We start from the raw sequence: 144,179 nt of genomic DNA on the forward strand, positions 1-144,179 counted from the left end.
CCATAGGCGCCAGGTTATATCGGACTGTGGGGCATGAGCCCCTCCAATATTTCACACTCTGGGGCCCAGGGGGCTGGTGCTGAGACAGCCACAGAAGCATGCTCACCCCATTAGAGGCTTTCACTCTGGTGGTGAGTGTATACATCTGGTTGCTATAACAAAGCCAGCCCAGCACTACAGGGGAACACTTGGTTAGCCCCGGACACCATCAGGCTGCCCCCCAATTTTGCTCGACACTGCAAAATGTAAAGGATTTCAAGCGTGCAAGTGAAGAACCAACAAGGATGGACATATGTGCAGGCTTTCTGGTCTTTGCCAGTAAGTGCTTCCTGTGAGGGGTCAGAAATGCGAGACGGACACAAAGGTATAGTTTACTCAAACATTGCCATTTTTAGTAAATTTAAAAGTGGTAAGACAAACCCCTATCTTTCCCTAACCTAACAAGGATGTCCCTGCTTAGCAAACTAAAACTAAAGAAAAATGGCCTAGTGTCCAAAATGTCTCTGCCCCTCACACTAATACACACAACAAAATCATACGAGGAATGTTTGGTGATCTTCAGTTCATCAAAACAAAATACCAATTCAAACTCAAAGGTTTAAGAAAGTACTCCTTGTGACCGGGGTTGGACTCTCTTCCCCTGGATCAATTCAGGAATCCCTTGAGCAAAGTTCAGATTCAATGAAGTTCTGGCCAATAACAAGGTTCCATTCAATGGATCCTTCCACTTGGCAAAGTAAATGTCTCTTTCACAAATGCTTGCTCACAAACAAAACAACTGTTATTTTCCACAGCCTCCTGCTTGTCAAAATAAATGTTTTTCCCTTGAAACACAAGTTCATAAACAAAGGCAATTGTTCTCTTCAAAAAGGCCAAGTAATTATTAGCACAACACACTTCTTCAGAGGAAACACTTTTTTCAGGATAGCACAGTAATTACTTTTGACACTGCAACAGTTCATCAAAAAGGTGATGAAATTATCAAGCTCTTTCCAACACACCTTTCTACCAAAACCACAGGGCTTTAAATCATTTTCTTTCCTGGTACACTCGCCTGCCAGGACTAACAACTAATGGTCCCTTTCCCGGTTCACTCATTTTCCAGGATAAAAACTCCTACAACTACACTTGTGTTCAGTGGCAGTGCTTGCTCCAAGAGTATCCACACCAGCATCCTATGTGAGGAGATTTGAACAATAACTGCTTCTCTTTATAGGCTCTTGACTCATGACAATATGAGTTACAGATGTCCCCAGATTGGTAGTCTATAAAAGAGAAGTTGTGTCCTTGTTGTCTTTTGATTTTTCTTCTATAGCCTTTGGGCTGCTGGCAACGCAGGTTACAGGTTTCTCCCCTTTGGCCTTTCATATAAGGAGATTTGTGTTTCTGCGGATTTTTGTTATTGTTATGCGGCCGCTTGCCTGCTGGCAACGTGGGTCACTATCATCCCCCAATTGGTATCCCTTATAAGGAGAGTTGCGCCCTGGCTGCCTTTGTATCACTCTTCTGCGGCCTCTTTGCTTCTGGCAATGCAGGTTATAAACATCCCCCAATTGGTATCCCTTACAACGAGAGTTGCACCCTGGCTGCCTTATTTCACTTGTTCGCTATTCAAAATCATTACTTCCAGTTAAATGTCTCATTCAGGGAACCCCGGGGTCACCTGACGTCTCAGGCCAACTCACTGCTTTTCCCTTGTGTCTCCTTCTTGCTTGCGGGTACTACAGTGGATCTCCTCTGGTCTGTCTGCACTGCTGCCAGCTCCAGTATCACTGTCTCAGTAAGCACAGTCCCTCAGTGGAGCTCTGACAGCTCTGTGAGGTGTCCGTTTCTGCTTCTTTACCAGAGCGGTTCACAGCATGTTGGGAGCTCGTCTCCCACACAGTGTAGCTTTCCCCAATGCCGCTTCCAGTTGCCCTCTCTCTGCACTTCCACGTGTCTTCTCCCGCATCGGCCTCAGCTGGTGCTTCTTCTGCTTCGGCAACATATCCCGCATTCAGTACTGCTGCCACCTCTGCTACTCCATCAGCATCTTCTTCCCTCACCTGAATCTCATCCCTGAATTTAAATGTCTGCTCAGGTGCTTCATATTATTATTATTACTAGTCCACATATTATGTTTCATGGTACCTTTTATCCTCATCAACTCTGTGTCCCTCTTCCTCGTCTCAGTACCACAGGCATTATGGGCTCTGAAGTCCATATTGTTTTTGTTCTCTTCATATTTAATTAACTTAAATTGATTTGTGACCTGATAGTTGTCAAATGTATGTGAGGTTGTGAAAAGAGGCTGTAATTTACCCTTGTTGTTGCGACTTCTGTATAAGGCAGAATCCTAACAATAGGGGGTTATCATATTTACTTCCTGAACATCCAATGTACCAGCTTTATGTTATTTAGCAGACTTCTCATAGTTTGTGCTTTGGGTAGTTCTAGGAGAGGGAATTGGACACTGACAGCATGCCATTAGGTATTGGGGTATTATGGGAATCTTAACCTAAAAGAGAATGGCTACTGCATCTCTCCCAGAGGAGTCACCCCTTCCCCTTGACAGCTGGCTCCTCCCATGTGATCCTCCTTCATGTTACTACCCCCAGGGTGAGGATCAGTTAGCGGCTTCCTTCCCCTAGCCACATGGGAAGAGACTTTAGACTGGGGTTTATTGATGACTCCACAGGTTTCCTCACATTCCCTTTTTAAATTTAAATGCATTTTCCCTTGCTGTGCCTGCATATTTTGGTGGAGAAGGTTCGATAGATATACCAAAAGGCCTTTTCATTGCAGTCTTGTACTTGTTCTAAAGTAGAACATTATTTTAGCCATGGGAAGCCTAGCAATGCATAATGACGACAAACAATACAGTTGTCTCAGCTATCAGTGCCCAAAGCGCGTCACAACAAGGAGCATGAATGAAACATTGCCAACCTGTCATTGACTTAGAGCACCATTTCCCTGGAGTGTCTGCTAGGTCCCTGGACACTCCCCTGCCAACATAGCGTGTCACCCCCGCACACATGCATGTCTAAAGCATGATGAACATTGACTTCCACTTCTGAAATAAATTGTGCCTGACCACCTTATGCTGGCCAATTCTCCTCATCCCATGCCGAAAACACATTCCTAGCATACTTACAAAATCCAGCTAAAAACACACACTAGCAGCAAGGCCTGCATACCATAAAAGGGATCCCTAACCAACAGCGGAAACAACATGACTAGTACTACCAGACCTTAGAGGCCACAACATCACCTGTCTGCACCTGTGACCGTCATGGTGAGGACATGCATAGGGTACCATGAACATGATGAAGTACAAAGGTCCCCAGGGTAACTTCCCTGTAAATGCAATACATGCAAAGTCACAACCCAGGACAGGGGAATAGACCACATTGGGTGCATGAAGGCCATGATGGAAGTGACAGATGTCCAATGAGTGCTGACCAGGCCCCTCCCTACATGACCCTCGAGCTGCACACAATGACCATGTAGCTGGGAAATGTACAATCATAACCTTAAGTACACTACAAGTGACAGAATGCTCATCTCTCCCAACAGGAGTCCAAGGCAGCCAAGGAGAGGTGGAAGGTGCAAGCACGTCAACCACAACAGTGACTGCCACCTCCAGCATCGGCCAACCCTCCAGGGATACACAGCACAGTTCGACCAGTAGCTGGAAAAAAACAGACAAGTCGGGTACTGGCACCTCCTTGCGTGTGGCCACCACATCTGCCTCCACAGAGCCTGTGACCACTCCAACCACCAGCAACATGCCCACCACCCATAATCATCAGAGACACAGATGCTCAACACCTACCATCACCACCACCACAGCCTGTACTGGCAGCCTTGTAGAGACAACTCCACCCCCACTTTCCCCATCACCACTGATCCTTCTAGCAGTCATGCCGAAATTGCAACCTCATCTTCTGTACTGCCGGTGACTGTCGACCTCTCCAGTGTACGCACTCTAGTACGTTCAAATCTGGACATTCACCCGCTGGACTCCTCTCCCCTTTCCACCCTTTCCTCTTTCCCAACCACTCCCTGGCACTAAACCACCGGCCATGCACCGCAGTATCAACATCTGCAGGGCACAGATGACACTAATGGATATCATGACACAGGAGTAGATGGTGGGAGGGATCAGTCCTGTAATAAAGCACCCCCTTTATCGCAACCAGGTCTTACTGCCATTTGGGAAAAGCTCAATGTGACTGAGGAGCGCGAATGCGGAAGTGGACAGGTGCCTCTAGCCCACTCTCAGGCAATGAGGGAAGCTGTTCAGGGGCATCAAGGCAGGTGTCCAATGCCGCATAAATGCTGAGCAGGAGAATTGGAAATAGCACAGCTGGTGTTACTGTTGTTGCACAGAGAGAGTTTGAGTTGGCAGAGGCCATGCCTGCATCCAATGAGACTGTGATGAGAGCCATCACACTGACTCTCCAGCACATCTGGGGTGTGAACTCAGCCTGCTCCATATCAGCCACTCCCACATAGGGATCAGCCCCCAGCACTCCTTTAAAGTGCTCTCTGTGGACGTGGCAAACACCCACAGAAATAAGTACTGATAATACATGGGGATTGAGTGAGATGGGAGAGAATGGGTGTTGGGGTTTGAGGGTGGAGGTAGGGAGGAGGTGTTGGGGTTTGAGGGTGGAGGGAGGGGTGTTGGGGTTTGAGGGTGGAGGAAGGGTATGGGTGTTGGGATTTGACGGTGGTGGGAGGGAAGGGGTGGTGGGATTTGAGGGTGGAGGGAACGAAGGGGTGTTGGGGTTTGAGGGTGGAGGAAGGGAATGAATGCTGGGGTTTGAGGGTGAAGGGAGGGAATTCATGTTGGGGTTTGAGGGTGGAGAGAGGGAATGGATATGGGGTTTGAGCAGGGAGGACAGGAATGGGTGTTGGGGATTGAGGGTGTTAGAGGGAATGGATATGGGGGTTTGAGGGTGGAGAGAGGTAATGGGTCTTTCTTTGTATACATATGTAATAACACTTACACTCGAAAAGATGCGAGGACAGTCATCTTGTAATGAGCGTGACAAATTTAATGTATGAGTATATGCAATTGTTTGAGGTACGTGTAATCAAATGTTCTCAGAAGAAATTGCTAATTACGCTCACTGTGTGGCAGCAAGTGGACCCCGGTTGTGTGTCATCGTCTTCTGGGGTAGCCATGAGGACATCCAGGGGCAGGGGTACATGTTTACTAATTCACATGTTATGCTGCATAGCACAGGCCACAACAATTATGGCCACCTTGTCTGGCTTGTGCATTAGGGGGCCTCCTGGTGGAGACACATGAACCGTCCCTTCAGTGTGGTCCTTATATGTGCCTGATTGTATGCCTCCTCCTGTGTCCCCTCCCCCCGTTGTTAGGACCATTATCACTTGTGGAGCACGTGAGAGTTGTATGATGGAGATTGTACTTACCCAGGATCCAGGTCCATATGCACACAGTGTACTGTTTTGCAGGACCGTGGCAACCTGGGTAGCAAGCGCAACATAGTTTCACAGTGAGGTCTGTGCCACATGTCACCTGTACATTACAGGAATGTGGTTGTGTCCTGTTTCTGTATATCTCTTTGGATGCCTGGGCGGGTACACCAATTTCACATGTGCTCCATCCAGAGCTGCAATGATGTTCGGGCTGTGGCCAGCTACATAGACGCATGCATTTGTTGCATTTACCTGAGCCGGGGTGGTGGCCAGGGTGATGTGTTAGGGTGCATGCTGCATGAGCGTATCCAGCACATGGATGGGCACAATAGAAAGGTGGGCTGTGCCATGCAATGCAGCATGAAAACCAAATATGCTCAGTGGGACTCCCACTGAGCTTTGGAGACGCCCTTAGTGTAGTCAATACTACTGCAATATTAGAGGTACATTATTGTAAATTCTCAACATTTTTTGTGAGTTCAGCCGGTGAAGGCTGTACAAATTTCAATATGACTTGATTTTGTATGCAGTTGTGCTGGAACACCGTGGATCTGGTAACAAAACAGCATATAAATATGTGAGAGGCGACTCTCGATAAATCTAAATTGGGCATCCGTAGCCCAGCTCAATCTACACTTCCTTGTGGTGCTGGAGACCGCTTGACATGCAAGCTAGCTCTTCGTAGATTGCGGCACCGCGTTGCCAATGGTGACGAAACGCTGCATGGGCCTATTACCTGCTTATAATCACACGTCATCACGTGCTACGTGATATGTTATAACCTGAATCCTAGTGGGGAATCATGGGTATTGAAGTCCCATGTGTGGACCGTCCGCTGATCGTCTATTGGACATTCAAATCGTGATTCATCTAATCTATGGGGCAAAGAGAAATCCGCATATAGCAGACGTAAGTAGTTAAGATGAATGTTGGTTGGGCACCCCGGAGCACGCACAGCTTGCAAACTGAATCTACATATAATGTGACGTCCGTGTTGCCAATGATGACAAGACGCTAAGGCATTTTATTTACTATTTCTGAACGCGTACTTCCCTTATTATATGCAAGTGATTGAGCCGTCATAAACATCATAAAGATCCTCAATGTTCATGTTGCACTAAGGAGGGGAGGAATGTACACAGTAATTAATGTCGAGCAGTCTATGACTAACTCTAGTGTACGCGCTGGATACTAGAGGCCACTGCTCGTGAGATTAAGTGCACTCACTGCACTGTGCTGTCCCATAAGTCATCACATTACGTGATGCTCTAAATAATAAATGATCAAAAGAAAATGTGCATTGCATACAACGGACCAATGAGGCGCATGCTAATAAGTCTCAATGCTCTTAATAGTTCCACCCTGGTACCCTCTAAACCAAGTTGCTGATGTATACAGGGTATTAAGCCGTTATTGTGTGCCTTAATTGGATGCTTGTTAAGGTAACCTATATATATGCAAAAATACACGAGAAGCAACTTGAAGGTAACCCATACTTGAATTAGTGACCATGTGATATACAGTGTGATAAAAACCATATTTCCCAGTAATGTAAATGTCCACATTAGATTCCAATCAATGTATATTATAAAAAAACAGTGTAAATCCAATTCTTCCTTTAACCCAGACGGGGCTACAGATTCGAGTTTATGAATCCAAAAGGCTTCTCTTTGTTCGAGTTTCTTCGAGACGCTCATGTTCAAGTTCTTGTTGTTGATGACTTCTACAATCTGAAAACGAATCTATGAAACTTGGTGCTTGTGTTCTCTGAAATGTCTGGCTACCGAGGAGTGCCTTTTGTTGGTTCTTATGTTAGATTTATGTTCATTCCACCTCAGTTTCGCCTTACGTCTTGTTTGCCCTACGTATGTGAGTCTGCATGGACATTTGATGGCGTAGATGCAATTTTGGGTATCACAAGTGGCATGATCTTTCAGCGGTATCTTCTCGCCTGTCTTGGAATGTGTGATGACGTTCCCTTTGGTAATGTTATTGCAATGAATACATGAAAGACAAGGGTATGTTCCTGGATGTTTACTTGGTTTTTTCTTCATTGTGTCAGATTGTGTTTTCAATGCAGCATGCCCACAGTGTGTTGAAAGGTGTCTGTGGTAAGAAAGTGCAGTACCAACTAAAGTGTAAGCAGTGGTGCTAATGCTGTTCGGATGTTGATCCTGTTTTGTATATGATCCTGTATCAAGATGTGTAGCTGTCAAGACGTGATCTTACGAGTTGACTAAATACCTCCGTCCCCAAGTACCAGTCAGAGAAGTGAAAACCACTCCCTGACCAGTTATTAGGGCCACAGGAGGACAGGAACTGCAGCACCGGATGGAATTACCATTACATTTCTGGTGCTAATTCCACCAGCAGAATTAGCGCAGGTATTTTCTCCAGTGCTAATTCCACCAGTGCTAATTTCCGGCAGTGGAATTAGTGCAGGTATTTCCACTGTTGCTAATTCCACCAGTGCTAATTCCGCCAGTGGAATTAGAACCCATTTCCTGGAACACTTATTTCGGCATAGTGGTGAAAGTGGTGGTAACAGAATTACCACCACTTTTACCACTTGCCACTCTGCTTGTAATGAGGCCATGTGTGTTTGGGGCCACTGTTATTACGTATTATTGGAGGTTGTTTTGAAAAAGCCTTTCCTTTCTTCAGGACAAAGCTCACGTTTGGAAAACAGTGATGATCCACGTTGGCCTCCAGAGGAGGTTGCGCTGGTCTAAGCAATAGCCCATAAACTTCCTCCATGCCCACTTTCTCATATAAGGAGCCAGTATCCCACCTCCTGCTCCCCCCACGCCCCCCGAAGATGATGTAGCCTCATGTCCAGAGAACTTAGTCACAGGTACCCAACTGCAAGAAACGGGAAACCTTTAAATGAGTTTCTAACGGGAGAAGTGACACCCAGTAACCAGAGCATGGCATTCTCTGAAGTTCAGGTGAAGACCGTATGAGATAAACTGAGTTCTGGGAAGGAGCAGCACTCCAGTGACATCAAGTGCTGCCTATTAGAACTGGTTTTCCCGGATCCAGTAAAAGAATTATCTCTGGATCTCGGAAATCCATTAGCACTCTATTTATTTACTGTTGTATTTTCAGAAGCCATTACAACCTGCAACCAGAGCCAGGATTTGAACCGAGGTCAGTAGGGTCAGGGCGACGCTTACCCACTATACTACTTCAGGGGGTGGTGAAGAGCTCTTTGAACTCTCTTCTTAAGACTGTACTCTGCAGGAAATCAGGAAATGTGTACATACATGTGCGCTGACCAATAAGACACGGACATTTATGCACGGAGGAAACCTTTCTTTATTCCTCGTCTGACCGTGCCTCCTGTGCTTTGCCTTCTCCACGCCTTTCCTTCTTCCTCCCTTGATGTTTCCTCTGACACGTGATCTGCGCCAAGTCTGTCCCAAACCTCCCTTAAACTCACAACACCCCCCCTCAATGATCTTGTTTGTTGCAGTTCACATCTCTTCTACTACCTGTCTCTGAGGTTTCTTCATCACTCTCTGGGGTCTCCCTATTGAATAGTTTGGTGGAGTCTTCTTCGCCGGTTTCATTCTGAGTCTGCAGTGGAGTGGTAACCTCGGGCTCCTGCTTGATTCCTTTTGCTGTATCCAGCCGCCTCGTATATTAGCTGTGTGTTGGGCTTCTCAGGTGTTTGAGATGCAAAGCATTCCTACGGACTTCTCGATGGTCTGCTGGTGCTGTGATCATGGTTCCTTTTTTATTGATGGTCACTATGAATGGAGTGGCTGCATATTATTATTATTATTATTATTGTTATAGGTTATTTATAACATGCTTAATACCCAGAGGTTTCTAAGCATGGACCCAGGGATCGAACCTGTGTTTCTCCGCGTCGTCTTGTTTCCAAGGCGAGCATGTTCCCCATATCGAGAGTCTGTTTTAATTTTCTGTTTCTATTTCACTATTAATTCTTCTCCAACCATGAACTCTCTTTATTTTGTGATCAGTTTGTTCTCTTGTTTCTTGTTTTTTCTTTATGTCGCTTGGGTGTTTGTCATTACTCCTTTCCTCCGTGTAAGTGTCAATCCGGGGCAGGCGTGTTCTTGGAGGATACTTGATCATTAGTCCCGCTGGAGTCATACCTGTTGAACCATGGGTGTACTGCGATAATATTGTAGCATACGGTAGACATGTCCTCAATAACAGCTTTCTGCATTGTTCTCTTAATTCATGGCATGAAGCTTTCAGCCATTCCGTTGGCTTGTGAACATGCCAGCGTGATCCTTTGATGTTTGGCATGTGTTTGGCAAAACGCTTGAAGTCATTTCCTTTGAATGATGGGCCATTGTATGTGTTCACCGTGTGCGCAATGCCCCATTCACTGAAAATCTCATTTAGCACTCCCGCCATGTGAGAAAATGCAGTAGTGTGCACTGGTTTAATCATTGGAGATTTGGAATACTCGTCACTAGCTACGAGGAGGTGGCACCCATCTATCCTGGGTCCATATAAATCATTCTCTACCATATACCAAAGGCCCTTCGATAGTTCAGTGTTTTGTAACAGCAGCTGCGGTTCACTCTTGGACGTACAGTGGGCCGCTATGCAGTGAACTATTATCTCTTAAACTAAGTAATCTATATATCATTACCATACTTGATTACTGAGCAGTTTCTTTGTATTCACAATGCCGCTGTGGTCTTCGTGAGCGATGTGAACTAATAACCTTCGTGTTGTTCTAGGCAAAACCAATCTGCTCCCCCACAGAAGAAGAAGTTGTTCAGTCACCGCAAGTTCTGTGTGAATTAGTGCTAGTCTTTCAAATTCCTTTATGTTACCGTTTTGGTGATTCTCTTGTATTTTGCGATAGACTTTCACTTTATTCTCGAGAGTGAGGTGTATAGCCAAACTGATAGGTGGATCCCACTGGAAGCAGCCAGGAAGGCATCTTCAGAGATTGCAGGTGGTAGTGCATTAGTGGGGACGTATCTCAGGTATTCTTCCACTTCATCTTGCAGCGTGACTTTGTGATAAAATTTGGGGGTTCTAGATGTGTGGTCTGCTGGGTACAGGTCTTTACCATGCCCGGGTCCAATGTCATATTCTTGTAGACGGGTGCCTCATCTCTCAATACGTGGTGGCATTCTTGTCCTAGGATTACTCAACAGTGAGAGCAGAGCCTGATGGTCTGTTACGAGCGTGAACCTTTTCCAATCACAAAGTGATTTAAGCGTTTGCATGCCCAGACACCAGCCAAACTTTCCTTCTCTACTTGTGAATATGCAGATAGTGTTGTAAATAATGCTCTACCGGCATATGCCACCACGTGTTTGGTGGTCGACGTTCTTTCATCACTTTATGCCAGTATAATTCCCAGCCCAACTGGGCTGGGATCCACTGTACGTTCAGTATGTCAGGATGGGTTAAAGAAGGCTAGATGTTTTGCTAAAAAGTGATGACATGCCTGACTCCACTGGAACAGAGATACTTTTTTTAACAGGTGTCAGAGGAGCTCTGTCATGGTGGCATAGTTGGGTGAGCATCTTGCACAGTACCCTGCCATGCTGAGGAAAGAACTCACATCATATATTTTGGCTCGTGGACGGCAGCTTGTCCTGGATGTGGATCTGGATTGTGAGTTCTTTTCCTGGATCTGGATTCATGCATTGGTCGGACAAAGCATGTCTGTTGAATAGCAGGTGTTGTTTGTTTATTTTGTCTTTTCCTTTTTTTAAAGTGAGACCTTCTTCTTGTAGTAATTTACATGCCTTCATTAGTTCTTGGGCGTGTTCCACCTGGAATTTTCCAAATACTAAAATGTCATCACTGCAGCTGAGTACATTATGGAAGGGGAAGAGGCTACGTCTGCTTGTTTCTTGAAATATGGCCGAAGTTGAGGAGGTGTACCTCAACAGTTCTTCCTGTGTTGAGAAGGTCAGGTATCAGCGGTTGTCAGCCATCCTTGGTGGATGATGTGGTGTTTTTAGACTTATTTTTAATCTATAATTGGACTGTATATTTAGCATGGATTGTATATTTGCGGTGATGTCTTCCATTGGCACTTTACCCAACAACTTTGCATTATTTCACCAAAATGTTAACTTGGTATACTATTTATATGTACTGTGTGAACATTTTAATCATTAGTACTTTTATGGCTATCGGCCGAAATAAGGTTTTTGTATGACTGTCCCAGCGTTTGTGCCGTGCACCTTGCAAACCATGTGGGGTACGGTATCTTACACAGTGCTGTCGGATTGGTCATGGGTTCTCACCGCACACTCTGGCGTCTGGGTCTGGATCTCATGCCAGGCACGCCAGCGGAGGAGCTCTGGCAATGCCGAGATGGCGCAGTGGCAAGTGCAGTCATAGGTCCGCGATCACTCATCACCAGTGGTCATGTTCTCAGGCATACCAATGCGACGGACACATATGACTGGGGAGCCTTTTCTTGATTCCTCTTTCGCACGTGCCTCCTGCACAGTGCTTTCACCACACTCTCCCTTCCTGGTCCCTTCCCCTGACACGTGATCTGTGCCTCATACGTCCCAAGCTTCCCTTAAAGGCACAACAGTAGAGTGTTTTAGTTTGAATAGGTGTCCACCCTTGATAAGTTGCTTGTAAGGGAACACTCCTGTCTGTGGTTATTTTCCAGGTGTTTGTGATTCATCTTCTGAGAGACAAACATTTACATTGAACAGGGGCTGGAGGTGACCACATCACCACTCCCGTCGCCTCCACCCCCTGTCCATGCCCCCCATGTTACTGGTGGGATTCCAAAGTAAAGAATTTCCACATCAACTAGAAGCTCAGTTAGTGTAACATTGTGGGGCGGTCCAGGAGGAGTACATACAGACCGGGAAGCAACACAACCACCAAGTGAATAATTAGGTACAGCGTTGCAGAGGTCTCGGGTGGCAGGGACAGGCACCGGTGCAGCTAGGCGGTGATGCCGCTGGTCCAGGCACATAAGGGCATGCTGAGGTCCCGGATGGCAGGGACAGGCACCGGTGCAGCTAGGCGGTGATGCAGCCGGTGTAGGCACATCATGGCATGCTGAGGTCCAAGAGGCCAAGGACAAACATGAATGTGGCTTTAGATGCCAGTGGACATTACTGTGTGGGGGGAAGCAGACATTGCGGTCCAGGCATCATCCACGCCTATATGTCATTGAAATACGACAGGAGTAAACTTAGAACATTGGAAGTGATGTTCCGGCTAGAACTGCCATGGGCATCACTTCCTACACTTGCCTCCACTGCATGGTGTTCTCTGGCCTGCACCTGCTGTATACACCTACATGGACATGCCTGCTTATGCTGAAATAGATGTGACTGTGTCTAATGGCTTAGACATGGCTGCATCCTTGTCAAGAAGTGCACCAGTACTGACTAGCAGTGACATTAGATGAGGTATGCGCTGGCATGGAGATCCAGGTGTTCATCTCCAAAGATGTCTAAGTACACACAGACATTGCGGTACCTAAGGAAAGCGCTGCCATGCGCTGTGTACTGGTGGCTCCATACACTCTGATCTCAAGGATGGGGCAGTCTAAGAAGCTGCCAATTTGAGCACTGAATTCTCCCCTATTGTGGAATTAATGCTTGAACTATGATTACAATCCGAATAGGCGATTTCAGCAACCGTTTGCAAGGTGTGGTGGCACTGGAACTTTGCAGAGCGATCTGATCAATGTGTAGCAGGAGCCCGCAAAAATCCACAGTAGGGCTGCGGCGAACTCTGTCACTCGAGGACTCACAAGAAATCCAGTTGTCTAGGTTTACACAGCGTAAATTAGGTTAAATATTAAAAGAACTGATAACGCTGCACCTATCGGCAAACCACTGATAAGGAAAGCCTCTGTCTAAAGGAAAGAATAAACTACGGGGTCAAAGGCTGCATAGCATAGGTAAAGAGGAGAGCAGTGACAGGTAAACACCATCAGCCAATGACCGCATGAAGCCTTCAACCGATACTGTCAAGGGAAGCACCCACGATACCGACTTAATACAATGTATTCCCACCAACAACGAGCAGAAATTCCACCCTGTCTTCCGAGTGGCATTTGAAAGACGAGTGAAGCTCGAGTTTTTCCTCATTACACTCAGATCCCTCAGGGGGAATAAACCATTTTATTGATAGCTAATGTGAAGGTGTGGACCTCTACCGCAGAAAATCGACTGAAGTGCAATGGTGTCATTGAGGAAATATGACCAGGGGTGGGGAGGCTGATGAGACTGGGGGCGATGATTCCTACGTTTTATTCTATATACAAACTTTCTTTCCCTTTGTGATGCCTTCGCCACGCCCATATACTACAAACCCTAGCGTTTATTGCTTTACTTTAAATGGTAGCAGACTTTGTTGAGGGTTTTCCACTTGTTTTGTTGGCTGAAGGTAGTGCTTATCAGTGATGTGAGAGACTGGACATGCATACCCAAGGAACTGCTGAGTTTAGGACTTTTCAATGTGCTCGGGGTTAGTGTGTAATTTTGTGGACTACATCGGTTCTAGCAGGACTGAACAATGACCCGCTCCTAGGGGACTGGACACACACCAGGGGTGGAGGGCATATGGCCATCGCCTGAGAAGGATGATGCCATATTGGTCATCATGACCCAGACTTTGATTATCACAAGATGCTCGGGAACCGTGGACATGGATGACAGACTCTTGCAATAGTACAATGAACTCCTTTGTTATATTGAAGTCAGGAACTGCATGCAGGAAGACCTGCGTAGGCTTCCTTGAAAATATGGGGTCAAGCTTCTCGTATAAGGGGAGCAGAGTGTCAGGGTTCCATTAGATGTCTGTTCGTCTGATCATAGATCGGTCTCGCACAGGAACAAACATTCCAGAATCCCCAGTAGAGTGAACAGTTTTCATTCCAAAGCGGGATTCTCTTTAGCACCTCTGAACCATGGTTCGTCTTTGTCCACGCTCCCTTTCAGAGAACGCTATGGGTTGCCTAGGAACGCTGGCGCCCTTTGCATTCACTTAGGTGCTCAGGCCTATGGCGCTGTGCTATGCGTGCGGTCAGCTGACCGGTATTTAGGTCCTGCCCCCGCGCACGGCGCTGCTTCTGAATTTGTCAATTTTCAAAGCTACGCATCTTGTTACCTTGTCTTCTGGCTCCTTGAATCCCTGGTCTAACTTGTGACTTTCCTTCCTTGTTCTTGTCATTGCCTTAGTCTTACCTTCTCGTTGCCAGACCCGGAACGGCCACGGACTGCATTCGGCTCATCCCTCAAATCTTACCTGCTCATTGCTAGACCCGGAACGGCCACGGACTGCATTCATCTCATTCCTCACGTCTTAGCTGTTTTGCCAAGACCGAAGTCTCTTGGATTACTCCAACTACAACCAGTGCTACGTCTTCACTCTCTTATCGCTCAAAGACTCTAAAGAACAGAAAGGACTTTCGCGCATCGGCGCAACGATCAAAGGACATTAGCGCAACGGCGCAAGGATCAATAGACTCCTTAGGCGTCCTCGTGCCGGCGGGAATAGGAAACAGGACATTGTGTTTCCAGGACTACCACTTCATTTCCCAAATTTCATCTGCTGCATCTACCCAGACCACTCATTTGGTAAGCACAAACAGTTTGGTTCTTCCTTTCTCTTACTCTTCTGTACTCCTGGTAATAGTGACCTTTCTTGTTTCAGGATACTCACCAATCTAGCTTGGAACTATTCAGTCCCATTCTGATTTTCTTGCTTGTGAGTATCAGTTCATCACCTTGTTTTGAGATTACATTGCCTTTAGCCATATGTTAATACTTGGTTCATTTGTCTTGCAGCCAGCTGTCTGAGTACCAGGGTGTACCATTATTTTCAGGCAATACTCACCTCAATCTGTCCTTTTGTACTCTTGAGGGGTGGTATATTGTCACAAAGACTCAATTGCATCACGACGTGTCAAGCCACCACTACTGGATTTAGCCCTTGGGCCCTAACACAGAGCTGGTGGGGCGGAGCAGGTTGGTTTGGTTTGGGATAGGAGCATGAAGCAAACTGCTATTAATAAACGTTTGCATGTTCATTTACGGAAATCTAAAACTACTGCCTTTGAATCAAGTTTACATTTATACACGACTTAGACCTATTGAGCACACTAAGAATAAGGTAAGGAGTTCTTGATAAGAACTCCAAGGGGCTCTCGTGAGGACGACATCAGGTCGATGCTTGTGCATGCGGCACCACACCAGAGACCAAGACTCTTTTCCTTGTTGATTTTGGAATGGGCAGGCAAAAGGGGGACTTATTTAGGGGGTAAACAGAGATGGGATGGAAGTTCTGGGTTGGGTATGTTATATTGGTCATTATATTTCCCTGTTTCATTGCAGTGGTTCTAGCAATTGTCTACAATTTCTGCCCTGGAATGGATCTGGCAAAAAATAGGCACTGGTGAACTATTCAGGCTGGTTGCTGTTGTGCATATACGTCTGGTATTTTTGGCCTGAATGCATTCAGGTTTTGGAAAGAGAAGGTATTTTTAGGTGACCTCTCAATGTTATCTTTTTTTCTGTTTTAATATCGGGAATGGGTAAAAGGGGAAATTGAAGTACAAGAGCACTATTAAATAGGGACTGATGAAAACCTGCAGGTTGAGTTCCCCATAACTCTGTCAGGACCACTCTGCTGTATCTGTGCTTATCAGTCCCCTTCCTTCTCAGGACTGCAAAGGAGTGGAGTGAAAGAGCAAATGATACATGGGTGATTGGTAGCAAAGGGGTGGCAGGTGGGTGGTTACTCCGGGCAACCGATTCAACAGAGACCATTGAGCCCGGCAGAAGAGCTGTGACAGCGGGGACCAGTCGAACAGCAGAGACAGGGAGCTGGCCCAATCCAGAGGGACTGTGGATACCCCCAGTGCACCCCTTGGTTTGTAATTATGGCAGGCAAACAGGACATTGGAAAAATGAGTGCCATTGCAGACCGCCAAGACAGAGCTCTCAGAGAAACACAGGACAGAATGAGGCCCAAGCTCCCACAGGAGGGGGCATGAATCATTTTTCAGATACTTTCCAAAGAGTGCCACCTCCTTTCCCCAATCGGAATGCCACTACCTTTACCCCGTGACTATCAAATGCTACCTTAATAGACCAAGACCCTTTTCAGACTCTCTGAAGAGGAGGGGATTCTGGAAAGCTCTTTCATCCCGGTAGACCAAGCCGTTCTGTATGTGGAGGAATGCCTGTATCATGTATAGTGCACACAGGTGCTAATAGATAAGCATTGCAATTGTTTGTTTGTTTGTTTGTTTGTTTATTTGGTATAGCGCAGAACCAAACCCGAAGGGGTAGCTGGGCGCAGACAATACAAGGATACTTGAGAACTTTGTTACAGGAAAAATACAGTTATACAGTTCACATTAGTAACAAAGGTGCATGTACAAGAAAATCTGAAACTACAGTTCAAGCCAGTTAACCAGAAATCAATTCATCTAGTTACAGTCATCTAGGGTCTCTAGAGCAGGTGGCAATGGGACGGTCGAGCTAAGTGTCATTGGAACGTATCCAGGTGAGGACTTTCCGCCTGAAGCTAGGGTAAGGTTGGTCCATTCTGAGATCCATAGGGAGTTTGTTCCAAGTTTGCGCAGCTATGACCGGAAAACTGTAGCCGCCAGCTGTACTCTTTTTGTATCTAGGCACCACTAAGGTGTAGGCATTGGTCATTCTAGTGGGACGGTTTGAAGTTCTCTTGTTGACTCTGTTTACCAGGTAAGGGGGAGCTATATTGTTAAGACATTTGGAGGTGAGGGAAAGTGTTTTGAGGGCAATCCTGTCTTTGATTTTTAGCCAGTGGATATTTTTCCTAGAGGTGGAGATATGAGCTCTATTAGGAATATTTAAAGCTACTCAGCGTTATTTTGGAGAGTTTGGAGTTTATCAAGGATATACTTGTTAGATCCTGCATATAGAGCATTACAGTAATCCAACTTGGATATGATGAGTGCATTAGCTAGTGTAATGCAGCTAGTCTCAGTTAGAAATGGTCTACATGCTCGGATCAATTTGCAAGTATATGCAGTGGAAGATGCTAGTGAGTTAGTTTGTTTCTTGAAAGTGAGCGCTGAGTCGAGATAGACCCCGAGGGTTTTGACTGCAGGCATCACTTTGATGACATTATTGTCGATGTTGAATGAGGCATAGTTTGGGTCAAGTTTTTTGATGGCCAGCTCTGAGCCGAGGATCAGTAACTCAGTCTTTGTCATGATGCCTACCTCCAAGGAGCCAGGTCCGACCCAGCAACCCCAGAGGCAGGCATCATTTCCCCCAGGGGAGTGCCAGCGGGCCCAAGCTGGGGCCCTTTGGACGCAGTCCTGGCGCCTTAGGCGCCAGGCTCATGTTGGACCTCTGTCCTGGCGCCTTAGGCGCCAGGCTCATAAAGCTAGACATGTGTTCAAGTGTTTTAATGTGCACTTACCTGATGCCGACCATGCTGCCACATCCAGGCCCTCTGGAGGCCTGAATGGAACTACTTTAACTGTGGGACTACTTTCCACCCGGGTGTGGTCGGGGAAGGATACATAACTGATCGGAGGAAGGATACACACTTGGAACTTCTTCCAAAGCTATTTAAACCACACCCGATCAGCAACTCACGCTTCGCGTTGTTCTGCTCCTAGCAGCTGGACGCTCATCGTGTCAGCTCCTGCATCTGGACCTCAGCCACGCCTGTCAGTATCCTGGGTCTCCTGCAAAGGGAGACAAAAGACCTTACCTGCTAAATCAGCACCACAGAGACATCACACTGACGATCCTGAAAAGGAAGACATCATTTTAAAAGCATTTCGCTACGATCGCTGCAGCGCTGCATTTCACTCACCTTTCCTGGACGCCACCATCTTCAGCAGCGATCATCCGGATCCACAGCCACTTCCCAGAGCCTAGAGAGAAAGACAAGAACAAGGTGAGAGAAGGAAGGGAATAGGAAAAGCTCAGTTTCCTTCTAAGTCTTACCTGTTGGGTCATTCCCATTTCATTTCGGGTCTTGCCGCTTCCAGGCATCCGGACCCCAGCCCCTATGGGGAAAAAAGACAAAGACATTGAATGAGCGAATGCAAAGACATTACCCGAGCGCTCATCCAGAACTTACCTGTCATTTACTGGAACTGCACGTTTCACTTCGGGTCGGCGCCATATCTCCGGCATTCCGAACCCCGGCCCCTAAGGGGAAAAAAGACAATGAACATTATTATTAAGCTTGGACTTTCGAACTTGCAACAGAACTTTTACAGAGCCTTACCTGAATAGTCAAGCTTACCTGAACTCCCATCAATCCTCAATCCAGTGAAGTAACTGGGTTTCAACGCGCCCCTGCATCAGAAGCAGGATGGAGAGCTCATCCTTCCTGACCCTAAGGTGAGACTTCACGGGGAATCGTGGAAGGGTATCGTGGAGGGTTGGAAGAGAGTGGGAGGCTTGAGCATAACTCAGTCAGTAGGTAATACTCCCTTTTCACGCACAGGGGAATATTCCTGCGAGCCGGAGAAGCCAGAGTAGAGGGGGCCCTTCCTGTCCATCTTCAGAGTCCTGCGCTTCACCATTGAAGAAGCATCAGCACTCGAAGCCAGACCTGCGCCTCCGTGGGAATCAGGTGAGCGTTACAGTCTTGTCGTCATTTAGGCAGAGGCCGTGAGATGCCACCCAGGCCTGAATGAGGAGATATATCTTATTTACTAAGGCCGTGTCTTCCAAGAAGTTGCCCGAAAGGGGGATAAGGATCTGAGTGTCATCTGCGTAATTAGTGTAGATGATACCCAGTCTGTCCAACTTGTCAAACAAAGGCTTAGTAAAGATGTTATACATCATCGGAGATACACATGATCCTTGAGGGACACCGCATAAAACTTGTGTGGGATCAGCGGCTGCTAGGGGGGAGAAGACTCTCATTGTCCGGTTTGCAAGGAAGGATTGTACCCAGGTTATGGCATCACTTGAAAAATGAGCGGCGGAACTGAGTTGATTGCATAAGACTGCGTGATCTACCAAGTCGAAGGCCACAGATCAAGGAGGAGTAGCATAGCTGATTTGCCATTGTCCTTCAACTCGTCACTTTGGGTCTTAAGGTCAATCAGGGCTGTTTCAGTACCATGAAGGGGACGGAAGCCAGATTGCCGTGAGCCTAGTAGATTGTTAGTTTCTAAGTAGTCCTGAATTTGCAGGTACGCTACTCTGTCAATAATTTTAAGCAGAAATGGGACGGTGGTGATGGGTCTGTAATTTGTCGGTATTGCGGGGTCAAGTGTTTGTTTTTTTAGCAAGGGAAGCACCCAAGATTGTTTTAGGTTATTGGGCACTAGGTTAGACTTAAAGGATGCATTGATGAGTTTAGAGATGAAGGGGGCTAGGTCTCTAGCTGCATCTTTTATAATTTGGCCAGGGCAATTGTCTCCTTTGCAGTTGGAAGGCTTTAGAGATAGTATGATTTTTTTCGTCTCTATTATAAATATTTGTCTGAAGCTAAATGGGTGAGGGGTGTTAGGCTGGTTTGGCGGGAGCTGTGGCTGAGGTGTAGGCTCCGTTGGCAGGAGCAGGGAAGCTTTTTTATTGGCAATTTTGGTTTGGAGCAAGCTAATTTTACCCGTCAGGGCATTTTGTATATTAGTGCACCAGAGCTTATTTTTAGGAATGTTATCAGTCGGGGGTATGGGTGATTCCATTTCACGGAGGATGGAGAATAGCTCCTTGGTATCTGATTTGGCCTTAGATATTCTATCATTAAAGGTGTTTCTTTTAGTGCTTATGATTTCCTTTTTATACTGTTTGGCGAAAGTGGCTAATTTAATTTTGTTCTCCTCAGTGGGTGAGTGTTGCCAAATTGACTGCAGCTTTCTTTTTTGAATTCTGAGGTCTTTCAAGTGTGGTGTGAACCAGTTGTTTAGGTGACAAAGTTGTTTGCTTTTGCGTATTTTGGTTGGGACAATCAAGTCAAGTGCCTTGATCATTGTGCTGTTATAGGCTTCCACAAGTGAAGTGGGGTCTGTGATGTTATCTAGATTGTCGAGAGTGGGGAGGAGGTGGGGTAAGAGTTGTTCTGCTGTGATGTCTTTTTTGCTTCTGGTGGGGAGTGGCGGGGCCATAAGTATAGGTTTGGGTCGGATAAGGTCAAGTGAGGCATTGAATACAATTAAATAATGGTCAGTCCAGGATTGTGGCATTATGTTGGTAATGCTAATGTTGCAATTCCGATCAGCAACCCAGTCTAGGGTCCTACCTTTGGCATGAGTAGGGGAGGAGACTTTTTGTGTTAGGGCGTAGTCATTCAGAAGTGAGGCAACAGATAGAGCGTGTTTGTCATTACAGTCATTAAAGCCCAAGTTGAAGTCTCCCAGTAATAGAATTTGAGCGTGGTCTTTGGTATTATTAGTTAGGATACTAGTTAGGTCGTCTTTAAAGGTTCCTAGTGGTCCAGGTGGTCTGTAGATGACATACATGGTGAGGGTGCGGTTACAAGAAAGGTGGAGTTTAGCAGTAAGGAGTTCACATGATGGAAATAGCAAGGTAGTAGCTAATCTAATAGGTAAGGTAGATTTATGGATGATAGCTAGGCCACCTCCTTTGGTGTTGGGTCTATCGACTCTTAGTAGTTGGTAGCCGTCGGGTATTGCTAGCATGATGGCAGGGCCAGCCGCCTCATGGAGCCATGTTTCGGTTATGACTAGTAGGTCTAAATTCTCATTGGTTAAAGTGTCCGAGATCTCTGTAGCGTGGGCTACCATGGATCTAGCATTGATGAGTGACCCAGTTAGTGATAGGGTGCTAGTTGGTTTAGTCGAGGGAAGTTGTTTATTTTTAGTAGGGGTGACTCTTTGTGAAGGTGACTGGTTAGTTGTTATTGGGGCAGGGTGGAGAGTGGCAGATTTGAAGTATTGCGAGCGTTTGTTAGCTAGATCGATATAGCCTCTATAGTTGTGGTGGGATGATGGTTCATGGAGACGGGACAATCTTGCCCTCTGTCTCATGTTTCTGTCCTTAGGAGGATATGAGGCAGCGGATACAAGTGCCATGATGGTGAGGAGGCTCAGTACAAGGTTGTCAGACTTCGGCTCCACCTCCCCCTTCTCCTCACCTGGATCTTCTGATATTGAGTCCTTTACCGTAGTCCGGATCCGGGGTCGTTCCTTCTTCTTGTTAGAGATAAGATCCTTAGGTGATCTAACCTTCTTATCGTGCAAGTAAGGTCTGGCCCCTCCGGAGGCCACCGTGGCAGAAGTGGATACCTGCCGTGGGGGGCTCCCAGTGGGCCAGCCTCGGTGCCCAAGGGAAAAAGCCGGAACGGCAGAAAAAACCCTTAAACGTAGATCTGCAGGCTAGGCGAGGAGTGGTTCCAGGCCAGGTATAAGGCAGGTTCTCCCAGGCGGAGATGAAGAAGGTTCAGTTATGATGGATTGAAAGGTGAGAGCTTTCTTCAAAGTCAGGACACTTCAGGATGCCGGGAGTGTCGGATGCTTCGGACACCGAAGCAGATAGAGGCCGCAAGCAGTTTAATGTACCGGAAGGCAGAGCGAGGAGCTGAGTGCGAAGGGATTCGCAAGTGGAGAAAAGTAAACAGAAGGTAAGTCAGAAGCGGAACGCGAAAGGGATCGCGAGCGGAGAAAAAGGATTCAGAAAGGCAGAGCGAGGAGCTGAGTGCGAAGGGATTCGCAAGTGGAGAAAAGTAAACAGAAGGTAAGTCAGAAGCGGAACGCGAAAGGGATCGCGAGCGGAGAAAAGAGGATTCAGAAAGGCAGAGCGAGGAGCTGAGTGCGAAGGGATTCGCAAGTGGAGAAAAGTAAACAGAAGTTAAGTCAGAAGCGGAACGCGAAAAGGATTGCGAGCGAGAAAGGCTGAACACAGATAGTAGGTTACGAGAAAACTACATATAACTAGAACACAGAGCGGACAGAAAGGGTAGAAGGACACAGGAGAAAATAACAAGCTCACGCCGAAAACGAGAGCTAGGAGGAATACTCGGAAATAAGTAACGAGCTACTCGGAGCGCTGGTAGACGTGTAAGCAATACACAGATACAACGCGCCGAGCTGGAGGCGGGGCCTAAATTTATAGTGCAGGCAGCCATCTTGGGTGAGGACTAGAGCGTCCATCGATCCCACAGCTTCCACCCTCGATTCCTGACAGTATACCCCCTCTTCCTTGGGGGTCCCCCCGGTTTGCCTGGCTGAAAACGATGGAACCTCTTTACAAGATGAGGAGCATGTATGTGGTAGTCAGGCTCCCAGGTTCTCTCCTCCTTAGGATAGCCCTTCCAATGTACCAGGTACTGTAACCTGCCCTTACAATATCTGGAATCGATCAAACGAGCCACCTCGTACTCGTCCGGGGCAGGATCAACCTTAGGGCGTCCCTTATGAACAGGCCTCTGAAATGGGTCTTCCTTGTAGACCTTGAGAAGAGAAGTGTGAAAGACAGGATGAATCCTCTTGAGGGAATCCGGGAGTTTAAGTTTGAAAGCCACCGGATTGATCTGTTGAACAATGGGAAAGGGTCCTAGAAATCGAGAAGAAAACTTCCCCTTGTGAACCCATCTGGGAAGAAATCTGGTTGACAGCCATACCAATTGTCCCACCTTCCAGTCGGGGTTTGAACGTCTGCTCCTGTCTGCCCACTTCTTCTGGGCATCCTGGCTGGCTAGATGAGCTTTCCTGGCTGTCTCCTGTACCTCGTGCAGATCTCTGAGAGCCTCATCTAAGGCCGGAACCTTGGTCGATCGTGTGTTAACCCAGGGTAGATATTGTGGGTTGAAACCGTATGTACAAAAGAACGGACTCATCTGTATGGTGGTGTGAATTGCATTATTATAAGCAAACTCTGCCTGGGGGAGAAATTCAAACCACCTTTCTTGCTGTGGACTACAGAAGCACCTAAGGTACTGTTCCAAGCTGGCATTAAGTCTTTCCGTTTGGCCGTTGCTTTGGGGGTGATAACCCGAGGAGAGAGCCCTATGGATTCCCAAGACCTGACAGAGAGCGGCCCAGAATCTCGAGGTGAATTGGGAACCACGATCAGAGACTATAGTCCTAGGCAAACCATGCAGGCGGACTACGTCACGGAGAAAGACGGCTGCTGTCTCAGAAGCTGAAGGCAGTCGCTGAAAGGCTGAAAAGTGTGCCAACTTGCTGTAGGAGTCACAAGTGACCATAATTACAGTCATACCAGAAGACACCGGAAGATCCACAATGTAATCCATGGAAATATGTTCCCAGGGACGATTTGCTAGAGGAGATTGTTGCAACAACCCTATTGGCCTACCCGTCTGATACTTGTTTGCAGCACAAACAGAGCAGGTAGATACGTATTGACTCACGTCCTTTCTTAGTCTTGGCCACCAGAAGCCCCTACTTATTAAGTCGTATGTCTTTCTGATGCCAGGATGACCTGTCAAGGGCGAGTCATGGCACCAGGAAAGAACCATTCTTTGAAGCTTCTGGGTGGGTACATAGAGCGCCTCCTCATGCTAATACAATCCATCCTTCTCTTTGGTGGTAATGTGCGCGAGTTCTGGGCAACTCTGATACAAGGGTATAAGCTCTTTGAGAAAGGTGGTCGTGGAAGCCAAAATCCTGAGCTTGGGGAGAACCAAGTCATGTCCTTGATATAATCCTGATACTTCCCCCTTACTTCGGGATAAGGCATCAGCCTTCCTGTTCTCCGTCCCAGGAATGTAAGTTATCGTAAAGTCATACTGTAGAAAGAAATAGGCCCATCGGGCATGACGGGCATTGGTGCATTCCATCTGCTGGAGTACCCTGAGATTTCTGTGATCAGTGCGAATCAAGAAGCTATGAGCAGCTCCCTGTAAGAGATGACGCCATTCCTGACAAGCTAGCTTGATGGCTAGTAGCTCTCTTTCCAATACGGAATAGTTCCGTTCGCTACATGTTAAGGTCTTGGAAAAATACGCTACAGGATGCTCAAGACCGTCCTCCGACTCTTGGAGGAGAATGGCTCCCACTGCTCCAATGGAGGCGTCAGTCTCCATGATGAATCGTCTTGTCTGGTCAGGTTGGATCAGGATGGGAGCCGTGGAGAATCTTCTTTTAAGGAGTCGGAAAGCTTTCTGAGGTTCTCCTTCAAAAGAATATAGTACTCCCTTCTTAAGTAAAGAGGTCAAGGGGAGCACAGTTTGTGAGAAGTTGGGGATGAAACGCCGATAAAAATTGGCTAAACCCAGAAAACTCTGTAGCTCCTTTATGTTTCCGGGTTCCTTCCAATCGTGAATGGCCTTAACCTTTCTTGGGTCCATTTCGATCCCTTCATGAGAAAGGATGAACCCAAGGTAGGACACAGCAGTGGCTTCAAACTGACATTTTTCTGGCTTGACCAACAACTTATGGATAAGGAGTCTTCTCAACACCTTCTTGACCTGTGCTCGGTGTTCATCAAGAGATTTGGAGTAGACGAGGATATCATCTAGGTATACCACCACGGATAGATATAACATGTCAGCAAACACCTTGTCCATATACCTCTGGAAAACTGCCGGAGCATTGACAAGACCGAACGGCATGACTCTATACTCGTACAAGCCGAACGGAGTGCGAAAGGCGGTCTTCCATTCGTCCCCCTCCTTGACCCTAAGAAGGTGATAGGCCCCTCTTAGATCTAGCTTGGTGAAATACCTAGCCCCTTGAACCGCCTCCAGGATGTCTCGTATAAGGGGCATGGGGTACCTATCCCTTATAGTGATCTTATTAAGTCCTCTGAAGTCTATGCATGGTCGCAACTCCTCCGAATCCCTCTTGGGGATAAAAAACAATGATGCACCGCAGGATGACTTAGATTCCTGAATAAGCCCGTTCTGTGTATTAGCGTCCAGATATTCTCTGAGGGCCCTTCGTTCCGGAAGGGACAGGGGATACATCCTTCCGAAAGGAACGATAGAATCAGGCACTAGGTCGATTGAGCAGTCCTCTGCCCGATGTGGGGGTAGCTGCTTAGGTAGAGTATCCAGAAAGACTTCGGTGTATTCATGGTATTGGGGTGGAACTGTTGCTACAATTAAGGAGCCTGGAGCCTTGGAACCTTCTCCAGTCACCACCATGGCCGCAGTGGTATACAGACAGTTTGATTTGCAGAATTGGGAGTCGAAGCACACCTTGTTGGCAGCCCAATCTATAAGAGGATTATGTCTCCTCAGCCAAGGTATTCCCAGAACTAAAGGAAAATGAGCTGCACGTATCTGGTCAAATACTAGGAGTTCTTGGTGATTGTCTACTCTAATCTGCAATGGAATCGACTCCCACAGGATAGGACCCGAAGAAAGAGGAACACCATCCACTCCCTCAACAGGTATGGGTCTGGGCTTGGGTCTGGTAGCGACTAGGTTCTCCTTAGCCCAATTAATGTCCATGAAGTTACCCGCGGCACCACAATCCAACATTGCCAATACCTCCACTGATGTCGCTTCAGATAACTTTACATGGACCTTGAAAACCATTAAACTACTGTCTTCGCCCTCTGCCAGGGTTCTTGAGTGGTTGCAAGGGTAACTGGCAGGTCCCCCGAGACTTCCCTTGCAACAGCCCGGGGGTGGAAGTTTTCCTTCTTCCTAGAAGGAACTTCTGGACAGTTTCTCAGCAGGTGTTTTGAGGATCCACAATACATGCACAATCCCTCCTCTCGGCGCCGTCTCCTTTCTTCAGGAGTCAGAGGTCCACGAGCGGCTCCTATCTGCATTGGCTCTTCGGAGGATGATATCGGTCTCTGGATGGGAGTCTGGGAGGGCAGGCCTATCGTCTGTGAGGTTCCCCGTGGACGTCTCCTTTCTTGTCTGCGTTCATGCAGCCTAAACTCGATCTGGAGGGACAAGGTCATCAAGTCACGAAATGACTGTGGTCTGGCTGTCCTCGCTAGCTCATCCTTGATCTCATCCTGAAGTCCTCTTCTGAAGATCGTCTGTTGAGCCGAGTCCGGCCAGTCCGCCTTTGCAGCCAGTCTGAGGAAGCGTGAGATGTATGTTTGCACGTCTGTATTTCCTTGACGGACATCAAGAATGGCTTCTAATGAAGAGTATAGAACTTCAGGTCTATCGAATCTATCCTTAAAGGCTGTCACAAACTGATCGTAGACATTTAGGGAAGGATCATCATTGGAGACCAGTGGAGTTGCCCATGATAAGGCATTCCCAGAGAGATTGGCAATTATGAATCCGACCTTGGCACGGCTAGACTCATATGCATGAGGCCTGAATGTGAAGTATACCTTACAGGCGTCCAGGAAATCCTTGAGACCTCCTGGATGACCATCATACTTGCCGAATGAGAGAGGCATCGTGGGTAGGTCTCCGTGGTCATCTCGACGTAACACTACTTGTTGGCGAAGGACTATGTTTTCAGCCCTTAGGGATTGTACTTCAGCTGTCAGGTTCTGTATAGCTGCTACGAGTTCCTGGTATTGTTCCAAAGATGCCATGTTTGTAGTTGGGCGTTGTATGCTGTCAGACTTCGGCTCCACCTCCCCCTTCTCCTCACCTGGATCTTCTGATATTGAGTCCTTTACCGTAGTCCGGATCCGGGGTCGTTCCTTCTTCTTGTTAGAGATAAGATCCTTAGGTGATCTAACCTTCTTATCGTGCAAGTAAGGTCTGGCCCCTCCGGAGGCCACCGTGGCAGAAGTGGATACCTGCCGTGGGGGGCTCCCAGTGGGCCAGCCTCGGTGCCCAAGGGAAAAAGCCGGAACGGCAGAAAAAACCCTTAAACGTAGATCTGCAGGCTAGGCGAGGAGTGGTTCCAGGCCAGGTATAAGGCAGGTTCTCCCAGGCGGAGATGAAGAAGGTTCAGTTATGATGGATTGAAAGGTGAGAGCTTTCTTCAAAGTCAGGACACTTCAGGATGCCGGGAGTGTCGGATGCTTCGGACACCGAAGCAGATAGAGGCCGCAAGCAGTTTAATGTACCGGAAGGCAGAGCGAGGAGCTGAGTGCGAAGGGATTCGCAAGTGGAGAAAAGTAAACAGAAGGTAAGTCAGAAGCGGAACGCGAAAGGGATCGCGAGCGGAGAAAAAGGATTCAGAAAGGCAGAGCGAGGAGCTGAGTGCGAAGGGATTCGCAAGTGGAGAAAAGTAAACAGAAGGTAAGTCAGAAGCGGAACGCGAAAGGGATCGCGAGCGGAGAAAAGAGGATTCAGAAAGGCAGAGCGAGGAGCTGAGTGCGAAGGGATTCGCAAGTGGAGAAAAGTAAACAGAAGTTAAGTCAGAAGCGGAACGCGAAAAGGATTGCGAGCGAGAAAGGCTGAACACAGATAGTAGGTTACGAGAAAACTACATATAACTAGAACACAGAGCGGACAGAAAGGGTAGAAGGACACAGGAGAAAATAACAAGCTCACGCCGAAAACGAGAGCTAGGAGGAATACTCGGAAATAAGTAACGAGCTACTCGGAGCGATGGTAGACGTGTAAGCAATACACAGATACAACGCGCCGAGCTGGAGGCGGGGCCTAAATTTATAGTGAAGGCAGCCATCTTGGGTGAGGACTAGAGCGTCCATCGATCCCACAGCTTCCACCCTCGATTCCTGACAAAGGTGTAATGTTTGGTCTTGGGTGATTTTCATTATGGTCGTGGGCAGGGAGGAGTTAATGATAGGCAAGTCCAAATTCAGGCTATAGGTGTAGACTGGTGCTGCGTGTAAGGGCGTGTGACTATATAAGTTATAGCAATTTGGTAGCAGGGAAGTCTAAGCAATCTAGTAAGAGACCGTATATTGGTAGTTGGTAATCTAGGCAAGTACAAATAGGCTGGTAGGCAGGCAAACTGGCCAGTACAAGTGGTGGCAAACTAGGCAAGTACAGATGAGCTAACTAGGGCAGTGTATCACCTAAATGCGAGAGTCACAGTGCAGCCAAAAACACATTAGAATACATAGTGTAACTAGGGCAGTGTTTCATCTGAATGCGAGAGTCACAGCGCAGCCAAAAACAAATTGGGATACATAAAGTAACTAGGGCAGTGTTTCACCTATTGACGACCATAAGGCACAGCACAAATCAGAAGGCATAACACAAATCAAGTGTGGTCTATTGGCGACCATAAGGCACAACACAAATCAGATGTGGTCTGTTGGCGACCATAAGGCACAACACAAATCAGGTGTGGTCTGTTGGCGACCATAAGGCACAACACAAATCAGGTGTGGTCTATTGGCGACCATAAGTGTAATAATGCTACTGGGCAGTAGGCGCTAAATGGCGCAGTAAGGCAAGAAATCCAGTTATAATAAGACATGCAAAGACATCAGCCACAAGACACAGTTGGCAGTGGGAGTAGATGAGAAAGGAGGGGGGTGACAGTGCACGTAGTTCAGGCTAGGGGCATGGTCATAGCAGTCAGGTTGCATCGGCGGGACCATCAGTTCATGTTGAAAAAGTGGTCACACATAAATGCACTGAGGCAGATTTGGAATACTGTGGCAGTTCAGTGGCTGAGGAGGGATGGAAGAGTACCTTATATGAAGAGGGCCAGGGGTCTGGCAGATGGCAGTCACCGAACAGGCACAAAACAGGTGATAGCCTTGCCTCTCGTGGGCCTTGGGAAGAGTGGGCCGGCTTCGCCTAGTTAGGCATATGGAGCTGCAGGCAACAGTGGGCGGCCATCTTGGAGTAGCTGGGTGCCTCGTGTGCTACTATGGCGGCGAGGCTCTCTGTAGCCTTATCAATGCAGGCTGAGTGGAGCTGGGCTTGATTCAGGCACATTGGAGGTGTGCATGCAAATAGCGAAAATCGGGCTGGAAAAAACGATTTTTGATGGGAGTAGCGCGGGTGCATCAGCGCTTACCGAAATTCTGTAGCCAAGTTGCTGGATCAGTGGATGCCCCCGTAGGTCCTCTGCTCCTGCAGGGATGTGTCCTGGAGCTCCTGCTCCTCAGGTGGGTGGTGGACATAGTTATGCATTAGATGCATAACTATGTCCAAAGGAACTGTAAAAGCTGTTGGCATATCCAATACTCCAATTATACATCCAGTTACAGAACCCATCACGATCACACTAGGACCCATTACTGATAGGCAAGGATTCCTTGTAAGCCCTACTGTACCAGTACATTTACTAGGAAGAGATATTTTATGTAAACCTAGGTGTACTATATAATGTACCCCAGACTGATGGTTGTTAAGTGTGCCCTCTGCAAATACTGAAGCAGTTCTTGCTACCCTCCATGTAGAAATGGGGGAGGAATTGGTGAAAGGGGAGGAGAGGATGTTGGATGACTGAAAAGCATTCATTCACACAAAATCTGTTTCTCTATGCTCCACACATGATAATGAGGTGGGGTGCTTTCACACAGCTGAACCCGATAGGATTAAAGAAGATACATTCAAGAAATGGTCCCTTATCCCTCAATAGCCGTTGAAGCCCAAAGCTGAATTAGCTATTGATCCTGTTATTTTTATTGAGCCACTGCTGACTCAAGAAATTATTGTCCCTACAAGTAGCCCATGCAGCACTCTTATATTGCCTGTGAAAAGCCTGGACAGTCCACTTATCGTTTTGTTCAAGATTTAAGATCCGTAAATGCAGCAGTGGTTCCTTTCCTCCCAGTGGTGCCAAATCCTACCACTATCCTTTCCTGTATTCCTCCTGATGCCACCCATTTTACGGTAGTTGATCTCTGCTCAGAATTCTCCTCTGCCCCCATACTCCAGAATAGTTAATACTTAGCCAAATGTTTGCATAAAGGAGTCCATTACACCGGGGCAAGATTACTCCAGAAGTACGGAGAGTCCCCAACCCTCTTCACACAACAACTAAAAATGATTTAGATTATATAAGGTTACCTGGAAAATCTGTATGTGCAGAAGACCACATCAATTTCTTATGAAGCTTATAAACAGGATACACAGGTGCTGCTGACTGCCCTGGCTGAGAAAGGGTATAATGCTCCCAAACAGACGTTGAAATTGTGCACACAGAAAGTTCACCATTTAGGACATGATATTTTGAAAGGTCACCAATTGATATATCCCTCTTGGAAAGAGGCTGTTTATACAATTCCAAAACCTCAGACTGCCACATAGATGAGAGCATTTTTGGAAATTGTTGGTTACAGCTGACAATGTATTCTAGGTTAAGTCAGTGCTGTAGAGCCTTTACAATGGACTTGTGAGGCAGCTGAAGCCTTCACGAAGATAAACTCATGTTTTGCTGAAGCTCCTGATTTGGGACTCCCATATTTTAAGAAGAAATTCAACTTGTATTGTCATGAGAAGATTGTATTTGCATGGGCAGTTCCTACTCAGAAACAGAGCATTCATTATAGACCCATAGCTCATTAAAGTAAATAATGGATCGTGTAGCTTCTGAAATGCCACCTTGTCTGAGATCTGTTGCCGCCCCAGCATTATCAACAGTAGAGCAGAGTGACAACCTTGTGCTAGGAACCTCCTTAGAGGCCTGAGAGTTCTAATCTTTCTGAATTTCAACAATACTAAGGACAAAGACCTAGCTGAAAAATGGGAAGAGAACTTCAATCAGAGCTCCTCAAAGGTTATGATGCAATTGTTGGTGGAACATGCTTCCAGAGAACATAGTAGAATACAACAGCAAATTAAGAACATTAAACAAGTGATTGTGGAGATGAACAGTTTAGAGAGAAGCAAACAAACAAATGTCACCAAAATGTATGACATCCTGAAGAATTACGGGATGAAGTTAGACTATGAAATTCTAGAAAATATTTCAGGGACGATAGGGACTATAGCAAAGATTGAGTCTATACCTTCCAAACTAAATTTGATGAGACTCATAAACCAACATCTACAGAGAGTACACCTAATACTTTGCCTGGTAGCTCAGATATTGACTCAGACTGGGAAATTATCCAGCCAGCTGGGGCCCAGTCCTCTCCAATACACCAGGTAACACAGGACAGAGAAATATTGTTTTAGAAAAGGTACAGAGATACAGAAGAGGTTCACAAAGAACCATTACCAAACGGGTGAGATTCCAAGACCCTTTAGAACAAACTACCTTAATACGCAGAAGACCATAAGGTGCAAGAGGGGAGGCAGGAGAAGAGTCGGATGAAGATCAAGATCACAGAAGGAGATTAACGAGATCGAGCTCCAACAAACAGCTGGTAAAATACCCATTACCAACTTAGTGACTAACATATCCAAGAGACAACTCACTCCAGTAGAGAAGTGGGTATTGAACAAGGGTCTGTCATTCACACCCACAATAGGTACAAACTTCATAGATTTTCAAATTGATTTATTTAAGTTTGTAAGAAAACTTAAACTCAAAAGATTCTTTCTAAGACAAGTCAGAACATATTTAACGCAGGAACAGCTTAGACCACTTAGTCAAGTCACCATTTCAGATATCGAAAATACCCACCTATTGATGTCTCTCGAACAAGACACAAGTGTTAATCAAGATGAAATTTGCATAAAATGGGAAGTATACCCTAGGAATTTAGAGGTGCAAGAGCTTGGCCAAAATTAAAATTTACACAGCAAACATCCACAGAAAGTGCATAGAAACCTTTCACAGGGCAGTAACAATGGACATTCTTTTTTAAAATGTGTTTATTTATTTATTTTATTTATTTATTGTAAGTTCGTTTTTTTACAAACCTTTCCACAAATCCCAGTCCCCAAGCCCTAATACATCATATGAGATGAAAAGTAACAACTTTGATAGCATCTTGATCATTATCGTGCATGAACATCTAAAAGGAATATAGCCATGTCAAAATTACCTTATGTTAAAATATTTAAAATATCAATCACTTTCTTCCAATGTAAGGTCAAATAGATAATACACACTTTGTGTTCACCAATCATGAACAGACCCCAAATGCCTTTCATAGTTTGATCTTCCCTTAAGCCTGCTTGCAAAAGTGCAGATTGTCTCAAATTTCACAGACTCACATTCTACCAGTAGGTGTTTTGATGTTTCCGTGTTATTTTTGCCACACAATTGGCATTCTCGTAATCCCATAATTTGCTGTTTGACATTATTGGATACACTGGATACATTCCAAGGCATGATTGTGAGTTGCTAGGTTAATAATACATTGTTCCCTAGCCAAATCACCCATATTATATTTCATTGTTCCTCTAAGTTGTTTTAAGGTCATGCCTGGATATTCCACCAATATCATCTGTTCCCACTTACTCACCATATCCACAATCTTGACAATGTGACTTTTTGGCATAAATTTAGATCGAGTTGGGAACACATCATAAATCATTGCTTGTAATGTCAACTCTGGGGCCCTTGCCAGTTTCCACATAGTGGTTACACAACCTAATTGAACCCTGTAAATAATCAGCAGGATATTAAATTCCAAGAATACCATCTCAATTGATGTGTATGCTGGTAATCTCAACAATCATTTTAATTTGGAACGTTCAGGTTTGCCCACCTCCCCCAGATTTGCCAAAGCTCAAATCACAGCACCGTAGAAAATGACTGAGTTAATTTAGGTCAGATATAACTGAATAAGGGTTGCAATGGTGTATCTCCCTCCCTTTTTGTCAAAGGCCGCAACACGTCCCACAATCAGTGATACACGGGATTGAATGTGATCTAAGTGTGTAGTTCTTCTGAGTTCACAAGAATGCCTAGATATTTGTAGGAGTACACCTCTCCAATCTGGTCCCGCGCTAGTTCCCATTTGACCTTTTTAGGATGTTTTCTTGACAAATTGTCTTGGCAGTATTTACCACCAATGAGTTATGGTCAGAATATTTTTGCAAATTGTTCAATGAGACTTGTAATCCCCATGGGGTAAGGTCTAATATGACCAGGTCATCTGCGTAACCAAGCCACTCTAATACCATGGAGCCAAGTTTCAGTGAAATAGTCAGGCAATCATCAAGGGCATGTCCCCGGTCACAGAGGTAAAGATTAAACAGCAGTGGCGCAAGTGGTTCCATGTCATTTCACAGCGGGATGTTTTTTCGCTGTGTTTTTTACCACTGATTTATTTTAAAAAACTCATTGAATGTTTTATTTTTGGGGGGTTCCCCCCTAACCCCCCATCAGCTTTAATTTTTTATATATTCCCGAACACCCACACCCAATTTATATATTTTTCTAAACCCTCCCAAAAATTCGATGAGTTTTTTCAGCAAAAAGTTTGTGGTAAAATACCCCGCGAAAAAAATCCCACGATGAAAGGACGTTGCACCGCACAAGTATACACCCATGTTTCAGTCGGTTTATAGTGATAATTTCGAAAAAATAATTTCGAAAAACAAAAATGTCTAAAAAAATATGTCTAATGAAAATATGTCGAAACTACATACTTACAATGGCCATAGGCATTTTTTCTAAAAAAGAAATTCGAAAAGAAATTCGATGACACTATGCCAAAATATCAATGGCCCTTGTCAAAAAAAAGTTAATGTTGTTATGGGGGGGGGGGGTCTGCCCTCTCCCCCCTCCAACCTCCCACGGAACATTATTTACCACTGTTACTATTTGTTAAAATATTTAATATATCATTATTAATTAATTATTTACTATAGCACTTACCTTATATTTCGAATTAATTCAAAATAATTCGATTTATTGTTTATTAGACATTAATATTTGCGAAATAATATTTTTGACATTTTGACTTTCGAAATTATTACATTCGGAAATATAACTGGATACCGTTTCAGTCCTTGATTAGTATTGATCCAGGGAGATAGACATCCCTGTTGGTCAAGTATAACCTGGACCCTAGCTTGATCATGTAACATAATGATCATCTGAAGAAGTCCAGAAGGGATTCCCCATTTTTGTAACTTATGCCATAAGCGTACCCGGTCTACTGTGTCAGATGCAGCGCTATTGTCCACATATGCAAAGTACACTGGGAGCTTCCTGATCTCCCAAGCCTATTGAACAGTGATAATAAGGGCTAGGCAATTCATACTGGTACAATATCCCCTCCTAAATCCGGTTTGGTTGAAAGGTATGATATTACTAGTCACAGCCCATTCTTCAAGTTCCTTCAACAATATTCTAGCAAATAGTTTTTCTGGAGCATGCAGCATAGCTAGAAGCCAGTAGTTTTGCGGTTCTTCATGACTGCCTTTCCTCCAGACAGGTACTAGTACGCGATCATGCCATGAAGTAGGAATAGTTTGAGTGACTTCAATGGCAGAGAACAACCAAAACAGTGCTTCTGACTAGCGATCTGGATTCATTTTTATCAGTGAGCTACATATGCAATCCAGGCCGGGGACCCGGGAAGTTCGAGTTGTGCCAATGTGCCTGCATACTTCATCAATGCTATTTCTAAAATACCAGCGACCCGTAAAATAATCCCTTAGTCATTGTATCTTCCCTGACATCTCCAAAGATTTGTATGATGTGTGATACCCAAGCTACCTCAAAGACACCATTTATGTCTCGGGTAATACCATTTGAACTATTGATTATTTTCCAGAATTCAGTGGTGTTGTTGGTGGTAGACGCCAACACCAAGGACTTCCAATGTGAGCACTCCCGAGGGAACACATGACTTTTTAGCCATTTGGAGTACCCCCCTTTGATCTACCTAACGTTACCTCTGTGCTCCATGGGACCTAAATTCAAACCTACTTATTTACGGAGTGCTTGTCAAAGCACCTTTTCTTCGCTCTAAATTCTATGTCGAATCCATGTAACTGAGTTTTATTGGTAATAGCGAGCCTTTGATTTGTCCTGGACTTAATTAAGGAGCAGTTCTTTATGCCTTCCATAGTTAGCCCAAATTGTGTGATAGATAGAGCAACCATTTCCTTAGTAAGTGCATTATTGTCAGAGGGGTGCATATCAACGTATGCACCTAGGGACTCTCGAGATACACTTGAGGCTCGCTCCAGGGATCTATCAGACCATGGAATCTGACTATTGGTAGACTTTACAGTCAATTGCTGTGTGGCAATGGGCCCAGGAGGTTGTAGAGATATATGTAGCAGTGCAATAAGTGGATAATGACCGCCCTCACACACATATCTTCAATCAGGTACAAAACCATTATATTAAAAAAAGACAGTCACAAGTTACAATGCCCAGTTAGTTCTTGAGAATTTGTATTCGAGGACACTTAACAAGCCTCGGCAATCCAGATCCAAGACTACCTTTGGCCAACCATTGTCAGGAACATCATCAGATGGAAGAAAAGAGCAACTTGAAAAGAATGGGTTTGCAGAAAGCCAAATGTAGCAAACGTGGGGCAGACTTAAGACTGTTGCTCAGACAGATGGAAGCTAGATGCATCTGTAGATTATGGAGCACAACCAAGGGACTGAAATGAATGTGTCTTTGTAAATGAGATACAGATTCTAGAGCAGGTACATGAGAATATGATTATGAATAGAACCAGCGAAAAAGTATTCAGTTGACAATACTAAGAATATGTCTATTAGGAATGACAAACAACATGGTTTGAATTTGTTATATGTCTTATCTCTGTCTGGCAAGAGGGCATGGTGGTTGTGTACCTAGTTTGAGGAACACTAGGTATTGTTATTCTTAAATTAGGATAATCTGATGACCATTATGTATTGTTTTTCTTAACTATGATTATCCAGAATTCAATAGAAGGCAGGTAAAGCACCCAAAATGCCAAACGACACCAAGGACCGAAAGTGAACTATTGCAATTTCAGATTAATAATATGCTATTACCATCTTTATAACTACTAGAGGGATGATGGTAACACTGTATTCATGGAATTCCAGACCAAATGAATTTGTAGCTATGGATAACTTTATATCTATAATACATCAACGTTCTCCATGCGATTAAGGGTTCACGTTGCTCCAATAAGGATGTTTATATTATTTACAATGAGTGCATCAAACGACTAGCGTTCACATTCATGTTTTATTCATAAACCATTTTTATAAAATGTTCAAATAAGATGGGTACAGAACAACTTCCAGAGATGTGCCCGAACTCCCAATTGTGCAAATTGCCACCCCACTCCCCCCTCGCGTTTTAGGTCATCCCCTGCCATTTCCCCCAGATTTGTTTGTGTTTGAGGGGGCATCCCTTGTCCCTGTATACCCGCCTCTCAAGATCACAGCAGTAGTCCATTCCCTCAGAGCCATCTGCAGGTTCCAGGGGGCACCCCCCTTCCCCAGCTCGCTGCAATGTCTCTCTTGGCCTCCTTCAATGCAGTCTTCATTAGGCATAGCTCCTTGCAAGAGAAGTCTGTATCTCCCCATATGTGCAGCAGACAGACCTCGGGCTGTCCGGCAAAGGTTTTCCCAAAGCCCCCCACCCCCACCGTATCCCTAAGTGCCCCCCAGAAGCTCTGAAGTCTGAGTGAAAATGGTGCCTATCTCCTCTCCACATCTCAGATAATTGGGGTCCTCTGCTCTGCATATTTTGTGGAGGCCTGGCCCTGGTATAATATACACTTTGGACAATCCCCACCCAATCCTCCTCCTTGATACCTCCCAGATCCCTTTCCCATTGTTCCTTCAGCTTGGACACGGGGAGGCAGAAAAATATTTGATCACCTGGCAAAGTGTTGTGACCACCTTCCCAGGCATTCTCCCGTCCAGCAGATTAGCCTCTAGCGGGGAACGCATCGGGAAGATCCCACTCCTCCCTTGTGGCTCATGGCGTGGTATAGCCGTGTATATGTGAAACATTCATTGTTGCCTAACCCGTGGGAAGCATGTCGGTGGTCAAAAGAGGCCAGGTATTTCTGTTCCATAATATGTTTCATTTGTAGCACCCCCGCCATGGCCCATCTAGAATGGTAGGCCATCATCCTTACCTCGGGGAGGACCGTGTTTCCACAGATATGTGCCTCCCCATCATGATCCTCCCCCCAGCCCTGCGGACCACACCGCAATTGTGTGACCGCCTGGTGGCGACAGGGCAGCTGCTCGCAGATGGCCGTACAGCAGGAGTGCCACATGATATGTCTCTCCACCTGAATATGGGAAGCTCCCCGGTCTTCGTGTGCCCATTGATTAACCGCCACCAACTCTGAGGCCCAGTACTTATCATTTTGGCAAGCAATAACTATATCTAAGACTAGATGTCACCACATGGACAACTATTATAAAAATTAGGTATAAGCCTAATTATGGCGGAATAAGACCATATTGGTAGGCAAGCAGGCTTTGCAAGGGATCCGGTTTAGTGGAGGAAGCATGCGAACCATTTATTCAATGCGGTGTTACTAGTGGAAATCCAGACCAGCATAACAATGAATACATATATTTTTAATCTTGTTATTTGTAGGTATAAACAAATGAGATGTGGAGAGCTAAGACCAAATTCAAACCCAAGAACTGTTGAACAAAAAACGAACCGCTATACTATGGCCAATACATGTTTGATAATGCCATTGCAGCTCTCAGTGATGAACTATGGGTGGACTAATGCGAGACGGAATTTCCAGTCCCACTGAATGACCTGTTCACTTATATGGGGTAAGTTAATAATTTTCAACCCAGCACCATAGGGTGGCGAGATGGCAAAGAATTCAATTTCTAATAGGAATGATGCCATATTTTTGTACTTTCAAAAGCCAAACAAATAATTTGATTTCATGCAAAATATGAGGTATGAGGTCACATTGATGTAACCAAACTGATAGGAATAGTGCGGTGAGTGGACAAACTTTCAAACTCCACCAATACTCAAAATAAGGGCAATCACAAGGGCTAACACACAGTGGCTCATTTGGAGTGCCGGTGGGGCACCTGGGTCACCTCCAGATAAATGCAAAATGCTGGAGGTAAACAAGGTGCCCTACCGGCTAAAAAAGCCCTTGTTACCGGTGGCGGTTATGATGGCAAATACCCTCCCCAAGTACTATGGAACTCCATGAATGGGGACTTACACTGTTCCACCAGCACCCATAATCCGGCGGTAATGCCGCCAGACAGGGTACAGAAAACGGTAACATTTGGTGGTCTCCTGGCGGCTCTAACGCCAGGATACCAGAATGGTTGTAATGAGGCCCATAGAATTTACGCCATGGGTTATTAAACTTACACTCCAGTACAATAGCACTTTCATATTAATTAGTCAAAGGAAGAGAAAAAAGTGCCGGTACTCTAACTAACAACACTAATGCAGTCAGTTCTAACATAGGCACAATGCATGGGTGAATAACTGACCTTGATTGGATTGGTCCAGATGACTTACTGGACTTCTGATTTGTGGATTTTGGTTGCTTCACCAAGGATCCATCTTAAGGATGCACCAGGTTGCAGCTCTTTTTCCCCACTTAGCAAGCCCCGCCCACCTGGTGCCTTCCTGGTTGCGCTCTTTTTCCCTACTTAAGGAGCCCTCCAGCCTCTTTTCCTTTGCAGCTGGGGAGCAGGTGCATGTGGATCTAGGTCACCTGGCCTAAGCCACACCCACCTAGCGCCTTCCAGGTTGCCGCTCTTTTTCCCCACTTAGCAAGCCCCGCCCACCTGGTTGTTTCCTGGTTGCCGCTCTTTTTCCCTACTTAATGAGCCCTCCAGCCTCTTTTCCTTTGCAGATGGGAGCAGGTGCAAGTGGATCTAGGTCACCAGGCCTAAGCCCCGCCCACCTGGCGCCTTCCAGATTGCCGCTCTTTTTCCCCACTTAGCAAGCCCCGCCCACCTGGTGCCTTCCTGGTTGCCGCTCTTTTTCCCTACTTAAAGAGCCCTCCCGCCTCTTCTCCTTTGCAGATGGGGAGCAGGTGCAAGTGGATCGAGGTCACCTGGCCTAAACCCCGCCCACCTTTTTAGCCCTGCCTCTTCCTTCCTGCTCTTTACTTTTAGATCAAGGGCATCTCTCGCCCGGGCATCCGAAGCGAAGGGCAGATGAAGAAAAGGACGATTCCTGTTCGGAACAGGAGGACCCAGGGCCTGAACCCCTGCTCAAACAGCAGGTAAGCATGCTCCAACATGTGTTTACTCCCTCTGTCCCCACAGGCCATCTCCACCCCATCTGTTCCCCCCGTGATGTTCCCTTGTGCCCCCCGCCCTTCTCGCACACAGGTGTCGCCTGTTTTGCTTGATTATTCTACACTGCTCCCCCTCCCCTTCCAGCCAACTTCTGCAGGAGTCTGTCCTGATACATTCTGGTTTGACCATCATCTCTTGTGGCCAATGCTGGATATGACTTTTATGGACTTCATTGTTTCACGGTGTGTCACCCTTTCTCAACTCTCATGCTGGACTTCCTTTGCATCTTCTACTCATGGTGTTGGCCTGATTCATGCTGTTCCCATCTTCATCTTGTATCCTGGCTTGCTGCATTATGTGGTGCTATTTACTTCTACAATTGTATTCGCTCTCCCCTCTTGCTTCTCCACTCTTTTTGACTGCTTACTCTCTGTTCTCTCCTCCTCTCCCTTTCTCCCTTTTTCTATCTCCTCCCCTCCTCCCCTTACTTTCTTCTATGCACTTACTCTATCAGAATGATAGCAACCTCGTCTGTCTCCTAGCCCCGCCCTTCATTGTTGAAATCTCCCCAGCCCCCCTACAGCACTATCTGAAATGTCGCCAGGCCTAATATGATATTTTCTTGTTTTGTTCCTCCCCTCCCTTTCTGCACACCTCTCCTTCACCTTTTGTTTTTCTCTGGCTCTACCAGAAATGTTGTCAGGCCTAGTACAGTAGCCTCCTGTCTGTTTCCATTTCCTTCCCACTCTCCCCCTCCCTTCCTTATCTATGTCTTAGCACTTGCACTATCTGAAATGTCATCAGGCCGTGTACGATAGTTAATTTCACATCCTTACTGTTCATGGCCTGTAAGAATGTTATTGTATTTTCCCTTGTTCCCTCCCTGGCCTTGAAGCGCTTGGAAACACATTGGGCCTCATTACAAGTACTCCGGTCCGGAATTAACACTGCCGGTAAAACCATACCGGCACCGTTTGCATGTCCGCGCAATCATGACCCGCGGCCCCGGTAATAGCACCACCCTAAACCGCCACCGCGGAAATAGGGTTCCCCTTAATTCCGCCTGCACGGAAACCCCTCCGTTACCGGCAACACGAAACACCGTGAGCATCACAACTAGCGCGGACACGGAAATACCGGGAAAAAAATGGCGGAAATACCGTGATCACGGTGGCGGAACCGCCGCCACCGCGAACATGGCGTTATACACTGCCGGCTGAACTGAATCAGGGCACAGGTGCACCAAATCAGCCCAGCTGGACCTAGCAGGCCACTGGGAGCCTACAAAAGGGCCACACCCAGCCCAACACAACACAGAACCATGCAGGCAGCAGGGCTAGTAGCACTGGGACTGGGCCTACTCAACCAACAGGCAGTACTGCACATGGTGGCAGCAATGGCGCAGAGGAGGAGGCGTAGGCGGAGGAGGCGCAGGCGGCAACCAGCCAACCCTGCAGCTATGGCAAACCCCATTGCCCAGCCAGCCCGACCCCGCCGCCAGCCACCAATACCACGCATCAGGGCCTCACCCTGGAACCTCACCCCAGGACAGATCCACACCCTATACCGGCTGGACCGTGCAACAATCCTGCACATCACCGCCATGATTGAGGACAACATCAGCAGCCTAATTGACACCCCCACTGCCATCCCCCCCCTCTTGAAGGTTGTCTCAGTTCTGCATTTCCTTGGCACTGGCACCTATCAACACACGGTTGGTGAGCTGCACGGCATATCACAACCGTGTTTCTCAAAAGTCCTGGTACAGGTACTGGATGCCATGTTGCGCCATGTGTCGGAACACATAGCCCTACCCCGCACCCTCCCCGGGGTCATTGCCACCAAGTTGGCCTTCCATGCCATAGCAGGCATGCCAAATTGCATAGGCGCAGTTGACTGCACCCACGTCGAGCTGACAGTACCACATGCAATTGAGGCGGTGTTCCGCAATAGGAAACAGTATCACTCTTTGAATGTCCAGATGGTTTGTGATGCCATGCAACTGATTACACACTGCTGCGCACGTTTCCCAGGCTCATCACATGACTCAATGGTACTGCGGAATTCCACGTTGCCACGGTACATGGAACGCTATGCCGGACAAAGCACGTGGCTATTGGGTGAGTACAGCTGACGATGCTACAATCCTGTCGGAGTGGTGTGTGTGTGTCCAGGCAATGAGCATTGTGAGTGTGCCGCTGTGACCGCACATGCATCACCCCCCTTCCATCTACCAAATACACAGCGGATGCCAAACATCATGAAGGAAGACATGACAGGGCACCACAATGTGCCCGTGCACACACTGCCACAGCCAATCCCATCACTGTCCCATGAACCCTGTGCCACTGCAGACACCCACCCTCAATTGAAACACTGCCCCAAAAAGCACGAGAGGCGTGTAAATGATACGACGAGTATTTACTACTTCCGTACAGTGAAGTCACTCTGCCATGTGTGGACAGCACTGCACCATGACATGCACACAATCAAATGTCACCCGCAGGGCACAGCAAACATGCAAGTTAATGTGTAGGCCCATATGCAGTCAGCGACATTCCTCGTGATGGCCAAAACATACCTCCAGACACTGCATGGTTCATATGCATGAATGAATGATGATACAAGAATGCACAGCAGCAGATGAGGACATGATGCCACAAACACTGACATGTTCCCCCATCTACATCCCATGTAGGTGATGCGGGATATGCACTCACGCCATGGTTGATGACACCTGTACGGAGACCAAGGAACAGGCATGAAGAGGCATACAATAGGGCACATATCCGCACACGTGGAATGATTGAGAGGACATTTGGACTGCTGAAGGCCCGTTTCCGCTGTCTGAGCAGATCTGGCGGATCACTGCTGTACAGCCCAGTGAAGACGGGCAAAATCACGCTGGTATGTGCCATGCTGCACAATATATGCCTGCGCAGGAACATCCCAATGCCACCAGACGCAGATGAGGAAGATGGGGATGGGGATGGAGATGGGGATGGGGATGGGGATGGGGATGGAGATGGGGATGGAGATGGGGATGGAGATGGAGATGTGGATGGGATGGCACCGCCTCCCCCTGGGGGTGCACATGATGGCCAGAGAGCACGGGATGCCCTGATTCGCATTTACTTTTGAGTCACAGCACATTCACAGTAATGCACAAACATGGTGACGACAATGAATTAATAGTTGCACTGCAAAATAAATGATCAATGTCCACACATGTATGTCTTGATTTGAAATGGTGATGTATTGATGTAATAACAACAGGGAAGAAGGTGCATTGGTTAGGGAAGCTGTACACCCGGGGCCACCCACCACCCAAACGTGCCCACCCCCACCCAGAGCCCATTGTCCAAACCCCCAAAACTACCTACCCCACCACCCAAACGTGACCACCCCTCTCACACCCTTGTAGTCCACATGTGTCCTGCACTGCCCCACACACATGCCATCACTTCCGTGTGCGCTTCTGTGCAACCTTGCCCAAGGGACCCGTTAGCCTACTCGAGCGCCTCCTTGGACTGGCAGTAGTGGAGCTGGATGGGGTGGTAGTGTTTGATTGGCCAGAATCAGGGATTGAGGGCATCCGTGCCAGATTTGCCTGTTGGCCAACCAACATGGCCTCCACAAGCCTGGAGGTGTGGTCATTGCCCTCCCGCACATGGCGTGCAAGGGTCACTATGGTGCTCGCAAAGCGTCCAATGGACCTCGACAGGCGACGCACTGAGGCGCTGTAGCTCTCCCTCTGCAGCCTGGATTCCTCTAGCTGCCTCTCCACCAGCTGGGTGAGGGTAGCCTGCTGGTCCTCCATCCGCTGCATGCGGGCATTCAGTTCGGCCATGGATGGGGTGGGCGACCTCATGGGACTCCCCAGTGAAGTGGGGCTGAACCCCAGCTCATGGAAGGAGCCCAGGTCTTCCAATGTGGGCATCTCCCCCTGTGGCCCCGTTTCCGAGTGCTCTTGCGGGGCACTGTTATCACTGCAGGCCGCCCCCTCTGCAGTGCTGCTGCCTTCGGTGTTTTGTTGGGTGGCCATGATAGGTTCCTGTGGCACCTGTCTGGACTCAGCCAGTGTGGAGATGGTGGGGATGTTGGTGGTGGTGGTGGTGTGATGCACATCTGTAGTGGCTGGTAATGTGGCCAGAGGTGCAGAACTGCCGGCAGCATCCTCCTGTGTGGTGGCGGTGGCTAGTGTACTTGCCGATGCTGATTGGCTGGCCTGTTGTGCAGTATCACTGTCACTTGAAACGGCTGTGGGGACACAAAGGGCATGCAATTAGTGTTGTTGTGGTGGCAGATGGGTGCATCACATGCGTCATTAAGATTGTACATTGAATAGTGTTAGTCACATGCATCTGATTGCTGGTGTCTGCATTCAGTGATATTGGTTGCCATACGGATCATAATGGGTCCTTTGGCCCACACATGCACTGCCTGGGGGGGGGGTTGTTAATGGGTCCTTTGGCCCACACATGCACTGCCTGGGGGGGGAGGGGGGTTGTTAATGGGTCCTTTGGCCCACACATGCACTGCCTGGGGGGGGGGGGGTTGTTAATGGGTCCTTTGGCCCAGTACTCACAACTGCATATTTACATGTGGCATTCATGTTTGGGCACTTACCGGCATCTGCAGGTGGGCTCACTCCTGCCTCAGCCTGCCCAATCCCATGGATTCCCTCTAGGTGGAGGACGCTGCTGCAACGCTCCTCCCATGCTTGCAGCCTCAGTGGGGAAGGGGGTCCTCCGCCTGTCCCACTGCTGCGTTGGCGGTGCGTGGAAATGAGGTTGCGTACCCTCAGCCTCAGGTCGTCCCAACGCTTGTGGCAGTCCTTCACGCTCCTCACTGCCACGCCCACAGCGGTGCACTTGCGTGCAGCTTCGGCCCACACCTCCTTCCTCCGCTGCTGTGTGGCACGCCGTTGGTCGGCGCTGAACAGCATCTCAGCATTGTCCACAATGTGCTCCACCAAGACGGTTAGCTCCGCCTCGCTGAAGCGCTGTTTGCGCTGCCTCTAAGCAGGAATCCTGGCAGACATGCTGGTGGTCCCTTTTGGCTTCTCAGAGTCAGGATTGTGCTTGTGCTGGCTCTGGATGGCAATGGATTGTGCTTTTATATGGTGGCCGCCTCTCTGTTTCCTGTTTTGGCGATCATGGTATTTCCGGTTCCGTGTCCGTGGCGGCGGAGGCGGAAACGGGTTTTGCGCCACTTGTGGCTTCGTTATTTCCATTTCCGTGGGGTATTCCGTGACGGCGGTAACAACGTTTCCGAGTCCGTGTGGTGCGCGCGACCGACAGCGTGTAATCGTGCGGTTTTTCCGCACCCTTGCGGACACGGAAACGTTTTTACCGCCATCACGGATTTTGCACGGTCCCGGACTGGCAGGTTGTAATGAGGCCCATTGTGTATAGGCGCCATATAAATAAACGATCATATCATATCATAACAACACTAAGGGCTGTTAGATGTTATGGATTGTGATAATTGTTAATTGTTGTTCTAGATTGGCTCATAATTATGTTTTCTTTCCTTCTGTTGGTTCTTGTCATGTCTACCATTATTTTGCATTTTCTTTTTGTACTGTGTTGAATTTGAATTCAAACTAGATATTTAACATTGTATAGTGACAACAGATTATGTATCACCCTTGAGAAAGACCACTGGTGGAAACACTTGTCAGATGCTGGCTGTTTGGGGAATTTATTTTAATGATTTGTATAACATTATTGTCAAAGGACACAACAATAATTTAAAAAGTTACCGATTTGGCAGCTGGTTCTGTAATGAAATTCAGGTTTATGATTTGGATAACAATTTTGTGAAAGGAGACAACACAAGTTTGAAGAGTAATTTTGTTTGAACATAAATACATCTATAATTGATAAATAGATTGCTGTCTCATATCTTCATTAATGATTATAACACGGTCAGCGCAGAATACTTGATTATACGTAATTGTGTGTGACCTTGGGCTGTTCCATGGTGATAGACATGCATAATCAACGATCGTATTCATCTTTCCTGTTCCCGATGGATGTCACACCACTATATGTTATTATTATGAGCGCAAGACCGCATAACCTATTCTGAGAAACCTGAAGGTGTCTCCCTGTCTAGTTCCTGGGGATCTGTCATCCAGGTGGCCAGGAAGGACATGGCCATCTCTTTTGGATCCAGTTCCTGTGGGTGGTCCAGTGCGTGAGGATCACCTGGATGGGAGGTCCTTGAGGAGTGGGAGTGGGACACCGATAGGTGAGACACAGTATCCCCCCCTTTAACACCTTTTCCCCATCCTACACCCTAAGTCTGCAAACAATAGCCAGCGTGTATTGGAAAAGATGTCAACGGTACGAGACATCCTCCTATGCTGATAAGCAAACCAGTGAGAGATCCTGGTCTTGGTGGTACCGACCTTGACTTGAAGGATAAAGAAAGCAAAGTGGTTCATCACAGCCGGTGAGTAAAGAGGAGTATCGATAAGACTCTATGGAATGAAAAGTAGCAATTGTCTAATTTAACTTTGAGCAATCAAAGAACTGTTAGTATTTTGGGGGAGGAAAGCCTGCTGCAGAGGAGTAAGGCACCACATGGGTGCTCACTTGAGAAACTCTGGGCGATTACCCGAAGGTATAAAATTACAAGAACTAGATGGCTTTAGAAGAAGGCAAAAAGGGGGTCAAAGTGGTCATACAGGGGTTTGCAAAATCCTCTGTACCGTCGAAAGTCTTTGACCGACAGATGATTGTGAAGCGAAAGGAAATGAATCCTGCCTGGTGAAACGAACACGTGTACAGTGTTTTGAAAAGGGGTAACAAGGAAAACCCTGGGGATTGGTTTAAAAAGACATTAAGATTTGTGAACCAAGAAGTAGAGTGAGACAAGGAAAAGCAAACTTTCCCGCCTGTCATTTGGGATCCGAACCCGGCCAAGGGAGATACAGGGGTGAGAAGCCACCACCCATAGTTCATTGATAGTGGAACTGTTTGTATAGTCAAGTAAGACTGTGAGAGGTCTGCACCCAGAAGAGGGGTACCCAGGGGTGAAGTCATCACCCAGAGCCATACGTGGAATACAACTTTGTGTTTGTTTGTTGAGAGCATCAGGCCTCAAGGGCAAGATACATTTTATTGGAAAGAGATTTTAAGTCATCAGAGAACCTAATAGCTAGAGCGTAACTGTCGACTTGTGCTGGGAAAAGCTTGAGTGTGTGCTGTGTTCAGGAGACAAACCTTGTCCTGTGCTGAAAACGTGGGGAAGGGAGATCCCTGTCAATCACATCCTGACTTATTATTCAATAACACTTCCTTCTTTATTGAAACCCTATCCCACACTTCTTTTGTGTTTAGTGTAAGGATTGGCAATAGGTTTTTCTTAGTTTAGGCCCATTTTGTTTGGACACAACGCCACTAGGACTGCCTTATTTTTATTTGATGGTCATTGCTTGCTCCCATCTTAGATCAGGGTTAGACTAGGCGTTTTTCCCACCTACACATTGTTTAAATAAACACCCTTGAATCGTGATCACTTTTATCTGTCTTTACTGTTGCCACCATGTGTTCTTACACTATGCTCAGCCCTATCGATCCCACCAAAAAGGCTTTTCTTCCTTGGTGTCAAGTGTTAAACATAGTTCCAATATACCCCTGGCATTAATCTCCCATCAATAAAATGGTCTCTTTAAGGTGAATACAAATCTAAAAGATGGTGCACTTCATGGCATACCATCTCTGATGTCAACCTCCGCTCTGACCCACCTCCGAATATCAGACAACAATTTCTCATACCTCTGGCCTCCAGGTGACTTCCATGCTGTAGCGACACGCCACTTGGCTAATACCAGCCAACATGCCCATTGCCGCCCTTCTTCGTTTTTTATAGGTGTTAATCCCAACCGGCAATGTTTAATGGATAGCTGTATATCCATGCCTGTCAATCACCTACGCCTTTCCACCAAAGCCTCCCAAAAAGAATCCACTGCATGGCAAACTCACCAGAAGTGTATGTAAGTGCTTTTCTCAGTCCCAGGCCTACAACATGTCAACTGCCATCTTTGCAATCATTACCAAACTAATATAAACTCTCATCACACGTTTATATTGCAGCCTTCGGAACCTCATATTCTAGGACACTTCTTTTATGTATGTATTTATTTATTTATTTATTTAACATTCGTATGGCGCCTATAAAGCAAAGAGTGTTTCCAGGCGCCAAAAGACAAAAGAGGGGTGGGAGACAGAGGAGAAAACAACAGTAATGGCCCTACTAGGTCTTGTGACATTTGGATCATGCAAGTCTAGTAACAAGAAGTGTCAGGGGAAGGGGCAGGTCAGGGCTGAGGAATGGGGTTATGGAGAAGGGGGTGAGGGGTGCAGGAAGGATGAGGCCCAGGGACTGGGCAAGTGCCAGGGGAAGCAGGGGTGTGGGTAAATAGTGCGAGGAGGCACGAAGGGCCAGACTCAGTGCGCTAGTCAGGGAAGGGAGCCTGAGGGCAAGTGCTGGTATGGGGGTATGTGGGAAGACTGGCCAAAGGAAGGCCTGGCCCCCGTAAGACTCATAAGGGACACATGCAACCAGTCGCATTGACAGGAGGAAGCTAGCAAAGAAGGGGGAGAGGAAAGGAGGAGGAAAGGAAGGTCTTGAGAAGCTTCCGGAACTTAAGGAGATCCGACTCAAGTGGTAGAGAATCAGGGACGACATTCCAGCGGGAGGATACTGCCGAAGAAAGAGATCTACCCCCCACCCTCTGCTTGTAGAAACGTCTGATCTGCAGAGAGTTAGCAGGGCGGTATTTGGGGAGATAGAATTGGATGTATCGTGGTCCCAGACCCCGGAAAAAAAAGTATCCAAAGCTGTGTATTGCTACACAGCAAGCCCAGATGCACTCAAATAGGGAAAAAGCTATCCCTCTATTTCTATTTAAATTCATTAAACATTTGGTGCCAAAAGAGGCGTAAATTTTACGATGTGTTAACAACGTGTGAACTTCTCTTATTGCAACAGAAAGGGTCATTTAGAGCATTTGGCAGTATTATTCAGGATAAAATATACAGTCATAGAGGTCAAACCGATAGAACAATCAGAACGAAAACACTAGAGCTGACTTATGGATTTTAATCTTCTGAGTCCAACAAGTCGTACATTAGTAAGCAAACATTAGTACAATCAGTGTTCTCTATTTGCACATGGAAAGGACACTTGTAGGTATTCAATATAACAAAGGTGAGAGCAACAAGCATTTACAAAAAACCGCTTGTAAGGGGTAACACAATTGTAACGCTGTATAATAGTTACAGTGCAAACAAACTCTAGATGTATGGATTTGATCATTCAACAGTTCATAAATGAAGTCTCATATTCAGGTGTGACCCGAATAAGACCGACGCGTTTCGGTTCATGGAACCATCTTCAGGGGATAGACTTCATTTTTATTTTCATTAACATTAGATTCTAACACAGTCTCTGTGGGGTAGGAAAGAAAAAAGATATTTCAATAAAAACTCTCTGATTTACATGAAGTCAATTAACATAGTGAGACAAGTCAGAGTCACTAACCTTGCTGATATAAGTGCCAGGAAACAGACAGGTAATCCAGACAAGAAACAACAGATAGTCAAAAACCACAGTATGTTGGGGTATCTATGGAGGTAAGGACAACAGTTAAGCTATTAAGCCCACCAATAACGGGCAATCAGTCCATAGTGAAGAGAAAGAGAGATTTAGAATATAAATACAGACAGTAAACAATGACAGACTACGACAAATCATTAGGCATCAGCCCGTGCGAACAAATGCAAGTAAACCGCATGAACAAGGGGAATTGGAGGCTTTAGAACACTGCACTAGTGCAGCAACACATACCGGTAAGGTTTAGCTGTACAGTGAAGTCCAAGGTATATAATAAAAGCGAGTACAATAATATAATACTAGAGTCTCAACCAAGCGAGGTACGCGGACCAGGTTATTGCAACGTGTAACTGGTTTCAGGGAAACAAAAAATGCATACCTTCCAATGCGAACACGCAATGAACATCTCGCCGCTGCAGTGCGAGCGAAGTAACGGAGCTTCCCAAAACTACAGCGTCGTCTTGGTAACCCCGCGCATGCGCGTGAGAGCACCAAAAGCGACGTCCATCTTGGTGTGGGCACCAACGAGTGCAGCGTTGCCAAGGTAATGTAACAGTAAACAAGAGTGACACACTGAAAGAGACGGGGCGGTCTCGAGCAGTCCGGAGAAAGGGCTGCACATAACAGCTGTTAAATGACAAATGGTAATTAAGAGAAGGGCAGTACGTGTCCAACATAAGACCTAGTCAAGGGGTTAAAATAACGCGCGCGTGGGGGCAACAACCGTAGTTCAAAGGAACTACGGGGTGCCCCCACGGCGCGGCAAGTGATTAATCATGGCGATCGGTCAGCAGAAGCTAACCAGCATCCACAAAGGTAAGAGAAAAGGTCTAAAAAACCCAAAAGGGAACAGAGACAGCAATCGACAACAATGGAGGAGTCTAAACTCCATAGGCAATTCAAGGAGGCCACAAGATGTATGGAAACGTAGAGGAGAACTCAAAGCCCTGGGCGCGGGCAAGCAGCCAACAACAAGGCAGAAGAGAGAGTCAGATTCATGTCAGAACTTGAAGAATAGCTGACAAGGAGACATCACAAGTCGGAGGAGAACTGAGAACATCGGGGAGGTAAAAGGTCAACAGTCTGCCTCGAAGAGAGGTGAAGAGGAGCTCAACAAAGCAATGGGGTAACAAATGAAAATACATCATGCGGTAAGTACCGTACTGGATGGTACATGTTGTCAAATTTAAAACACACAAACAATAATGATCGCAGAGTGTGTGAATGGTGCTAATTGGAGTGACATATTAATACAAGCAGAGCATACTAGTTTTCAAAGAGACAACAGGTTTTTACAAAGCACATAAGGTCGAATTCCGTATTCATGCCACGTGGGCTTAGAGAGTCCAACAGTTCAATCCATAAAATCTCACGTTGCAATAGTTTACGCTGCACATCTCCACCCCTGCTTCCTGCTGTGATTTGTTCCAAGATAACACATTTCAATTGAGCAATGGTGTTACGTGCTTCAGAAAAGTGTAGTGATACTGGTGACTTGGGACTCTTAGTGCGGATATTAGATTTGTGCTCAGACCATCTAACTTTGACTTTTCTGGTCGTCATGCCTACGTAGTATAACCCACAAGGACATTTTAATGCATAAATAAAATTTTGGGCATCACATGTGCAAGAATGCTTGAGAAAAATAGGTTTGCCAGAGTGGGGGTGTGATATGCTGTTGCCTTTAATGATGTTGCCGCAGTGCTGGCAATTGTGACATGGAATAGTCCCCTTAAATGTTTTCTGTAGACTGGGAGATGGAATTTCAGCTTTGACAAGGCTCTTACGCAAGGATCTACTGTTCCTGTAAGCAAAAGTAGGAGGTTCATGAAACAGTTGTTGTAACTGTGGGTCCATTCTAAACATGCTCCAGTTCTTTTTAATGACCCTTTTGATCTTCATACTCTGCATAGAATAGGTAGTGACGTAGACAAGAGCTTCTCCCGGTTTAGGGGGTTTAGGAGTCAATAGTGTCTCTCTTGCAGTGCTCCTCACTTTGTCTGCGACTTCTGTGATTTTTGACTTGTTATACCCTCTAGATGAGAATTTGGTTTCCAATTGTCGTGATTGACGTTCATACTCATTGGTCTCAGAGATAATCCTTCTGTAACGCAGAAATTGACTAAACGGGACACTATCGACAGTTCTTTTCGGATGAAAGCTTGTAGCAAGCAGCAAGCTGTTTCTATCGGTCTTCTTAGTGTAGATTCTTGTCTCGAGAGAGTTATTACTGGCATATACCTCCACATCCAAAAAGTGGATGGTAGTGTCGCTTGTTGCTGTAGTAAAGTTAATTCGAGGATGAATTGAGTTCATCATTTCGTAAAAGTTTTGCAGTTCTTCTTCCGGACCAGACCAGATTCCAAAGATATCGTCCATGTATCTTAAATTTAGTGGTAAATGCCTCATCCATCTAGGTGAACTGAGAATGTTTTTGTGTTCCAGGTAATAAATGTAGGTGTTAGCGTAGCAAGGTGCCATTGCTGCCCCCATGCTAGTTCCAGAAATCTGAAGGAAGAAACGATTTTGGAATTTGAAAAAATTATTCGTAAGTACTAATTTAAGTAAAGTAAGTACAAACAGTCTGTCACCTTGACATTGCTCTGATTGGAGTAGGAGCCATTCTGTTGCTTCAAGACCAGCTTCGTGTGTGATGTTAGTATAGAGAGATGTAACGTCCATGGTGAACATCACATCCCTTCCACTGACGAATTGCACATTTTTAAGTTTGTGCAAAAAATGCATAGGCCCCGGAAAGCCTGTGGATGATGCAGACGGTCTTGAATTTGATCCTTGCAACTGCCACGAGCCAGTGAAGAGATTTTAGTGCTGGAGAGATGTGGTCCCTGGGCTTGAGGCAAAGATAAGTCTTGCAGTTGTATTCTGGAAGAGGGCGGAGGGAGGAAAGAAGAAGGTTAAGGAAGAGGCTGTTGCAGTAATCCAACCTGGCGAGAACCAGAACTCTGGAGACATTGAGCTTCTGGGGGAAGGTGAGGAAAGGGCGAATGCCTATGTGGAGGTGAAGCTTAAAGTGGGCTGCCTTGTCAAGGTCAGCGATATGAGGAGAGAAGGAGAGAGATAAATCAAAAATGACACCTAGATTTTTAGCCTCAAATGAGGGTGAGTGGAGGGGGTCCAAGGCAGGTGGCCAGAGAGTATCAGGGAAGGAGGAGGCAGGAGTCCGAATAAGAAGGATCGCAGTCTTACTGCCGTTAAGGCAGAGATCATTAACAGCACACTATGCCTGAATAGCAGTCAAACTATTGGAAATGAGAGAGGAAGGGGAGGAGGAAGAGCAGGAAAACTTGGAGGAAATCTGTGTGTCATCAGCATAACACTGGAAATGAGGAGAGAAGGTGGAGATCAAGTGGGCAAGGGGGGCAAGGTAGATGTCGAATAGCCACAGCGAGAGGATAGAGCCCTGAGAGACACCGCCGGTATAGAGAAAGGTAGAGGAGAGAAAGGGGCCCAATTGCACTTGGGAGGGCCGATCCGAGAGGAAAGAGGTCAACCAATCCAGTGCCCAATCCGTGATGCCCAGAGTATCTCAGAGCTGATTTATGAGGCTAGAGTGATTGACCGTGTCAAAGGGAGAGGACAAATCGAGGTAAATGAGAACGGAGTGAAAGTTTGAGTCGAGGTTTGAGAGCAAGTCATCACGGGTGTTCAGGAGAGCAGTTTCCTTGCCTATAGCTGCTCTAAAGCCAGACTGATGGTCATGGAGACAGCCAACCAATTCAGTGTGATGGATTAGTTGTTGAATGACCAACATCTCCAAGAGCTTACCCAAGAATGGGTAGTGGTGATAGGGCAATAGTTAGCAGGACAGTAAGGGTCTGCAGACAGCGTTATTAGAAAGGGGTGAACAAGGGAGTGCTTGAGAGGTAATGGGAAGGAATCAGGGCAAAAGTGTGGTTACAGAACTCAGCCAAGGAGGGAGCAAGAGAGATAATATTGTCCTCGAAAGTTCTGGAGGAGCAGGGAAGCACCTGTTTGGAGGAGACTTTCATAGAGCAAACTGTCTTGGTAACTTCATCAGGTTATACGGGTGAGAAGGTGGAGAGTAGGGAGGATGGAGAGAGGGGGGCCAAGGCAGGCCTGTGTGCAGTGGTAGGAGGAAGGGTAGTAAAGGAGAGAGAGGACAGGATGTCTTGAGTTTTGGATGTGAAATGGGAGACCAAATCTGTACAGAGGGCCTCGGAAGGAAGAGGCGAGGTTGAGACTGCAGTAGGATTGGCAAGTTCCTTACCGATTTTGAAAAGTTCGGCCATCTTGTTAGTGGCCCCAGAGATGCAGGCTTGAAAATGGGCCCGCTTCTTAGAGCGGATGGAGAATCTATATTGTCTTTGGAGCAGGCGACAGGCCAGTTTGTCAGAGGATGTGCTAGAAGCCAACCTCTTCGGTTCAGCAGATTTGCACTAGCGTTTCAGTGCGGCAAGGTCGAAATCATATTGCTCTTGGAAGCAGGCTTCATGAGGATCCTCATGGCAGGGGCAAGGATGTTAAGGGTGTTGGTGATGGAGAAGTGATGGTTAGAAAGGGCTGAGTCAGTGTGAGAGTCTATAGCAGGAGTGGGGGGATGAAGGGGGCAGCAAAAGCAGCTACTGACACTCACTTCATCGGTCTAATGACGGAGAAGGAGAAGGCAGTGTGGGCAGAGACGTAGCCGGGGAGCCAGGAACTCAATATGGGTGGAGAGCAGACCATGGTCTGACCAAGAGAGAGGAGTAGTGAGAAGGTTTGAGAAGGAGACATCAGCTGAAATAACACCATCCAAGGTGTGGCCGGCTGATTGAGTTGGCCCAGAGGGATGGATGGTGAGGGAGAGAGAGTCGCAGAGGTTGCAGAAAAGTAAAGTGGCTGCCTCGGGAGAGTCCAGATGAATATTGAAATCTCTGAAGAAGAGGAGCTTAGAGGAAGAATTCCGTCGAGAAGAGAGCGAGGTCAGCCCACTCACAGAGGAAGAGGGAGATCGGCCCTGTGGGCCTCTAGACGGAAGCAAGGGTAAGCAAGGCAGTAGTAGAGATGCCAAGCTTGCAGGCAAGGTATTCAAAGGTAGAGTAGGATTGAGTGGGTATAATGGAAGCAGGAACCCATTCAAGGAACACAGCGGCACTCTGCCGCCAGACCGGTTAGACCTGGGTTTGGAGTGGATATTGTAACACTCAGGAAGGAGCGTGTCAAAAGCAGTGACAGAGCTGGCATTGAACCATGAATCAGTGAGGATGAGGACGTCAAGGACAAAGTCTTCAAGGAGGTGACAGATGTAAGAGAAATGTTTAACTGCAGAGAGGGAGTTGAGTGTAGCTAAGTGAAGCTGGTTGTCACCTTTAAAGGTCTTCCAAGGTGGGGTGCATGGAGGAGGTACACTTGTTGGTAGGGGAGGGGAGTCCAGAAGCCAGCAATGGGCAGGCATGGGTTGGAGGCCAGAAGCGCTTTCTTAAACTGTTTCCTTCCAGGCTTCGAGGGAGAAATAGGATAGGTGATAGAGTAACAGTTATAGTAGATAGGGGAGACAGAAAGCACCATGGAAGCAGTTGGGGGGGGGGGCAGAAGAGGGACTGCACTGTGCACAAGGAACTCACCAGGTGGTTTAGCAACCAGAACAGGGAGGGTGAAACAAATAAACAGGAAGTCAAGTGTCCAAGAGGAAAAGAGGGCATAGGTTACAGTAAGCAGAAAAAGCACAACATAATGAATGGGATAACAGTGACAGATGAATGCCTATGTTTTATACAAAGACACAGAAATCAAGAATGCCCAGATTTGAATTTCAAGTATAGGTGTAATAGCCCAGGTTTTAAAACAATCACAGGATTCTAGAATGCCAAATTATTAATTTGTAAATACAGATGTAAGGCCTAGGTTTTAGAAACAGACACAGGATTCTAGGATGCACAAATTGGAATTACAAGTGCAGGTGTAAAAGGCCTGGGTTTTAAAAAACATGCACAGGATTCTAGGATGCCCGCATTTGAGTTTCAAGTACAGGTGACAAAAAGCTTACGATGAAGAGTTCAGAATGCGCAAACATTGTTTTGAGAGAATGGAGAGACTACAAGATTACAAAAACACGTAATCCGGCCGCAGAGCAGAGTTGCTTTGGGTGCAATGCAGGCCAATTTAGTAACCGTAACTCTGAACCATAGCCCAAGAGCAGCTATGTTCTCTGCCGTAATTGAGCTTTAGCATTATCTTCCCCAAGTAAGCACAGGGCCATCACTCCAGGAGATGCCAACCGATGTTATACAAATGTATCTGCATACTACTGCGCATAACTACAATCCCAGAGCGTAATAGCTCCTCTGTCAGTCAATACGATTGTGACTAATCTTGTTAACCTTTGTCAAACTGTACCTATCTGGGAATTAACACGCAGATCCACTATCACAGGATCCATTGTCAGTCCGATACGTTTGGGCCTGTTCTTGTTAATCCTGTGTCAAGCTTTACCTATCTGGGAATGAACTTGCAGAGCCTAATAGCACTTATGTTCCATACATTACAATTGGGCCGGATCATGTCACCCGTCGGGTACACAGGGTGGTATCTGATCAAGTCAAGTTAACCTGGCCTTCCTTAAAATAATGCCATGATCTCCCTCATTCGAGGCGCTATAGAAACTATACTTGGCTAGACTTGCTGTTATCTCCTAAGAATATGCACTACATCCTCCAGTGAGTCAGCTCTCTAGCAGTCCTGCTCTCGGAAGGGACAACATTAATGCGTTATAATTTCACATCTAAAACCACAAACGTGTCAGGATTACTCATCCACCCACTATAAACAATGATCAGGGCCCTCTAGCACTTAAATCTGAGCCCCAGAAACAAGGACCCTCTAACCGGGCAATCACAACATACTCTGCACTAGTCTGAGAATATCTGTTGGAGATCCATTACCAGGAACCACCCGCACCGACACGGTCAGCTCAGCGGGCTCAGGAAAGTAACCAAAAATAGGGCCTCTCACCACTAAGCAGACACTCACGCATACCAATATGCTCACTCTCTCCTTTACACCAACAAATAATAGAATGCAGCTATACCCCTCAATCAATTCAGCCTAGCTGCACACATACCTACACTACCCCATGAACACCTCAACAGTTTTCAGAATCAGCCTTGCTGCACACATAATCTCATACACAGGCTCCACTGCCACGAGAATGCAGACTCGGAGGCCATCTACCTGGCTGCACACATTCCACTGATCTCTCACAACCACTGCACTGTGCCTAGTATTAGAATGCAGCCACTCACTGCGCTCACCGCATTGACTGCACACATACTGAGTGCACCCAAGCACAATGTACTACTGTACTCTCTCCACTGACCTGGACTACAGTCCAAAGGGCATTCAACCCAGAGTGCTTTGAGATCATTAAAATGGTATATAAGGCGATATACAAATGCACCATAACATACCATAACATAATAAAAAGGAATACAAATTAGGGTCCAAGCGCACTTAATATCGGATTACCCTATTTGATTTCATCTTGTTAGACTGTTTCATGGACAGGCACACGCGGGTGGAATGGAATGATCATGTCCCTGAATCAATCATGGTTTGCTCCCAGTTCTTCCAAGATGATACAAGAATATTGCCAGCGTTGTATCATCTGCCTCCAGAATATTTTGGGGAAAACTGTACCTTCCTCCAAGAGGGCACATCCTCCTGCTTATGGCCCCTTTGTGGGACTACAACTTAATTTTCTATAACTTCCACGCTGAAATAACTGGCAGTACCTTCTTGTTATCTTGGATTTGTTCCCGGGGTGGGTAGAGGCCTACCCAGGTAGGAAAGCAGATGCAATAACTGTTGTTTTGAATTTGGTTAAATACTTTGTCCCAAAGTTTGGAGTACATAATAGCATTAATAATGACGAGGGCACACATTTTGTAAATAATAATATTAAGGCAAATGTGTCCACTTTTAATATTCAGCATAATTTGCATAGCCCTCACCACCCCCAATCTGCAGGAGCAGTAGAGAGAAGGAATGGTGTGTTGAAGAATAAACTGGCCATGCTGTGCCATGTATTTGGTTTGAAATGGCCTAAGGCCTTACCACTAGTACTGTTGCATTAAAAGTACTCCAAACAAAGGAAGCATACTCAGTTCATACAACCTTTTATATGGATGCCCTATGCGACTCCCTTTGTCTCCTCCTATGAAAGCCGTATCAGTGTCCTTAATCTCTTCCATCAGTCTTTTCCAATGACCACTGGTTCACAGCCGCTCCTTGCAACCTGGGGATCGAGTCTTGATAAAAGTCCAAAAATCTGCTTTGGCTCCCAGGTGGTGTGGCTCTTACCAGGTCCTCCAAACATTGATCTCTGCTGTCAAGTTAGAGGGGCATCCAACACGGCTGCATGCTACTCATTGCAAGCGGGTGGTAGCCACAGCAAACTGAAGTCTCGACTATATTTGGGTGTTGCCTCATTGCTCTTTTGTATTATATTTTAATCTCTAGTGTGGCCTATGCCTCATCTCCAGATCCTGTTAAAACCTAGAACGTTACTAATATAGTTATTGCTTCTGAGGTCGAGAGCTGGCCTTGGTACTGAAGGGTTTATGGGGGTCTGGGGGACTGGCAATGTGGGGTTCACTTGTTGCTAGGGTTTCTCCCAAACGGCTATGTCTCCTCCCAGAGTCGTTCCTTATCCATTTGAAGCACTTCCATATTGGATGTCGGATGTCGAAAACCTCAGCAGTAAACACTGATCTTGAAACACTTAAAACTGACACTGTTGTTACTAAACCACATAAGTGCCTGAAACATCTGAAATGTATCTGGTACCTTGCCATGTTTCTGATCTAATAGACTATCGTCAATCTATTTTGTGTACTAGGAGGAGAAATAAGGTGATTTTGAAGACCATTTACTAGTATACTCAAGTGCCAGGTACCACGGTGGTGACAACGTGGAAGACACCAGATGGTAATGAAGGAAGGGCTGCTGATGCGGCAAACCTACGCACAGACTGATTGTGCCAGGACAGTGCAGTATAGAGGATCAGTGTGCATTGTTAGGGAAATATTCTAAAGGCACAGTACAGCTATTTTGTTGTTTATTGACTACTCTAGATTCCAGGAGTAAAACTCAGGTGACAAAGGTGTGCTCTAATTCATCCAATGCCAGTGTGTGCCAGTTTTCTAGAGATTTCTATGACAGAACATGTACAATCATACAGAATTTAGTGTCCCCACTGGTTAAGATTGTATGAAAAGTACTCAGATACATAGTCAATTTGTCTGGTGTGACAACGTGAATATTATAGATAGGGTGGTATGTTATTGATATATTGTCTTGAACACCATGTTAGCAACCGTGTTGTTTGCCAAACCTGTGTCTACCTTTCAGGTTGCCACTCAGTTTCCTAAACAGAGTGAGGAGCTGTGCCGACGGGGACAGAAAAGGGAAATAGGAGAGTGGGAAGGGCATATACTGCACTTGCAACTTAGGGTATCTATAAGGGACAAACATTAGATGGCCACATTCGCAGCTTAGAAAAAGCCACATGGCTTATCTCTGTGGGGCAGAACTCTCCAACACCAATACAAATATCAGCAAGCTGACCATAGAGGCCCTGCACCAGCAGATAAAGAGTGTCCAAACAGCAGTAGGAGAGCTGCAGTGGGGTGTGGCTTCTGAAGAGGTGCAAAAGTTCCGGTGCAAGACTACCAGAGCTCTGAGTTGTTCCTTATCTGAGAGGACGTTTTACACAACATCAGGAGGGGACTCCCAGGAAACCCTCATGGAGTCCCAGAGTACATGGGATTCTTTGAACAAAATGTTTGCACTTTCACAGAGAAGGGGCTGATCAAAGGAATCGGGGGCCCTTACCAACAAGATAATATCCGTTCCGTGGTCAGGATGTAATTGGGAATGGATAAGACAGAGAGAAGTGCGGGAAGTGAGAGGCCTGGCATTCTGGCCAGACACCTCACAAGTGCCCCGGGGAAAACCCCCCCCCTCCGATTTGTGGTTTGGAATTTGTTCAACTTTATGGCCCTTACAGCCAAGCCTGCTGCACTGTCTCAATAAGTTAGATGTGTGTCAGGTATTGTTAGTGTTAAAGGCATGGTCTAGTAAAAATGTGTATTGTCCCAACGGGTCGGCCATGTTTTTTTAAGCCTAAGTGGCTCGATTTTAGAAAACTTTCCTATGGACCTTACCCGAGTTTTCGTCCATTAAACGCACGCAAAAACAAGCACCAGGGAGCCGCCATTTTCTGATAATCCTATCTTTTCCCCGATCGCCCTGGTGGACCTGCTTTTGCGGCACTAAATCAATTCCCCCGCCCCTGAGCCTGTCATCAGCAGACTCGTACCGCCCATTTCCCAACGCCAAAGCACGTCTCGTGTCAACATTCGCTGCGCTTCAGCTAATGACGTGTCGCCATGGAAATGGCAGGACGCCTCTCTCCTCAATAAGTATAAACAGACCGTTTCACAACACACAGCAGCCGATTTTCGATTCCATTCCTCTCTCTGTGTTACTTTGAGTATTCTGTGACTCGTTTCAGTGCTCTGGTCAGCTACCTTCGCCGCTTGTAGCCCGTGTGAACAGATATCAGTACCACCGCTATAAATTATTTTAGTTTGTTTAACACACAATGGCTACAATAATGCCCTACATGTACGAGCCCGAGTATACCGAGGAGGAGCTACTGGAAAGGGAAGCACGCGAAAACGATGGGGATTCGGACGGCAATTGGCAGGACGAATCAACAGATGAAGAGCCTGGGCCTAGTCGAATGGACGGCGTCTCCACCTGGTGCACATGCAATCGGTGCGAGCTAATGCCAACTGAGGACGAGAACTGCTGCTGCCGAGAAAACTCGGGATGCCTGGCCTACATTTCGGAAGGCGAGCCACGACCGCAATGCATCACCGAGCTGCCAGACTTCAGGGCAGCCTGCCTCACACGGGCCGTGTTGAGAATAATGATGGTGCTTATGCACGAACTTCGAGCAACTGTTCGTCCTCGTAATCCGAGTAACAAGTAAGTATACTCTGCTTGTCATGCCACTCCTATTTCATGTTCTTCTACTATATCCAAAATTACATCTACATATCATTGTAACGCATGTAAGTCATTCAATAGTGTGCATTGTCTAGATAGCATTTGTCCGTGTAAAATGCCATTAGTTACAAGAATTGTCATTGACAACAAACGTTTATTAAACTTATCTGGGTCATTTAAAAACAGTTTGTTTCATTCCTTTTCACAGGTGGTACAGGCTGGTGGCCTATCGTTCCTTTACATGGTGGCTTCACGGGAGGCTTGGACACCGCGTTCGAAGAGTGATACCTGCCTGTGCCGTTCGTGCCATTAGAGAAACGTTCCCGAGTGACAGCGGTCAGTACAGGGGATTTTCTCTCGCTGTGCTGCAACCTGACCTGTATAATCTTTAAAGTCTTCTATTTTTGTGTCATGAAAATAAGATACAAAATAAAACACCACATATATTTTAACAACGTTTGTCTCGATTTTTTAAATGAATCAAGTGTGTCTCCATTCAAGGATGGACGTCAGACACCTGTGCAGGGTGGTCACTATCTATCTAAGCTAACATAACATATTCTCGATAATGCATGCACTAAATAACACTTGTTCAAAGTCTTTCAGTAGGTTATGTCTCTATAAAAGTCACACATATATCTATACTAACAATTACCATTGGATTATACAGGCCCTAGGGTCTTGGCCACTATAATACACCGGTTGAAGTGTGGGTCTGTGCTCACAAGAATCTCTGGTATGTGGCATTTGTTATTGATAAGCAACAATATACTATCATTGATATAAAGGCGATATACTGTATATTGATATAAAGGCGGTTCGCGCCGGTGGATGCGCGCTGGCATGGGGGGCTGTCCGGGGCGCGAAAGGCCAAGGTGCCAAACTGCATGTACACTTCAAAAGGTGTCCCACGCCAAGGGGCCATCGGTCACATGGCCTCCTCACACCCCGTGTCTCCAGGCAGGCCTCCCCTGAGGCAGGCCGCCCCCCTGCAATCCACATAAGTGTGTCTCCATTCAGCAGTCTTCCTGTGCCTTATCTGCACGCCCCAGGGCCATCCATCCCACCCCCCTCTATCAAAGGCGGTTCACACCCGGGGATGAGCGCTGGCATGGGGGGCTGTCCGGGGCGCGAAAGGCCAAGGTGCCAAACTGCATGTACACTTCAAAAGGTGTCCCACGCCAAGGGGCCATCGGTCACATGGCCTCCTCAGACCCCATGTCTCCAGGCAGGCCTCCCCTGAGGCAGGCCGCCCCCCCTAATACCACGACATACATACGTCATTCATTCACAAACACACCCCAGTTTCTAATACTTTAAAAACCACTCGATATGTCTCATGAGAACATCTTTGTGCTTTGCAAGTCAACTCTTGAACGTGCTACCTGGGAACCACTGAGATCTATGCTAATCTGCTTGTCGTCGTGCTATCCGTGAACTCTGTGACCGACCGCTTCGAACATACCCATCAGTGCGCTACCTGTGGCCATCCACCTATTCTCCCGCAACATACTGCTCTGCTTGCTGAACCCAACTGTTTGTTGGTCAAGGTAAAGCCATGTATCCTGGTTATATTTCGCAGATTTTTAAATTTCCATCTATTTTCCAGTAGAGTACAAAATAGTGCTATGTTCATTGGTCTCATTGGTATTGACTTCAGTTTCCATTGCTATGCTATCAATAGATCTATTTATTTTCATCTGTGACTATTGTGATTGAATTGCATCCTTCGGGGGTCCAGTCAATAATGTTAGCATGTTTCCTTCTCGTGCAAGACAGAACATCCAAGGGACGAGTCACATGTTCAGATTTCAGTCACATCAATTATACATTTCTGCAACTTATGCAAATACTAAGCAGCACATAATGAACTGGTATAGTTCCTGCGACCAAAACAAACCTTGCATTGATCATTGTATGATTCATTTACTTTTGTATCAAATCTTTACTCTTGAAGATTGTATAATAATGTCAATATTTACTTTTCAGATTCATCAACAATGCCTGCCTGTTCGATTAGCGGTTGCCCTTCGAAGACCCATGCGAAATCTGAAGGAACTACAATGCATGTATTCCCGAAAACTGTTGATCGAATAAGAGAATGGGTCAAACATTGCGGATATCCACTGGATGAGCTGGAAAGTAGAGTCCAACAAGTCTTAGAGGACAAGAGGGGTGATCGATACCGCATTTGCAGCCGGCACTTTTCCTTGGACATGTACACAACTTCTTGGGTAACAAAGAAGAATAAAAGGCGAACGACACGGAAATTGCGTGAAAACGCTATTCCCACTCTATTCGTCCACATTCCGCCACAAGTGAGTCAAGTGTTCGGATTTAGCTTTAGGCCTTGCGGTAGTGTGTAGCCGAATGGATTAATAGATATTGTAGGTGTTCTATCCCTTGTAATAATTTCGATATTGATATGAGTGTATACTTTTTTGAATAATGACATTTATCAATATATTCTTTTTCGATTTCATAACCCACAAACGCAATGTATATATATATGGGGACAGGGAACTGTGCTGTATTGAGCATTTTTCAAGTATTCTGTCGGCTTACATGGCTATTTTTAATATTGGCATTTCATTATCAATCATTAATTGACCTTTACAACTTCTTGACTATCCCTTGAATCTGAAGCAAGAACATTCTACATCCTTGACGTGGTCGCAGTTATCAACCACTTCTAGCGCGTATCAGGTAATCTTACTAGGCTAATCCGCTACAGATTTGTTTTATGCATGTCAAGTAATAGTTTTATTGTATCGTGTAATTATTTTACAGAATGTTTGGTTACTGCTTTCCAATTAATATACACCTTAGTTATCGTCCCCTGGTGTTTGTTTTCAGTTATAATTAGTGTTATCCATACTAATGCAAGTACTGTCTTTCAGGGAGATGCTGAAGCGGCGGCCACATCTACAACGTTTCTAGATGTTCCTCACCAGCAGGAGGTATGGATACTGACAGCTCCATCGAGCGTCATCATCAGAGCTGGAATTCTTGTCGTTTGATTGTTCTACACAATGTTTCATTCGTGGTTAGCCGTTGATATGTACCTGTGCTGTCGACCCCAGGTGTATTTTATGTTTTCGCAATTGTAATCCTCACTAATGCAAGTACTATGTTTCAGGCAGTTGATGGAGCGTCAACCCCTGCACTTGATGCAGAGCCTGACATTCAAGTATACGAATCGGCGCAACAGCTTTCGGAAGTGCACACTACATTTGCAACATCCATAGATATTCTTCAGCAGCACGAGGTATGGATAATGACAGCTCCATCATGCGTGATCGTATAACGTGATTCCATTTGCTATACTTTCTTCCCTATTAACGCAAGTGCTGTGTTTCAGGGAGACGACGGAGCTTCCACCACAATCAAAACATCTCATTTAGATGATGCAGATGTAAAGGAATCGTTGAAATAAGTCGATGAAATGTGATCATATTTGGATTTTCCTTCATTCTTTTGGACAATGCATCATTTGCGGTTATCTCTTTATATGTACCTGTGCGTTCGACCACAAGTGTGTGTTATGTTTCCAGTATTGAAAACTATACTAATCCAAGTGCTGTGTTTCAGGGAGACGACGGAGCTTCCACCACAATCACAACATCTCATTTAGATGATGCAGATGTAAAGGAATCGTTGAAATAAGTCGATGAAATGTGATCATATTTGGATTTTCCTTCATTCTTTTGGACAATGCATCATTTGCGGTTATCTCTTTATATGTACCTGTGCCGTCGACCCCAAGTGTGTGTTGTGTTTCCAATATTGAAAAGCATACTCATGCAAGTACTGTGTTTCAGGGAGATGCGGATGCCTCCTCTCCAATACAACCATTCATGGCAGTCCATGCAGAGCCAGAGGTATGGATACTGACAGTTCCATCGAAATAGATCATCACTGATCGAATACTTGTCCTTTGATTGTTGCACACAATGTTTAAATCGTATTTGGCTATTGAGATGTACCTGTGTGTTCGTCCTCACGTGTGTTTTATGCTAACAATATTTTGATACATAGTAATGAAAGTACTATGTTTCAGGGAGACGATGGAGCCTCATTCCGTGCTGTCTATGTGGATACAGAAAATACAGTCCTTGCAGCGCAAGAGGAAGGGAGGACATGCGGAAACGAATCGGAGCTACAGCGTGCAGATGTTGAAGGTCGAGTCAAAAAAGTTGCAAAGAAAAAAAAACAAAAAAAGGTTAGTTACAAACAGTTAATAACTTTAAAAAAAATTTTGTGGTGGGGACTATTTTATGTTTTTTTCCAGTCAATTCTACTACACTCCATCTTGTGTTTAAACTGAACATCCCTTTTCCAATCTCTCCTCCGGTTACCCGTGGGCGTCAGAACTATACACACACAGACAGTGAAGCGAATGAGAGATGTGGCTTGCCAGACCATGTACACTATGGAGTAACTATTAATTGAGGCGAGGCGTGTTCAGGCTCGAGATGTTCATGTCCAATGGCCAGAACATGAATTAACTGTTTTTGGAGACTACAGCAAAGTTGCATTGGACCATAGCTACAGTGCGACCGGACCACCACAAGAAGATGTTATTGAATGTATTGAAGATAGCTCTGAAGTAGTTGCAGATCAATTTACACAATCTACACCCGCCAAAAATTTGCCACCAAAAAACATGTCGACATTGTTGTGTTCTCCCATCAATGTTGAAGTAGCAGATCTTGAAATGAGAGAGAATGAACCAGCCGCAGCATCCATAGACGCATCAGAACTTGATAGCAGCGATATTACTTTCCAATGTGTTGAAATCTCCACAACGTCAAAGGCCGAAACAACGTTGACGCAGGATGACAGTCTAATGAAAGAGAGCAAATACATTGTATTCGACAGTTGTTTGATGGAAATTATAAGTATGCTGAAATGTGTGCTTTCCATTAGAGGGAATGTATGTGGGAAGCCATTGATTAATGTGACTCGTCAAATAAAAGGCAGTAACGTCAAAATAAATGCCGCCTGTAGATTAAATCATAGGTTCTCATGGTCTGCACAACCAATGCTGGGGAAAATGCCAGCAGGCAATCTACTGTGTGCAGCTGCATCACTTTTTAGTGGCTCCAGTTTTAGAAAGTTAGAGGCTTTCTTTCAGTTTGTGGGACTCCATTTCATTTCTAAAGCGCTGTACTACACATACCAACGTGATTATCTGTTTCCGGCCATTAGTGATGCTTGGAAAATCGAACAATTGTCTCTAGCAAGTACATTCGAAAGCAAACGATTCAGGCTAGCCGGCGATGGACAGTGTGATAGCCCTGGATTTTCTGCCAAGTACTGCACCTACCACTTTCAGGACATGGATAGTAAAAAAATTGTGAGTTTGGAGGTCGTGCAGGTAACACAATGTACATCCTCAGTGGCCATGGAGAAACTAGGATTTATAAAATCAGTGGAACATCTACAATCGAGGGGGATGCACATCGACCTCATAGCCACGGATAGACACGTTTCAATTGCCAAGACAATGAGAGAGCAGTTACCACATATTAAACATCAATTTGACGTATGGCATCTTGCTAAATCTATCAATAAGAAAATCTCGGCTGCAGGAAAAAAAAAGGTTTTGAAAGTATTTTGCAGTGGTCACATTCTATCACCAACCATCTTTGGTGGAGCTCAAAAACTTGTGAGGGGTCAGTGGAAATACTACTTGAAAAATGGCGGTCACTGATGCACCACTGTACCAACGTTCACCGCTGGACAGCAAATGAACATTTCCACCAATGGGAACATGGCCCTTTGTCCCCAGAGGAGGCACGGAAGAAGAAGTGGTTGATTCCATCTTCACCGACACACAAAGCCATTGAGAAGATTGTTTTCGACAAAACTCTATCAAGAGATTTGAGAGGACTGACAGAATTCTGTCACACAGGAGATTTGGAGGTGTTCCACAATATGTGCCTAAAGTACAGGCCAAAGCGCTTGCATTTTAGCTTTCGGGGCATGAAACATCGCACTCTACTAGCGGTCTTGGCCCATAACAGCAATGTCGGAGGTGAACAATCTAGGACTAGGGGTAAAGTAAGGATGCCTCGCTACACTAAGGTGTTTTCAAAACAAAGTAAGCAATGGGTGATCAAACCAGTCTATGATGAAATGCAGTTCGACTTTGTGAAAGGCCTTATTGTTGCTGTGTTAGAGAAGCACAGATATGGAATTTTGGACGTTTCTGTACAGATCAGTGATCCATTGCCACCAAACATTGCGACTGTGCCATGCCCACCCGATGCACAGCTGATTGTGAAGTACAAATCCCGGTTTAAATAATTGCAATACGATTGTCTTTTTGTAAATAAATGTTATTGTACAGTGTACCTGTAAACCTAACCCCTAACTTCACCATCATGGGTGGCGAACAAGCTGGGTGTCATCTTTGAATTCTCTCTATTCACCTCACATATGTGTATGTATATATTTTTCTCATGTCTCATCTCATGTAAATGTAAATGATGCGCACTGTTAACGGAGGGGAGGCTTGCGTATTGCAAATAATAAAACAAACAAACAATAAATCTCACTTTTAACTCGACTCCTGTGGTACTTTATACTTTCCCTGACCTTCCGCCAATAATTAAATGTCTCAATTTGGGCTGCAAAGCTCGCAGACAACGGTGACAAAATTGGGGCACTTAGAACGCGCCAGCCAAGCGGGCCGTGGCATTTGGGAGAGAAGCCAGTTCCCATTTGCACATTGAGGCGCACTACATAGACGGATTCTAAACTTCAAGTTCTCATAGATGCCTATACTACGTGATGTTGCAAATAAAGAATGCGAAGGACAGCACCCAGATGAGGCCCACAAGTCGCACTGGAAGTATAAGGGTCTATTGTTTTTTGACCTTGAGTCAGGGACCATGCCGAAAGAACTACATTTGAAGGGAGTGCGCAATAACGTAAGAGACGATAAGGCAGAAAATTCAGAAACTAGAGTTTCAGTTTAGTTCAGTATACGAAAAATCGTTGTCAAGAGCACGGTCCGTTTTACAGACTGCATTACGAAGAGACACAATGGAAATTTCAAATATAATGTAAGTAAATCTTTACACGCTTTTATACCGGAATGAAGATTTAATGAATGGATGCATGAATAAATGAATGAATGAATGAATGAAGAGCTAGGAAAAGCAAGTAAAACGTGTTCGTAGTGGGCACGTAGGCATGCAGGTCCACTGGTCTCACCGATCTCGGTCCTTGGCCCAGCCACTTTTTCCTGCACTGCCTACCTGCACTACGGGACTGTCTCTGTATCCTTCAGCCCCTTCTCCCGGCATTTACCTTGCACTTGCCACCAGCTGGCCCTATTATTTAATTTGTATTCAACTAACCATGTACAGCCCTTCCCCATGCGCGATCAGAAAGACACCTGGCCTAGTAGGATCGTTGTCTGTCTGCCCTTGTTCCCCACCTGCCTCGTCACGCCTAGAAACACAAGTATAGGCGCGTTACAAATGCCATATCATATATCATATCATTCCTCACGCATGTAGACTAACTGTCGTTTATCATTGTGTGTTTGCCTCGATTTATCTCGTTACTCTTCGCATTGATTTTATAGACAAACATACACCATTGAACTATCCTTGCAAGCAAATAGTTTCTGATCGGCCATAATAAATAAAATGAGTAATATTAATGAAGTTCGGCTAGCGAGACTAATTATCATTTTTTTTGTTTTCATAACAGGTATTTGATTCCTTTCTGCCACTGCCATCTGTTTGAGACACCGGCGGATGGATTCTTCAGCAGACACCTGCAGCTTCGTGTCAACAACTGGAGCACGATCACCATATTATGGGACGATCGCCAAGGGCCCACATGCCCTTACGCTGTACTAGTGGCTGGAAGCAACATAACAACCTTTAGGCTGGACTAGTGCCTATTTGATGGAACAGCCTTGCGGTTCACTGCGCTTCCAAAGTGATTCTTTTTACGAAAATGAACACCCTGTGTATCATAAAGGAACACCGCGTGACTCAAGATGAAACGGAACAGTTATTTATTGCGGATACAGATAAAAGAAAATAAATGGCTTCCAGAGTTCATATGGCAATTGCTGAATATTCTCTAAACATTTAATGTCAAATAAATGTACTTTACCAAATGTACCGTGTTGCTGTTTCATTGTAAAGTACAGTTTCATATTCCGAATTGTGGCGCGCTGTGTTGTGAGTTGATCTGTGTTGGTTTCCGGGTTCTGTGTGGAGTCGCGCAGAAGACGACTGGGCGCGTTTGCCTACGCAGCACAGTAACGTCACGGGGAGAGGCGGGGAATATGAATGTTTTGATAATGTCAGGCTCAGGGGCGGGGGAATTGATTTAGTGCCGCAAAAGCAGGTCAGCCAGGGCGATCGGGGAAAAGATAGGATTATCAGAAAATGGCGGCTCCCTGGTGCTTGTTTTCGCGTGCGCTTAATGGACGAAAACTCGGGTAAGGTCCATAGGAAAGTTTTCTAAAATCGAGCCACTTAGGCTTAAAAAAACATGGCCGACCCATTGGGACAATAAAAATATTTACTAGACCATGCCTTTAAATAGAATTTGCTAGGGAGCGGGGGGCATTCTAGATTGATTTTAACTGGCAGGTGTTTTTTTCACAGGACAGATGTGTAGAGTTAGTTTCTGTACCTGAGTCAGATGGGCACTTTATAGTACACACAGAAACCAGACAGTTGAATGTGTTGTGGCCAGCAGTAGAAGTGAAGTCAGTAAGGATCCACACATAATTTCTGAAAGAATAGCCCAGACTGTTGCCTACCAGGTTTGAGAATATAGTGAATTTAGCATCAGAAGTTAGACAGATTACAGATACACAAAAGAGTTTACTTGTTGGCGGTAGTATTCAATGAGCAGAACAGATCATTTAGGTGGTGCATTCCACAGCCACTCTGTGCACTCCAGGAGATACTGGGCCTCATTACACGGAATACGGTAAGGGTTTACCGGTACCGGTAAGGGCACCGGTACCGGTAAACCCTTACCGCCTTACTACGAGGTCCCTTTGCGGGACCCGACCTCAACGGCTGGTTTTACCAGCCGTTAAGGAACGGGCCCGCAAAGGGACCTTGGTGCTAATTACGGTACCGCAATTTGCGGTACCGTAACTAGCTCCTTCCCCATTCCCATTGAGCCCTATGGGGGCAAAAATGGGAATGGGGAAGTGCCTTGGTGAATGGGGAATTACCGCCCCCGTTCACCTTGGAGTAGGGCGGTAATTCCGCCATCCACCAAGGCGGACACAGTAAAATACCGGCGGCGGTTAAAGCATACCGTGTAATGAGGCCAACTGTGTGTGCAGTTAACAAAGAAGTGTCTGATCAACCTCACATCACCACAGTCATGTGTATAACTGTCTTTTTGTTGTTCTTGGCAAGCATTGTCTGCTGCTGTTGCAGATGTCGTTAAAGAAAAGGATCTGTGATTATAAACACGGATCTGCTCCCCTTGACGCCGCCCAGGAAATGTGTGCCACCTTTGCTCTCTTGAAGGTGCATGGGGAGGCACATGCTCTGCAATACGAACTGGACACTTAGGATAAAATAGAGAAAGTGCTAACTAATAAGGATTCTATGTCAAGACCGGAGGCGAGCACGATGCTTCATATTCATATTTATTCCTGTCTCCAGAAGTTTCAACAAAAACAAACTTAGAACTTCCCACATGGGAAAACACATGTTTTTTTTGTTCCATCAAAAATGGCATTTCCCTTATTTCTGGTCCATCTGTTGTCCCATGTGCCCTGATAACGTGACCACAGCCCTTCCTGTCATCTCCCTCTTCTTTCCTGCTCTGCAAGCAGATAAGGCACGTGTTCACTAGCTGCGTAGAGCAGTATTCTCAATGGGTATTTTAAATGTGTATTACAATATATATTAGGAATTGACTTGAAACGCATGCGCAGTGATTGTATGAGGGCACGTACATCACCATTTACGATTAGTGTAAGTTATGATTGGGATTTAGGCACAGAGTTGGCGGCCCCATGCCCCACTCTCGGCATGCTAGGGTCCACCGAACTCCTCAACAGCCGTGAGCCCCAGCCCCTCCCTCGGCAGACAGGAGCGAGTGGAAGCGGCCCCCACCCTCGGCAGGCGGGGCCGCAGACCCAGAATAAGAGCATTTGCAACGAAAGGTGAGGAGCAGAGCGGAAGCCCCCACCTTTGAGTGGGAGGAGATTCCCTCTGAGAGGCTAACGGCAAAACACGCGCTGAACGGTACGCGCAGAGAAGAAGCGCAAATGGGGACACATTGAACACAAATTTAAATACATGTTTCGCGAAGCAGAGACTCACCCCAGGGGAGAGATCGCATAGAAAGGATCTCTTATCTGATCAACCCGTACTCGGCGAACCAGGCAATTACTCCCACGGGACAAGTCGTATAATTCAACAGAGCACAAGATACCGATTTGCACTGCAGATAGACCGCTGCTGAGACCAATAGAAGCTGCAAGGCCCCATCTCTCAGAAAGAGCACTGAAACCTGCACAGCAGGGAACAAATAAGGTGCAGCCACACTGGTAAAGCACAGTGAAGGAGTGGACGTCCCATTACACCTAATCTCAGGTACATAAGGCACTAATGACAGCACAAGCATGGCAGACTTCGAATGAAGTGAGGAACAGGCTGAAGATTTAGCCTACAGCTTTAGGAAAGTGCTCGGAAACTCACTGGCTGAAGCTGTGGCACAAGAGGTTAGGCCCCTGCAGGAGAGACTGGCAACCATTGAATCTTTTTTGAGCCAGGAGACCAAGAGCACCAAAAAGACAGCACGTCCACAGAAGCCACATCAGAAGGCTCTCAGGGGTGTAACAAGACCCGGTAGAGAAAAGTAAACTCTTCTGACTGCCCGGGTCAACTAGAAGGGCCATATGATGAGGCCCCAGTGGCTGCCGACGTATTCATGAAGCTAATAGATGCTTTTATGCGCACGTCGGGAGTGCCGAGCCTCACGACCCCCTACCCAGGGGACAAAAATAAGGGAAATGAGGGGCAGGACTCAGAAGAAGAGCCAACAGAGACTCCACGATCCTCGCAAGAAGAGGACAATAGAGGCGATGAAGAAAATGTGCAGCACCCGCCTAAGAAGTCTAAAGAAACATAATAATACTGAGGATGACAATGAGATTGCAGATATGTTCGAACCAGAAGATATCTGTAGCCCTAATTCCACAGACTGGCTACCGTCACTGTGAATTGCGAAATATATAACTCACAGACTACACAAAGCCCTCGAAAGGGAGGCTAGACAGCGGATGCAAGCAGAATGGCCGAAATCAGAACTGTCAGGCAAGGAATCCGTGACAGAACTCGACCCAAAGATGCTGGTATTCATGTCGAAAACCTCCCAAGACCCCAGGAAAGGGATAGGTAGGTCCTGGAAGAGCTGCCAGGAGAAGATCCTCAACATTGCAGGACCCCTGGCTAAGATCATGGACCTGGCGAAGCAAGCCCGAGATACCGGGAAAGAGGTGGACCCCGACATCCTTGCTAACTGGGTATGCCTCCTAGGCAATGCAAACTGCGCAATATCATAAGAGTGCAGAAGAAGCCACTTCCTCAAGATTGACCCCAAGTTAGGAGACCTAGGGCCTCATTACGAGAATGGAGGTAATGAAAAAAGGAAGTCGGAATGGTAATACCGGCATCGTTAACGGGTCCCGGGCATTACGACCTGACAACCCGCCAATACCGCCACCACCCATACCGTGCCCCTTCATACCGGCTTGCGCGCGTACATGTGCCCCTTCGCGGAGTAAATACCGGGATGCCGAAGGCGGTAATGAGGGCCTGCACGATGGTGGCCATACAGGCTTCGCGGCCCACCCGTAAACAGCAATCTGCAATCAAGGCACCTGCCACAGGTGCACCCAATCACCACAGGTAGAGTCAATGGAGCCTGTCCCAGTATAAAAGGAGTACACCCACACACCACACCCCTTCCTACACCAAAATGATACTACTAGCTGTTGCAATCATGGGGCTGGAGGACATGCCTATACTGCTATAGGCATGTCTATAGCAACAACAGCAACTACAACAACTAGAGCCACAGCAACAGGCAGCACAGAGGAGACGCAGGAGGAGAAGGAGGTTGAGACAGGGCCAGCAATTACCACCAGTGCAGCCAGTAGTACCTCGTAGGCAGCCACCAATCCCTCGCATCAGACCCAGTCCATTCAATCTAACCCCTGAGCAGATCCACACCCTGTACCGGTTGGACCGGGACACCATCACCACCATAGTGGACATGATTCACAACAACATTGTCGGCCTCATAGAAATACGCACTGCCATCCCCCCGCTACTAAAGCTGGTGTCGGTGCACCACTTCCTGGCCACAGGCACCTACCAGCACACAGTGGGCTAGCTGCATGGCATTTCACAATCACTATCTTCACGCATGCAGGCCCAAGTGCTGGATACCCTCCTGAAGCACGCTAGCACCCACATATCCCTACCACGGACTGCCCAGGAGATAGCCAACACCAAAGTAGGCTTCCATGCACTGGCAGGCATGCCCAATTGTGTTGGTGCCCTCAACTGCACCCACGTAGAATTGGTAGTCCCCCATGCCGTAGAGGCGGTGTACCGCAATCGCAAGCAATACCACTCCATCAATGTGCAGATGGTATGTGACTCCAGCAAGATCATCACACATTGCTGCGCACAATATCCCGGATCGACACATGATGCCATGGTGCTGTGTAACTCCATGCTACCCCGTCACATGGAGCAACATGCTGGACGACGTGCCTGGCTGCTTGGTGAGTTGGCTGACTGGGCCATGGCAGTGCATCCGGGTTGTGATGTGTTGGGATGCATACTCCACCTGGGTGGGAATGGGGGGGATGCATACTCCACCTGGGTGGGAATGGTGGGGGGATGCATACTCCACCTGGGTGGGAATGGGGGGGATGCATACTCCACCTGGGTGGGAATGGCCGGTGAGTGGAGAATGCACGCAGAGCTAAACTCTCCTGACATGGACCTCCCAACCCGAACATTACACATCACTGGCACACATTGGAGCAATGCCGGATATCAATGACAACATGTAAAACGCACAACCTAACCACCGTGGGTATGTCAATCAATGCATGACTAAACATGATATCAACTGTCCCGGCTAAAAATAAAACACCTGCAGAAAGGGCTAAAGTACAACCAAGCAGTACCCCTCAGTGCAGAATTAAAGACAGAACTGGAATGGTGGCTACAGAATATGACACCTGGAATGGGAAGGCCATATTCTGAGACTGACCCGATCTAGTGATAGAGTCGGAACGCGACCAGAGCAGACTGGGGAGCTCGCTGCTGGGAGCTAGAAACGGGGAAAATGGAGCACAGAAGAGCTCAAGATGCACATAAACTGTCTGGAGCTACTAGCCAGGTCATTCGCAATCAAAGCCTTCACAAAAGGCAGAGTGAATTTGTGTATCCTGCTGAAGATGGACAACATATCAGCAGTCAGATACATCAATCACTTAGGAGGGACAAAATCCAGATTACTGGTGGAGCTAGCCAAGGACTTCTGGTATTTCTGCCTTGAATCAGGCACCTCGGTGGTAGCGGAATATCTCCCGGGTTCGGTTTATGTAGTAGGGGACTGGAACGTCAGACATTTATCAGACTTCCGAGACTGGATGATGGACAGGAGTATCTTCAAACGGATAGAGGAACTATGGGAACCAGTGCAGACAGATCTATTTGCATCCAGATTGAACGATCAGAAGAGCAGGTATTTCAGCTGGAGGTTAGATCCGACAGCGGCAGGAGTAGATTAATTTCTCCAAAACTGGAGGGGAGACACACACTATGCTTTCCCAACATTCATAATGATGAACAGAGTACTAGCAAAGGTTTTTAGAGAGAGAGCGAAGATGATAGTGGTGGAAGTCGCAAGTGTGGTTCCCGACGATGATGGAACAAGTGATAGATCATCCGAGAGTACTGCCACCAAGAGGCAACCTTCTCACAGACCCAGCTGGGTCATATCATCCTCTGAGAGTGAGAGGGACTCTCCCACTGATGGTGTGCATGATAGCAGGAGAAGCTGGAATCTTCCAGGCATTTTGGCTCAGGCTGCCCGACTCATTGCAGAATTGTGCGCACCAGCCACGTGACGGAGCTACGACACAGCTTGGAGCAGATGGTCGCAATGGTGCAAAGGGAGAAAGAGAAATCTTCATCCCGTTTCAGCCCCTCGAGTAGAGCTACTACATTTTCTTGCAGAATTACTACAAGACGCAAAGGCATACAGAACAATAGGAGTGTACAGGTCTGCCATATAAGCGGGACACTTGCCCATCAAAGGCATGCCCATAGGGGAGAACACAGCAGTCTTTCGACTTCTTAGAGGAATACGATTTAGGCGACTTCCAGAACCAAGGTACGACACCCTATGGGACGTATCGGTAGTTCTAAGGTTGGTGGCCGGTTAGCCAGGAAACAGATATCTGTCATTAGAACTGTCAGGCAAACTAGCGATGCTCCTGTGCCTAGTCCGTAGGAGAGTAGCAGACATTAGAGTTCTGGATGTGAACAGGAAAGTGTATGGGCCAGAAGGAGTTACCTTCACGCTAGTCAGGAGAACAAAGACCGGCTGCACAATAGTGTACCCTTACCTATACGAACATACCAAGTGGTGCGTAGCAGCCTGCATAAGGGAATATGAGCATAGGACAGCAGAAGTGAAGCCCATGGGGACAACGCAATTGCTCATAATGCGCAGGAAATCCTACAAAGTGGTCGCAACAGCTACCATAGCGAGATGGGTGCGAGAAGTAATGCAGTTAGCAGGAGTAGACATGGCCAGGTTTGGAGCACATTCTGTAAGGGGAGCGATGGCTTCAAAAGCGCTAGCGAAGGGTGCAGAATTGCCAGATATCAACAAAGCAGCCGACTGGGCCAGTGACACTATGTTTAGATCATTCTATTTTAAACCTGTGAACTCGTAGCAGCAACAGTAATCGCAAACTTTGAACAAGTATAATGCTCACCTCCGTTCTTGACATAGAATGAAGATTACCCCTGCTAATAGCGCAGGGAGTCTTGATTCTATTAAATACAAGGAGACAAGCATTCCTTTCCCATCCTATATAAACTGGAGAGTTTGATGACAAATTCTATGTTGATTCAAGATAGATCTCTCCCGGAATAGGGTGATGTATCCGCTTCCCCAACATTCTCTTTATGTTTTTCGGTAGGACATGACCAGAAGAACAACTAAGGCAGGCTAGCAAGTTGCACAGGCTGATCGAGCAGCAAAGCCAGCAGGCAGATACAATAGGCAAGCAGGGCAGTGCAGTCGAGAGAGGAGACTTCATGTTTGGACTAGTTCCGTTTTGGTTACATGTTGGAGTGCAGTTAAGAGCATTAAAGAAGAGCGAGATGACAGGAAGAACTATGGTCACATGCTCAGGGCACATGGGACTACAGATGGACTAGAAATAAGGTAAATGTCATTTTTTATGAAAAACCCCCCAAAAATTTGTTTTCCCATGTGGGAAGTTATAAAAGTTATACGTTTGTTTTTGTTGAAACTGCTGAAGACAGGAATAAATATGGAGCATAATGCTCACCTTCTTGTCTTTAATAGAATCAAGACTCCCGGCGCTATTAGCAGGGGTAATCTTCATTATATTAGAACGTAGAGGTAGGAAATAAAGGAACGAAAGTTGATGGCCCTTTCTAACTCATGATTTTCCGGTTATGCACCATTAGTTGCACTAAAAGAGCAAAAGGGGGGTCTGTGAGCATGCAGAAAATGAAGTGGAATGATTTCATTGCAGTAATATGACCAATGTGGGGAGGGTGACGAAACTGGCAGGGCTGGTTCATATGTTTTTCTCTATATGAAGACTTTCTTTTCCCTCTTGTGGCCTTCTCCATGCCCATATGTTACAGGCCGTAGCATTTATTAATTTACTTTGAATCGTAGCAGACTTTGTTGAGGGCTTCCCCCTTATCATTTTGTTGGCTAAGGGCAGTGCTTGTAAATGATATGGGAGACTAGGAACTGCTGAGTTTAGGACTTTTCAATGCGCTCGGGTTTAGTGTTCCAAGGCCACCGTCCCACCATTTTGTGGACTACACTGGTTCTAGCTGGCTTGAACAATGATCCCCTCATAGGGAAAACCGTCATATTTATCATCAAGATGGACTCTCACAATGGTACAGTGAGCTCCTTTGTTATGTGGGTGGCAGGAACTGCATGCCGGAAGGCCTATGTTGAAGATATGGAAGATGTGGGGTTGAGCTTCTCGAGGTGTTTAAGTGGAACAGGGCTGGGGGGCGCAGGAGGTTGGCTGGGTTTGGGTTTGGATGGGATGCTGTCTTCGTGCAAGAAGAAAACGTCTATTAATACATGTTTGCTCGTTAATTTACTAAAATCTAAAACTACTGCCTTTGAATGACATTTACACTACCCAGCTGCAGTATTATGGTGGTTGTGGGTGCCCTGCACCCCATTACCACCCTCCTTGCTGTCCACCTCGAGATAGCAGTACCTAGGGTGGTGGATAAGGGAGGCTTGAGGAATGTATGAATGTCCAAAGTTAAAAAGAATAAAATAGCTGGATTCAAGCCAGTCTCCCACACCTCCCTCTAGTATCATCCTCCAGGCCTCCGGGTAAGCAAAGAAGAAGCACAATATATATGCTGTGAAGTCACACCAGTGGAATATACGTTACATATTCCTCTGGAGTGATGTCATAGTAGAAGGATACAATATTAAAATATCTTCATCTGCTAATATCTTCCTCTGGACGCCGTAAATAACAATCACAAGACTGGTGCTCGAATGCCGGGTTACAGGCAAGGAGGCTTGGCTAAGCTACTAGCCGGTGCATGCGGCACCTCAACATCTAAGGGGGCAGATACAAGGGTGGTAGGGACTCCTAATAGCCACTCGCAGTATTACTGGCATTGATTATGGTGCAGAAGGGTACAGCAAGGCGCAGTATCAGCAGTGACAGCCATCGGGAATATATGGTAAAGCACTGCTTGCGTTTTTAAGTGGGGTAGTGACAACCAGTAACCACAGCAATGTCTGAGATGCTCGTGGAACCATGGGTGTAGGACATGGGTGGGATGGGGGGACAAATCCCCCCCACAATTTTAAGTGGGGGATATAATAGCTTTTATCCCCCCAGAATTTGTTTCTGTAATGTACACTTTTTTAAGTGAACTTATTTAATGGTGTGTTTTGTGGCTATTTTCTGTGTTCAGGATCCGAACCCTGGTTGTCCCAATTGAGGGCGGGGAGATTGGCTGCTGTGCCGTGTGGAGCTACTTGTAAGTATGCTGACAGATGTCAGTATCATGTTCTGCTTCTGCAGGCCGCCTGTAGTACCACAGTTGGCCTTGTGCGCCCCCACGACACAGTCTTGCTTAAGCAAGCTGCTCTTGTTTGCCAGAGATGTCGGAGTGGCTGGGGCAGGATCATTGTGACCACGCAATGAAAATATCACAGTAGCACTGCCGCTCGCTTGGAAATGTTCAAAATAATATTAACAAAAAATGTGCCATTTCTTTCATGTGGCTTCTTTCCAAACTCCACGCTGTACATTTCAAGTGATCCATAGACACGCTGTACAGTAGAAGCCTACCACGGTAGCTCAGCAGGTTGACAGACCGATGCTGAGATGTTATATATTCAAAACTACATGTTAATTGTATTACTTTTTGTAATGCCTTATAAAAAAAAGTGTGGGGATATTTCTGCCCCTGTAGTGAAATCAAAATTTGGCACCCATGAACCCACTGTTTAATTTCCTAAAAACTGCTGTCAGCACAACAGAAGCATTTATTTATGATTAACCAGTTTGACAAGCATATAACATCTTTATAAATATAACCTGTGCTAAAACACAGTTGGGCACACAAAATAAGAGTATGTGTGGTGTCTGACAAAAAAAAGCATTTCAAAGAAAACTTGTGAACGCAAGCAGCATTTTTCAATTAGGAAATTACTTTTGTTTTTTTTTAATGGAAGTGTGAAATGCACATTTGGAAAACAATAGTGTGCCTAGTATGTAGAAAGCCTGCATAAAACGCAAAGGAAGTTCTTAATATAATTGTGAAGGCATATGTTATTCCATCTGTTTATAGAGGGAAAATAATCGGGCCAAAAATATATTGGTATAAATGCAGAGGTTTATAAATATCCCCACCCCAATATCACCCGCTAGTATCTCTCCACTGTTGGCCTCCACCACAAGTAGCTCTAGCTAACGTAAAGGTTGGAGACCCCTGCTCTAGCGACTTCACCTCAATGGCACGTTTGTGTGTCTCATTCCTGCAGTGCCATAAAACACCTCACTGGATCCAGGACCAGAACTCCCCTGCCACTTGCCCGCAGTAACAAAGCATTCTGGGTGTTCTCCTTGCTGCCCAGTGCACAGTGCCAGAACACACACACCTTTTCATCCAGTGTCTTTGTCGCTGTAGTCCTGGGTCAAGGGCTCTTGCAAGGAAGGGGGCGCATTGCTGACTGCCCCCCATTCACATTCGCTCCATCTTCCTTGCTGGCATGCAGTGGTAGACCACAGCATTTGTTTTACCACCGCTTTCAATGCCCCAACAAAGCCCATCTTTCTTTCCACAATGCATACAGTGCCAGCACACACACCATATAAAGTTCTTCCCCCAATGCATGCAGTGTTAGATCACCCACACTCCCCAACATAATGCATGCAACGCCTAAAGAAAGCATCCCCAGAACCCACGCACCCTAGCTCACTTTAACACTTGCATGTAATGCCAGAACACACACCGCTCTGACTCCTTAAACCCTAATGCCCCATTGCGGGCCCTGCTACCTCTCTTCACCCATTGGCCACAATGCATGCACTGCCACACAAGGTGACTCGCCCACCACTCCCCGCTGTATGCAGTGCCACAGCGGCACCCGTGTGCCCTCCAACCCCCTTCCACTGCAGTGGTGCCACCCTTGCCCCTCCCCGGGCTCTCCATCACCTCTGCATGGAGAGCTGCATGTGCCACTGCCACAGATGCCCCCACTCCCTCGGCCGGTCAATTCCAGGGCACGCTCTTTGTTGCCAGGCCGCTTTGTCAGTGTTGCTGTCCCTTCTTGGCCACATCAGTCACCATGCCGTGACTCTGTGCCGCCTTTTGTGAGATTTTTGGAAGCATTTTTATAACAAATTATTGACCTTGAAAGATGAGCCTATAAGCAATATTTTTGCGCTTTTGTATATTCCTGGCACTCTACAATACTCCGTCCAATATTTGGAGAACCAGCATACGCTGCCTCGTACCTACTGGGGGCGATACACAGCCGGGAGAGAGAAGGGGGAGGGGATAGTGGAACTACAGCACAGCGCTGGTAGGTGGAGGGGGTGTGGCATAAAATTGAAATGTGTGCATTTCTTATGCTGTTGTTGAAAGGCGGAGCTGTGGGAGTAGAGGCAGTCACGTGTCAGGTGGGTCGGGTGCATCCATGTATCTTTCTGCGGACAGTTAAAGAAAAACTGATTGATAATATTCCAGAAGTATTATAGATGCTGGTACTTCAGAGACTGTGCTAGGGCTGGGGCAGTTACATGTTGGTTGTGCCTACATAACCTTCTGTTCCTCTGACGGCCATCAAATGTCTGCCACGGAATTGTGTAATGTATGAATGCATGGGTACTATAAAGCGTTAACCTATATGGAAAGCAGCCCCTGTACATAGGCGATGCACCCAGGCGGCCATTATTAAGCACCGGTCCCTCTTAAAGACCAGTAGAGAAGAGAGCCCTTTATCTCGCTTAGAACAGTAAAATGAGAGACATTGAAATGGGGAAGATTAACATCTGCAGGCTTCCTACAAGGTAGTACTTAAGGGCATTCTGAAATGGTGCCGACTAGAATGGCTTCATTACGCCTCTGACATACTGGTCAAAATATAATAAAGATTTCTCCAAAATGTGTTTATGCAAAGTGCCAAAAGTAAGCCCCACACCTCTCACATCAACCTCATTTGAGGGGTGCCACCCTCCTTGGGATCAGCTTCACCCTCACGAAAAACCAAAGGTTTTTCATAATCTAGAATAGGGTGGGCAGACTAGCAATCCCTCATTACCGCCAGAATATATGTGATCTAATTTGCTTTTAATGGGATCACCACTACAAACATCTGAATTCAGCCATCTTGAAAGGTCAGGTGGTTTAGCTGTCCCTGGAACACCAGGCAAGTGTAAAATACGATGTCAGGTTGCAAAAGTTGAAGTAGACTGTCTGCAACTTCTTTTGCGGTGCCCCACGCCTGCGCATAATGAACGTGCCCAGGCCGGGGGACAAACTGCACGTGCCCTGCCTGCGCAGCCTCTGCCTTTGTTTTTCCTGAACGAATGAGAAGCCAAGCAGCGACACATGCTCCAGTAACTCTGTGACAGCGTGTGTTATTGAGGGAGATAGAGTGAGACAGACTCCTCGTCCGATTGTGACTCGACCTCCACCTGAGTCCTCAGCTACCGTAAGGTAAGTCAAGTGGTGTGGCCCACCTCTCCCAGGTGCAGGGAGCCATGGGGAGGATTTATTAGAGGGAATGTGCCATTGCCAACGTCAGGTATACAGTTTCAAAGCACGCGTGGCACGTTGCAAAACTGATCAGGAATCCTGGCTTCTTAATGTTTCATGATGAAACATTAAGAGGCTAGGATGCCCTGATCAGTTTGCAATGCACTGCGCGTGTTAAGAAACTGCACATCTGACGTTGGAACACTTTCATAAATTGAAAAACCTGAGGCCCTGCCGCCCTCAGGTTTTTCAATTTTCAGTTCATGAAAGTGTGCCCCTGCCAAAGAGGAACATCACATTGGAATGGCTCTTCTTACTGATGGGTAGCCAGGGCTCACATTTAAGCTCCAAGCATTGACCAACACAGGCTTGCAAGGCTGCGCAAAAAAAATACGGAGGCCAATCACTGGTACAGCAGAGGATCAAGGGTGCACAATGAGAGCCGCGATTGACATGTGCATGCAGTTTCTAGACAAATGCCAGGCACAACACTGTTTAATATATTATATATTGCCTTTTTTAAGGAGAAGGGCATGATGATTTTTTTTGCTGCTTACAATAGTGCCCCTAAATCATCAGGTTACTTTGTGATTGTTTCTAGTTTTTTTCCTCAGAGTTGGATCAAGCTGACCGTACCAGACACGTTTCTCTGCAAAATAACATTACAAATTCTATGAATGAATCTATAACTGCTTCCCATAAGGTCCCCCAGCTGGAGGTGACATCTGTTGCTGTGACAATTTGTCCCTCTTCGCACTCACTCAACATGCTTAGCATACATGGAGCAACAAGAAACTCTGTTAGAACATTTACGATTGAGGCATTTTGTTATAGTGTACACTGCCTACTGAGTCACTTCTAGGTGATCCCAAGTAAACATATAGAGAAACGAAATGCACAGTGGGGAGGTCACACGATTTGCCCAGGATCACACAATCTGGCGAAGACTGAATTTTCTCCCAGATGTCCGTGTGCCCCAGGCCTGGCTTGCAAAGTGCAGACACTGCCAGAGATATCAGCCTGAGATAGCATACGAAATCCTCATGAAACCATATGAAGTAAAATGAGGATGAGCCAATCTCAAGAAGGTCCGCTACGTGGGATGCATGCTCTTTTCCATAGTAATGTCTAAGGTAGGCAAGGGAAAACACTTGATGTATACTCTAATATCAGTAGGACTCACTTAAGGCACACCCCTCCACCTCTTCCCACCAACTCACACCTGCTTGAAGTTTGGATGGTACCACAGCTAAAGCTTGGTCTCTGACATGAGGGCTACTTGTATTTCTCTAGTTCAAACCCAGCAGCAGCCGGGACCACTTAACCTTTCATAAATTCAGTACTGTTCAAATGAGGGTAATAACACCTGCTATTGTATTGCCTAGAAGCTGAAAGCATCTAGAATGAAGCACTATGACCAAAGTGTTATATATTCCATAAAACAAAATACTACCAGCACAGACCTGAACTCTGTCCCTGCCCAAAATATACCATTTGTTGGTGCGCATCTCTCAAAAGAAATCAAGCGCGAACCTTCTGTAGGTCTTGGCTAACCTTCACCCTGTTTTATTCACCCTGGCTGTTTCTGTCATCGTACTTGGGTGGTCGCAGTGCAATCAGATTTTGTGGTAGAGCCTCGACAGAAAGTGGATTTAGTGACTTCTCTGTCTGTCCCCCTTCCAAATATCCATGCTCCTGACTATTTAAGAGTTAATGCTTGCAGGTATCAAGGGGCCCTTTAAATTCTGGGAGCTATATGGAGTGGTTGGTCATGCAAGGCATGCAAGAGAAAACCTGTGAAATGCAAGCCAGGATATTGAAGGAACTCTGAAGACTGAGGAGAAAGTGCTGAGTAAGTGTACAGATGATAGTTGTGGGGTGCTGGCCATGGGGGAATGGGAAGGGAAGGACTGGGGTGCAGTAGAGTGTGGGACTGCAAAATGAAAAAGGGTAGAAAGGGTGCAGAGGACAGAAAGAGAGAGGAGTAAGAGAGGGGAGAGATGGGAACAAGAACAGAGTGCAGATGAAAGATAGGGAAGGTTTGCAGCACGGGGTGACCAGTGTGTGCTGGGGAGAGAGGGGTGCAGGAAAGACCAGAACACCGGTAGAGTGGTGTAGGGCAGAAATGGCATAGGAGGTGCTTCAAGTTTTGCAAATGAGAGAGAAGTACAGACAAGTGAGAGGGCAGGGTGTCAGAGGAGTGACTTGGTGTGGGGTGCAGGGAAGGGACTTGGGAGAAAAGGGCGTACAGCAGACGAGAATGTGGAGTAGAGAAGGGTACAGAGGGGAGATGTGTACAAGGAAGAATGGTGTCTTGCCTCATATTCCCAGATAAACGGTGCAGTCACGAATGCGTCTTCTTCTAACACTAATCCATGCTCACCAGGCCTGCACGAGTATGATTAGAAGTCGTTCGTTTGTTGAAATAATTGCAGATATATACACTATACCATACTTGTCTGCACATTGATTGGGCCTGATAATGCACAGAGTGGCCCCCCTCTCCCAGGTGCAGGCCGGCATGTGGAGGATTTATTAGAGGGAACGTGGGAGCTTGGGCTCGACGCTCTCCCACTGCCCCAGTGTCATCTGCGCTCCTGTCTTGTTCCTCTCCAGGAAGAGAGAGTCACAGCAGGAGTCTGTTCCTGCATCAACTCCCTTTCACTCAATCCTACCTGCAGCCTAGGTCTGAAGTCGGGACTAACCTTAAATGAGGTATATATTCACCTCTGACCTGTCCTGTAGTGGGAGCTGATGCCAGGGTGCTTGGAAACTTGCCTTGCGACACAGCATCATGTTATTTGGTCTATCTTGGCAACTTTTGGTGGATGGATGCCACACGGGCCGCAGACTCCTTTTACGCCATAACCTATTCCTTTAAAAAAAAACACTAGAATGTTCTATAAAGGGCACGCAAAGTGCCAGTTCTGGTTTAGATAAAGCCACTGATGTTTATTACAAAGCCCTGTGTAGGTGATAACTTAATTGGAGCTGTGAACATACTACTAGTGTAATACAAATGTCTTAAACTGAAAACCGAATCGGAAAGGAAAGGGATGAATGAACTGGACTCAGACAACCCCCAGTACAGACTGCGGACATCTCCCTATGTGAATAAGCTCCCACAGCACCTGGACGAAGGACGCCAGTTAGAGGGGAACACAGACAACACCCCAACTGAAACAGAATAAACTCCCCACCCAACAACTGCACTCGTCCGTAAGTTGCCACCGGGTACCACAGTATAGGGGAATTATCAGGATATTAGCAATCACCACAATATATTAGCTGTGGACATGGGCAGGTGCGCTAGCCGTATGGGTGTGAAGGGAAGTCTGGGGGAGGAGGGGGACAGAGGTGAAAGGGACCCAGAAGGACGGAAGGACCAAGATCTGGACAGAGGCGCAGATCTAGACAGGATAAAGAGGCCAACTAACCAATTTGACTAACAATTTCCCCCTCTGCATTCACCTCTCAAACTCCAAACCAAACACAACCACAAACCTACAGCACAACAAACCACAAAAACTTAATTACATTGCAACAAGAAAACAAAAAACACACATACAGTACACAACGACTACAGGCCGCAAAACACCCCAGGCCCAGCCAACGGACCCACGGGGCTGAGGCCACCAACACCACATTACTGCTCTCTTGCACTTTTCCAGCTACTTCCCACTAACCACCCCTCCCTTCCTCTTTCAGAGCCACCAGAGCGCCAGGGGACCACTCCGGTGGTGATAGTGCGTGGTACAAATATCCTTTAACATTAACATTAACATTAGCCAGGGATGCCTTCATCCACTCTATTAGCACTATGAAGTCCTGCCAAAAACCAGCAATGGCAAGTGTTTGCTTGTGTATACGTATTGGGCAATTGCCAGGCACTGCTATTAAATGTCCAGGTACTTGCACCATTTTGCAGCTGCTACCATCAGTGGGTACCTAATACCACTATGGCAGAACTTGGCATGTGCCTTTTCCATGCCTACATTAAAGCCCAAATGGTTGGCGTTGCCAATGCTTGTTTTAAGACTGCTTTTTTGGTACCCACTACCATCTGACTAATGCATTGTAGACAAGTTTTAATAGCGGCTACCATAAGCCATCTTGGTGACCCAGAAAAAAAATAAAGCAGAGCCTCGAGATTCAAAATAGCACTTGTTCCGCTATCCATGTAAATCCAATGAATACCTTGGTGCCGAGGTATAATTGCAGCCCATACACTGCTGCTGTAAAGGGGCTCAAGTGGAATAGGATAGGATGGGCTGGCGAAAATCCATCAAGCATCTGCACTTAAAGTGCAAATGAGAGTATTATAAAAGATCTCTCGAAATGTCCATCGCTGTGAGGATTTTATAGCCTGAACTGCTTTTCTTTTTCTTAATTTTTTCGGTTTTCTTTTCTTCTTTTCTCTTGTTTTATGCAGTGATGATATATGTAATTTAATACATACTGTTATTTTAATTTTGTGAAAAGTCGAGTTCTTTGACTGAAGCACAATAAATAAATTAAAAAAGCAAAGTCCCCAAGGTGTCCCCTGTCCCCCCCCAGATTTTATGGGTCCTACGCCCCTGGGTGGAATACAACCAATAGTCAGTCTTAGTATAAAATACACTGAGTTCCAGGAAAGACAGACTCAGTGATGTAGTTGGACCTAAGGCAGCTTTGGCTCCCAGTATACATTACGGGGCAGGACGTATTGGCGCATGCTTTCTATGGGTGATGCCGTCACATCTGTGGAGGGAGGGGGGTGGGAGTCTCCGCACTCCGAGCGCCATGAGCTCGGGGTGATGCTGTGACTGAGGGACCTGCCTTTGATGTACACCACCACTCATCCTTTAAGGTCTGAACACTCCATCTCTAGACTTTCTCAGCCAACGAGCCTTAACAAGACACCCTTGGTTTGGTAAGCCCTTCCTCTCTAAAACATTGTTATTTGTTTATACATTTTGAAACTTTTTCTAAATGTCGGTATCTGCCCATAGGCAATTTTTTTGCCACATTCCGTAAGAAAAGGCATTCCGCCTTGAAGGAATCTTTCCATGGGCAATGTTTTGCCATATTACGAACAAAAAGGAATCCCGTCTTGAAGGAAGCACACCATCCATAGAAGCATGGCGCATGAACCTATAGGTACGATTCTTGTTACATTATATTATTAACATACAGATACTTACCAGAAGGGTAGACTTAAAAGTTACAACGCATTGTTCTAAATTTTTAGAGCATCCAGATTCCCTTCTACACATACTGGCATCAACGGGTGTTCCCCGCGATTGCCGGGGTTACGACTAGAACGCTCATCCTAAGAAGTGACCACTATAGAGAGTAAGTGCCCACAGAGTGATAGTGATAGGTAAGATAGACATCTTTCCACCATATCAATGATCTGCTAGGGTCCAATTGCATTTCTATGTTGGAGAGGCTCAGAACATGATATGCCTCCAGGTACAGAGTAAGACTTCTGAGACTTGTTTTTTTATTATCATAGGTCCAGCGGTCATAGGGCTGGTAGAGCATACGCATTCTTATTTATTTACTGTACTTAGAAACATATTTTTACCATTGCACAATACGTATTCAATTACTAAGTTGACTGATGGATTTTCTCAGAAGCATAATATAGGCGTTCCAATTATTTTATGGAGGAAACATATTACATGTCAGACTATCTCTACTTCTCTTTGCCTACTGCCATTCAAACTACTATGGTGATAGATGAATTTACTCCGAGGTCTAAGACAGGAGACCCCAAGATTTGATGAAGGAAACATCCTATAGGTTATACAATATTTCAGAACTGTTGTTTAGACAGTGTGGATTGGTCACAATACTTGAACCGAAAGGTGAACATTTATCCAAATATGGGCTTACAAGTTTTTTTTCATATGCAATAATTGGGGTATTGAGCACTAACAGATGTCTTGTATTATTCTTTATAAATTAGGCAATCTGTACTCAAATTTTTCTTAAAAATACTTTTACTTTGTAGAAATTGGTTGAAATGAAGGTTTGCCCCTGATGAAGAGTGAATACTACTCTAAACGCATTGGGCCACTTGCAGATAAAAGAAAACATTTGTTTTACTATACCTCGATTGTCAAATTATATAAATCCTTCTTGTTGAAATGCATTGCATGTTTTACATGTTGTATGACAAAACATATGAACTACTATTCTAAATATCCCTGAAATACACTACAGCCTATTCTGTCTCTCTCATTTAGGGGAACAGAAACTAGACTATCTTCCACAAATAATTCTTAGGCTTATGCCACGTCCAAACGTCCCTCGCGCCAAATCGCCCGCGCCAGAAAGGCATCTGCGCCGAAATAGGCGCGCCAAATCAGCCGCTTCGGCAAAAGAGGGTGTACCGCTTGGGGTAGGACTCGTAGGAGGCACATGCCACCTTACCCGCTGCCCAGCCCGCCCTGTTCTTGACAATTAATATTAGTAAGCAATTAACACGTGCTGGTTTGGCTTCTTTAATTTCTGTACTGCAGCTCTGCGGCTGTCCACTAGGTGTCGCTGGTGTCTTTCTGCAAATAAATGTATACGATACACCCTCTTTTGGCGCCTAAACATGAATGGAGCTCCCCAGGCGTCACTTTGCAGCACTTTTTTGTGTTATCATCTACTGCTGGGGCCCCATTCTGCTGTTGCTAACAAACTGAAATCAAGTAATTCACCCTCTAACAGTTTTAGTACAGCTTCAGATAATGGGCTGGCGAACACTGAGTCGCACTCCCTAAGAGCACGCATGTTTCCTGGGCTGGGTCCTGGGGTTGAAGCTACTGTTCTCGCGAAGTTTCGCAGAAACAAAAGAGATAGGTGTTTTCAGTCTCACCCCTCCAGTTCTGGCCAGTTCATTTTGTTTTGTCCCGGAGAGGGACAGTGGGAGGGCTCACCTTGTAAGGATTAGGAAACATGGATGCTCCCTCATCAGCACTCCCTTTCTCTTTGTTATCCTCAGGTAAGTAGAGCATTTTCTTTAAGAATAATCTCACCAGAAAATACAATGCAAGGGCCTAGCTGCCGGGCAGTATTGGGGGATGTACTGCTACTTATGTGTGAGAGTACATATTTTAATATTCAGCAATGAAAGCACACACATGCCATCACCTTTTCCCCTGTCACTGAAGGAAGTTGTGGCTCCTCTCTTTTTGGCGGGGTCTTACGGCATCTGCGGACAGTCTCTCACACCCCTGGACATGCTTAACCCCGCCACTATGGCCTCGCCTTCCTCTGGAAAGACGCAGCCTTTCTCTGAACAGAATTCTTTCCTTGCCTAAAGATGCTGCCATTCCTGTTTCTGGTGATACGCTTGACCTGGGACACTCTCCTCTGTTTATAGATGCTTTCTCTCCTGATCATTCGTCCTCCTATGTATGAAGGTTCTCATTCCCTCGTCGCTGGATATACTCTCCCCTCTCTGGGTACATCCTTCCCAGTCTATGCGCACTCGTATCCCTGTCTCTGCACACTGTCCTTCCTTTGCCTGTTGACACTGTTACCCATTATGGGCACCCCCTTGCCCTTGGATACTCATGCCTCTGTTTCTGGGGGACCTCTCGTTGTTTTATGGACGGTCTCTCGTTCTGTCTTGAGATGCTTTCCTCCTGCCTCAGGACACTCTATCCCCCTGAGGTTCTCTCGGCTGCCCTATACCTCATTTCGTGACACTCTCTTCATCTGTTTACATATGCTTTTCTCTTTGGCTCGGGGGATAGGATAACTCAGGGGCAACGATCGCCTTGGAAGGAAGACGACGTGAGGCCACACAGGTTCGATTCCCCGTGTCCGCGAATAACCAATTACAATATCGCTGCCTCTTGAACACGAGTGAGCGCCAATCCTTGCTTTTGTAAACAAAATGAGACATGTCTCTGAGCTTCTGAGCTTCAATGGTCTTAAAGTGTGGCTAGCAAACACATGAAAAGAACAACAATAAACCCAATGCTGCACAAATATGTCCTAAAGCGGATTTAATGATGGCTGCCGTGGAGAAATGTATCCTGGGTTCTTAAGTGCCACCAACAGCCCACAGGGCATGCTGTGGCCGGCCCGGATGAAGAAGTCGCAAGGGTGAGCATGCTAAGGATGGCGGGGATGGGGCATTCTCCTCTTCTCTCTCCCTTCCCCGGAACAGAGTCTGCTCTACATGTGCACACACTGAAAGCAGAAGGTTACAGATGTCAAGACCCATGAAAAGGGAAGCTGTGGGTGAAGGGTGGAAGAAAAACATTAAAGCATGCGCTGGCGATGAAGGACACCAACATCAAATGCAACACGTTTGTTAGGAAAGTCAAAAAATTGGGGCCAACTCAAACGTAGAATCGGAGGTCTTTTGCAAAGAAAAAAAAATCAAGATGGTCCTTTCTCAATGCCTCTCTTGCTCTTTCCCAAACTCAGGCTCCACAGGAGTACTTGGGCATCCAGGCCGCTGCAACCACAATTCTAGTCTCTGCAGTTACCCAGGAGGTTTGGTTCCAAACGTCCCACAGGGGTGATATAATCCCTCTGTGTGTTGCAGGCACAAGGGTGACACAAACGTGTTCTTCTGCTCAACAGAGTATAGATACAGGGTTTCTGAGGTGCCATACCACATAACTAACCCGGTCCTTGATGTCTTTCACCACCCTATCGAACTCTGGTAAGATGCCATAGGCATCAGCCTGGAGAGAGGAGGCAAAATCACTACCTGAGAATCTATAGATCCTTTCTAGCTCCTCCCTGATCTACTACTACACCCCCTGACCTCTGATGGGCCTGCATCCCATCACATGGACCTTCCTTCCTGCTCCACCTATCGTCAATGAAAGACAGAGCTACCTGCTCACTCATTTCTTCCTCCTCCTCAACTTCCCCACTTTAGTACTCTTCCCCATCACTTTGATATTCTTCATGTCAAAGCTCCTCTGCATCTCTTCGTCTTGGGAGGATAGCTCAGGGGCAACATGCTCACCTTGGAAGCAAGACGACATGAAGCAACAGAGGTTCGATCATCTCCTCCTCAACGACCTCCACCATCACCTCACTAACACTCTTGCCTGTTCTGCTCATTTCTATCACCTTTTGCAGATTTTCTTGCCACCACCTCCCAGGGGTGTTGCTAGGTCTGGAAAAGACCTGGGGCTAAGCTGATGTCAGAACTGTCGGGACTGGGGGCTAGCTAGTCTTTTGGCTGTAGCTCCTGAGATTCTATCCGGGGCTACAACTAAAAGATCAGGGGCTATAGCCGCCTTAGCCCCCCCTAGCAACGCCCCTGCCACCTCCTATCTACAACCTTACCTTGCCACCACCTTGTCTATACCACCTCGGATTATCAACGTGCTCCATCTCTCTCCAACATTTAGGCACTCCTCCAACTCTCCCACTACCACTTTTCTTTACCACCCCCACCACCTGGTTTCACGTGTTAATATCCCCGGTGATACTAAGCCATGGAACCTGCGGGGGACACGCCCATCATTTTTTTAATGGAGCGGGGGACACCCCTGCATCCCCCGGTCCCAATAACCCATAAATTATCCCCACTAATAATATCGCCTATGGCCTTACCCCACGACCATATAATATATATGGCGACATTATTGGTGGAGATAATATTACCTGATACCCACCACTTCCTTCATATCCATCGCTACTGCCTCCTCATTCTCGTCTGTTTCCACCTCTCCTTATCTTCTACCATTTCTGCCACTCCTCTCACTGCCACTATCCACACTTGTGATCTCATCACCTCCTTCCCTTTTAATCTCACCGCCTCGTTCTCCTCTGTCAATGTCGCTTCTCCTGCGGCCATCTCTCAAGCTTTCTCTGCCTCTACAGCCACATCCTTCTCTGCCAGTGTCTCTCCAGCCAGCTCTGTCTCAGACCCTCCCCAACCTCCAGCCTGCATTAACCTCGAGTCTCTTGCCAGCCACACTGCCGGCTTACACAGGGAGACCCCCCTTGCCTTCGGCGGGACATTGGCTTATGGTCTGCAGCTGTGTTCTTGGGCCAGGGTGGACCTGTTGCTGGCTGTGGCTCCTGTTTTTCTATGGGTCAGAATGAGCCGGAGGGGGTGGCCTGAGTCTATATGAACCCTAGCAGCCATTCTGGAATTCCTGTTTGCACATGACCAGTCAGAGATATCTGGCTGTGAATGGGACGAGCCTGTGTTGTAGTACTGGGCAGGGGAGGTCTGTACATTTTGGGAGGGCTGGGTGTTTTTCCGAGGCCATTCCTGGGTTTGATGCGCGTGTTTGTAGGTCTGTGAATCCGAACATGTGTTTGCATATCCGACGGATGGGTCGGGGAACCCCAAGGAATGCACATACATTGCATTTGCAGTCATCTGGGCTTGCGAGGGCATGATTAGGCACCCGTCCATTTTGCTAACGGACAGGAGTCTGTGGTTCTGTGGGATTGTTGAAGGGAAGGGATCCCCCTCCCCGCCAGTTGCACACCCGCACTGCCCCCTTGGCAAGCCTTGCACTCTGGGGCTGTTTCTGTATTCCTAAAGCCCCTACCAGCACTTGACACCTGATGTCTACACTTACCCTTGCACCGGCCATCAGCTGGCCACACTTTCTATTTATTATTCCTATTTATTGTTCCTATGTATTGATTCTAATAATGTACTGTTATCCTATGTACTGCACTTTTCCCTCCTCCCCCCTCCCCTGCACTTGCACGATCTCAATGTCACCTGGCCTAGTAGGATCGTTGTCTGTCTTCCCTCTGTTCCCCCTCCCTTGCCTCGTTGCACCTTGAAACACTTGTATAGGCGCGTTATAAATGCCATATCATATCAAATCCAATAAATGTTGGCCCACACTGGGCAGGGGGTGGGGTGATGCGAACCCCGGGAAGTGGCCTCAGATCTTCCGTATTCCATCCTCAGACTCAACCTTCATTCTCTTGGGGTGGAGACTGGCCCCCCTGAGTCTCTCTCCTAATGGTCCGTAGAGCAGGGTAGGGGTCTTGTTCACAGCTGGCTTTTGTGTGATGGCAAGAGAAGGAGGAGAGGGCCAAGGAATGTGCCTGGTGTGAGGTGAACAGAAGGGGGAGAGCAGCAAGGAGAGGGTGGTCTGAAGGATAGGAGCAGTGGAAGGGGCTGCGTGCGGGGCAAGGGGAGGAGTTTAAGATTAAGGTTAAGGGACGGGGTAAAGGGCAAACAGAGTCTGAATGTGAATGGCAAGAGAGGGGGCAAAGGGGCACAAAGGGTGAGGTCAATTTGGAAATAGGAAGGCTGTACGCCTGGTATGGGCCTTGTTGTGGGCTGTGGGCAAGTAGGACCCTGGGTGTGGGTCTCTTGTGAGGAGGCAGAGCGGCACATGCAGGTTTTGTGTTGTGGGCTGTGCGTAGGTAGGACCCTGGGTGTGGGTCTCTTGTGAGGAGGCAGAGCGGCACATGCAGGTTTTGTGTTGTGGGCTGTGGGTAGGTGGGACCCTGGGTGTGGGTCTCTTGTGAGGTGGCAGAGCGGCACATGCAGGTGTTGTGTTGTGGGCTGTGGGTAGGTGGGACCCTGGGTGTGGGTCTCTTGTGAGGAGGCAGAGCGGCACATGCAGGTTTTGTGTTGTGGGCTGTGGGTAGGTAGGACCCTGGGTGTGGGTCTCTTGTGAGGAGGCAGAGCGGCACATGCAGGTGTTGTGTTGTGGGCTGTGTGTAGGTGGGACCCTGGGTGTGGGTCTCTTGTGAGGTGGCAGAGCGGCACATGCAGGTTTTGTGTTGTGGGCTGTGGGTAGGTGGGACCCTGGGTGTGGGTCTCTTGTGAGGAGGCAGAGCGGCACATGCAGGTTTTGTGTTGTGGGCTGTGGGTAGGTAGGACCCTGGGTGTGGGTCTCTTGTGAGGAGGCAGAGCGGCACATGCAGGTTTTGTGTTGTGGGCTGTGGGTAGGTAGGACCCTAGGTGTGGGTCCCTTGCATTGTCGGTTGTGAGGAGGCAGAGCGGCACATGCAGGTGTTGTGTTGTGGGCTGTGGGTAGGTAGGGCCCTAGGTGTGGGTCCCTTGCATTGTCGGTTGTGAGGAGGCAGAGCGGCACATGCAGGTGTTGTGTTGTGGGCTGTGGGTAGGTAGGACACTGGGTGTGGGTCTCTTGTGAGGTGGCAGAGCGGCACATGCAGGTTTTGTGTTGTGGGCTGTGGATAGGTGGGACCCTGGGTGTGGGTCTCTTGTGAGGAGGCAGAGCGGCACATGCAGGTTTTGTGTTGTGGGCTGTGGGTAGGTAGGACCCTGGGTGTGGGTCTCTTGTGAGGAGGCAGAGCGGCACATGCAGGTTTTGTGTTGTGGGCTGTGGGTAGGTAGGACCCTAGGTGTGGGTCCCTTGCATTGTCGGTTGTGAGGAGGCAGAGCGGCACATGCAGGTGTTGTGGGCTGTGGGTAGGTAGGACCCTAGGTGTGGGTCCCTTGCATTGTCAGTAGTGAGGAGGCAGAGCGGCACATGCAGGTGTTGTGTTGTGGGCTGTGGGTAGGTAGGACCCCAGGTGTGGGTCCCTTGCATTGTCGGTTGTGAGGTGGCAGAGCGGCACATGCAGGTGTTGTGGGCTGTGGGTAGGTAGGACCCTAGGTGTGGGTCTCTTGTGAGGTGGCAGAGCGGCACATGCAGGTGTTGTGTTGTGGGCTGTGGGTAGGTAGGACCCTGGGTGTGGGTCCCTTGCATTGTCGGTTGTGAGGAGGTAGAGCGGCACATGCAGGTTTTGTGTTGTGGGCTGTGGGTAGGTAGGACCCTGGGTGTGGGTCTCTTGTGAGGAGGCAGAGCGACACATGCAGGTTTTGTGTTGTGGGCTGTGGGTAGGTAGGACCCTAGGTGTGGGTCCCTTGCATTGTCGGTTGTGAGGTGGCAGAGCAGCACATGCAGGTGTTGTGTTGTGGGCTGTGGGTAGGTAGGACCCTAGGTGTGGGTCCCTTCCATTGTCGGTTGTGAGGTGGCAGAGCGGCACATGCAGGTTTTGTGTTGTGGGCTGTGGGTAGGTAGGACCCTAGGTGTGGGTCCCTTGCATTGTCGGTTGTGAGGTGGCAGAGCGGCACATGCAGGTGTTGTGTTGTGGGCTGTGGGTAGGTAGGACCCTAGGTGTGGGTCCCTTGCATTGTCGGTTGTGAGGCGAATCGGGAGACTGGCTGTGGGACATAGGGCCACTCACCGCATGATCGCCTCTTAAAGTGAAGGCCGACCCCTCGTCTCGATCTTCCAATGGAATCTCTTGCTTTACAGTTACAGATTGCATGGGAGGAGATGCCACCTGCTGACAAATTGCAAACTGTTGAACTAGGTAACTGGGCTTAAACCCCAGCTTTCCCGTTACATCACTTTACTACAATATGCATTCGATATTCAATCATTTGTGTCCACATATACTAGAAACAGGGCTCAAGTCGAGGGTACACGCGGGGGACGGAGTCCCCCCACTTTATCCAGAGGGTGGACTCAGTCCCCCACCAGTTAAAAGAGAAACATTGAATTTATGAATTAAAGCCAATCTCAGGGATCAAACCTGCAGTCATCAGGTTTGTAGTCTGGACACTTCGCCACTGCACTATATAACATGATGAATAATAACGAGCAACTAAAGGTGAAATATTCCATTTCGGTACTGCAAGTCCCAGGGGAAACATTTGCATCGGTTCTTGGAGTTTAAAACATGCACACCTTTAAACATTTTCAAATACACTATAGAAGAAAATATCCTGTCTTGGTATTGTGTCTCTGTTGATTTTATGACAGGCAAATGTTATTAGTCCTGTTCAATTTGGGTGGTTATGCAAAGCCAATTTAACGAAATGTCCATATTTCACCTTGATATGCTAATTTCTGGCGACGTCATATCCCCTTGCGGTTGTTGATGAGTCCCCCCACTTAAATTTTTAGGACTTGACCCCTGACTAAACAAAACCCTTTAAGGTTTGGGATGTGTATTAGAAGAGTTCTCCTGGGTGCAACGGGGCCTCCTAGTGGCGCAATAGTCCACATGAAGGTGCTCATGAAATGAAAGTTATTTCCAGTAAAACGTGGCGGAGGTGTTCTGCACTTCGTGCATTTTTTCAAGGCCTGGACGCTGGCTGGAAACCTTGGCTTCATCTGTATCGATATATAAGCCTCGGAATCTTGCGTGTGTGGATACAGGGCTTCCCTATTATATAAGATTGGAGGCAGAAGGTGTACAGTGAGTACCTGTATTTTATGGTACCATAACTACCTGAAACAAGTTCCTAATTGCTTTTCCTCCTGCAGGACCCCGCACACCCCCACCAGGAACCTAGCATCGCCACCCTGCAACTGCTGACCCCGGAAACGTTCAGGAGAAGGGCACCCTTTGTCTGCTCCAAACCATTGAACAAGCTCATTTTGGAACTCAGCTCCGAAATGCCCCCCATGACATTCAACAGGAATCTCAAACCCTGAATTCTCCCTCAAGCCTTCGACCGGTAATTAATTGCACCCTTTCCTTTCACTCCCAAATTTAAGACATCCCATGACACTTTAAACTCCTGCTCACTGACACCGGGCGGTCTGCTGGCCCCCTTGGCTGGAGGGCCTCTGTGGCACGCAGTGGTAGAAGTGTACCGAAAAAAGTAGTGAAACTGTGTTCTCAGCACGGGAGAGGGTAGGCGGTTGCATAGTGCAACAGGTGACCATGTGTTGCATTACAATAGTGTAAGTGACCAGTAGCTATGGCTCCTATTCCAACTTTACACTTTTACAGGGACACGAATGGACAAATCCTCTGTATAGAATGGCGAATATGGTCGTAAAAAGTAGAGGAGTGGTACGGAGCAGGACATTTCGGCTACATAAGATTATGACACGAGGCTCCTTCTCTCCACAAAATACAGAGAAAGCACCCCCAAACAATCGACCGTCCCAGAACAGTCCACTGAACGCACACGTGTTTCAGTGCACACATACGGGTGTGTCTATATCATCCCCGAAGTTGCACAGCATTTATTGTTCGCGATGGCTCATTGGCGCCTGGTGGGATGTAGTGCCGGTTGCCTTAGCCCACTCAGCAGTCTGTGTCAGACCCTGGCACTGGACATGCAGTGACCCGCCGCCTGAGCGAGATGGGGAAAGAGAGCCCCCGAGTGCGCACTGGAGAGAACCCCACGGTGCGCCAAACATCCCAGCACCAAAACATCCCGTCGCCGAACTAGCCGTGCCTAACTGGCCGCGCGAATCGGCCCGCGCCGAACTGGCGGCGCCGAAACGGGGTGTACCGGATTGGTAAACAGAAAATAATAAAAGTAGTGGAACAGCGCCACCTACCGTTCCCTCTCACTTCGATCAGTGGTGGCACGCTGACTCGCCCTCTCTCTTCTATGCTCACATCTTCCTAGCCTCCTCTGGCATTAACTGCGAGCACGTATGTGGAATCCAGCCCCTGCATTGCTATAGGGCCGGACGCCTTGAGCTGGAGTGCAGTACTTCCCCTGCTGCACATTCTTTGGGTTTTGACTTCAGGCGTTGTGCTTAGTGATGCATGCCCACGTTCCCTCTCTGCTCCCCTCAGTGCTGCACTCTTGTGCCCGGGGATGTTTCATCTAGAAATGGGATGCTTTGACTGCACCCCAATGTAACGCTGTGCGCAAAGAGCTAATCTATAAATGAGTAAACATATACATTCAAAATAAAATCTGTACAAGCATAAACACTTTCACAATTTAGCAATGAATGAGCCGGGCGTATCCAAAATCTCAAACATTCCTCCTATAGCTTCCAAATTCCTGATATCTTCCAAATTCCTGATATCTTCCAAATTCCTGATATCTTCCAAATTCCTGATATCTTGCTTGTGAATGGATTTTGGGTCCTCCCATGCCAAATATATCTTAAACTTCAGACTTACGGTCCTGGCTTTGCCCAAATTAAAGGTTTGAAAATAAATAAAATACATAGCTCTAATTGTATCTTTTGACGCTCCATGTTCTTGAAGTAAGCTGACTCGTCTTTGCCTTTGATACCATCTTCATACATTGTAACCAGTTAAGTGACACTGTATTCCTGTAACCTACGCCGCGATACCCCTGGGTTTGGGCCTATAACAAAGGCAATACATACATACATACATACATACATACATACATACATACATACATACATACATACATGATGGAACGAACCCTCGGCTCCTCTCTTGCCAGGAGGGAAGAGGTACATGCTGAAATATGAAGGAGGGACTTTAAAACCTACTTTCCTGGTGATCAATGAGCAACCCCTCACGGTCACAAAGAGCAGCGCCCACTGCTTTGCTGTTAGAACCTTGGGCCAGTGCTGCTAAATGGCGGAACCCCACTCGACAGTGGAAACGGAGCACACCCCTTGCCAACTGCGCCAGCAAGAGGTGCTTTGTTCCCACGCGTTTGCTCCATGAATCTGGGGATGCGGAGCAATTGCCCAGGTAATCAGGCCGGGGACCACCGAGACATTACACCCGCAATCCAGACCTTATGCTTACGGGGCTTGGAGGATCCCATGACCATCATGTTGCTCTTAGCAATGTTCACGATCCTTCTAAGACCTCAACAGTCTAATCATGCCATTCGCCATGTGGGCCAGGCAGGAACAGTACCCTGCTCTCCCCATGTTCAGGACACTGCTTCCGCTCTCCCCAGCCAAACCACCACACCAGTTAGGAACAAATTAAAAAGAGTATCGCAAGAACACAACCCTGGAAGATACCATGGCATATTGGAAAGTCCTCTGTAACTTCCCCGTTCGCCCGATAACTTACATGGCAGCTGGGGTCCGATGCAATGTTTTGAGGGGCCTTAAGAAATGATGGAATAAGGCCGGAAACCAAGATTAAGTTAAAGTGCCTTACTGAAGTGGGACCCACATATCAACAGCGGCTTTGTAGAGTTCCATGGGGATGCCATCCTCACCTGGCGCCTTGCCTCCCATTACGGTGTTTAGGGGACAGACCTCCTCTTCCAATGAACACTGGGGGATTAGGAATTCCCATTCAAAACCAGTGGGGCCAAATGCTGATGAAATATACTACTCCCACAGCCGGACCCTGGTAAATGCCCACAAAATAAGAGCGCCGGGCGCCCCAGATGACGTTTTATTCCATTCCGACCCTGTAGCCATTGCCCCACCCCCCAGATAACATAACTCCAGAATCCCTATCAACTTTCTGCTTTATGAAATCAATAATGTCCTGACATGCTCACAGGCAAACCTCTTCCTTCTGCCTCTGCGCCACACCGCTTGTATGCCTGTAGCAGGGTTCTGATCTGCTCAGCTAATCCTTTACTGCACTCCTCACAGGGTGCTCTACTCTTCTTCATCAGTTGGGACTATACCTGCCCATGTTGGTTGCTGATGTGGCCAAGATGTGATCTTATAACCCCCTTTTGATTCCTTCATCAATAATTTCTTTGCAAGTGCCAAGATACAGGTAAGAAATGTGTTTATAAGAGCACTGTTCGCACACAGGGCCATTTAGTTCTTTTGGATAGAATGTTGAGAATTGTATCGAACATCCCACCACTGTCCTCGATGATCTCACCGCGCCAGCTGAGATGAATCCATTGTCAATCAGGCTTTTCGCCTTTGAGTTTGAGCCCCAAAAGGTTAATCTTGAGGGAAAATGGCCAGCAGTACAACGGTTAAGTGCTCTCAAGTCCCTGAAGGGGGCGTACAATCTCCTATGGGCCCCCACCTGATTCTCATCTCGCTCTGTACAGCATATCTCAAAGATGCCCCTTGCCATCCAAATCCAACTCTCCTCATCATCTTAATCTAGGAGAAGTATGTTTTACGCTTGGAAATTATTATCTCTGTTCTCTTCGGACCTACCCAGACCTCCCTTATTTCACAGTAAACTTGGAAGGGGGCCGACAGTGCTTTAAGTGGGCTGGGGCCGAGCCCCGGCAGTCTCCAGAAAAGGTCCCCAAGCTGGGGCCCTGCCGGGGCCCACCCCCGACTAGCACCAGCCATGCTGACACGTGAGGCAGCTCGTGTAGTGGCTGCACGGTTACACGACCTGCCTGCAGGTGTCAGCACTTCGGATCAGAAGAAAAGAAAAGGCATCGCCTTTTCTTTTTTCTAAACCGAAGTACAGACACCTGCAAGCAGCAGGTGTGACTATGCAGTGCGGGCTGCCTGATGGCTCTGTACTCTGAAACAGGAGGAGGGCTAGACTGGCCAGCCCTCCATTTGTTTCTGAGCAAATAGCCATCACCCAGCATTAAGACACTGGGCTGCTCACGCTGGCTGATGGTATTTACTCGGAAACAAAGGGAGAGCTGGGCAGTTCAGCCCCCCCTTTTGTTTGAGAGTAGAGAGCCACCAGCAGCAGGGTGAACTTTCATTCAAGGAGCCTGTGGTAAAGCATTGTACCACGTGGCTCCTTAAATGAAAAGGTTGCCTGATGGGTGTGAGCTGGGGCACACTGGTGTCACACCTCCTTTTGTTTAATAGGAGGGGCTGGGCGCATCAAAGGTAATAATGCCAGTGCGCCCCAACTCTGCTTCTTTTAGCAGCCCCCACCCCTTAGGCGAGGGGGGGGCTCTCAATAGGGGGCGTGGCCAAAGCACACCTGTACTTTGGCTACACCCACTAAAGAGAACCCCCCTCAATTTCTAATCCCACTTAAAACACTGGGGGCCACACAGCCACTGTCTGTCCTGCATGGTATTTCGGTAATTTAGCAAGTGGAATCTCCCTGCAGATCCAAGCCTTCCCATTCACTCAGACGCAGCTCTGCCATCCATTTTATACAAGATTGGCACTCATTACTGTTGTGTTTCTATGTTTAGCACGCTACATGTGTATATCATTCATGTTGCATTTCAGCGTATGCATTGGCTATGTTATATTATCCACGTCTATATGGTGCAAGCAATATACTTTGTGTCTAAATGTACATATGCCCTAGTGTTTGTGTTTCTTCATGGTGAATGCACATCTGCCTCATGTCTATTGTACTCATGTGTGTCAGTTGGCAGTGAGGTCACTTGCTCTCGCCATCTTTTTTTAATTTTTTTAATTTTTTAATTTATTTGTATATGGTTCTGCCACAAACCTTTACAAAAAACTGAATCCCAAAAAGAGATCACAATTTTACATCCCAAAAGACAAACAAAACACAAGTCAAACAACCTAAAAAGAGAAAAAATTACATGTTTTTCACAGTACATAAATTATTCTAAAATAAGCTAAGATTGTACAGTTGCCCTTCCAAAGAACATTATCCCATTATTTTACAGATTTTTGGGACTCGAAAAACTGGGGCTGTTAGAGCAACATTATAACCAGAAACCAAATAATCCCAAAAATACTCTGCAATAATTCCTTCTTCTCGACATACAAATCTACCAAACAGACACTTTCGAACTGCCCATGTTCCCTCGCACTCCATTAATAAATGCCTCAAAGTTTGGTTTGATGGGGTGCCACACACATTACACAATTTTAGGGCTTTGTCTCCTTGTTGACGCCTTGCCAACACCTCACCACTGTGCACCAGGTTTAGCCTGATCCTAAGGAAGTCATTCCTTACTGCCCTATCAGGGAATTCAGAAGATAGCGGGAGAGGCAACCCAGTTTTTTTTCTGCCAAGAGAAATGGGTTTATACGGGATGACTCCCTTACCTTTGCGATTGTTTCTATCCAGTCGCATATTTCAAGCTTTTGTTTCACCTTCAATGGATTTGTTATAAGGGTGTCAACCTCTGAATCAACTTTCTCCAACAATACCTTCACTCTTTCCTCTAAAGCAGACAACATAGGGGATCTTGATAGTTCCAGATGATTTCTAATGTCCCCGTAAAGCGAAGAGCTCTTCCCAGTAATGACCTCTCTATAAAGTGAAGCAAGTTTCCAGTTTGCCATGCATTCTAATGACTTAAGGCCAAGATCAAATCTCCATCCCGGAGTGCAGGAAAGCAGACCCAGCGACTTCTTCCAAATTCACCCCTCCACTGCACTCCATTCTGAGGACCAAAGAAACGGCTTTGCCTCCAAACCCTAAAGAATTACAGGCACTGGTTTTTCTAGATAGAATTTTATCAGCTGTAATACTTGCAATATTTTGCATTTAGCTTGAGCATTTGTGAGGCTATCTGGGAGGCTTTTATAGCCACGTCTGTTTCCACTTTATGGCACGCTGGATAGGCGTAGATGTTGTAGCCTAAATACTTCAACTCCTCAACCCTTTGGATCATTTGGCCCCCCTGAATCCAATTTGTAAAGTGGATCTTCCTGTGTGGGTGTTTGAAGACCACAATTCTTGATTTGAAGGGGTTGATGGTGAGATCATTTAGTTCTGCGTATTCACCTAACTTTGACAAGAGTCGTTACAGACCTATAGCTGTTCTATCCAGCAGAACTATGTCGTCTGCATAAGCTAGCCAGTGGACCCTCTTTCCAGTTATCTCTGGGCTGGCCAAAGCAGACGACTCCAAGAAAACACCCATGTCCGCTAAGAAGAGATAACAAAAATAATGAGGCCCCCTCGCCATCTTTAGTTACACCAGTTTAATCTCTTCCTGTACTGATCCGAGATAAGGCTGGTGTGGTTGTCTTAGTTCATAGTGTTTCTCACTTTTATAATATTGTGGCGGGGCAGCAGCAGTTACCATGAATGACCAATTCACCTGTTTCTCGGCATTCCCCCTCTAGTTGAGTCCTCAACCACACATCCTTTAGGACCCCACTTTGTGTAGGTATTTTGTGTATCCATACTTTGGATATCCTTATCTTGGTCACCCCTCTCAAGTTGCCTGTATTTTTCATGTGACACTCCAAGTCATATAGCAGCAATCCCCATCTGGCTTACAGAATGCCCAGCATCCCACTTAGTTGCAAGGATTACGGGGACAAAAAAACAGTTTTGACCATGGAGGTGCAATAGTGTTTTCCTTAACTTGGGCATGAAGCAGGTTTTCCGTTTGTGTTTGTTCATGGGTGGAAGTATGCATATCTATTACTATTTCCATTGCAGCTGCCTTTTTGGCAGTCTTCTTACATTAGTTTGTAACTATTCTCAGGGTGCAGAATTCCAATAATACTAATACTAGTGTGGCTATTAGTATTGTGACTGCATTAGCCAGCCAGGAGGGTATCCAGGAGAATAGATAAGATAGCCAGTCATCATCTAGGATGTCTTCCACCTCCCCAGACATTTTGGTGGGTAGATGTGTTAACAGAGTTATGGCCTCTGCGAGGGTCCCGTTTTCCTCATCATGGTCAGGTTTTATGGTCCTTAGCTCTTCTTTTATGGTATTAAATCCCTTCACTGTTGTGTTGAATGTTTGCAACAACTCCCATCTATTTGGAGTCATTTCACATTTGCTGCAACCTGCACTCCAGGGAGGAAAATAGCAGAGAAAATCCCTGCTGTTTTGCTAAATAATGTGTGCTTTCTAGTATGTCATCGTAGGCATCCTCTGGTTTTGCTGAGAATTAGTTTTCCCTTTTCCTTCTTGTCCACAATTTTAACGAAATTCGTAATGTGTATATCGCTTTGGGGTACTACAAGAGTGGGTATATTTATTAGCACTATGGAACATAACTCTTCACAATTTGGGGGAAACTTCATATATGCTCTGGATCCACAAGCCCAATAGTGGTACATCAATATTGCTGTTCCTGTCTCCATGCCTGGTACATCAAAGATGCGTTTACACCCAGTATTTTTCCCAACGCTTGTTGTACTGTTATTTTGCAAGCATAGGGTAACATTTTCAGGGGTATTATCTGCACTGGTTCCCCCTCGTCATTGACCCATGTGAGTAACTCTGTCATTTTGGGCCACTGGTCAAGACGTTGTTTATTTGCGTTTACCACAACCTCTTCCCATTGTTCCAGCAGTGCTAGTGCCTTGTATACCACTAGTCCAGTGGTCCACCCGTCTAGTGTAAGTACAGGTCCCTTTATTTGTAATTGGCTTCGCTCCCAACATCCATGTAGTTCCTTCCCTGTAATATCATTGCACTGCAGCATTTCATTTTCTTCGATTGTAACCCCTGCTCTGTTTGCTCCAGTTTGCCCATATCTTATTACCTAGTGTATTGTTTCAGTTTTTATCATGGATTTCTTTTCCTGGTTTATAACTAATTATCTTTATCTTCTGTGATCTGTTTACCCACACTAGCGAAGTAGTCTGGCCCTGGAAATGCCCTGGAAATACCCTCTTGTTAGACAAAGTGCAGGGGGTGTTAGGCAATGGGCCTTTTTCGCAGGTTATAACAATCCTGGACGCACCCATAGTGTAGGCAATAAGGTAATACATGTAGAAACTCTCTTCGGATGTCCCTCTCCCTACCTGTCTCATGTGATGGTACAACAAATTGTTAGTCACTTGAGCATTACCAGTGATATATGAATTCATGTGTTGGAAGTCATCCACTGCATTTATTTTTTGTCTTTTTTATCTGCTTAGTAGCTGCAGAAAATTATTTGGGTGTCAATTCATCTACCATAGTAATAGGGGTTACATTATTAAAAATTGGTTTGGGTGCATAATAGAAAACCAACTCTCGTAATCCCAAAAGAATAATAAAATAGAGGCCTCAAAATGTGAAAAATGTAGCTATAGGTATTATTGCTAATGTATCTGCATTTTGTAAATAACCACGTGTGTTATGTTGTCTGCGGGCCAAAAGCGAATAACAAAATGGAAAAGCCTAATTTTCTTCTTTTCGCTGAGTCTCTTTACGTTGTTTCCAAAATGTTAGTGTCTACAAGAAAAACTGCACAATTATAGGAAGAAGAATGTTTTCAAGAATAAGGCATGTCTTAGGGTTTCTTAGAAGAGCAGCAAGAGCTATGTTTTTTGTTCTTAAAGCAGGATAAGTGTCCACTATAAAGAAGAAAATCATAAACAGTAGCGTTTGTAAAGGCATTTAGTGCCTGTATTTCTTTCTTTGTAAAAGTGTTATAGGTTATTTAGTGTAGGTAAGGCTCTTAGGAGAAATGTTCACTCAATTAATTTTGTTTGCTGATTAGGAACAATCAGTTTATTACTTTTTTCAGTCTGCTGGTTGCAGCCTGCTTCTGGTGGCTGTTCTCATCTGTATCCATGTCACCTCTTCTTCAGATTCAATGAGTTGCGGTAGGGGGGGTCTATCCTTTGTAGACATTGACATCACTGAGATGCAACCAGGCTCCTCTTCCTTGAACTTTCATGGCCGTGGAGGAGACCTTCTCGACAAGTGTGGTCCCTCAAGCCATGACTTGTGCCAGCACCTGGTGAAATGTTTAATTAGAATTAGGTCTCCTGGGTACAATGCTGGGGGCTTTAACAATATTAAGGGATCAATTTGTTTGCTGTCTTCATCATTCTTCTTTGACCTCCCTTGCCAGGCCCAAAGCTGTTGAGACATAAAAATAGCACTCGCCATTATAGCAGTAAAGTTGTCATGCATTTCAGTACCAAGCACATTTGAAACATTATGAGTATCAGTTTGCACTTGAGTGGGAATCACAAGAGGTACATTCATTCAGCATCCCGTCACCAGCTCGCGAGGAGTCAGGTGATGGTCTAAGTGGGGCTGATTGCAAATAGGGCTAAGGGAAGGCAATGTAGCCATCCTTTTTTCAGAGTCACTTTTTGTTTAGCAATGCTTTCTTTAAGGAGGTGGTTGAGGGGCTCACAAACTCCGTTTGCCTGCGGGTGATAAGCGGAAGAGAATTTGTGCTTAATAACCACTAGGATTGTGATGTGCTCAAATACTTCATTTACAAAATGTGGTCCATTATCAGCACACTCCCCACCTTGGGAAGACCTCACGTATGAAGAACTTTGCAGCACATATGGCATCAGGATGTGTGCATGAACCAGCCTCAATCCATCAAGAGAAAGGATGCACAACTACTGTCAAATATCTGTAGCCATTACAAACTTGAAACATATCCACATAATTGATATACAAATGCTGAAAGGGACCAATAGGACGTACAGTTTGTAGAGTGTACCCTGGAATGAACTGCTGACAGATCAAACAATTAGTAATGAAAGTGGATTTGTGGAACTGTTTTGCCTTAAACTTGGGGAAGGGAACCCCAAGGATTTGTGAAACTATTGTGAACTTGGGAAAGGTAATTCTGAGACTTCTGGGGAACTTACCTGAACTTGGGGAAGGGAGCTAAAATGTTAGCTAGGAGCTGGAAGAAGTTCACAACTTTGTTTAGATCACCCTTTTGTTTATTGTTGACATCCCTACACATTTCCTAGGTTTAGTTGGTAGGGCAAGGATAGGTTTTGGACACAGACTGACTTTTAAGTTGATATTTTTGACTCAGAATTCCCTTAGTTTTATTCATGTAGGGAAATCCCACCTTAGCATAGGGCAAGTTAGGCCTTCAAACATCCTGACAGTTGATAAGAAAAACTGCACAATTATAGCAAAAATAATTCTTTCAAGAATAAAGCATGTTTTAGGGTTTCTTATAAGAGCAGCAAGAGTTATGTTTTTTGTTCTTAAAGCAGGATAAGTGTCCACTATAAAGAAGAAAATCATAGATGGTAGCGTTTGTAAAGGCATTTAGTGTCTGTATTTCTCTCTTTGTAAAAGTGTTATAGTTTATTTTGTGTAGGTAAGGTTCTTAGGAGAAATGTTCACTCAATTCATTTTCTTTGCTAATTAGGAACAATCAGTTTAATACTTTTCTCAGTATGCTGGTTGCAGCCTGCTTCTGGTAGCTGATCTTGTCTGTATCCTTGTCACCTCTTCTTCAGATTCAATGAGTTGCGGTAGGGGGGGGTCTATCCTTTGTAGGCATTGACATCACTGAGATGCAACCAAGCTCCTCTTCCTTGAACTTTGACAGTAATGGAGGAGACCTTCTCGACAAGAAGTGGTCCCTCAAACCATGGCTTGTGCCAGCGCCTGGTGAAATGTTTAATTAGGATTAGGTCTCCTGGGTACAATGCTGGGGGCTTTAACAATATTAAGGATCAATTTGTTTGCTGTCTTCATCATTCTTCTTTGACCTCCCTTGCCAGGCCCAAAGCTGTTGAGACATAAAAGCAGCACTCGCCATTATAGCAGTAAAGTTGTCATGCATTTCAGTACAAAGCACATTTGAAATATTATGAGTATCAGTTTGCACTTGAGTGGGAATCACAAGAGGTACATTCATACAGCATCCCATCACCAGCTCGTGAGGAGTCAGGTGATGGTCTAAGCAGGGCTGATTGCAAATAGGGCTAAGGGAAGGCAATGTAGCCATCCTTTTTTCAGAGTCACTTTTAGTTTAGCAATGCTTTCTTCAAGGAGGCAGTTGAGGTGCTCACAGAATCTGTTTGCCTGTGGGTGATGAACGGAAGAGAATTTGTGCTTAATAACCACGAGGATTGTGATGTGCTCAAATACTTCTTTTACAAAATGTGGTCCATTATCAGCACACTCCCCACCTTGGGAAGACCTCACGTATGAGGAACTTCGCAGCACATGTGGCATCAGCATGTGTGCATGGCCAGCCTCAATCCATCAAGATCTGGCTGTCTAGCCAATATGCATTAACCCACACGGGCACTTAATGCTATAGATCACCCCTGTAGATCTACATGTAGCAAAGCCTTTAAGCTTGATTTTTTTACCCGTATGTGGGTTAGAATGTATTCAAATTATCATGTGTTTTTGGGAGTTCTTCTCCCATGTTTAAGTTTCCCTGTATGTGTACAGGTTTGTGTATTTGGGTGACTGTGAATTTAATTTAGTATTGCTTTGTCTCTATTAATTTTGGTAATTAGCAGTAGTTATTTATCATTCATTTTAATTTATTTTTATAGTAATATTTTTTCCTGTGAGTCTTTTTTCTATGTCTGATTTTCCTTGGAGGTTTGTTTAATTCTCCCCCGTCCCTTTTTTGTGTTTTGGCACTATTTAGGTAAGTATTTACAATTTCTTGCGAGTGTGATGGGTATTTTGCTGTAAACTTGTACCCGGTAAGTTTCATTGCATGGTCCTGCTAACACGTGCGTGTATGAAGGGCTAGGTTACATGCTTTGTGCACTTGACTTTGTCTTTTTCCTAAGTGACTGTAATTTTCACACAGCGTGTAGTAGAATACTCTAGCCATTTTTTTTCTGGCATGAATTTGTTGCCTGTGTGCATGTTTAACTTCATGCAGTCAGCATCATTCGATAGTATTGCCGAGTATCCGAAGGTCATGTGATTATATCATGTGACCACCCGAAATTAGCATAAATAGTGTTAGGAAATGCACCCGCGGTTCGGAAGCAATGCGTGTGAATGAGAGAGGAGCCGTTCTATTTAATGTGAAGAGGTATTTCTCTTAAGGTAAGACTTAGTCTTTTGAAATATTTTGGATGTTTTTTTCATTTGAACGGAGCTTTGAGTTACAAGGGCCAACACATGTTTATTCATTTCAACAGTTCCACAGTATGATTACACTAAAGGCAGGATGCCTGATGTTAGATGCGGATTTCTTCGTTTTGCATTTATCTGAAGTCAATGCACTGGGATAGGTTGGCAGGATTACATTCTAGGTAAATATATTACTGTGGAGGCTGGGTTAAATTCACATGGTGTCTTTTGAGGATGGGTGATGTTTATGTATAGTTTTTAGTTGGCAGGATTATGTTCTAGGTAAATATATTACTGTGGAGGCTGGGTTAAATTCACTTGGTGTCTTTTGAGGATGGGTGATGTTTATGTATAGTTTTTAGTAGAGGTGGCAACATAAGGTTTATTTTGATTTTGGTGACTTTGGTGATTTACAGATGGGCTGGTTACTTGATTTAGGTGCACTTGAATTTCGTTTCACTTTAGCAATTAAGTTGTTTTAGTTTAGTCTTTTCAGTTTATGTTTATATACATGTTTTGGCATTTTAGTGTTCTTCAACTTGCTGATGACTGCAGGAGTCTCCGCAGGGAACCTGGCTTCTGTGCATGTAGTGCACAGACGTACATTAAACACTTTGGCAATATTCCCAATTTAAGGTACATATAAAAAAAGGTTTTACATGAGTAAGATACACTTTGAGGTTTATTTTTTGGAGTCACACCAGTTGCATTACTGTGATTAAACAACCACTCGACATAATCATGCATAACATTTTTGGATGTGTGTGTATACATGGCATTTAATGAACAGTTTTTGTAGAATTTGTTGAGTCAGTTTTAACTTTGAGTGAACTACGTGATGTTTGTTAATTTTGTATATATCTGTATTCGCAGATCTTCTGCTCCTGAAGAAGGGGTTATTCCCCGAAACGCGCAGAGCTTGAAGCTGTATTTTAAAGTTGGGAGTACATTTCTTTATCTGTTTTGAGGTTTATTTCAAGTTGGCCATATGTGAAGCCATATGATATCTGTTTTTCTTGATTCAAGCGAATATATGCTGTTATTTATGTTCTAATGTGATATTTCTATACATAAAAGTTGAAATGTTATGAAAATTGACTGATTTTTTTCAGCATGTAAAGGTGTGCAGGGGACGGGAGTGTCTTTAAGTTTAGACACTTTTTGGTTTATGTTTAACACAGGCTCCAGTGTCAGGGCGTGGATTCCTCCCCAGCACCCACAAATGTTTAAAGTTATTTCCAAAATTGTGTATTTACTTTTTATGAAATAGGTGTGCTCCGATTGATATGACTTTTTGCAGTTGAGTTAATAAACCATTTCATTTTGAACCTTGAATCTGTTGTCTGTGTCTTGCTTCATGATGCCTTCACAAATGGTGTCAGTAATGGGATACACGCAATTAATACAAACCGAGGGACTCCGAAGTGGTTGGTAATTCAACACGACATGGGGAAGGACACTATTGTAAGGATTCAGGACAGGATCAAGTGTTAACACTTAAGAGGGCAATTTCATTAAAGTTCCACATCCCGGTTAAGTGTCAAGATTTATTATGTAAGTCCCAGGTCCTCCTTGATCACCTTCCCTTAGCCAAATGTCACTTGAAGCACAGGGATTACATTTTTCGATCGGTCAGAAAATCTCAAACCTTTATTCGATCCGGAGCTTTAGGTCCCATACATTTAGAGCAGGGGAACTCCTCTATCTCTTCTCCTTCCTCTCCTGTAGAGCTAACAAAAAAGGACCCCACTTCCGACAGTCAAAAGGAAATTTAAGTGAAATCTAACAGCACTGAGGAACCTGATTTTTTTCCGATTTCTTAATCTGAGGAGGATTTAAGCGACACCTTATCCTCCCCAGGCACAATCGCATCGTTAGAGGCAGTATTTGCTCAGCTAGCCACCCATCAGAAAGAAGCTGAGCCATGACTACCAACAAGTCTAGAAAGGCTGATTGCTGCCCAAGAAAAGCCCAATATTACCCAGGGAGTCCTGCAACCTTACAAAGAGGGAAACCATCTAGGGAATTATTTCCTAAACTTTGAGAGGCTAGCACGACAATTTCGATGGGGGGACAAGCTGAAAATATGTTATCTGGAACCCCTCTTGGAAGAAGAGTTACAGACCTCGTACCAACTGTTAAACCTCCCAGGAACTGCCTCTTTTTCTGACATTAAAGAAGGGCTCCTGCAACAGGTTGGTCAAACTAATAACTTCTACCACCAAAAGTTTAGGAGTTTGAAATTAGGTCCCGGAGAAACACCAATTGAGCGAAGCGAGCAGTTTGAAAACACTCTCAACCTGATCACGATTTGGGCTCCATCCCAGCTGGGATACCGCCCAACTTTAATAGCATTAGCGGCCATCCGTCCGGCGGTATTACAGCCGGATCACAGGTTGAGCGCTAACTGTAATTCCCCATTGGGTCCAATGGACCCAATGGATGATTTTCATCCAATTACTGTGTGATAATACCGCCAGCAGTAATTGTGCCAAAAATTGGCATGTTTTACCCCCAGCTTTATGCTGGGGGTAAACACACCAGACTCGTGATAGGGGCAGCCCTTATATTGAGCAGGAACACGGTTACCACCGTATTTAAGGGCTAACGCCCATCTCGTGATCATGCCCTCTGTCACTATGGTTGGGAAAAAAACCTTGCCCAAGGTATTAGAACCTTTAAGCCTGGAGCAATTTATTTATTCTTTAGCTCCCTCACTCCAAAGGGCAGTTTTTCAATTGAATAAACCTACTCTTTCACTAGCCATTGAGACCGCTCCAAAATGTCTCTGATGCAATTAAGTATTTCCATTCCTTACAAAAACAAAGGACCTCTTAAGCCCACTTTTGTCCATGAGGGGAGGGTTGAATTACCGGGTACGAAGCAAGGGAGGATCACCTGGGTACGGAGCCCCTTGGACATCTGTAGCCCTAGGCACCCTACTCTATGGGTGACCCCTCCTGAAAGGCTTCGATTTTCATTATTTATTTCTGTTTTTGGCAAATCATGTGCCGACTAGTCATTTATTTGTCTATTTTTCTCTTTTCTATCCTTCTTTCTGCTTTAATGCCTCGTCATATCCCATTATTAAGCAAGGCGTCACACGGGCGCTGCATACCTGTTCATTCTGTTGGCAGAGATGAGGTAGCCAGACTGACGGTGATGACAATTGAGCTGTAAGTGTGATGCGAAGAACCAGTCCATAAGACCCCAGGATGTAACTAGGGTCTCCTGAACCAGCTCCCCACACAATAGGATGGCTCTTCCCAGATTTCCGTGGCACAAGAACAGTGCAAGCACAGACTGGGAAGGCTAACAGAGGTCTCTGTGAGAAATGGTGGAGTTCCTATCAGCAGCTGAAGAAGTTCTCTAGAGACTGCTTTGATGGCAATTGGTCTGAGGTTTCTAACAGGAATCATCCAGGCATAGGGTATAGGCACAGAGAGTAGGCAAGAGGACACAGGCTGAGGCACACCAAGGCACCGGCAGGAAAATTGTGGGCAAGAGAACTGGAGATTATGACACAGTAAGTCAGAAACAGACCAGGGAAATAGGGCAGAGTGATAGCAGGGCCTGTCAGGGAGGAGGACAGGAAGGAAGGCACCAAGGAAGACTAGATATAAGGGCAAAAAGCAAGGAACAGAAGGCCAAGGCAAATGATTGGAAAGACAAGGGCCCTCATTACGAGGTTGGTGGTACTCATGGCGCTATTTGCGCCATGACTACCACCAATAACGGTACTGTGTCCGGTTTGGTGAGATGGGGACTTACCGGTCCAGTCTGACCTTGGCGGGAACGGTAAATCCCCATTCACCAAACCATTCCCCATTCCCATTGAGCCCGTATAGGGCTCAATGGGAATGGGGAAGGCGCTAATAACAGTACCGCAAATTGCGGTACCGTTATTGGCTCTGATTTCCCTTAATGGGTCCCGTCCATAACGCCTGGTCAGACCAGGCTTAAAGGAGGGACCCACTAAGGGAACTCGTAGTAGGGTGGTAAGGGATTATCGGCACCGGTCTCCTTACCGGTGCCCGGTATCCCTTACCGCCCTACTCGTAATGAGGCCCAAGGAGTTGCAACTGAAGGCTGCTGGAGCGAGGCACGGTTCTTAACAAACCACGTTAAGACACGGGGAACTGCTTGTACCTGGAGGTTAAATAAGGAACCAAATATGGGAACGAGGCCTGGACAGCAAGCCTCGGGTACCAAAGGAACCTATGTACCACGCATGCGCAGAAAGCAGGACATGGTCCTCTGTGCATGTGTGCAGAAATAATGGTTGCCTTCATGGGACTCCACGACCTGCAGAGTGGATCCAGAACAAGCGCCATTGGAGGTACAGCCGCCAAGATGGGGCTGGGCAGCGGAGCCCCTGAGGAGCGGCAGGAAGCCATTGTGAGGACGCCTGTGAGGTAAAAGACGGGCAGCCATCTGAATCCCAGAGGGCTCACAGGAAGGCCTGATGCCCCAGGTTTCCAAGGGTGATGAAGAAAGAACTTGTGCACCAGACGTGAGACGTGAACATGCGAACGGGGCTCCCAAGTACGATTGCTGGCCGTATAGCCTTTCCAGTCAACAAGAAACTGGAGAACCCCACGCTTGATCACAAATCTCCTGCACCTCGTATTCGGGATTACTCTAACATACAAAGGGGGCCGGACCGAAAAGAGCATGACCGTAGGAGTCAGGTACAAAAGGTTTCAGAAGGGAACCGTGAAAAACAGGGTGAATGTGCCAAGAAAATGGAAGCTGCAACCGGTAAGTCACTGGGGAATATTTCCTAAAAAAGGGGTGAAATAACGGGGAGCCAGCTTGGTAGGCAGGTTTCAAAAGGGTAGGTTTTTGGAGGACAACCATACCATATCCCCAACTTCCAGAGGCAGCTCCTTAGTGCGATGTCTGTCAGTCTGGTCCTTCATGCCCTTCTTAGCCCTATCCAGCGTATCCATGGGCAGTTGATATTTGGTCTGTGGGCCTCATTACGACCCGTGCGGTGTAGGAATGAAGGGGGCCGGTACGGGACCAGCCCCCTTCATTCTGACAGGGCTGATTCCAAGCTTCCCATCGCGGGACCCCCGCCAAACTCATAATGAGGCCCTGTATCCTTTTGATCAGGTCATCAGCGGATGGGACAGGACTAGGCACAATGGGCCGAAAAGGAAACACCTTGGGATGTAACCCATAAGTCCAATAGAATGGGGTACGACCAATGGCAGAATGCAAAGAATTTTTGTATGCCACTTCTGCACATCCAGATGGGAATACGACTTGTTCTGAGCAGCATTGGCAAAACAACGCAGATAATGTACAAGAGTTTTTTTTGGTACATTCCATCTGGCCATTGGACTGAGGGTGATAGCCAGAACTTAAGGCACATCGCACTCCTAGATGTCTGCACACATCCGACCAAAAAGAAGAGATGAATTGAGAACCTCGATCGGAACCTCAATCGGATAGTATCTTCTCAGGTAGTCTGTGTGGGCGATACACGTCATGGAGGAAAACACGTGCCATCTGAACCGCCATAGGTATTCTAGGAAAAGGCAGGAAATGTGCCATCTTGGAAAAACAGCTGATCGCTACCATTATACAAGGATATCCCTCAGAAGGTGGTAATCTACTATGAAGTATGTAACGATCATGTGCCAAGGAAAGAGTGGCCCTTTGTTGGTTTGTAACAAGCCTTGAGGCTTCTTGTGTGAGGTCTTGGTTTGGGCACAGATGGGACATGGCATCACATAATTACATTCTTGATGAGACCATCCTGGCCACCAAAATTGGCATGCAATCAATTCCTGAGTGGCTTTCACGCCTGGATGTCCTCTGATCTTAGAATTGTGGAATCCTTGTAGTATCGCTTCCCTGAATTCAGTAGTGGGTATGTACAACCGTTCCTGGAAGAATAGTAGGCCCTCCTTTTCACTGATTTCTATTCTGCGTAGCAGGCTAGGTATCGCCGGATCAGGCAAGGTTTCTTTCAGTAGGGTACCCAGATGAGGACGGATTCCTGATAATAAATGTTTTGGAGCAATCACAGAGGTATCAGGAACGAAGGGGGTCTTCTCGTCTTCAAGTGACTATGACAAAGCTTCAGCTTTCTTATTCCAAGCACAAGGTATGTAAGATATGGAAACAATCTAAATGTGAAAAGAAAAAGGCCCAGCATGCTTGTCTGGTGTTCCGAAAATGCAAAGAACGTAAGACCTGAAGATTTCTATGGTCAGCACGGACCTCTACCGAAAACCAACCCCCTAGAAGATGATGCCTCCATTCTTCGAACACAGTCATGATTGCTAATAGTTCCTTCTTTGACTGTATAGATGTGTTCACTTTGGGAGAATTTCTGTGACAAGTAGGCAACAGGATGTTCTGTACTAGTAGCTGGGTCTAATTGTAACAGAACGCCCTGATGGTGAAACCGGAGGCGTCTGCCTCAACGATAAAGGGTAACTCTTCAGTTGGGTGTCGTAGGATGGGTGCAGATGCGAAAGCTTACTTTAGTTCTCTGAATGCTTTGTTGGCCTCGGTTTTCCAGACAGATGGTACTTTGGTGCTGGTTATTTGTGTTAAGATGGTGGCAAGCCAAGAGACACCAGGAATAAAATGACGGTAAACATGAGTGAATCCTAGGAAACGTTGCAAGGACTTAAGGTTTTGAGTTGGGCTCTATTGTAGGATGTCTTTTACTTTGGGTGTATCCATATGAATACCTGTGCTACTGAGCACATATCCCAGACATTTTGGAGTCCTGATAAAAAAGACACTTCTTGGCTTTCGCATACAGATGGTTACTGGCCAAACGTGACAACACTTCCTGAACATGTCAGACATGATCCTTGGTGGGAGAAAAAATGAGGATGTAATCGAGGTATATCCACATGGTTAGTCCGATCACATTGGAGAAGATGGAATCCATGAAGCGTTGGAAGATGGCAGGACGTTACAAAGGCCAAATGGCGTCACCCAATATTCAAAGTGTCCAATAAGAGTCTTGAAAGCCGTCCTCCATTCATCGTCTGATTTGATACGAATTAGATGGTATTCCCCTCCAAGGTCTAGTTTGGTGAAATGTTTTTCTGCATGGAATGATTCAATGATATCGCAAATCAGGGATGAGGTGTATCTGTCCTTGCAGGTGATGTCGTCAGTGCTTTCTTTCCGGTTGAGACAATTAGTACATCTTGTCATGAGAGATTACTTTATCGAGTAACAGTTCAATTGAACAATCGAAGTCCCTGTGAGGAGGCAAGGGGATATGGATTTGGGTTCAGGAAACATACCGTAGAACTGTTGGTATTCCTTCGGCACAATCTCCAGGGAACAAAGATGATGTGAGCTATCCACCCTAGTGGTTTCCAGAGATGTGGATGTGTTATTGGACGTTGGCGTGCAACAACATACCTGGATATGATATGATATTTTGTTTGTATCGCGCTCGTACACAAGCGTTTCAAAGTGCGAAAAGGCAAGGGAGGGGAACAAGGGAGAACAAAAAACAACGATCTTATTAGGCCCAGTGACATTGAGAACGCGCAAGTGCATGGGAGAAGGAAAGGGGAAAAGTGCATGGAAGGGGGAGAAGTGGAAAGTGTGGAGCAAAGGAAAAACAGATAAATAATAAAATAAATAAATAATGGCGACAATAAAAAAGTGGTAGTGCAGCCAGCAAGTGGAAACTGCTGGGTTGATGCAGCAGACAGGGTATGTCTGATAAGTGCAGGAAAAAAGGGGGGGGCTGTATGGTTACAGATACAGACCCCAGTGCAGTGATTGCCCAGAGGCAGTGCAGGTGGGTGGCAGGGTGAGCAGGTACTTGGGCCCGGAAGACAGAGGGTAGGCCAGGTGTATGGTGCCGAGAGACAAAAGATCAGCAGTGGAGAGGAGGGGCAAAGGCAGAAGCAAAGAGGAAGGTCTTGAGGTGCTTCCAGAATCGGAGATGTTCTCCTCAAGTTTCAGAGTGGCAGGGAGGCTGTTCCAGAGGGAGGCCCCAGCCAAAGATTCAAATCTACCCACCCCTCGTTTCTTTGAAAAACAACAGACCCTTAGGGAGGTAGAGGAACGAAGGGCTCTAGAGGGGAGGTATTTACGTAGGGTTCGCTGAAGGTATTTTGGACCCAGGCCCCAGAAAGCCATGTGGACAATGCAGAGGGTTTTGAATTTAATCCTTGCGTCCACTAGCAGCCAGTGGAGAGATTTCAGGGCTGGAGAGATACGATCCCAGAGCTTAAGGCCAAGGACAAGTCTCACAGTCTTGTTCTGGATGAGTTGTAAAGGGTGGAGAGTAGAGGCAGTTAGATTTAGAAAGAGGCTGTTACAATAGTCCAACCTAGAGAGAACAAGGGTTTGGGAGGGTACGACGACTGGAAGAGAAAATCAGGGTCCTTGTGTCCCAGTTGATAAAAGGATTGTGAAACAACAACCAGGGTAATCCCAAGACTACTGAATATTATGGTGTTTTGATAACGTCAAACGAGATTTGTTCTGCGTGGTCATTGATCTGGAACTGGAGGCTTCTGTTAGTTGTCTAATAAGTCCTGAGGATAACAGGGTTCCATCGATCACTTCTACCACTGTAGCTGTTGCCTTTTGCTACACAGGAATCTAAGTTTGAGTGACATATGTGGCATCTATGTAATTACCAGATGCCCCACAGTCCAGTAGAGTAATGGGGCCTCATTAGGAGTTTGGAGGAAGCCATGCCCTTAATAAGGGCTTGGCTGCCTCCAAACTCTGGTCCGGGTTCCCTGAATGAGGAAATACCGGGCCATTCCGACCTTGGAGGGCCCGGTATTTCCCCATTCAGGGAACCCGGACCCGCACTATCCCCATTCCCATTCGAGCCCCCATAGGGCTCAATGGGAATGGGGAGGGAGCTAACAACGGGCCCATTAATAACGGGCCGTTGTTAGCTCCCTGGTCCCCTCGCGGGACCCACTAAGGATGTCTGGTAAAACCAGACGTCCAGAGCGTGTCCTGCAAGGTGACCTCGTAATAGGGCGGAATGGGTTTAACAGCGCCAGCACCTTTACCGGCGCCGTTAAACCCATTCCGCCTGGGTCCTAATGAGGCCCATGGTGTCTTCATGCCTATTACTCCACCCAACACAAACCTTTAGAACCAGAAGAGTAGCGGGAAAATTGGTTCTTGAGTAAGAAGGACTGGTTGTAAACATGGCCTCGTTGTTGCCGTCCTCTTTAACGACAAGCCTTTTAGTTTTCCGCCTGCCTGGGAGGGCGCAGTGGACACGATCCCAAATAATGTCCAGTGGATCCACAATAGATACATAGACAATTGGCCCACTGACCTTTCTTTTCAGCTTCAGACAGTGGACCCTGAATGGCTCCCAACTGCATGGGTTCTGAAGCGGTCTCCGACTGAGAGGTAGGGGTTGCCGGGCCGGCAGATATTTGAGGAAACATGTGTTTGATTCTCTGTCTCTCTTCTCTTCTTTCAGTAAGGCGGTGGTCCATCATCAAAACTTGTTCAATCAATTCTGACAAGGTCCCAGGTTCCGGGATGTGTAAGAGTGCATCCTTGTATTCTTCCCTCAGGCCTCCCCGAAACCAAGTTTTCTGGGTTACTTCTGCCCATTGCGAAACCAACTGTTTGAAACAACTCAAATAGGTTATGATTTCACTTCCTCCTTGTCGGATCACAAGTAATTGGTTTAGGGCTGACGATGCCAGATTAGGTGATTGGAACACATCCAAAAAGGTCCTCTCAAACACAGAAAAGTCATCCAATACAGGACTGTTTGAAGCAACGTAAGGTGCTGCCTCAAGCCAAGGCGCTTCCGGCGAGATTCCCAAGTATATATCCTATTTTGGCTTTATCCTGACTGAACTGAGACAGACGAAACATGAAGTGTACCTTGCAATGGTTGTAGAATTCAGCTAAACATCTAGGGTCACCATCAAATTTCATGGGGGTTGCATGTGCTATTGCGTTCTCAGCTTGTGGTGCGACTGCAAGTCATTGAGTAGCCACCAACTGCCGCAAGGCAGCATTTTCTTGCCAGTTAGTGGTCATTTACAAATGTAGAGCTTGTAATTCATCCCATATATTTTATTTATTTATTTATTCATAGGGCACCGGAGCCCGCGGGCATCAGAGCGCCGTAACATAAACACAGGAGACAACAAAGGGGAAACGGGACCGAGTAATCTGTTAAGCAAGGCGTCACGCGGGCGCTGCATATCTGTTTGTTCTGTTGGCAGAGATGAGGTAGCTAGACTGACAGTGATGATGATTGAGCTGTAAGTGTGATGTGAAGAAGCAGTCTAAAAGACCACAGGATATAACTAGGGGCTCCTGAACCAGCTCCACGCCACGGGATGGCTCTTCCCAAATGTTTGTGGCACTGTGTAAACACTGACTGGGAAGGCTAACAGAGATCTCTGTCCGAGATGCCAGAGTTCCGATCAGCAGCTGAAGAAGTTCTTTGAAGACTGTTTTGACGACAATTGGTCTGAAGTTTTGAACAGGAATCCAGGCATAAGTAGAGGCATAGACAATAGGCAAGAAGACAGAGGCTGAGGCAGACCAAGGCACTGACAGGAAAATTGTGGTCAAGGGAACAGGTGATTCTGATTGGGGAAGTCAGAAACAGACCAGGGAAACAGGGCAGATGGATAGCAGGGCCCAGCAGGGAGGAGGACAGGAAGGAAGGCACCAAGGAAGACTAGAAAGAAGGGCAAAAGGCAAGGAACATAAGGGCAAGGCAAATAATTGGCAAGACAAGGAGCTGCAACTCAAGGCTTCTGGAGCGAGGCACGGTTCTGCACAAACAGTGTTATGACACGTGGAACTGCCGGTTCCCGGAAGTTAAATAGGGAATCAAATACAGGAATGAGGCATGCACAGCGAGCCTCGTTTGGCATAGGTACCAATGTACCGCGCATGAACGTTCCAGAAATAATGGTTGCCTCCATGGGACTCTGCAACCCCGCAGAGTAGATCCGGAAACAGACGCCAGCGGGGGTACAGCCGCTAAAATGGGGCCGGGCTGCGGAGCCCCCCACGGGCGGAAGGAAGCCGGTGCGAGGAGACCCATGAGGTAAGAGCCGGGCAATCAGCAGACCCCCAATGGCAGGTGGCGCAACACCCATCTAGGATAACCTATCGCACTTAACTTTACTTTAAATTATTTATTAGGTGCAGCCAGAGTGGACCGGAGGCATACGGGCGCCGAAGACTATCAGCAGCGAGCCTCTGCTCGTCTACGTAATGCATCTAACTTGTCCTGACCTCTCATTTCCCCTGAAGCTCTTCCACAATTCCATTTTGCTCTTTTAAATGCTTGCTCTATCCATAATACATCACTTTCTATTCTAGACCTTTTTCTACGTTCGAATATTTACTTTCTCTCTTTAACTGAAACTCGGATCACCCCTGACAACTATGTAACTCATGCTTTTCTTCATACTGCCTCTACTTCTTTTTCCCATAGCCCGCGCCCACTTAGGCACAGGGGGAGCACTGGAATTCTCTCATATCTACTTGCTATAATCTCTTGAGTTTTCCTTTCTTCGAATAATACTTTTCCTCTTTTTCGAATCCTTTCTCTGTTTCTCTCCTTGTTGATTATCGTCCCCTTAGCCCACCCATTTATTTCCTCCATCATCTTGAACACCTTCTATCTCAGCTTCTCCTGTCTTCTTCCCTTACCTCCTCCTTGGGGATTTTACCTTTCCTGCCACTAGTCTTTCACTCCTTCTGCTGCTCTCTCTCGCTGACTCTTATCACTTGCACTTCCTTCCTTCTCCTTCTTCCCATCAGTCTGGCTCTTGCCTTGACTTAATCTTCTCTTCTTTTCCCCCCTCCCTCATGTCTCCTCTTCTCTTCCTCTGATCATTTACTGCTGTCCCTTTTCCTTTCTCTTTCTGTCTCCTCTGTCCCTCCTTCGACTATCTTTAGGCCTTGTAAACCTTTCCTCTATTGACTCTTCATCTGTTCTCTCGTCATTGAGCTCTTCCCTTCCTCCAATTTCACTATTTTCCTTCATTTCTCCTGAATTAGCTGCCAGTACTCTACACTCTTCTGTACGATCTGTTCTAGATTCTACTTTCCCTCTACATTCTTTCTCCCTGAGTCACAAAACTTCACGTCCTTGTCTCACTCTAAGTCTTATTTCCCTTTACAGTAGCTTGCGTAAAGCCAAGTGGCTTTGGAAGAACTCTCACTCCCTTTCCCACCTTGCTACACTCTCAATGTTGCACTCTTCTTTTGATTCTGCTCTATTCATTGTGAAGAAATTACACTTATTTCCCGAACTTACACTTTCTCTATCTCACCAGCCTCACTGTCTCTATCAGCTTCTACACAATATCCTCTCCCCAAAAGCCCCTTAATCTTCTGCCTTCTCGTCTCTTTCTTCCTCTGACTTTACAAACTACTTTACATCTGAAGTAGCTTACCTTCGTCTAGCTTTCACCCCCTCGCTCTCTTCTTCCTCTTCCCTTTCTCCTGCTCTATCAATGTACTCTTTTTCATCATTCTCTCCTCTTACGGACCTTGACACTTCTGCTCGCTTAACTCGTGCTCATCCTACTGGTTCTCCTTCTGACCCTCTCCCTTCTTCTCTTATGCCCCAAGTATACCCCATCTTCCTCCCTGTCTTACTTCTCTTATTAATTCATCCATTGTACACTCATGTTTCTGCTGATTTCAAGCATGCGCTCATTCTCACTATCTTAAAAAAAAACTCTCTTGATCCGTCTTCCCCAACTAATGTCCACCCTATTTCCCTTCTACCCATTCTCTCTAAAATTCTTGAACGGGTCGCCTATACCCAGGTAACCCGTTACCTGAGTCTTTTTTTCTTCTCTCCCCCTTGCAAACTGTTGTCCGCCCGTCTCTCTCCACTAAAACTGCCCTCCTTCATGTTGCTAACTCCCTTCTCACAGCTCATCACTCCAAGCTTTCCTTTAATCTTATTCTTCTCGATCTATCTGCGGCATTTGACACTGTGGATCACTCCCTTCTTATCTCTTCTCTTTCCACTGTGGGTATCTCCGGGTCTGCTGTCAAATAGTTCAGCTCTTATCTTTCACAACAGACTTATTCTGTAACTTGGGCTGGACACCCTTCTTCCTCACTCCTCCTTCTCAATGGTGTCTGCCAAGGCTCGGTGGTCGGCCTTCTTCTTTTTTCTCTCTACACCGCTCCTCTCTCTGCCCTTATCTCCTCCTTTCACCTTTATGCTGATGACACCCAGATATTTCTCTCTTTCTCTTCTTTTGATTGTGCTCTGAACTCCACCATCTCAAACTGTCTTTTAGCTGTTCAGAACTAGATGTCTTCCCATTTTCTACATCTCAATCCCTCAAAACTGAGGTTCTGTTTTTTTCCTTTCTTCTACTATCTCTTCCTCTCTATCCCCCTCTCTTTCCTTTCCACCATCCTCTCTTTCCTTTTCACTCTCAGCACGCAACCTGGGTGTGATCTTTGATCCTTCCCTTTCTTTCTCCCTTCATATCTCCTCCATTGCCCGCTCCTGCCGCTTTGCTCTGTTTAACATTTGCCGGGCTTGTGCTTATCTTTCCTTTCACACTACTAAATTTCTTCTCCTTTCCCTTGTCTTTTCCCGTATCGACTACTGTTCATCTTTATTGTTCGGTCTCCATGCCTGCCACCTTTTCCTTCTTCGCTCTATTAATCTTCTGCTCGTCTCATTTTTTCTCTACCCCCTTGGTCCTCTATTACATCTTCCCTACTCTCCATTTCAATACTCCCTTTAGAATCCCGTTGTTGGGAAGGGGGCGGAGTCTTCGCATGCCCCCAAGTGCTTTACAATAAGGCACGAGCCATGGGAGGCAATGTAAGAGACCAGGGGGTGCCTGTAAGTACTCTGCACGGTCATATTATTGCATGCTTTTTAGATGTAGTGCACACCCAGAAAAAAAGCCATCTTAAAAATGAGCAGCCATATTGAAACACACGGCCTAAATGCAGCGTAGCAGCCAGCATCCAGGCGTAGGCCACGAACAAGAGAAAAATAGAAGGTTGTATCCCGGGAACTGTTGAGAGAGGCCAGAGCCACAGCGATTCATAAACCCTTCATTGTCCTAAAAATGTTGCCAACCTTTTTTAAAAAAAAATGTTTTTATTAATTTTATTCAAACCAAACAACAATACAAAAAAACCCAACACGCAGTGCAGTTTACAACAATTCCATTAAACACCATTTGTATTTCCATTTTTGCCACTCCTCCCATAGTCCCACCCCCATTATGAGCCTATTTGTACTTCGCATTCAGTATCTGCTACATGTGGCCGGGTCTCACTACCCTCGGATTCCGTTGGGTCCAATATAGATCCGAACAGTTCCGCTATTAATAATTTCCATGCCATCAGGGTACCCACTTCTTCCTCCCCACTCATGTTGCTCGCCTCCTGCCATACTATCGTTTCGGCCTCCGCCCATTTCTGTAACTCCTTCCACCATACCTCCACCCGTGGCTTGTGGCACTTCTTCCATCCCATGGCAATCCTCCGTTTTGCTAGCACGTATGCCAAGTCTCTCAGTTTCTCAACATTTTTAAGTTTCCATGGTCTGAGGAACCCTCCCAGCAAGCAAGCCCAGACCGTATCTATGACGAGCGTGACCCCCTTTGTCGCTAATTTTTGTGCCACGTCACCCCAGAAACATTCGATTACTGGGCATGACCAAAACATTTGTGTCATGTCAGTGTTTTCCATGTCGCACTTAGGGCACGCCTGTCGCCCAGCGTTTCGGAACTTGGATATCCTCAGAGGGGTCATGTATGCTCTATGCGTTATATACAGCTGTATTTGTTTAAGTCTGGCGTTTCCTGACACTTTCTTGTGATATCCCAGGGCGCGTTCCCACATCCCATCTCCCATTAGGGCCCCAACCTCCTCTTCCCAATCCAGTCTCAAATGTGTCCATTCCTTCCCAACCTTGGTCATCACCATCTCATACAATCTAGAAATCTCATGCCCCCCTTCCGATATGTCATATATTGCCCCCACATTAGCATCTGGTTCCTCTGCCAATACTGTTTCGTTTTCCGAATTTTCTGAACCATCCTATGTTATGTAACATATTGGCCAGTATGTAATCCCACCTCCTCCCCAAGTTCTTCAAAATCTCTAATGGCCCCCTCTTGCCAGATGTCCCCTAACGTTACCAGTCCCACCGATTCCCAGTAGGTTCTGATAATCACCCTCAGCTGCTTATCCCCTCCTGCTAAAGCAACCAGCGGTACTTGCGGGGAGCACGGGAATGGGTCCTCCATCATTCGACACGCTCTACGCCACATTTTCCACCCCAGCATCATCATCTTAGGGCGCTCCTTCATATCTGACTCAGGCAACCATATCATTTCCCTTAAGTAAAATGGGGTACAATCCTGCCCAAACAACCTAAGTTGAGGGGTCACTTCGTCGGAGAGCAAATTGGCCACATATTGTAGTGGACTCGCTACATAGTAGACCTCAAAATTGGGCAGTTTAATACCCCCCCTTTCATAGAAGTTCTGCAGCTTCCATAGCGCTACTCTTTTCCGGGTACCATGCCATAGGAGGTCCCTGCACACACTATTCAATTTAGCAAAAAACTTCTTGGGTATCATATATGGGATATTACTAAAATAATGTAAAAGCCTAGGTAGGACCACCATCTTAAGCATTGCCCCCCGTCCCATCATTGCTAGGGGCAACTTCTCCCAAAACTTCATGCATTTCCGGATTTTCTCAATAGCTACCTCGGTGTTGTGCTTATGTTCCTCTTCTGCCGTGTGATACACATCTATACCAAGGTAACGGAAAAAACTAACCACCCATGGTATCTGTAACACCGGCAACCTTTCCTCCGGGGTCCCCTTATAGCTACCTAGTGGGAATATACTAGATTTTTGAGGATTCACCGCTATGCCGGACAACCCCGCATACTTCTCCAACACTTCCAGGATATATTGAAGATTTTCTTCCGGGTATTTCAAGTATAGTAACAAATCATTCGCATATACGGATATTAGATGCCGCTCCCCCCCAACCTCAATACCTATCGTATCATATTGTTGCCTGAGGTATATCGCTAGGGGCTCCAGGGCTAGAATGTAAAGCATCGGGGACCATGGGCACCCCTGCCTGGTGCCTCTACTAAGCTGCCATCTCTCGGATATCACTGATCCAGTTCGAACTCTGGCTAGCGGCTCGCTGTATAGCATTTTTGCCCACCTGATATAACCCGGCCCTACTCCGTAACCTTCCAGGGCCGCCAGCAGCCATGGCACTTAACGGAGTCAAAAGCTTTTACTGCGTCTAGGGAAACAATCGCCATTTCGCCTTCATTCCTATCCGCCCATTCGATCACCCGGTGGAGTCGCCTATGGTTGTGGGTTATATTCCTATTCGGGACATAGCCCGTTTGGTCAGGGTGGATTAATTTGCTAATTACTCTTTGCAATCTGTTTGTCAGGACAGCCGTCAATATCTTGCTGTCCTGGTTCAGCATCGACAAAGGCCTGTAGGAGCTACAGCTATACCCCGGTTTGTTGGGTTTAGGGAGCGGTATTATGATCGCTTCTCTGAGTGACTCCGGCAACCTTCCCTTCTCAAACGCTTCGTTAAGCATTTCTAGCATTGGGGGGAGCACTTCTTCTCTATATACTTTATAAAATTCGCTAGGGAACCCATCTGCTCCTGGGGTCTTACTGATGGGCAACTGCCTCACAACCTCCTCCAACTCCTCCAAGGTAATTGGTGCATCAAGCTCTTCTCTTTCCTCATCACTTATCTTGGGCAGTCCTATATCTTCTAGTGTTTCGGTTATCTCCCCTTGACTATCCCCTCCTTGTTCCCGTATAGCACCCTCTAATAATCCGCAAATTCCTTGTTGACTCCTTCTTGAGTGTCTACTACCTCGCCATCTTCTCTAGTTATTGTCCTAATCGGGGGACTAGGGGTTTTGCTCTTGTACAGCCACGCTAAAATCCTACCCGTTTTATCCCCTCCCGCGTGTTGTCTTTCTACATACTTTTTATAATTGAGGTTGCAGAGCCTTTCCCAGTGTTCCGCACACTGCTGTTGTAGTTTAAGTACTAGCTCCGTGTCCACACTGCCATTTTCTAATGTTCTTTCTAGTTCATTTTCTACTCTTTTTAGGTCAGCCAGAACCCCACCTTGCAGGCCCTTTGACTTAGCTATGGCTACCCCCCGCTTCACCACCTTAAAAGCTTCCCATAGTGTACCCGCTGAATCAACACTACCAGTATTCGTTTCAAAATAGTTAATGATCTCATCTCTTATGTCCTCTTGAAAGATCGGATCTTTGAGTGCCTCCGCTCGGAGGTGCCATGTTAGGATCCGAGACCTTGGGGGGCAGTATTGCCACCTGCGGACCAGGGGCGGATTGATCTGAGAGGACCCTTGCCTTATATTCTATTTGAGTGCTCTCTGCCATTACATCCGGCGTGGCAAAGACATAATCCAATCTCGTGTGTAGCTGCTGCAGGGATGAGTAGTGCGAATATTGCCTACCATTAGGATGTTTTGTTCGCCATACATCTACCAAGCCAAAATCATCTAGTAACACCTGCAATGCTTTGGCTTCCTGGGTGGGCCTGTCAATCCTGCTATCAGATCTGTCCACCTTGGGGTTCATTACACAATTGAAATCCCCTCCCCAAATAACCGTGTTTCCCACACACATACTAAGGTTGGTGCACAGAGTTCTGAAGTATGCCGCCGTGTTTTGGTTGGGGGCGTACGTACTTACGATGCATACCTCTTTATTCCCCACCAGCCCTCTCAATATCACTGTCCTCCCGTCAGTTTCTGCCACTCCCTGTAGTAGTTTAAAAGGGACGTGCAGCGCCACCCAGACAAGCACTCCCCTAGCGTAAGCAGAGTACGACGAACCCACCACAATCCCTTTCCATTTTTTCCCAACTAGCTCGAGCTTCTCCCGCGTCAGATGCGTCTCTTGTAACAGTGCAATATCTATCTTTTGCCTTTTCAAATACAGCATGACCTTATTTCTCTTCATATAACTGTTAAGTTCCCTGACGTTAATATCCTGAGATCTCCCATAGAGCATTGATATCTTCCTCCCCCATTTCCAACCGAACCCTCCCGGTCATGCTATGCAGATACAACCCTTCAGCTCTTCCAGGTAGGCTCATGTTTGAACTTAAACTCCCCATAACTATGAAAACCCCAAACTTCCCACCTCCCTTCCCTCCCCCACCCATCCCTTCCCCAACAACGCCATCCCTGGATCTCAGGCACCCCCACATCTAGCCCTGTCCAGCACAAGCTTATGCTCAGGGCTCAGTAGGGTGAAGTGCCCTAATGGCCATTTAACTATTAGTATTTCGGGGGTGGGTTGCTTCCATCCTATTGCTCCTATGTCCAAATTTATTACGCATTGTGTTAACCCTATGCAGCTTCCAATTACATTTTGCCCACTATATTCCAGTCCATACCGAGCACAAGGCCCGAATGCTACCCAGTGTTCAGCCGGTCTCGCTTACCGATATAATCCGGAACCCCCTCCCACTTACCCCCTCAATGTCCATGGCACAAGTTATTCAGTCGTCCTGTTCCTGCCGGTCACGGACCACTTCTTGTTCCGGGCAGCCTTGCAGATCCAGCCACGTTACCTCCTCCTCCGGAGTGTCAAAAAAAAGCGCTCTGCTATTATGTAGCACCTTCAGCTTTGCCGGGTACAGAAGCATGTACTTGATGCCTGCTGCTCGCAGCCTCCTCTTGACGGCCACGTGGCTGTATCTCTGTCTCTGCACGAGCATCGTGTAGTCTGGGTATGCTGTAATGTTGGCGGATGCTTTCTGTATTGTTCCGCCTTTACGAAAATATTCCAGGATCTTCTCCCTGTCTCTATAGTTCAAGATCCTCGTGATGATGGGTCTCGGCGGAGCCCCAGGTCGTGGTTTCCTCATTAAGGCGCTGTGAGCCCGCTCCACCGTGAATCCCTGCGAAAGCTTGTCTGCTCCTACTTCCTGTAGGATCGTGTTTTCCACGTAGTTTGTAGGGTCTTGGCCCTCCTCACCCTCCGGCAGGCCGACCACCCGTATGTTATTTCTCCTCGCTCTTCTTTCCGCTTCTTCCACCCGATTTTCAAAGTTGGCAACCTGCTGTTTGAGCACATGAACTTCCTTTGCGTTATTTGTGCTGACATCAGCATTGGTGTTTACGGCACTTTCCAGCCCACTTGTTCTCTCCGCCAGCCCCCTGACATCCTGCCCTAACAGGGTAAGTTCAGTTCCTACCGCATCAATTTTGCTCTCCAGGGCTGTCCGTAAGTCTGCCATTGCCGCGCCCCACTTAGTGCTCAGCTCCGATATAGCCTCCAGGATCTGGTGCTTATCTCCTTCTGGGGCTTCTTCCGCAGTAGTCGCAGCCGTGCTCCGCTCCGATGTTGTAGGGATCCTCTGCGTTTTCGTGAAGACCTCCATTGTAGGTTGTTTGGTCTTGGCTCTCAGGCTTTTCACCGACATGATGCAACCTTGCCCACGTGTCTGGCTCCGGCTCAGTGCTGTTTAGTTGTTGTTCGAATCGTTGGGGTCTCTGTATACCAACCTACACTTATTGTGGCACATGAAATTGTTATTCGGATGGATTGTAACTTCGCACGTCACAATTTCCTCTCAGTGTCCGTGCCTATTATCAGCAGGGTGCTGCATCCTTGATGCTTCTTTCTGGTCTCTGTGCTTATCGGAGGCTGGTGGTACATACAGGGTGCACATATCCACTTGCTGCATCTGCAGGCCGCAATGGTTGATCTAAGCAGCATATGCGTCCAATCCTTACAAGGCCGCTCCATGGTCCATCAGTGTAATCCTTTGTTCAGGATCGGTCGCCATTTTGTTTCGGACGGTACAGGTCTCGGTGTCACTTGTTTTGTACGTAGTTGCTCTTCCACTCCTCAGTGCGACTTCGGGATATAATCCCTGCGTGCCCGTTGCTTCCAACCTATTGTAGGTACGTTGTCATTCCTCTTGTCTGTTCCGTGTGTACATCGTCCCGGGTCAATGGGAGCGCCAAGGACATGCCGCCTATCTCCTGGCCAGGTGGCCCGACACTGCATACGTCCTCTCGTCAGCCCGGGCTATTCGTGAGCTTCTCTGAGGTAGTCGGCCGCTCACTGTTCCATCAGCTGCTGCACGCCTGCAGCCCATTCACTACTCGCTTGGCACCCGATTTCAAGTGCCGCTGAGGGTCTCTTTGTGTTGGCGCACCGCCATCTTAGTATCAATTACGCTGCTCCCGGATCAGGACACAAAGTAGCCTAACTCCCGCTGCTGCGTCCACCTTCTCCCGCCGATATGCTCATCTGCTGCCTGAGGTATTCACGCAGTTACAGTATCTTTTTTCTGCTGGAATCAGCCGTCAACACATGCGCTTTGCTTCGGATCAATAAGTCGGATCACGGAGCTCCAAGGAATCGCAGCCTACTACATGGCTGCTTGGCCACGCCCCCCCTGTCCTAAAAATTTTGCCAAATTTTCATGCTCTGGGAAGAATGTGCCCTGCAAGGCCACAGGGAGGGAGCTGAGCATTTTTTGTGTGATACAATCCCACAAGCAGCATGGCATGGGCCTCGGACCACCACTAGCCCCAAGTGTAAGTTATGGAACCCAAATGACCCGGCTTTCAGACCTCTGAATTCCAAGGTACCAGCCAGCCCCAGACCACTGAGCATAAACGTGTGAGACCTGCAAATGATCAAAAAGATCAGAAAGAAGGGCTTTCCTGCCTTCACTTCTAGGTCACGTGATTTGTGCTGCGAGGTGCAGGGATAGATGACATTATAGCCCAAAATGAGGGTGGGAGACCTTGGAGAAGTACCGGCCTGTCTGGGAGCGAGTGAAGTGTGTGAGTTGGTGCGACCTCATCTTTCCTACCCCGTCCCCCAGTCTGCTTATACCAGGTGCACTGTTACATAGATAAAGATTTTTAGTTTGCAAATATTTGCCAATTACTCAGCTTTGCAATGATGACGGAAAAAACGTCACCCACGTGGAGGAAGATGGACGGACAGGGTTGGGACCAAAGGCCTGGCATCCCCTATAGAGCAGGCTGACCATGTATAGGGTCTCACCAACCAGCCATGCTTGTTTTCACTCTATGTAACGACATCACTAATGACGGCTTGTACCTTCATAAGGTTCTGCTCATGCAGATTTGGCAGAACATTCAGCTGCATCAGAGTTCTTTGTTGGCGCATATATTTTTGTGGAAATTAACCTTGTTATCCTTGCAAGATGTGTATTGGGCCTTTTTCCATAGCGGGTTGTGTTTTTTCTGGTGTGAGTGTCTATGGGGGCATTCCAGCATTTGTTGACCCTGACGTAATCCCAGCGAGCCCCGATGATGATGGTGGCTTCCAGGCCGCTTCTCTGAAAGTGCTGCGTCACCTGCAGCAACCAGTCCCAAGCGTGCAAACCGCAGAGGTGTGCAGGAGCTGTTTTTACAGAATTCCTGTCTGCTCTTTAGAGCAGGGCGCGGCTCCTGGGAGTGTGCAGGCCGTTATTGGGACCCTGTGACGGAGGAGCTCAGGTAAACACACAGACGTGAGTACACCGCTTGTGAGAAATAACAGCGAGGGGTAAGATGTGAAAGAGTGTTGTGTGTGTGAGTGTGAAGCAGTGTTGTGCGGCCACATGGCAAGATTAATTTAATATTATTATTATTATTTGCTAAGGCAAGAGTATTTTATGGTGGAAAAATAGGAGTTTAGGGAGACTTTCTGAGTGAGGGAAGATGATGGCACCATTTATATTGTGTCAATGGGATAAAGGAAAAATGAGGAGCTCTGTATAATTAGTGGGCTTGGTGGAAGTAGTGATTGATTTTTCAGCTTGTTATTTTAGTTTGTTGTTTTTGTGCATTAAGATTGTTTGTATAAGAGGCGGAGGCCAGAGGTGGACCAATGTTGATAAATAGTTTTTAGAGCATGTAGTGTGGTATCATGTTTGTGTGTGCGTGTGAAAAGGGAGGGGTGAGTTGATAGGGGGCGATGGGAGGCGGGGACGATGGACTGGTAGTGACTATGGTCATAAAAGTGTGCGCAACACATAATTATAAAGGTTGAGGTTCTGAGCGCGCCCATTTCAAGATGAAATGAGGGATGCCTTGGGAGTATATGTATAGTGCATTACCATTGTACAGGAACAAAATAGAGAAATATCACAAACAGCAGGCGGTAGAGACACAAGGGGGGTGCCCCGCACCTGGGCAGAGCAGGGCACCCACAATAGAGTCATATTACATCACATGAGCCCGTTTTGAACTGCTAAATATAAAGGCAAACAGCTGCAAAAGAGAAAAGAGATATTGGATCTATGGAGGATAATAGAGGATGTGGAAGATCCTGATGGGGGTGGGACACAGAATATCGAAGGAGCTGCCCTAATGGCGGTGCCAGCACAGGGTAATGAGACTGCACCCTCGCACACAGGGCTTTACCCACTCACCACTTGTCCAGCAACGGGGTATACAAAACCCAACATACGTTCCCACCCCAGCGACTGCCCCACCACCCTACATATCAACATAAAGTGCTATTTAGGCCCAGGACAGTAAGGTCCAGAAAGAGTTAGAAGAAGCCTTAGAGGCAACATGAGTAGAATTGGCCGGACTGGGGGTGACCAAAAAGGGAGTGGGGGAATGGGGAGTGGGCTGGACCAATGGAGAGCAGGAGAGATTTTGTTTCAGCTAGATAGAACGGCCATAAAAGATGTGAACATTGAGAAGGAGTGAGGAGGTGAGGGGCGAGCGGAAAGTACAGGGTACGGGACAGTAAGGTCCAACAGAGGTACAGACAGGGAGCTGCGGGACAGTGAGTGGGATACAGTTGATGAGGTTGAGGATGAGGAAGGGAACAAGCAGCAGGCACCAGAGGTCATGCCACAGTTGGAGAGTTTGTGGGGTCTGCGATTAAGGAATAGGTACGGCCGAGTGGTAGTAGCAAGGAAAAAAGGAAGTGCAGGACCTAAAGAAGGAAAGAGTACGGGCACCCAGATGCCGTTATTTATTTATTTAATTTTGTCATTATTTGTGTACGACCTGCAAGTCTTTACAAAATTCGTAAAACAAGCATATATCATGATTTAAATTATCCATCAATACAATACACTCATAAAAGAAAAATTATTCCATTTACATTCAGGATTGGTTCCTTAGCCAGAATCTGTCTTTGAATTTCACCTCCCTTGTAGCTTTCATACCTTATTCATTTCTACAGAATGCTATCACAGCTTTTTGGCACACATACCACCGCGGAGGATAGTGCAGCGTTACTGCCCGAAACAGTCCTATCCCAGAAGAATTCTGAGATAATATTTTCTTTGTATCGGACAAAACGCCTACAGTGTGCCAAACAAGCGTTCCATGTCCCTTCGCACTCCATGAACAAGTGCCTCAATATTTGTTGTGCTGGATCAATGCAAACTTTACAAAGTTGTTTTGCTTTATCACCCTGTTGGCACCTTGCCAATTCCTCTCCACAATGGACCACATTTAATATGATTTTTAAGAAATTATTGCGTAGAGAGCTATCTGGGAATTTCATCAGATAATTTGAAAGGCATCCTAACTTTTTTTCAACATACAAAAACGGGTTTACGGCTGACCTCATATGCACTTTTTCAATAGTTGTTACCCAGTCCATAAACTCTAGTTTTTGTTTAATTTTTAATGGATTGGAGATGAGAGTATCTACATCGAGATTAACGCTGGAGAGAAGCTCTCTTACCTTACTCTCCAGAAACAGAAGGATTTTGATTTGGCCATCATCATATGGAGTCTGATGTCACTATACAAGGTTGCCTCTTTTCCAACCATAATATCCACATATAGAGAGATTAATTTCCAACTTGTCATGCACCCCAACGATTTTAGGCCTAGTTCATATCTGAGGCTCCAGTTAGGTGTGCAGGCAGGGAGACCTAAAACTCTCTTCCATATCTGACCTTCAAATACATCCCAATTGACTGACCACAATCGTCATCTAGCCTCCAATCCATAGAGAATGACTGGTACTATTTTTGCCAACTAGTATCTAATCAAAGGAGAAATTGACAATATGCAAAGCTTATGATTTAGTTTCCACATTTGTGCTACTCCCTGCTGCCGTTATTGCACAGGGGCCTAGGGAGAACACAATACGTGCCTTGGGTGCAATTGGATAAGAACAATCTGATTAAATTGCTCCTGCCCCTTACTTCCGGGGCCAGAAAATAAATAGGCGCATTCGAAAAACAAACAGCAGGGATCCCCTTAGCAGTGGGAGACATGAAAAGCTTACTGGTCACAATTGTGGAGGAATCAAGCAGGAGAAGTGTGGCTGAAAGCAGGCACCCAGGAGTAAAATTGAGCGATGACGCACATGATGGCGTGCTCTTGAATAATACTAGGGCACAGGAGTGGGATGCGGTGCGGCAAACATAACCCGGCACTCCAGATCTGAAGTTTATCATGCAATTCACCATGTGGTATGATAAAGACCTGTGCAATACATTATTATGGTTCACGAGATGTGGCAGGTGGGGACGGGGGGCCAGTGGGACATGGGGGACCAGTGGGACAGATCAGTTCCTCTGTTTTATTTTGTCATTAAAATGGGGTTACCCAGGAAAGTGCAGAAGACTCTCGACAAAACAGTGGGCATCAAAGCAAATGGGTGGGCCGAGATTCAAACTATAATAATACACCACTGTAAGAGAATTAAAGAGTGCAAGAAAGAAGCGGCCCAAAGGCTGCAGGCTGAGGAAGCGAAACTCGTACAGAAGAAGTTAACAAAAATATCTGTAGAGTGGACGGCACCATCAAACACACATGCAGAGGTGGCGGAGCACACCCTGGCAGCTCCTGAAGTGAGAATAGTAGCATTCTGGCCAGGAAGAGAACAAGGACAGGGGGGCGGTGGACCTCCGTACTCCTACCCAGAGTGGCAGCAAGGAGGTCAGCAGTGCGGGAGGGGTGGGTTCTGAGGAGGAAGGGGGGATTTGGAGGTAAGGAACCTCGGGCGCAGGCATGGGTCCCTCACAATGTTGGAGCTGTGGGAAGTGGGGGCATTTTGCAAGGGAGTGCAGAAGCAGACAGGGTGCAGCATACGGCTTCTATACCAATAATCATTCACCATCCCAACCCCAACCACAGGTGCAGCTCCCATGGCCAACCTCTATGCCATATGAAGTATATCTGGCTTATACCCAACCGCCACCTCGACCACCAAGCACACAAGGGCGTAACCCACAGATGCTGCAGCCACCAATTCTCAAACAGATTGCCATGTACGGGAGTAGCATGTCAACAGCAAACGCGGTGCTGAATGGCACCGTTTTACCATATGGATGAGCGATTGTGATGGGGAACAACCCTTTCACTTTCCCAGGTACTAACACATACCCTGACTAGGACAACCCACTTTGAAAAACTAGAGGGTGTTTCACTGCCTAGACCCCAGGGATCCCTTACTCAGGTTGCCAGGGCATGGCCATCACCTTTGGATCCAGACCCTAGTAGTGAACAAGTGCAGGAGGATCACCTGGGGGAGTGGGGGAGGAACGCTCAATGGCGAGACCTGGTGCCCCCCTTTCCAAATAACCCTGTCCCGTCCTATTTTATAGGATATTTCAACTTCCCAGATCCCCTCCTTTCCTACACAAACACTGAGCCGAGGAAGAGGAGGTCTGAGGCTGAAAGGAGTACCACCCATGCAATACACTTGACATGTGCCACTAATCAGACCAGGCAGGGTCAGGCACTTGATTTTAATTACAAATACCTGGTACCTATTAGCTCTCCCCACATGGTTAAAAGGCGATGCACAAGAAAGGGCAGTTCTTCCAGGGCGATGGTGAACGAGGTGGAGCAGAGTGACAGGCTGAGGAATGGAACTGAGGTTTGAAGAAACCTTGGACACGCCGGTGAGAGATCGTTACCTCCAAAAGGCCTTGAAGGTTGTGCAACGAATCCCAGCCATAGAGAAGAGACAAACCTCTTTTGTGTTTCAAGGATGCCAGCCACCCTGCCAGGTGAACAGCAAAGTTGGGGAGATGCAGCGGCAGTTGTGGTATCAGCCTTGACATCAGGATCAAAGTGTTAGGAATCACGGCGCTACAATGTCCGGTTCCAAAATACCTGCGGAAAGAATTGTGCCGACACGTCCGACGACCAAAAGAAATCCTTGGGACTTCGTTTGTTACACTCCCGACGGCACCCTAGGCTGCAACAGCGAGCTTCGTTTCTCGCTCGTTACCGGTTACCCTGGCAATGAGGAGAACGCTTCTGGCGTATACACGCAGCCGTCACCACGACACGTGACTTGGCACGTGACTTACACAGAATAAAGCCAGCCCCCAGACTACGGCACAACGCTTCTGATTGAAGTGTTTTGGAATCCGCCACGTATCTTTGGAACACTCGTTTTCTGGACCCGTGTTTTGCCTCTTGCTTCTTGATTCCTTGTTGTCCCCGCATCTTGCCTTCCTGCTTACTTCTGTTCCTGTTTCTGGACTGCGCTCTTGCTGTTTTTGTCCTGCTTTGTGAACATTGCTTTGCCTGCTTATTGCCGAACCTGCTTTGCACTTTGGACTGCTTCCTGCTTGCGATTTCGTTTTACACTGCCTGCACATTACCGAACCTGCTTTACACCCTGGATTGCCTCTGCCTCGTGATTTTGTTTGTTTAGCCTGCACGTTGCTGAACCTGCTTTGTATCCTGGATTGTCTTTGCCTAGTGATTCTGTCTGCTTAGCCTGCACGTTGCTGAACCTTCCTTGCACAATGGACTGCCTCTGCTTTGCGATTTAGTTGTATCCTGCCTGCACGTGACATATCCTGTCCATCCTACGAAGTTTGTTCTTCTGCCTTCCCCAGCACATACTGATTCTGATATTCTTTCTATTGCTCCTAGTTGGTGCAATCGGGTGTGTGTGTCTCCTCTTCCGACTATTTCATCCCTCTGTCTGTAAACCTTACACAGCAGAGGGTTACAATTGTAGGAAGAATTCTTCAGCGACTCCGGAATCTTCTGCTATCGAGCTCCTACTGCCCTTGTTACATGGTGGTGAGTTCTAACACAAAGTCGCAAAAGACAAAAATTATTAACACAGCCGATGAGTTGATGAAAGCAATGAAAGTCTGGTCTGTGTTAAATGAAACTTGATGGCAACAGGATCCAATGAAAGAAGGTTGTGTGTGTGCAGATAAGATGCAAGAGAAAGCAAAGTATTATAAAGAACTGTAAATTAAAGACACAAGGTAACAGAGTGGTCCGGTGAAAGAAGATTGCCCAATTGAAAGTCTCTGTGAAATGTCTCATGCCGTAGAAGCAGCGGGAAGAAAAGTGAACTGAGATGCAAGATTTGAACCCTTGTTAGGCTTGATCCTGGCAGAGGGAAACCTGGATGTGAGAGATATGTTTGAATTTTGTAATAAGCACTGTGCTCGAAACTACATTTACCAAGAGGCCTTGGTGTAGGAGAGAAAAAGTAACGTTTGAGGAAAGAAGGTCGAAGTGGTCATGCCGAGGTAAGAGCAAAAGCCTTGCACTTCTCAAAGTCTTCGACAGCGGAAGGAAAGTGAAAGGAGGCTTGAGCCCGTCAGAGGACAGCCTATGAAGGTGTGATTGAAGGTTGGGGAAGGGAACCCCCACAAAATGTGAATGAAAGGATTGAGCCGGCGGAGAGAAACCTGTACTGAATTGTGGTAAACAGCAGGAAACTCATTTTTGTTGAACTGTATCACAAGCAAAAAGGTGACCTGGGCTGGAGTGAGTGGAAGCCGAGAAGGCCAGCGGATAAACTAGTGTCTTTATTTGTGGAAGGCCAAATGGGCCCTGTTCCACGAGACAAACTGCATCCTTGTGTTCGAAGCCAGAGTGTGTCGCAAGGTCCAAGTGTGCCACCTTACTTCGTGCTACAAAATGTGGGAAAGGGAGTTTACTCAGCCATACTGATATTTCTTTTGAACACTGATTTTCCTTTTTGCATTACACATTCCTTTTATACATATATTGTATTAGAAAGAGGGCAGGCATTAGGTTTATTAGTATAGGCAATTTTATTTTGACTAAGAACTAACTAGGACTGTATTTTCTATTTGTTTGATGGTTGAGAATGCTCCCATCTTAGTTATAGGGCAAGATTGGAGTTTTCCAATCCTTTGCAACCATCAATAAAGGTGTTGAAACGTACAGCCCTAGTGTCAGGGTCTGCTTGTGATGCCATGTTTCCCTCACACCACAGAGAAATCTTGTGTGCCCAGTCCTGTCGATGACAGTCCACCCTGATGAGAACCCTTGTTGGAAGCTGAGATAGTTAACAAGCAATTCATCTTCATGGTTGATATAGGTGCCACTAAATCATGCATCAGTGAGGGAGTATTCCCACTATCAGGGGAAACTCTTGACACACAGGGCTTCTCTGGGGATGTCACAACGGTTCCCTACACAAAGGAAGTGGATATGAAAATAGGGGGAAATTGATACATGCACCCTGTTGTGTTCTGAGAGTTCCCCCATAAATCCGCTCGAACAGGACCTGCTAATCAAGTTGAACATAGCCATTTCCTTCACAGACAGTGGGGTAGTGTGTGCACCCCACGCATGTGTGTCATAAGAGCTACGATTATCATTCATGCATAGGGAGAGGCCATACTTTGTGGTATTCCTATGGACCTGGACATGTTTGTGTATGGCATGAGTTACTGGTGCAGATTTGTTTGACGACAGACCAGAAGATAGCAAAATTGTGCTAGCAATTTCCATCCCTTGTGAGATTATGGTACGATATCGAAAAGTACAATGCCTCTTGATGGCTCACGTGGCACCCCCCCTTTCACTGACACAGACTTAGAGCAGGTCCCTGAAAGACTATGGACGACACATGCACATGACGTAGGGCACCTGCAAAGAGTGAACACTGCACAAATAACACTGAAGCCAGGCGCCGTGCTGCCTCAAGTGAAACAATACCCTTTGTCAAGAGAGGCTATGGAGGGCATACGACACAGTATTGTTGCCCTACTAAACCAAGGGATAATTGTGCTGTCCACCTCCCCATACAACACAGCAATCTATCTGATAAAGAAAGGAAAAAGTTGGAGGATGATCTAGGATTTGCGCCCCCTTAATGACATTGTACAGGCAGAATTTCCAGCAGTTCCAAACCCTGCGACAATAAGTTGCAACATCCCTAAAGAGGCGACCCATTTTACGGTAATGGATCTCAAAAATGCTTTCTTTTCTGTTCCCCTCCCGCCCTGACTCACAATACCTCACCGGGTTCACACATGAGGGGAATGCGCTTTGAACACACAAGATTAGTTCAGGGGTACTGTGAATACCCCAGTATTTTCAACAGAATACTACACGCTGACTTAGGTAACATGCAGGTTCCTAGTAGTATTATTCAATAAGTTGATGATTTACTAGTGTGCGACATCCGCGAGCACCAGTGCAGACAAGATTCAATCACACTCTTACAGCTTTTGGCCCGCAAGGGATACAAAGTTGATGAAGCCAAATTACAGTATTGCCTCCAGGAGGTGCTCAACTTGGGTCAATTGATCTCTGTGAATGGCAAGAGAATGATCCATGATTGCACGGCCTCTGTGCGCGCCACCCCCAGCTCAAGACATTGAAGGAAATGGAAACATTTCTGAGTCTCTGCAACTATGGTAGGGCATGGATACTTGCCCATGCAGCATACACCATGCTCTTCCTCCAGGCCCTCAAGGAAGCACAGAAGGGGGATGACAAAATAGCATGGACGAGGACATGCTTACGAATTTCAATACTAGAGTGGTCAATTTCCACCCTGACCATGCAGCGAGCATCTGCCTATGAGGTTATCCTGTCGAGTACAAACATTCACATTGTTCAATGCAAAATAGTAAACTGGTTACCTTTCTGACGGAAATGTGCTCTGATGAGGCCAACCATGACTGTGTAACATTAGAGGGGGAAGAAGATGACATTCCAAAAGCCCACAATAGACTGCTGGAGGGGGAAAGGCCCTCTTCATGATAGGTCAGCAACAATTGATCAGGACACGGGATTGCGGCACACTGGTGTGGCAGTGGTCCACCTGGTAGATGAGGAACATGAAACACTAGTGCAGAAAAGACTACAGATGCAATTTTCAGCGCAAGCTGCAGAGCTCATAGCGCTGATTGAAGCACTACAAGCATCCCAGAGGTGTCATTTGGCCATCTATTCGGATTCAGCATATGTCACCACCAAAGTATATGCAGGCATATCACCATGGTAGAGGAGTGGGTTCAGGAGGGCTTACGGCTCTCCCGTGCAACATGCCCCGTTATTGGACAAACTAAATCGAGCACTGACCCAACCAACGGTAGTGGCTGTCATAAAATGCACCACCCATACAAAAAACACAGACAAGGTCTCACTCGGTAACATTGCCATGGATGCGGTGGTGGAAATTGCAGCGTATCTCCCATTTCCCCAACATCAGAGTATCCTGTGTTGACACCCAGCACTTATCAGCTACCATTACCTTACAGTGCCCTACAGCTTGCGCAAATAATTGAGTTACAGGGTCAAACACCACAAGAGGAGAAAGACCTCTGGGTTAAAAGAGGTTGTAAACAGTCCCCAACTGAATTGATATGGAGACAAGACATTTCTGGAAAAGCAGTAATGTCACATGAGTTAGTAATGGTCGCATTCAACCAGTTGTACCATCCAGTTTACATTTCTAAACAGTGCATTGCAGCCGACATACAGGAGGAATGGTTTGTCCCCAACCTCCAGGAAAACTTGACTAATATGGTTATACACTGCACCACGTGCCAAAGTTACAGTACAGGACTCATACTAGGAACTATTAGAGGTAACTTGACCCACCCCACTGGGCCATTCTGCAAATTGCACATCGATTATGCAGACATGGGAAAATGCAATGGATCCTGTTACCTCATTGTGGTCGTGTGCCCCTTCTCCCAATGGGTGGAAGAAGGGCCTTGTGCACATCCAGATGCAAAGTGCACCACAACATTTCTGGTGCAAGAGATTTTCCCTCAATGGGGTGTGAGCGATGTATTAAAGTCAGATAACTGCATGCACTTCTTTAATGAACGTTTAAGGAAATGGCGCCATTACTGGGCACTAAGCACCGGATGTGCACCATTTGCCACCCGAAGGAAAATGGCATTGTGGAATGCATAAATGGCCTATTAAAAAGCAAATTGTCAAAACTGTGCACCACCTTAAAGAAAAACTGAGTGCACTGTTTACCACTTGCATTATTCATTTTGCACACACAGCCCTGCAAAGACCACCATTTATCGCCCCACGAGGTGGTGACAGGGTACTTCATGCGTACGCCGCTCTCTCCTGGTAGGTGAGCGTCATATGCTCACAGGGCAACATCAGTTTTGGGGCATTTATTTAACAGCTATCTGTTCTCCCTAACAAAGGCCATAAAATGTGTCTCCCAACAGATTACGTCACCCTGGACAGAGGACGCAAATGGTGCTGTAGCAGACATGCCAGCAATGCCACCCCATCTGCAATTGTTCCCTGGAGAATGGATCTACATCAAAAATGTATCCACCGCTGGTCACAGCCCAGGTAAAACAGACCATATCAGGTTGTCTACACCACTCCCCTTGCAGTAAAAGTAAAGGAACTACACTACTGGGTGTACCTCTCAGATGTACGCAAAGTACCCCAGCCTGAGCAGAACATACAAGATTAACTTGACCACCTCCATCCCTAGAGATCACCCATAAATACCCTCAAACTAAGTAAAAGAACTCCACCCCAACCCATGTAAAAAGTGCCAAAATGCAGACAGTTCTCCCATGCAACATGCCACATTATTGGACAAACTCATTCACGCACTGACCTGACCAACGGTAGTGGTGGTCGTAAAAAATGCACCACCCATACAAGCAATGCAGATGCAATCTCAATAAGTAATCCTGCCACGGATGTGGCGGCAGAAATTTCAGCGTATATCCCAGCACCCCAAACATCAGAGTATCCTGTGTTGACACCCAGCACTCAGCAGCTACCATTACTTTACAGCGCCCAACCGCTTGCACAAATAATTGAGTTACAGGGTCACTCACTGTAAGAGCAAAAAGGCCTGTGGGTTAAAAGAGGGTGTAAACAGTCCCAGACCGATTTGTTATGAAGGCAAGACATTTCTGGGAAAGCACTAATGTCACATGAGTCACATTCAACCAGATGGACCATCCTTCTCACGTTTCTAAGCAGCACATTGCCGCGGACATACAGGAGGAATAGTTTGTCCCCAACCTCCATGAAAACATGACTAACATGGTTATACACTGCACCACATGGCAAAGTTACAGTAAAGGACTCACCCTAGGAATGATTAGAGGTACCTTTCCCCGCCCCACTGAGCCGTTCTGCGAATTGCACATTGATTATGCAGACATGGGGGAAAGATGTAATGGATCATATTACCTCATTGTGGTTGTGTGCCCATTTTTCCGATGGATGGAATAAGGGTCTTGTGTACATACAGATGCAAAGTGTGCTGCAACATTTCTGGTGCGAGAAATTTTCCCTCAATGGGGTGTGTGCAATGTATTAAGGCCAGATAATGACATGCACTTGTTTAATGAACTGTTTAAGGAAATGTCAGCATTACCATACATTAAGCACCGGATGTGCGTTATTTACCACCCCAGGCCAATGGCATTGTGGAATGCATAAACGGCCCATTAAAGAGCACATTGTCAAAACTGTGCACGACTTCAAAGAAAAACTGGGTGCAATGTTTACCACTTTCATTATTCAGTTTGCGCACAGAGCCCTGCAAAGACCACCATTTATCGCCCCATGAGGTGGTGACACTGCGCTGCATGCATGCAATGGTCTCTCCTGGTAGGCAAGCATTAGACGCTCATAGAGGGGCATCAGTTTTGGGGGATGAATTTAACAGCTATCTATCCTGCCTAACAAAGGCTATAAAATGTGTCTCCCAACAGATTGCGCAACCCAAGACAGAGGATGCCTACGGCACCATAGCAGTCACGCCAGCAACGTCCCCCCATCTGCAATTATTCCCTGGAGAATGGATCTATGTAAAAAATGTTGTCTGCTGCTGGTCAGAACCCAGATATAACAGACCATATCAGGTTGTCTACGCCTCTCCCCTTAAAGTAAAAGTAAAGAAACTATGCTAGTGGATGCACCTCTCAAATGTATGCAAAGCACCCCAGCCTGAGCAGGACATACAATATTAACTTGCCCACCTCCATCCCTAGAGATCATTGATAAATACCCCCAACTCAGTAAAAGAACATCCATCCCAACCCCATGTAAAAAGTGCTGAAACGCTTCTATGCATTACATTTGCACAGGGAGTGCACTCTTACACTTCCCTATACTCTTCACTATTTTTCTCTCTCTCTGTCACCCTCTCTCCATCTCTCCTTCTAAAATATATTTCCTTTACAATTGATTTTTGCGATGGACCCCACTGGATCGACCAACTCCGTGTATGTTAGAAAGAGTACTGTTCATGAAACAATGTTAAAATGTTCCTATTCATATATATGTGCACTGCATTATATTGCTGCAGTGTTTATTGTGTCCATTTTCAGGTTAGGAATATATTGGAGTTGTGTTTTTATATGGGGTCAAAATATAAGGGGGAGGCAAGGTAACATCAGTATTTGTCAAGATAAAAGGATGGGTATGTTTAAGCGCTAGTATGGGTGGCAGGGCTGGTCCAGAACTGCAGTTCCCAGGTGTCCCAGGGAGCGTGTGATGGTGTGCATGCACCGCAGCTGCTGTTGGCATAAAGGCCACTGTCCGCCTGTGCCTGGTGCGGATTATTGATAAAGATTACAGCACAGGCGGATGCAGTATGTGACGGAAGTACCGGAGAGCAGAGCGCAGAGAACCAGGTCAGGCAGCTGTGACAGTGTCATGCTCCGGTGATCAGACAGCAGCATCCGGGTGGTCTTGCAAGGCTCCTAGACTTCAGTAAAATGAGTGCACTGCATTTATGTCTTCACAGCTTCCCAAAAGGTTTTCTTAAATTACGACATGTGTAGTCATTGACATTTATGATAGACTCTCGGGAAACAGTGTGTCTGGTGAATGCGGAATGAGCAGAGTTTTGGGCGTTCAGGGAATACAAACTTCAGTAAACACTGTGTGGAGGTAAACACAGGTTTTGGTGTGAGTGAGTGAAAGCACGCTATCTGAACTACAGAAGTAGTGCTTGAAGACATTATCTGTTGCTTGCTTCATATTTTGTGTTGCTTGTCCTTCATTGTTCATCTTGCCTATCAGGCCATAAGTTCTGTGTACCATGTTGAGGAACATCCCCAGTTGTTTGTTTCATGAGGCTTTGCCATGTCCATGTCATGTCCATGATGTTGCTCAGTCCTCATCATATGCTCATCATGTTATATGTCTACCAGAGTGGCTGAAATATGTTCTATGTAACATGCATATGAGTTACTATGCTAGGAGGTATTGGAAGGTTTTAGGCAGGTTATCTAGATTGTAGGTGAAGCCAGGCTACAGGGAAGTGTATGCCATGTATTAGGAGGTTTTAGGCATGTTCTCTAGTATGTAGGTGAAGTCAGGTTACAGGGAAGTGTATGCCAATGTAACAAGTATGTTTTTCCCCTAAACTCCCCTCACCTATCCAATCTTGTTACCCTAACCCTCTTTCCAGTTTTACTTATTTCCTCCTTCCCATCCACAACATTTCCATGTTCCTTCCTCCCCCCACTGGCTGCTACGTGGTCACCTGTAAGTTCTACCATCAAGAACCCGTGCAAACCACAGTGGGAAGGTCGAACTCATTCCGCTTCTGTGGTTCGGGACTGGGTGTCGATACCCTTCCCTTCAAGTCCTGATAGTATTGCTAATATTTCAGCAGCATACACACATATAACACTAGCAATTTGGGAATGACAATACCACTGCTATTAACATAAAAATGAATGCCACTGTTATCAATACGAATGCCGCCCAGGATAAAATGAAAAGGTTTACTAATAAAGCTATGTCATTATTATTTCCTAATATGTTTTCTAACAAGATTATAAAGTCGAGCTTTCCTTCTATTGTTCCACACAATATTGTAGTAGCACATTCCAAAAGACAAGCTAGAAGAGCCAAGTATAATGCCAATGGAGGTCTAGGACTAGACATAATAGAAGATGTGTACCATCCAGAACTTTCAAATAGCTGGTACACAGACATGAGCTTGGTAGGGAGAAAAAGAGTGAATGGGAGTTGTTATGTTTGTTTGATGATACCACACGCATTGGGGGCCCTAAGGTATTATTATCACAAGAATTACCAATTTTAGAGGCTCAATGTCTAGTACATCTGGGTTGCCAGGCACTTTCCAGGCCGGAGTGTGCAACTAGGAATTATGGAACCAGACCAGTTATCATGCACTCAAAATCCTAAAAGCATTCAGTGTCTGAAGAGGCCATACCTCAAAGTACAAGGAGTAAAGCATGTGGCGAGGAAGTGGCAAGAAACAAGAACAAGCTGCATGACAGGAGGGCTACTGGGGATCGGAGACGAGCTGTTGGCCCGAGTGAATACTGCACATGCATCATTATGGTACCAACTTATCGCAAAGCTTACATGGATATACGCAATCAAAAAGCCAGTAAAGGTGCACAATAAAGAGTCTTACAAACTTGGTTTTTATAATGAAGGAACTGTCTTTGTAGGGGCCAACCAAAAATACAATAAGACGTTGTTCATCTCAGATCTCAAAAAAGGCACAGCTGCAATAATGGACCTTTACTGGGTGTGTGTACAGCAGGCATTCTTGCACCTCCTGCCATCATGGAGGGTCTACTGCTCGCTGGTCACGTTGCACTCAGCACTGCTCATGATCCCTGAAGATCATCTCACAATGGGATTGAAGAACTGGCTTATCCTGACACTCAGTGCAATAGCAGGTGAGGCCACCAGAAGCCCGTCACAGCCCCCATCTTCTCTATCCTGCCTGAAAAAGAAAGGAACCGGATCCAGCGCAGAAGAAGAACATCAAATTACCTATCTCAATACTCCTCTGACCTGTTGAAAGAGATCCCAAATGAATAGAGACTGTTTTGCAAAGAAGAAACTTTGTTTTCATCCTTCCTACTGCCTGGGGTCCAAACCGCGGGACATGCCAAGTAGCTTCAGATCGTGCAGTGGGAGGTCATACAGCTGGCGAATGACACAGAACAAGGACTTAACACAATTAAGGTCCAGATGTGTGCCATAAGAATGATGACCGTCCAAAATCGATATGTGCTCGACCTGCCTACGCCAATGGAACGCTGGGTTTGCCGCAAAATCATTGATTCCTGCTGCACATTTATGCCTCCAAATGATGCTGACAATGGCTCCCTGATTCAAATTAAGAGCGCTACACAGCCTCGGTTTGCACATGCAAGTGAAGCTGGCATAAAAAACAATAACTGGTTTGAGGACCTTTTTGTCTGGGCACCATCCTGGATGGGGGCTAGAGTGAAGATGCTGGTGCCCGTTCTTGTGTTCGTATTGGTACATTTTTGCACCTGCCAACTGGAACTCCAATGATGTGACAAAGCAGTACCTAACAGTGCAATAATGATGGTTTCAATTGGGGGTTCCAATGCAGCTCAGGGTACAAATGACAGATGACCTAAACAAACCATGCATGGTGGTAATTGTTACGCTCACCTGGTCTCTGTGGGGACGTTGGGGCACGGTTGCAGCCCTCCTTGACTGTAGTCACCCTTGTCTGACTTCTCCCTCTGCGATTATTCTGTGGACGGCGACAATTGGTGGTGCTGCTCCTGCATGAACATAAGGGGACTTGAGTATGACAGTCTGTGACCCTTACCCCCTTCCAAACTCTTCCTCCCAAGCCGTGGTTTTCATGAGAATGCGCTGTTCCTGAAAGGCTCACCTGATGATTGTTAATGGCAAGCTATCCGTTCTGCTGCTTCTAGCAGGGGTGCTTAAATATCGGGGACCAAGTTCCTTCACTGGTGCGAAGGCCTGTGGTAGCGCAGTCCAGCTGCGACTAGTCCACTTCACTTCATGTGAGTGTTGTTCTGTTCTCTCTTTGTCTCTTCTCGCCTGTCTGCTTTCAGCCTGCTTTAATAGTGTTTGTATTGTCTGTTCCAGTATTGTTGCTTGCTCCATAAGTAATGTCTCTCTTTTGATTTCTCCCCATATAGGCGATGTTGTGGACCCAGCAGCAGCTGCGAAGCACGAGGCGGGATCCAGAGGGAACAACGACAGCTCTACGATGGTCCAGCAACGGTTCAGTGGTCCTTAGGGATGCGCGGGAGGATTGATTGAGGCGCGACCCTAAACGGAATGTTGGATAATGTTCTAACCTTGTCTTTCATTTTCTTTCACAGGAATTGGCTTTGTGAACGAAGAGCGCGATGTGCGGTGGTATCGAGATC

General features: G+C 46.5%; 1 long non-coding RNA gene across 2 annotated transcripts; it reads left to right on the forward strand.

The window, feature by feature from the left end:
- The first annotated feature begins 6,256 nt into the window (after positions 1-6,256).
- On the forward strand, positions 6,257-108,084 carry LOC138582088 (uncharacterized). 2 transcript variants are annotated; one of them, XR_011304947.1, is made up of 6 exons: positions 6,257-6,342; positions 14,607-15,005; positions 15,082-15,135; positions 15,216-15,395; positions 37,607-37,797; positions 107,623-108,084. It is a non-coding gene; the product is annotated as an uncharacterized lncRNA (long non-coding RNA). The 2 variants fall into 2 exon arrangements; XR_011304948.1 differs by lacking the exons at positions 6,257-6,342; positions 14,607-15,005; positions 15,082-15,135; positions 15,216-15,395; positions 37,607-37,797 and adding an exon at positions 70,130-72,721.
- The last annotated feature ends 36,095 nt before the right edge of the window (positions 108,085-144,179 follow it).

Source organism: Ambystoma mexicanum, chromosome 3q (genome assembly GCF_040938575.1).
Source record: "Ambystoma mexicanum isolate Mex_15411 chromosome 3q, UKY_AmexF1_1, whole genome shotgun sequence".
Lineage (NCBI taxonomy): Eukaryota > Metazoa > Chordata > Amphibia > Caudata > Ambystomatidae > Ambystoma > Ambystoma mexicanum.